The sequence below is a fragment of the Argentina anserina genome, chromosome 5, assembly GCF_933775445.1.
Source record: "Argentina anserina chromosome 5, drPotAnse1.1, whole genome shotgun sequence".
Lineage (NCBI taxonomy): Eukaryota > Viridiplantae > Streptophyta > Magnoliopsida > Rosales > Rosaceae > Argentina > Argentina anserina.
This window is the reverse complement of record NC_065876.1, coordinates 7,050,685-7,192,143: the sequence shown is the minus strand read 5'-3', so window position 1 is coordinate 7,192,143 and position 141,459 is coordinate 7,050,685. Positions and strand designations below refer to the sequence as shown.

At 37.9% G+C, this 141,459-nt stretch overlaps 21 protein-coding genes, 1 non-coding gene and 1 pseudogene across 22 annotated transcripts; 12 read left to right on the top strand and 11 right to left on the bottom strand.

Annotated features, from left to right (window-relative positions):
• Positions 1 to 939: 939 nt before the first annotated feature.
• LOC126795162 (uncharacterized) lies at positions 940 to 1,834 on the bottom strand. The gene has a single exon (XM_050521994.1). The coding sequence runs from the start codon at positions 1,747 to 1,749 to the stop codon at positions 1,117 to 1,119; it is 633 nt and encodes a 210-aa protein (XP_050377951.1). The 5' UTR covers positions 1,750 to 1,834; the 3' UTR covers positions 940 to 1,116.
• A 603-nt stretch (positions 1,835 to 2,437) lies between these two features.
• On the top strand, positions 2,438 to 3,174 carry LOC126796360 (uncharacterized; annotated as a pseudogene).
• A 6,725-nt stretch (positions 3,175 to 9,899) lies between these two features.
• LOC126796358 (late embryogenesis abundant protein At1g64065-like) lies at positions 9,900 to 10,786 on the top strand. Its single transcript, XM_050523169.1, has one exon. The coding sequence runs from the start codon at positions 10,024 to 10,026 to the stop codon at positions 10,654 to 10,656; it is 633 nt and encodes a 210-aa protein (XP_050379126.1). The 5' UTR covers positions 9,900 to 10,023; the 3' UTR covers positions 10,657 to 10,786.
• Positions 10,787 to 12,025: 1,239 nt separating this feature from the next.
• LOC126796355 (uncharacterized) lies at positions 12,026 to 12,878 on the bottom strand. The gene has a single exon (XM_050523166.1). The coding sequence runs from the start codon at positions 12,818 to 12,820 to the stop codon at positions 12,182 to 12,184; it is 639 nt and encodes a 212-aa protein (XP_050379123.1). The 5' UTR covers positions 12,821 to 12,878; the 3' UTR covers positions 12,026 to 12,181.
• Positions 12,879 to 21,525: 8,647 nt separating this feature from the next.
• On the top strand, positions 21,526 to 22,233 carry LOC126795408 (uncharacterized; the record flags this gene model as incomplete). Its single annotated transcript, XM_050522249.1, has 1 exon — positions 21,526 to 22,233. A coding segment is annotated over one exon (570 nt), but the record flags the coding sequence as incomplete, so codon positions are not given.
• Positions 22,234 to 24,411: 2,178 nt separating this feature from the next.
• Positions 24,412 to 25,047, top strand: LOC126796356 (uncharacterized). The gene has a single exon (XM_050523167.1). The coding sequence runs from the start codon at positions 24,412 to 24,414 to the stop codon at positions 25,045 to 25,047; it is 636 nt and encodes a 211-aa protein (XP_050379124.1).
• A 745-nt stretch (positions 25,048 to 25,792) lies between these two features.
• Positions 25,793 to 26,980, top strand: LOC126796354 (uncharacterized). The gene has a single exon (XM_050523165.1). The coding sequence runs from the start codon at positions 25,890 to 25,892 to the stop codon at positions 26,532 to 26,534; it is 645 nt and encodes a 214-aa protein (XP_050379122.1). The 5' UTR covers positions 25,793 to 25,889; the 3' UTR covers positions 26,535 to 26,980.
• A 5,025-nt stretch (positions 26,981 to 32,005) lies between these two features.
• Positions 32,006 to 32,913, bottom strand: LOC126796359 (uncharacterized). The gene has a single exon (XM_050523170.1). It carries the CDS (start codon positions 32,774 to 32,776, stop codon positions 32,144 to 32,146), a length of 633 nt encoding a protein of 210 aa, XP_050379127.1. The 5' UTR covers positions 32,777 to 32,913; the 3' UTR covers positions 32,006 to 32,143.
• Positions 32,914 to 39,482: 6,569 nt separating this feature from the next.
• LOC126796361 (uncharacterized) lies at positions 39,483 to 40,428 on the top strand. Its single transcript, XM_050523171.1, has one exon. The coding sequence runs from the start codon at positions 39,652 to 39,654 to the stop codon at positions 40,249 to 40,251; it is 600 nt and encodes a 199-aa protein (XP_050379128.1). The 5' UTR covers positions 39,483 to 39,651; the 3' UTR covers positions 40,252 to 40,428.
• Positions 40,429 to 43,660: 3,232 nt separating this feature from the next.
• On the top strand, positions 43,661 to 44,602 carry LOC126796357 (uncharacterized). The gene has a single exon (XM_050523168.1). The coding sequence runs from the start codon at positions 43,780 to 43,782 to the stop codon at positions 44,410 to 44,412; it is 633 nt and encodes a 210-aa protein (XP_050379125.1). The 5' UTR covers positions 43,661 to 43,779; the 3' UTR covers positions 44,413 to 44,602.
• An 8,688-nt stretch (positions 44,603 to 53,290) lies between these two features.
• On the top strand, positions 53,291 to 54,197 carry LOC126795276 (late embryogenesis abundant protein At1g64065-like). Its single transcript, XM_050522120.1, has one exon. It carries the CDS (start codon positions 53,354 to 53,356, stop codon positions 53,987 to 53,989), a length of 636 nt encoding a protein of 211 aa, XP_050378077.1. The 5' UTR covers positions 53,291 to 53,353; the 3' UTR covers positions 53,990 to 54,197.
• Positions 54,198 to 57,677: 3,480 nt separating this feature from the next.
• Positions 57,678 to 58,610, top strand: LOC126794928 (uncharacterized). Its single transcript, XM_050521726.1, has one exon. It carries the CDS (start codon positions 57,741 to 57,743, stop codon positions 58,410 to 58,412), a length of 672 nt encoding a protein of 223 aa, XP_050377683.1. The 5' UTR covers positions 57,678 to 57,740; the 3' UTR covers positions 58,413 to 58,610.
• Positions 58,611 to 64,702: 6,092 nt separating this feature from the next.
• On the bottom strand, positions 64,703 to 66,647 carry LOC126794843 (probable membrane-associated kinase regulator 2). Its single transcript, XM_050521628.1, has 2 exons — positions 65,382 to 66,647; positions 64,703 to 65,253 (listed from the first exon to the last, which is right to left on the bottom strand). The coding sequence occupies exons 1-2, from the start codon at positions 66,562 to 66,564 to the stop codon at positions 65,162 to 65,164; spliced, it is 1,275 nt and encodes a 424-aa protein (XP_050377585.1). The 5' UTR covers positions 66,565 to 66,647; the 3' UTR covers positions 64,703 to 65,161.
• Positions 66,648 to 78,878: 12,231 nt separating this feature from the next.
• Positions 78,879 to 80,892, top strand: LOC126793404 (reticulon-like protein B2). Its single transcript, XM_050519917.1, has 5 exons — positions 78,879 to 79,210; positions 79,728 to 79,908; positions 79,982 to 80,123; positions 80,279 to 80,348; positions 80,441 to 80,892. The coding sequence occupies exons 1-5, from the start codon at positions 78,988 to 78,990 to the stop codon at positions 80,608 to 80,610; spliced, it is 786 nt and encodes a 261-aa protein (XP_050375874.1). The 5' UTR covers positions 78,879 to 78,987; the 3' UTR covers positions 80,611 to 80,892.
• Positions 80,893 to 82,780: 1,888 nt separating this feature from the next.
• Positions 82,781 to 87,816, bottom strand: LOC126793855 (uncharacterized). The gene is made up of 16 exons (XM_050520484.1): positions 87,217 to 87,816; positions 87,006 to 87,127; positions 86,825 to 86,913; positions 86,683 to 86,718; positions 86,393 to 86,486; positions 86,251 to 86,293; positions 86,050 to 86,150; positions 85,696 to 85,760; positions 85,079 to 85,575; positions 84,914 to 85,001; positions 84,648 to 84,833; positions 83,950 to 84,515; positions 83,653 to 83,791; positions 83,489 to 83,557; positions 83,248 to 83,406; positions 82,781 to 83,071 (listed from the first exon to the last, which is right to left on the bottom strand). The coding sequence occupies exons 1-16, from the start codon at positions 87,432 to 87,434 to the stop codon at positions 82,958 to 82,960; spliced, it is 2,586 nt and encodes an 861-aa protein (XP_050376441.1). The 5' UTR covers positions 87,435 to 87,816; the 3' UTR covers positions 82,781 to 82,957.
• Positions 87,817 to 92,380: 4,564 nt separating this feature from the next.
• Positions 92,381 to 92,464, bottom strand: TRNAL-CAA (transfer RNA leucine (anticodon CAA)). The gene has a single exon. It is a non-coding gene; the product is annotated as a tRNA-Leu (tRNA).
• Positions 92,465 to 93,119: 655 nt separating this feature from the next.
• LOC126793900 (uncharacterized) lies at positions 93,120 to 95,766 on the bottom strand. Its single transcript, XM_050520531.1, has 4 exons — positions 95,332 to 95,766; positions 95,076 to 95,231; positions 94,161 to 94,232; positions 93,120 to 93,814 (listed from the first exon to the last, which is right to left on the bottom strand). Exons 1-4 carry the CDS (start codon positions 95,485 to 95,487, stop codon positions 93,146 to 93,148), a joined length of 1,053 nt encoding a protein of 350 aa, XP_050376488.1. The 5' UTR covers positions 95,488 to 95,766; the 3' UTR covers positions 93,120 to 93,145.
• An 888-nt stretch (positions 95,767 to 96,654) lies between these two features.
• On the bottom strand, positions 96,655 to 100,953 carry LOC126793810 (potassium transporter 3). Its single transcript, XM_050520441.1, has 9 exons — positions 100,810 to 100,953; positions 100,429 to 100,672; positions 100,080 to 100,328; positions 99,890 to 99,940; positions 99,320 to 99,580; positions 99,190 to 99,242; positions 98,743 to 98,857; positions 98,364 to 98,615; positions 96,655 to 98,258 (listed from the first exon to the last, which is right to left on the bottom strand). Exons 1-9 carry the CDS (start codon positions 100,810 to 100,812, stop codon positions 97,162 to 97,164), a joined length of 2,325 nt encoding a protein of 774 aa, XP_050376398.1. The 5' UTR covers positions 100,813 to 100,953; the 3' UTR covers positions 96,655 to 97,161.
• Positions 100,954 to 102,255: 1,302 nt separating this feature from the next.
• Positions 102,256 to 106,861, bottom strand: LOC126796389 (calcium-dependent protein kinase 1). The gene is made up of 8 exons (XM_050523215.1): positions 106,152 to 106,861; positions 105,628 to 105,771; positions 105,325 to 105,477; positions 104,587 to 104,702; positions 104,254 to 104,421; positions 103,701 to 103,828; positions 103,466 to 103,565; positions 102,256 to 103,023 (listed from the first exon to the last, which is right to left on the bottom strand). Exons 1-8 carry the CDS (start codon positions 106,795 to 106,797, stop codon positions 102,940 to 102,942), a joined length of 1,539 nt encoding a protein of 512 aa, XP_050379172.1. The 5' UTR covers positions 106,798 to 106,861; the 3' UTR covers positions 102,256 to 102,939.
• Positions 106,862 to 115,095: 8,234 nt separating this feature from the next.
• Positions 115,096 to 118,427, top strand: LOC126794949 (aluminum-activated malate transporter 9-like). Its single transcript, XM_050521747.1, has 6 exons — positions 115,096 to 115,617; positions 115,738 to 115,878; positions 116,097 to 116,372; positions 116,719 to 116,858; positions 116,977 to 117,123; positions 117,657 to 118,427. Exons 1-6 carry the CDS (start codon positions 115,293 to 115,295, stop codon positions 118,257 to 118,259), a joined length of 1,632 nt encoding a protein of 543 aa, XP_050377704.1. The 5' UTR covers positions 115,096 to 115,292; the 3' UTR covers positions 118,260 to 118,427.
• A 578-nt stretch (positions 118,428 to 119,005) lies between these two features.
• Positions 119,006 to 122,846, bottom strand: LOC126794515 (uncharacterized). Its single transcript, XM_050521259.1, has 2 exons — positions 122,708 to 122,846; positions 119,006 to 121,629 (listed from the first exon to the last, which is right to left on the bottom strand). Exon 2 carries the CDS (start codon positions 121,375 to 121,377, stop codon positions 119,386 to 119,388), a length of 1,992 nt encoding a protein of 663 aa, XP_050377216.1. The 5' UTR covers positions 121,378 to 121,629; positions 122,708 to 122,846; the 3' UTR covers positions 119,006 to 119,385.
• A 6,669-nt stretch (positions 122,847 to 129,515) lies between these two features.
• Positions 129,516 to 134,340, bottom strand: LOC126795000 (protein PAM71, chloroplastic). Its single transcript, XM_050521807.1, has 12 exons — positions 134,131 to 134,340; positions 133,790 to 133,865; positions 133,442 to 133,663; positions 133,170 to 133,223; positions 132,657 to 132,718; positions 132,253 to 132,321; positions 131,792 to 131,843; positions 131,596 to 131,670; positions 131,318 to 131,447; positions 130,566 to 130,636; positions 130,301 to 130,348; positions 129,516 to 129,719 (listed from the first exon to the last, which is right to left on the bottom strand). The coding sequence occupies exons 1-12, from the start codon at positions 134,292 to 134,294 to the stop codon at positions 129,648 to 129,650; spliced, it is 1,095 nt and encodes a 364-aa protein (XP_050377764.1). The 5' UTR covers positions 134,295 to 134,340; the 3' UTR covers positions 129,516 to 129,647.
• Positions 134,341 to 134,496: 156 nt separating this feature from the next.
• Positions 134,497 to 138,970, top strand: LOC126794415 (uncharacterized). The gene is made up of 10 exons (XM_050521128.1): positions 134,497 to 134,603; positions 134,820 to 134,934; positions 135,069 to 135,168; positions 135,548 to 135,691; positions 135,945 to 136,003; positions 136,681 to 136,748; positions 136,825 to 136,876; positions 137,198 to 137,362; positions 137,468 to 138,067; positions 138,581 to 138,970. The coding sequence occupies exons 1-10, from the start codon at positions 134,596 to 134,598 to the stop codon at positions 138,794 to 138,796; spliced, it is 1,527 nt and encodes a 508-aa protein (XP_050377085.1). The 5' UTR covers positions 134,497 to 134,595; the 3' UTR covers positions 138,797 to 138,970.
• The last annotated feature ends 2,489 nt before the right edge of the window (positions 138,971 to 141,459 follow it).

Here is a 141,459-nt window from a genome sequence, read left to right as displayed (position 1 = left end):
ATGCGATAGTTTTATTATAAACCTAATATAAAGGTTATGATACATTAGTGGACACTTAGGCGATCAACAACTCTAGTTCGAAATATGGTCGATCGACACCACCAGATGTGATCCGTATATATATTTAGAGACTCCGTAAAAATTTCATCTGTTTTAGACATGGTTTGACCGTCTGTAGCTACGGTCAACAAAAAAAAGAGGTATTTTGACATATTAAAACCCCCATTGATCGAGGTTTTGCCAAATGAGTTTTCTCAGTGCGACCGCACACGATAGGTAACAAAAATGAGGTGAATTAGATGAAGTTTTAACTGGGTCCCTAAATATTAGTATCGATAACATCAGCTGGTGTCGATTAATCCCGAAAAGTTTACTTCATATAGTTGTTTCATAATGCTACAATTTTATTTTATTGATATATGTATAATATATTATATACATGTATAATATTTTATTTATTGGCGGGCTTTTACGGGCCGGGACCACGGGTTCACACCTCTAAACTAAGCCCGGTCCTATACCCACGAAAGTGGGCTTTGGCGGGTTTTCTCGCGGGCCCGGCCGAGTAAAAGTCCATCGGACTTGCGGATCTCCGCGAGATTTTCGGATCCGCGGGCTAAATGATGAGTCCTTTATTAGGGCTTATAATTAGAGAAGAGGAGAATCATCAATAGGTATCACATCCAGCTTACAGTAAAATCGCAATGGCGAAGGGACTCGGACTTAAGGCATTTCTATGCTTGATCACTTATCAATATCAATCATTTAATTTCACTTGATTTCTTGTTCTGGATTAACTGTTAGACCTAGTTGTTATATGACGAGAAAGTAGCAAACTTCCGTAGTTTTGAGGTCAAAATTCTGTATCCAGATTCTAAAACTCTCAGACCAAGTCAGGGTCACGTTTCAATAGACATTGAAAAACTACCATTCTCCATAAAAAGTTAAAGCTTACATTTCTGGAACTACATGTAAAACAGTAAAAGCATATATTTTTTTCTATACAATATGTAAGTGAAACAAATTAAGCAACCTTATACAGAAAATATAAAGAATGAATAAAAGAATACAAATCAAGAACTAGTCTTGATCAATGCTGGAGATGCAGCCTTTAGCTCACTTGCATTGTAAAGCTTGGACTGTCTTGGAGGACAGATCAAACGCTATGGTACAGTCCATATTAGCTGATTTCTTTTTCTTCATGATGAACATGAGTTCAACCTTTCCTGTCAATTTAGCTTGGCTGCTGAGGGTCAAGATCCCAGCATTCAAATCACTTCCAAGATTTGAGCTTGGCAATCCATTGGAATTTAGACTCACTGTGACATCGATCGTTTTGGTGGAACGCATGCCAGCCTTGGTCTTAGGAATACTAACTTGTCCCACAGCCACGCCTTGATACATGAACGTTGCAGTGCTTGCATCGAACTTATATGGTCCCCAGTTTGTGTTCTTGACCCTGATTTCGGTAGTGAACGTTGTGTCAAATGAAGGTGTGGCGGAGACGGAGTTGAGGCTTTGGATGTCGATGGCGCCTAACCTGACCTTCGGGGTCTTAACTTTCATTACAGTGAGACCAAATACGGTCATCACTATGATCTGGAAGACAATGAAACCACCAATATACATAGCCAGTTTGATTCTCTTTTGGCGTTTGAGCTCATTTTCAGATTGCAAGGTGACTGATTCTTCATCCTTTCTGGAGTAGCCATTTGCTGATGCAAAGCTCTGCTGATTCTTCTCGGCCATATTTCTTTACTTCGAAAGTATTCAAACAAATTCTTGTGTTTATACTGTTTCAAAAGATAATTTAGATAGTATATAAGATGTATTTGTGAGGTTGTCTGTGACAATGTTGGTACTGCTATGTGGTATATATAGTGTTTCATAGATGACTTCAGAGAAGATGAAGGGGCTAGTTTAGCTTCCAGGAAACAGTAGTCAAACTTGCATAGTGTAGAAGTTTTGACTAGAGATAGTCTTCTAGACTTTTGGTCCTATTTTAGGTGCGTGATTGCTGCAAGACGAAGTCTTCAAGACTTAATGTGACTTGTTAAGCATCCTTTTGTTTCCAGACTAAGTCTTTATTTTATTCTAATTTTCTATTCAGGAATGAACCATGCCTCATCAGTACTTTAGAATCGTAAGAATGCAGATTCTGGTTTTGAGTAGTTTAGCAGTTTGTCTAATAGGTTTGCCTTTCCAAAAACTTTCTAAGCTAAATTAATATAGTAGTATGACATGATCACCTCATGTCAAATTAGAGATAATTAATTATCTCTAATTGGTTATATTAAATTCCTTGAGGAGCTTACTTATGCGACCAATATCTAGAAGACTAGAAGTCAAAAGTTGGAACGTATATCAGGTTCCATTTTAAAGAAGCTTAGACCAGCCATTTACTCAGAATCATTCATCAATTTTCCTAAGAAGCAATATATGAAGCAGTACTGATATCTTTTTTAACAACCAGTACATTGCTCAATTCATATTTAGAGAGCAAAACCGAAAAGAGATATTTTTCTATTGTTTCTTTCAAATCTTTCCACAAAACTAGAGAATGACGTCTGAGAAGACCAACCAGGCCTATCCTCTGGCCCCTGCAAATGGTTACGCAAGAAGTGAGCGAGAATCTTTGGTATCCGAAGATGATCTTAAACGCCAAAAGAGGATGAAGTTGTTTATGTACATTGGTATCTTCATTGTCTTTCAAATCATAGTGATGACTGTATTTGGTTTCACTGTGATGAAAGTGAAGACCCCTAAGGTCAGATTGGGGGAAATCAATGTCCAAAGCCTCAACTCTGTACCTGCAACACCTTCGTTTGACACAAGCTTACCACCCAGATTAGGGTGAAGAACACAAACTGGGGTCCTTATAAGTCTGATGCAAGCACTGCAACATTTATGTACCAAGGTGTGACAGTGGGGCAGGTATGCGTTCCACAAAGAAGATCAGTGTTTCAGTGAGCTTGAATACCAATGCACTGCCAAGTAGTTCTACTCTTGGCAGTGAAATGAACAGCGGGATCCTTACGCTGACTAGCCAAGCCAAATTGACCGGAAAAGGTTGAATTGATGCTCATAATGAAGAAGAACAAGTCAGCCAATATGGACTGCAGCATAGCATTCGATCTTTCCACAAAGACGGTTAAAAGCTTGCAATGCAAGTGATATATCAGTTCGTCATTGTCATTTGATTTGTTCTTTTTTCTCTTTATGTGTATGACCTCTTGGATTTATTCTGTATCCCATGTATATATATACTGGTTCTTTTATTTTTTAAGCACTGTATTTTTTAAGCAGCTTTTTTTTTTGTTATTCGTTTGTTTGATTGATATAGAAACAGATGCTTAATTTCTGTGACAGAAAGAATAGCTGCCTTGCATAAATTTAACTTAGAACTTGTGGAGAAATTAGGTATGTAGGAATAGCTAGTCATATAATTGACGATATCAACTCCTGTATAATGCCCTGTTGGAAAGCATCACATATAGCAATAAGAAATGGGCAAGACAAGGAACCACAACTTGGTCATCCAACTTACCATTAGTGAAGCTTATCTTTTGCGTGCACTTCTCTCTGAGCTGAATTAGAACTTTTTTTTATGAGCACATTACAGGGTCTCAATACAGTCATGATGATCATGCATGCTTATTGCTAGCTCTTGCTTTTTTCTTGCGATAGTGTAGAACTGAGGGCCTGTTATATAAGTTGCATTCTGTATCAAAATTTAACTGAGGGCCTGTTATATTGCTTGATAACTCTATATACAAAATTGTCCTATATATAATCAGGACAATATAATCTATCAAGAGTACAATTAACCACAAATCACTCATTGATTCCCTCCGTCATCACGCTAACACTCTTCCTCAAGTTGGCGCATACACATCAACCATGTCCGATTTGCTAAGTGAGTCATAAAAGGCCTTCATAGACACTCGTTTTATGAGCATATCGACAAATTGTTCTTCTGTAGGAACAAAAAGAAAACTAATGATCTTCGTGTTTAGCTTCTCCTTTATAAAGTGACGATCAACCTCCACATGTTTTGTACGATCATGTTGCACAAGATTATGTGAAATATCAATAGCTGTTTTGTTGTCACAGTACAGCTGCATAGCACACTTAGGCTTAATACCCAAATCTTGTAGCAAATTTCTAAGCCATAACAATTTGCACACTCCCTGAACCATACATATGTATTCTGCTTCAGCACTAGACCACTTTTTATTTCTTACTCTTACACGTAACAAGATTACCCCTAACAAAGGTAAAGTACCCTGATGTGGATCTCCGATCTGTAATATTTCCAACCCAGTCTGCATTTTTGAAACCACAAACCTCAAGGATATTATTGTGATTAGAGAACATTATTCCTCTCCCTGGAGCTGACTTCAAGTACCTCAAAATCCTTAACAGCATCCATGTGGTCCACATTGGGATTATGCATGAACTGACTCACTACACTTACTACATATGCAACATCTGATCTGGTATGTGATAAATAAATCAGGCGTTCAACTAGCCTATGATAACGAGGTTTTTAAGTAGGCACTTGACCTGGATACTCTGCTAACCGATGGTTCTGCTCAATAGGAGTATCAATGGGAGTGCAATCCAACATACATGTCTCTGTTAGTAGATCAAGGATGTGCTTCTTCTGACACAGATAGACACCGTCACTTCTCCGGGCTACCTCAATGCCCAAGAAGTACTTGAGTGTACTTAGGTCCTTCATCTCAAACTATGTGACTAGCTGTTTCTGTAATCTATCCACCTCAATAGTATCATTCCCAGTAACTACCATATCATCAACATATATAATTAGGGTTGTTACATTCCCTTGTTGATGTCTGAGAAATAATGTGTGGTATGAAGTACTTTTTCTGTAGCCAATATTCCTCATGAATTGTGAGAATCTTCCAAACCAAGCACGAGGTGACTGTTTAAGACCATACAAAGACTTTCTCAATCTGCATACAAAGTTACTTGGAGAAGCGGCCACATATCCAGGCGGAAGATTCATGTACACTTCCTCTGTAAGTTCTCCATGAAGGAATGCATTATTAACATCAAATTATCTAAGTGACCAGTTTAAGCTAGCAACAAAAGATAACAATACCCGAATAGTGTTTATCTTTGCAACAGATGCAAATGTCTTATCATAGTCTATACCATATGTTTGGGTGAACCCCTTTGCTATTAGGCGTGCTTTGTATCGGCTCACTGACCCATCTGGATTATGCTTCACTTAAACACCCAACGACATCCCACAGTCTTCTTGCCATGTGGTGGATATACAAGCTCCCAAGTATTGTTCTTTTGTAATGCTTCAATCTCTTCCTCCATTGCTTTCCTCCATTTTGGATCTCCCAATGCATCCTGCACTTTGTTAGGTACTGATACAGTAGATATTTGATTCACAAATGATTCATATGACTTAGACAATCTTTTGGTAGACATAACATTTGCCACAAGATACTTAGCTTTAGCCTGAAGGGTATGTTCATATTTTTTTATTGGCTGACCCCGAGTAGATCTATTTGGCAAGACATATGGTATACTATTAGCCTCACTAGTATTAGCCCCAGTAGAATGACTAACCTCAGATGAGTGATCTTCTGTACCAGGAGAGCATTGGTCAGGTGTATAAACACTAGTACGGGAGACATGAGGGGCAGTTGTGTTGTCATCTTCTGGTACATGAATCTCTGGAGTGACTACACCGAAATCATCCGGTGGTGCCTGTGTAGCTGACACATTGGTAATCTCCATTGAACTTGTCACCATATATATTGGCTTACTCGTCTCCCCCACTCCATGATACAACTCTTCAAAATATGAATTCTCCCCCTGAAGAGCAGTATCAAAAGAGGGAAAATAGCTTATGTCATCAAAGAAAGTAACATCCATAATGACATAGTACTTCATGGTAGGTGGATGATAGCACCGGTACCCTTTATGATGTCCTCCATACCCATCAAACACACATTTAACTGCCCGGACATCAAACTTAGACCTCTGATGTTTTGGAAGATAGACAAAAGCAACACAACCGAAAACACGGGCATAAAGATTATGAAAAGAGGGTAATGAGACATGAGATGCAAGCACCTCATATGAAACTTTTCCCTGAACGACACGAGAGGGAAGACGATTAATGAGGTGGGCCGAAGTTATGACAGCATCACCCCAAATGTACTTAGGCATATGGGCACTAAAAAGAATACACCAAGCCATATCAAGTAAATGACAATTTTTCCTTTCAGAAACTCCATTTTTCTCAGGTGTGTAAGGACACGTTGTTTGATGAATAATTCTGTGTGTGGTAAAGAACTCTTGAAAGGCACGATTAACATATTCCCCCCCCCATTATCAAAATGAAAAACTCTAATTGTGACATTATATTGTGTTTGGACAGTGGTATAGAAGGCTTGAAAAGTCGAAAAAAACCTCATATTTAGTTTTGAGGAGAAAAATTCAGGAAAGACGGGTACAATCATCAATAAATGACACATAATACCACATTCCTGACACAGTAGACTCTTTGGAGGGTTCCCAAACATCAGAATTAATTAATTCAAAAGGAAGAATACGTTTATTAAAAGTACTAGGGAATTAGTAGATCGATGACTCTTGCCCAAAACACATGTCTCATAACGTAAAATTGACTCATCCACACTAATAAACAAAGTAGGATTTTTTCATAACACTAAAAGATGGATGCCCTAAGCGACGATGCCATAACAAAACTTCACTTAGTTTGTCAGAAGTGGAGATTAAAGCGGTCCGAGACTGTGCCACTGGTTTCTCCCCCGCATATGTTTGATCCTGATGAAACAACCGGCCCCTCAGATACCCTCGACCAATTAACTCTCCCGTGAGAAGATCCTGAAATATCACATACATAGGAAAAAATATCATAGAACACTTAGCGTCAGTGTTCAATTGGGAAACATATATCAAATGATGAGATAAAGCATGGACATATAGCACATTATGAAACTCTATTGTGGGAGTAATACGAACTAGCCATTTCCCTAATATGGGAAAGACCTCACCATTAGTATTAGTAACAAAGTGTACTGGTGGAGGAGACAATACGGTAAAATAAGATTTGTCATAAGTCATATGATCAGACGAACCAGAATCAATAATCCATGTATCAATACCATCAAAGTTAGAAATATTTAAAGCCATACCAATTTTACCACGACCAACTATGGATGCGGTAGGTATTTCTCCTCCTACTATATGATGATCATGTCCAACCACACCATAGATATCTGGTTCTTGGACGAATTGAATAGCTGCTTTCGCCTTGGGACGATAATTAGGTCTCTTAGGCCTAAAGTGTGGATACAGCTTCCAACAGGTCGCACGAGCATGGTTAGTATCATGACAATAAGAGCAAGGAGGGCGGGGCTAATTCCCGAAGCCTGGTGGTGGTCCTAGCTGATGAAGTTGACCTGAAGTTGCCTGCTAAAGGAGTGGTGCTGGAGAGCTAGCACGAACAGTAAGGCTGGAAACTTCAACTTGTGTTTGATGAAGACTCTCATGTTGAGATTCATCCTTACAGATATATGTGAGAGCTATAATTAGGCTAGGGGGTTCGGTCTTTCTAAGCAATTCTATTTTTGCACTGTTATGCTTTGCATCAAGACCTTTCAGGAAATGGTGAACTCGCTCAAACTCCTTTTCTCTTGTTGGTACCAAATAATATCCTCCTGATTCTTGATCATATGAGGACGTTTCACATCAATCTCAGCCCAAATATTTTTTAGTTTGGTGAAATATTGCGCCACCGGTTGCCCATCCTGTTGCATCGTCAAAGCTGTGCACATTAACTCATAAACCTGTATGAAATCAGAGTCATTAGTATATAAGCCTTCAAGTGTCTTCCATATTGCCTGCGCAGTGTCACATGCCTCCACCAGATTAACTATCTTTTCATTCATAGCTTTCCACAAGACTGACATTACAGAACCATCATCGTTGTCCCACTTAGTGTAGGCAACAATATCATTTGCACTAGGAGCCTTAGTTACTCCGGTTACATGCCCTATTTTGTGCATTCTGCGAGATGAGCTACCATAATTCTCTTCCATTTACATAAATTGGTTCCATTGAGTTTGGTTCTCCAAAGGAATCACTGTCAGAATTCTTGACAGATACTTCAAATTTTGGAACATCATTGATCTGAGAACTCTCAGTGCCGTCTTCAGAACCCATTGAAAAAAATTAAAAATCAGAAATTATACAGCAAAATCACTAAAAAACGGATATGAACCTGTCTTAGGTGCACGTGCATTGTCGGTGAACCTGCATTGACAACCAAGACTATTAAATCTGGGCCGGGGTGGGTCAGGTTGAAGCTGGTCCGGGTTGGGTCGGGTCGAATTTAGTCCGGGCCGGGCGGGTCGAATCGGATCCGTGTCAAATTTGGGTCGGGCGGGTCGGGTCGGGAGAGTACCCGAAAGAACGGAAAAACGGATCGGGAGAGTACCAGAAGATCTCTCAGCGCCATTTCCAGTAGATGACGGCAACGTCGGATGAGGGATGGCGATGTCAGAGGAGCGACGACGTCGGAGGAAAGCAGTAACGCCTGAGCTTGAGCGAGATGACGACGACGTCGGAGGTGGGATGTCGACGCGCAGAGGGCCGCTGGACGGGAGAAGGCAGAGGGCCGTCGGTCAGGGTTCTCTTGCTTCTGGCCTTGGCTGGAACCGGTCACTTGAAACAGAGATTGAGGGCATTGCTGCTTGAGGGCCTCCGGTCTATGGTTCAGGTCTTTTTGGTGAAGCCCGCAAAGGAATCCTCCACGAAAAGCCCGTCAGACGATTTGGAAGACTGAGTTCACTGGTGGTCTCCGGGTCAAGTTCGTTCTTCTCGGATTTTCCTTCTCCTCTTCCACCATGGTTTCTTTCTTGACCAAAACAGAGCCTTTGTCCTCTTTGACTGTGGCTGTGAAGAAAAAATAGAAACCCAGAAAAAAAAACAGAGCAAGAAAAATCGGCTCTGATACCAAGTAGAAATGTATATTGCTTGATCACTCTATACACATAATTGTCCTATATATAATCTAACAAGAGTACAATTAACCACAAATCACTCCTTGATTCCCTCCTTGAATCATGCCCGTGATTCCCTCCGTCATTTACGCTAACCACAAATCACTCCTCTTCATCTTTCCTAGCAGACATTTTCTTAAGCGACTTGGAAAGCTTAAAATGTGCTCTTCTGATCGGTTTTCTTTTAGCAAGTTGCTTGTAGGAATATGGTGATTGTTTTCTGCCGTTGCGTTACATATATAGAGTAGGCCGCTTCCGAGTTCAAATACGCTTCCAGGAAATGCTGAAGTGTACGCGCATGATAGAGTCGACTACTCGTTTCCAACTCTTCTAGAACGACCTCCATGAGGACATTAATTAATGGTATATTTTTGCTGCAAGACAAAGTCTCTATTAGCTTACAAAAAAAAAATTTGACGAAATTTAAATATGTAGATATCAGACAGCTAGGAGATGATCCTTTGCAATTGGTACGCTCTGTTCTAGGCAAAGTGCTATAGATTTCTTTTATTCTTTTCTTTACTTGGTTTCTATATTATTTCTGGCATGAGTATAAAACGTGGGAATGGTTAATATCCAGATGAGCTGCGGCTTCTGCCATATATGTTCTCACTTGTTGTAGAAAAAGGCTAAAATGTCCTCATCAAAGTCATCGATCATCTAGAAGATAATTGATAATTAATCCCAAATTTGGACGCGTTTTGTGTCTAAAATAAAATGCACCTTCCAGGAAACTCATTCGCCCAATTAACTTATTGAAATTGTCCAAATTTCCAAACACTATATATACACACACAGACTTGCACTTTTCATCTCATCATCACCACTAACAAGTTCAATCATTATACAGTTTCATCATCAACAGCTAGTTCAACACAAAACAAAGCCACAACTACTTCTTAAGATCATTTCCTTTTAGTTTTTCCATCAGAAAAGAAAAACAAACATGGCTGAGAAGACACATCAGGCTTATCCTTTGGCTCCGGCAAATGGTTACACAAGAAGCGATGGAGAGTCTTTGTCAGAGGACGAGCTCAAGCGCAAGAAGAGAATCAAGTGCTTTGCTTATATTGGTATTTTTATTGTGTTCCAGATCGCAGTCATGACTGTGTTTGGTCTCACCGTGATGAAAGTTAAGACCCCCAAGGTTAGACTCGGCACAAGCACCCTCACGGGATTCACCTCATCCAGTGCAACACCTTCGTTCAGCACAACCTTCAACACCCAAATTAGGGTCAAGAACACCAACTGGGGTCCCTACAAGTTCGACGAAGGCGTCGTGACATTCATGTACCAAGGTACATCTGTCGGGACATTCACTGTACCCAAGGGCAAGGCCGGGATGAGAGGAACAAAGAAGGTGAACGCCGTTGTGAGCTTGAACACCGATGCATTGACGACTAGCTCCACCCTCGGCAATGAATTGAGCGGTGGGGTGTTGACACTGACCAGCCAGGCCAAATTGACCGGAAAGGTTGAGTTGATGCTGATCATGAAAAAGAAGAAGTCTGCGAGTATGAGCTGCACCATACAAATTAATGTGTCAGAACAGACGATTAAAAACTTAGAATGCAAGTGATCGATAAACTACAATCAGTTGAGAGTTGAGACTAGCTCTTCAGTTTGCTTTGATTTTTTCATTCTTTTTTTATGTATGACGCCTTTGCTTTGTTGTAGAGCATATGAATAGTATTTATATATTTTCAGTATTTAGCCAGTTGTTTTTTCTTTCTTTCTTGATTTGACTTGATCTCTGCTTTTTTTTTATACAAAAATAAATTACATTAGCTTAAATGGAAACCTCTCGGTCATCCGGCATTGACAACTTTGCCGATTGACATGATCATTTCATAGCAACCTATCTCCGCTAGTTGCATTATAGTTAGAAACTGAAAGTGTCTGTTGACATATATCTTAAGTTGAACAAGATCCAACAATTGGTAAAACAACCAAAATAAGAGCACTATATCTTCTAATTGTAACCAAAAAGAAGAAGAAGCACTATACCAATTAGGCAATCAACAATTGCTAACATGGCCGTGTATGTATAGCTGTGCACGACGATGATTTGAAAGTAGCGAAAGAGAAAACACGCAGGGGTAAAATTGTCATTTCCTAAACCTCTTCAATCTTCTCCGGCGATTTTCCGGGCATATCCGGCACTTATCCGACGTGTCTTCAACCGTGTAAAATGGCTGTGCGAGTAGAAATGTAGGATTCGAGTTAAAAATTACTGACTTCGTGTTAAGTACGTTCGAATTCGTTCGGTGTCGTTGCTCAAAAGACAGTTATAGCCCCAGTGAAGAACAAAAAATTATACATTGAAAGTTGAAACTGTAGTGCGCCAAAATGGGCCGAAGCCAAATTGACCCGTCTATATGGGTAATACATTGTTGCTAAATGGACAAACCAAAACGGAGCCTCCGACTTCTCCTCCTAGTGAAAAATCTGAAACTAACAGTTGAGTGCTCTAGGTGAGGAGGTGATTAGGGCTTTGCCTAAGAGTTTAGGCGTGGTTCCTCATACCAAATTAGATTCTTAAGCTATTGAATCCCAATTTATCTTTGATGGCCAGGGAGGAAGCGTTCTGTCATTATTAACCGACGCGGATTAGTCTCCGCGCCTAGGAAGTATTAGAGAGAACACTGTGATCTCGATAGGGACTCCCAGAACTTCCGGTTTCCTCCAATGTCGTTTTCTCTAGCCTGAACAGAGTCCTCTAGGTACCCTCACTCTCTGTCTGCGCTCTCAGCTGTTTCTTATTTCATACACATGTTTTGCTTCCCTAATTTTCCTTTTTAAGTATAAACCTTTACTCAACGTTATATTCAGTTCGTGTCGAGCAAAATTTTATAATGCTCCATAGGAGCTAGTTATAAAGTTAATAGAAAGCAAGGTTCTGTAAAAAATTGTATATTCAATAATGCTAACAGCAGGTAACTAAGAAAACCAGTGGCCTCTGGGAAAAAAAAATCAATGAATAAATGAAATCATATAACAAAGCCAAGCATCAAAGAAACAAATAGAATGAAATAAATCAACATATCAAGAACTAGTCTTGATCAATTTCAATCCAGTAGCTGGAAGTAGTAGTAGCTCATCTCTCATTTGCACTGTAAACTTTTGACAGTCTTTGTGGACAAATCAAAAGCTATGGTGCAGTCCATACTGGCAGACTTCTTCTTCTTCATTATGAGCATCAATTCAACCTTTCCGGTCAATTTGGCTTGGCTGGTCAGCGTCAACACCCCGCTGTTCAATTCATTGCTGAGAGTTGAACTGCTTGGTAATCCATCGGTACTCAAACTCATGGTGACATCAATCTTCTTGGTAGAACGCATCCCAACCTTGCTCTTTGGAATAGTAACTTGCCCCACAGACACCCCTTGGTACATGAATGTTGCAGTGCCTGCATCAAATTTATAGGGACCCCAATTTTTGTTCTTGACCCTGATTTGGGTTGTGAATCTTGTATTGAAGGAAGGTGTTGCAGGGGCGGAGGTAAGCTCTTGGACATTAATGGCTCCAAATCTTACCTTAGGTGTCTTCACTTTCATCACGGTGAGACCAAATACGGTCATAACTATGATTTGAAACACAATGAAAATACCAATGTATGTAAACAACTTGATCCTCTTCTGGCGCTTGAGCTCTTCCTCGGATCGGAAGGTAGGCAGTTGCTCATCTTTTCTTGTAGTGTAACCTTTGACTGATACCAAAGCCTGTTTGATCTTCTCAGCCATTTTTCTCAATTACCTGGAAAGTTTTTGATTAGGATAGAGGATGTGTAAGCTTTTTTTGTGTGGCTTTCTGAACTTTGAAGGATTTGAGCAAGTTTACTGAATTGTTGATATTTACTGGTTTGTGGAAATATTGGTTTCAGCTTCTGGTATATATAGTGTTCGTGTTCTGGACAATTCGATCTAGATAATGCGTACATGTAAGCTTCCAGGAAATGCTTATATGTAGCCTACGCGCACAATTAGAGTTTTTGAGTTGATACTTGATGACCTTAAGTTTAGACTCTTTTGCTGTAAGATCAAGTCTTAATTTATGCCCCCAGACTTTAGAAAATGAAAAGGAAAAAATGACAATTTGCACCATAAATTTGGTCATAATTGTCATTTTATATCTCAAACTTCCATTTTGAGTTAATTTACCTCTTAAATTTTGTAAAAGTTGACAATTTGCATCACATCCATTCAATTTAATGTTTTATATCTAATTTTAAGTCATATGTCATGCATTTGAAAGACATTATTGTCATTATATATTTTTTCATATTTAATAATAAAATTACTTAAAAGGAACACTTGCTACTGTATTTTTTTATTTTTTTCGAAACATGTTATTGATTTATATATTTATTATTTTACATGATATAGTATGTTAAAAGATATTATAAAAATATAAATAAATACATAGAAAATTTAAAAATAAATGTGTACATATAAAAAATATATGTACACAAATGGATGGGTATGTTGAATATATTATTCGAAGGGTTAAGTATGTAGAAAAAAAATGTAAATAAATAATTTGATTAAAAAAAATAATCCTCATTTTAAAGAATATTTTTATTTATTTTTAAGAAAAATAAATAAAAAATGACAATATTGTCCCTCATGTGCATGACATGTAACGCAAAATTAAATAGAAACAGTTCAATTTAACGGATGAGGTGCAATTCAACAATTTTTACCAAATTTAGGAGGTAACTTGACTCAAATGCAAGTTTGAGGTATAAATTGACAATTTCAGCCAAATTTGGAGTGTATTTTGACAATTTTGCCAAATGAAAACGGATAAGGGTAGGACTTTCCAAAACTTACATGTATCTATTGCTTTTGTTCTAAGGCAAAATGTGTTAATAGTAGGGTTGTAAACGGTTCCAAAACAGCTAAAAATAGGTGGAACCGTAAACCGAACCGTATTATTTAAATGGTTCGGTTCTTGTATTTTTCAGAATAGGAACCGTTTGGTTCGGTTCCTAACGGTTCCATGACGGTTCCGGTTCCAAAACGGTTCCAAACGGTTCCAAAAAAAATTGTCTTAAATTCAAGACTGATGTTAATTTGACATATCATACTTATATCTGGTGATAAAAAATGAGGGAATATTGATAATTCGAGACAAGATAATTCCAAACCAGGGCATAGTCTCTGTCCTCCACCAAATGGAGTATAACTAGTACTTTAGTTTAAAGAAATTTCTCCCGTTTGCAAACGGTTCCGATCCCAAAACGGTTCCAAACGGTTCCTATACATTTTAGATTTTAGAACCGAACCGAATCGAACTGTTTTAAAAACGGTTCGGTTCTACTGTATCACTTCATTTTTTTTCTAGGAACCGAACTAAACTAATGTTAAACGGTTCCTTCATGAACCGGAACCGATTAACAGTTAATAGTGGTATAAACTTTCTACTAATTATATACAATGTTGTTTTCTCACCCGGGTTTAGTATCTGGGAATGGTCAATGCATGTTTGATCATCTAATAGAATATAAGCAATGTTGTATACTTTCATATTGCGATGAGCACAAGATATGTTTCTGTTATTCTATACTTCTTATTGGCATCATGCCAATATATTCAAGGATCAGTAGACTCCATTATTATAATTCCCCCACCACTCCATTTCTCATTTAGAAGTCATCTTTCATCTAGAAGTTGATGTTTCCCACATCTGGACGCGTTTGGTGTCTGTAATAAAATAAATTAGCCCCAGAACATCCCATTTTCCAGGAAGTTCATTGCCCCTAGTATTGAACTTGTCCATACCCCCAAACACTATATATACTCAAACTAGTGCCCTTTCATATCATCATCACCATAAACAACTTCCTTCCTTCCTAGTTTTGTATTTTCCAACATCCTAGAAAAACAAATCCACAAAAGCAGAGAAAGGCAGAGATTTTTCCTTACAATTACATTAAGAGATGGCTGAAAAGACCAACCAGGCTTATCCTTTGGCACCAGCAAATGGTTACACAAGAAGTGATGGAGAATCTTGTTGTAAAAAACAGTGATATATTGCATATATAATTTAATAAGCTGAATTATCAATAATTATAAATCAGAAATGAAGAACACGAAAAGAAATTCAACCAAAATACCGAACGATTTGTGATGGAAGAACTAGTCGAGACGTGTGTGATACCACACTGTCCTTAAGACGTTTACGCCTCCTCTACCGGTGCAAGGATGCTTGGCGCTTGTCTCCCAGGATATAACGACTAAACAATTCTAGAAAGTTGCACTACTAACTAGAACCCTCAACGAACTCGAAAGGTACCTCTATCTATCACCAGAGAAGAACTAAGAACTTTGAGAGTGGGAGAGAAATGTGTTTCGAATGGGATGATTTTACAATGAAAGGATGGTGGTTATTTATACTGTGAGGATTTGCAATCAGCAATAAATAAGATGGCGGTTATAGAAATCAAAAGATCATAACATATATGAGTTACATATGTTACAAACATTGATTTCAATTCTGTTATAATTCTCCATAACACACAATAACTCAGTTGTTACAAAAGAAGAATTTGAACAGTCAAGAGAATTTGAAAAGTCAAAACCGAATTTTTGGAAATGCAAAAAGAATCTGCGTTCCGACCCTCAATTCGGTGTTGCATTCGTGTCCGCAGGTCGCACGGGCATACACGAGTTTCCCTTGCGACCTAGGATTTGCACCCCCCCCCCTTGCGCGTGCGCGATAGGGTATAAGGGGGCTTACACACTTTACAATCCATACACAATGGATTCTATATAAAGGCTTTTCAACACTTCTCTTTTCCAATGTGGGACAATTACATTTCCCTCATTCTAAGTAGCCATCTTTGAGTGACAATTTCTTATTCACCCACAAACCAAATTACACAAACAAACATATGATCTTGTAGCCCTCATTATGGAGAACTCAAATCTATGTTCATCTTTGATTAATTATAAGTTTAACTTAATTTAATTAATCAATTAAAATTTGGTTTTAAATGGTTTTTCCAACCATTTTCCAACAATTCCCCACATGAATGAAATTGGCCACCAAAGACTCGATAGAATTTGATGATAGATTTCTACGGTTGAAACCTGCATAGGATAGGTAGGTTTGACCATTTGAACCTTCCCTTATAAAAGTATGCTTACTTTACTAACTAAATAGTAGACGCGATGTCTTTGAACTATTCGTCATTTGTGTAAATGATAACATACTTTACACAGGAGTCTCCCTGGTACACTTCGGTTCTCATTTTTGTGCCCATTTTGGCCATGGAACACACGCCTGGTTCTGCAAGTAGTTTGATAAGAGTTATGCCCTCATTAACTCCCCTAGAAGCGGCCCCCACTTCTCTCTTGCATAGGTGATCTCTTAATTAAGAGTAACACACATTACTCTGCTCGATTTCTCGACGCATAAGAATCATTAAAAGTTTTAACTTAACCTCATCCTTTACGGATATCACTGGTTTTTATCATAAGAATGGACTTGGGGAACTCCCCACAGTGATCTGAACTAATCTCTATAGTTTGGTTTTCCCTTTTGAACCTAGATCTTGGGATCTCCAGTCAACTAGGTTGGGTATCCACTGTAGTGATTTTTAATTTCCAATGGGCTTTAGTCCCATTCCCTTCGATGATTTTTCAACTAACTCTCTGTTTAACCCTTTAGTTAAAGGATCAGCAATATTATCCTTAGGCTTTACATAGTCTATAGAGATAACTCCAGTTGAGAGTAGTTGTCTAATGGTATTATGTCTTCGACGAATGTGTCTAGACTTATCATTATACATCTTACTCTGTGCCCTGCTAATTGCAGATTGACTATCACAATGTATACCAATCGCAGGCACAAGTTTTGTCCATCTAGGAATGTCCTCTATGAACTAGCGTAGCCATTCTGCTTCCTCCCCACATTTGTCTAGTGCTACAAACTCAGACTCCATTGTGGATCTAGTTATAACTGTTTGTTTTGAGGACTTCCAGGACACGGCTGCACCCCCTAGCGTAAATACATATCCGCTAGTAGACTTTGAGTCTTTCATGTCAGATATCCAGTTCGCATCAGTGAACCCTTCTATAACAGCTGGGTACGATGTGTAGTGCAACCCGTAGGTACGAGTATACCTTAGGTATTTGAGTACTCTTCCAATCGCTTGCCAATGCATAGCTCCAGGATTACTCGTGTACCTACTTAGCTTATGAACCGCATAAGCTAGATCTGGTCTTGTACAACTTGTTAAGTACATTAGACTCCCAATTATTCTTGAATACTCTAATTGCGAAACACTTTCACCTTTATTCTTGGACAAATGTAGATTCAAATCTACAGGAGTTCTGACAATTCCAGAACCTTCCTTGTCAAATTTCCCAAGAATATTGTCCACATAGTGTGTTTGACTCAACACTAGCCCTTCTGATGTTCTCGTAATTTTAATTCCTAAAACGACATCAGCAAGTCCCAAGTCTTTCATGTCAAACTTAGAATTCAATATGTCTTTAGTAGACTTGATCATCTTATCGTTGCTCCCAACGATAAGCATATCATCCACATACAGACATAAAATGATATATCCATTTTCAGTGTCTTTGATATATACACACTTATCACCTTCATTTATTCTAAATCCACTGGTGATCATGGCATTATCAAATTTCTCATGCCATTGTTTTGGTGCTTGTTTTAAGCCATATAATGACTTAACCAATCTGCACACCTTCTTACTCTGAGAAGGAGTAGAAAAACCTTATGGCTGTTCCATGTAGATTTCTTCTTCTACATCTCCATTTAGGAAAGCAGTCTTTACATCCATTTGGTGTACTTCAAGTTTGTGCAACGCTACACTTGCAAGTACCATCCGTATGGATGTTATTCTCGTCACAGGAGAATAAGTGTCAAAATAAACCAAACCCTCATTTTGCCTATAGCCTTTAATAACAAGTCTAGCATTGTACTTGTCTATTGACCCATCAACTTTTAATTTCGTTTTGAAAATCCATTTGGAAGTCAAAGGCTTACATCCAGGTGGCAAATCCACTAATTCCCAAGTGTGATTTTGCATGATGGAGTCAACCTCACTTTTGATTGCTTCTTTCCATAGAGGACCATCAATAAAGCTAACTGTCTCTTTGAAGGTACGGGGATCACCTTCAACCATATATGGCAAGAAGTCAGGTCCATAGGACTTTGCGGTCCTTGCCCTTTTACTTCGTCTAGGTTCAACCTCAGACTCAGATTCGGACTTCGACTCAGATTCTTGATCCTAAGCATCATCAGTTTCGGCTCGGTTGTCTTCACGTGCCCGTTTAGAAGAATTAAATTCCTCTCTAGACTTCCGTGGAAATAAACTTTCAAAGAAAGATGCATTTCTCGATTCCATTCGAATCGTGGGCTAGGAATCGATAAGCCGAACTGTTATGTGCATATCCAATAAAGATGCAATCACTGTTTTAGGCAAAATCTTCACCTTTTTAGGTTTAGGAATTTTCACTTTTGCCAAACATCCCCATACTTTTAAGTATTTGTAGGATGGTTTTCTCCATTTCCATAACTCATATGGAGTTTTCTCTTCTTTCCTTTTGGGCACCTTATTTAAAAGGTAATTTGCCGTGAGAATCGCGTCTCCCCACATGTTGGGTGGCATCCCAAAACTGAGTAGCATAACATTCATCATATCCTTTAGAGTATGATTTTTGTGTTTTGCTACACCATTTGATTGTGGTGAGTATGGAGCAGTCCTTTGATGTATAATCTCATTCTGAGCACAAGTCTCAGCAAATGGCGATTTATACTCACCCCCTCGGTCACTTCTTAGTGCCTTAATTTTCTTGTTGAGTTGGTTCTTAACCTTATTTTTATAGAGAATGAACTTCTCTATGGCCTCACTTTTGCATTTTAGCAAATACACATAGCAATATTTCGTGCTATTATCTATGAAGGTAATAAAGTATTTATTATTCCCTCTAGATACCGTTGATTTTAAATCACACACATCTGTATGAATCAGATCAAGGGGTTCATTGTTTCTTTCAACACTTTGGAAAATGATCTAATCAGTTTTGTCTCTACACAAGTTCACACTTGTGCATGTTAATTGACATATATTATATTCTTCACTACCATAAATTAGGAAGACTCATATAGATGTAATAACTAGTTTTTGACAATAAACAATCCACCACCTATGGCTCTATGTCAATTTCAGACAAAACACATTTGTCAACACGGAGTTTTATACTCATAAAACCCTTAAGAACATACATCAATTTATTCGATAATTTCAGTTATGTTCTACAGATCAATCCAAAAACTTGGCTTGCTCATACCATAGCTCTAAGTCATTTAGTCCCCAGTCATAATCACTGACTTTTTCCATGCTATCATCTGATATCATACAACAGAGGTTCATGTCTGCAATCTCCTGAGTGACGGCTTCAATCAGGTTTGCCTCTCTCTTTTTGTTCCTCTTTGGTTTGTTGCAGTCCACAGACTTGTGACCAGTCTTGTCACAGTTGTAGCACTTGCCTTCAAACCTTGGCTTCTTGGAGATGCCTCCTTTTGGCCCCAGTTTAGACCCATGATACTTGCCTTTCTTGTTTTTGGAACCTTGACCATGTTCCATCATGTTTGCCTTGGCAGAGACATCATTGATCCATGCTTTCTTTTCGGATCCTCGGTTGTCTTCCTCAATGCGAAGTCTAACCTCTAGATCCTCCATGGTCATTTCCTTTCGCTTGTGCTTCAAATAATTCTTGAAGTCCTTCCAAGCAGGTGGTAACTTTTCAATAGCACATGCCACTTGAAAACTTTCACCTAGTTGCATTCCTTCAGCGTGAATCTCATGCAGGATTAGCTGAATCTCAGAGAATTGACTCATCACAGTTTTGGAATCCACCATTTTATAATCAAGGAAACGGCCCACGATAAACTTCTTGGCGCCGACATCCTCGGTTTTTTTTTTTTCTCCAAGGATTCTCATAGCTCCTTTGCCGTTCCCATGCTAATGTACACATTGTACAATGAGTCGGCTAGACCATTCATGATATAATTCCTACATAAGTAGTCATAATTATTCCATGCATTCACAACAGCAATCTTTGCTTGATCGCCATGGTCATCTTCCTTTAACTCAGGAGCATTCTCCGTCAAAAATCTTGCAAGATTCAGAGTGGTCAGATAAAACATCATCTTTTGTTGCCACCTCTTGAAATGCAAACCGTTGAACTTCTCAGGTTTTTCCCCATGGGATACTGAGATAAGTACAACGGGAGCAGTAGGCACAGTTGGCACCAAAGGTCCCTTGCCATTTCCAGAATTTTCTCCGTTAGTCATTTTTAGAAATGAAACACACACACAAGGTGTAAGTTTACTTGAAAAAATTCAGATAAATATCGAATACAAATTATATAAGCAATATCAAACTAAACGTCTTAAGACTGTTGTAAAAAACAGTGATATATTGCATATATAATTTAATAAGCTGAATTATCAATAATTATAAATCAGAAATGAAGAACACGAAAAGAAATTCAACCAAAATACCGAACGATTTGTGATGGAAGAACTAGTCGAGACGTGTGTGATACCACACTGTCCTTAAGACGTTTACGCCTCCTCTACCGGTGCAAGGATGCTTGGCGCTTGTCTCCCAGGATATAACGACTAAACAATTCTAGAAAGTTGCACTACTAACAAGAACCCTCAACGAACTCGAAAGGTACCTCTATCTATCATCAGAGAAGAACTAAGAACTTTGAGAGTGGGAGAGAAATGTGTTTCGAATGGGATGATTTTACAATGAAAGGATGGTGGCTATTTATACTGTGAGGATTTGCAATCAGCAATAAATAAGATGGCGGTTATAGAAATCAAAAGATCATAACATATATGAGTTACATATGTTACAAACATTGATTTCAATTCTGTTATAATTCTCCATAACACACAATAACTCAGTTGTTACAAAAGAAGAATTTGAACAGTCAAGAAAATTTGAAAAGTCAAAACCGAATTTTTGGAAATGCAAAAAGAATCTGCGTTCCGACCCTCAATTCGGTGTTGCATTCGTGTCCGCAGGTCGCACGGGCATACACGAGTTTCCCTTGCGACCTAGGATTTGCACCCCCCCCCCCTTGCGCGTGCGCGATAGGGTATAAAGGGGCTTACACACTTTACAATCCGTACACAATGGATTCTATATAAAGGTTTTTCAACACTTCTCTTTTCAATGTGGGACAATTACATTTCCCTCATTCTAAGTAGCCATCTTTGAGTGACAATTTCTTATTCACCCACAAACCAAATTACACAAACAAACATATGATCTTGTAGCCCTCATTATGGAGAACTCAAATCTATGTTCATCTTTGATTAATTATAAGTTTAACTTAATTTAATTAATCAATTAAAATTTGGTTTTAAATGGTTTTTCCAACCATTTTCCAACAAATCTTTGGTCTCTGATGATGAACTCAAACGCCAGAAGAGAATCAAGTTGTTTACCTATATTGGTATCTTCATTGTTTTCCAAATCATAGTGATGACTGTGTTTGGTCTCACTGTGATGAAAGTCAAGACACCGAAGGTGAGATTGGGCGATATCAGCATCACAAACTTTTATTCAGTAGCTGCAACTCCTTCATTTGACACAGCCTTCAACACCCAAATTAGGGTCAAGAACACCAACTGGGGTCCTTACAAATTCGATGCAGGCATGGTGACATTCATGTACCAAGGCGCAGCTGTGGGGACCGTAGCAGTACCTAAGAGCAAAGCTGGAATGCGTTCCACCAAGAAGATCAATGTTGTGGTGAGTTTGAACAGCAATGCGTTACCAAGCAGTTCAACTCTTAGCAGTGAATTGAACAGTGGGGTATTGACGCTGACTAGCCAAGCCAAATTGACCGGAAAGCTGGAGTTGATGCTCATAATGAAAAAGAAGAAGTCTGCCGATATGGATTGCACCATAACTATTGATCTGTCCACAAAGACTGTCAAAAGTTTACGGTGCAAGTGACCGGACTTGTTCTTGACACTGTAAATTACTAAATTCTCATTCTTTATACTTTCTTTCCCTCTCTTGGATTTGTTGTACAAATATGAATTGATCCTTTTTATATATATAATATACGCACATTTGATTATAGAAACAAAACTTTAGTCATAAGCTACTAACATGTCAGATACTGAGTAGCTCGAATGCAAAAGGAGAATGAACAAATTAAAACAAAAGAAAGAACTAAACGAAAACATATATAGCTCTGAAATAAGGAGTCTGTGTTTGCATCAGACTCCTGACTTGCATCAGATGCTAAGTTTCTGTAGTTATACATTACCTTATGGGGTACCTGTGCAACAAAGTAGTGATGCATCTATTAAAACAATATATACTGCAATACGGCCATTCTGTAGCCACCAGGAATGAGAATTCTCTTATTTTAATATAACTTTAGTATGTCACAATTTTCTTTTTTTGATGTCATCTACCAAATTAGAGCTATTATATAATGGTTAATGTGTCTTGGATAAACAGAACTCATTTGAGTATCAATGATCTAGTTGTTAAATTATAAAATCTGACTATAAATTAACTGCCCTACTGCTTAAAGTATGCTGATTTATATTCCAAAGCAAATCAGTGATCTAGATTTTCAGCTACAAAATACTATTCTAGGTGGTGATGCTCATGTCCCTTCGTATGGTTAATAATACGGCAGCTGATACTGATAGTTCAATGCATAAGTAGTTAAGTGTGCTGTGTGCTGTGTGCTGTGTGCTGTGTGCATATGCAAGTAGGTCAATGCATGAGTCTGCATTTGCAGCTTCCTCATGTCATTCAATTATGTGGTGCAACCTCAACTGCAGTTTCTTAGCTTCCGCTTGATTTATGTTCAGGTACTATAATTATTATAAATTCCATCAATCTTTGTCCTTTCATCTCAAGTTCTTTTGGCCAATCAAAACTTAATTCATCAATCTTTGTCCTTCCATCTCAGTTTTTTTTTCAGTGACTTTTTTTCTTTTCTGGAACTCCCTGTCTCTATTTTCTAAGTTCATTATCTACTGACAAATTAGTCTCTCCCTTAGAACCTCCCACGAAGCTAGAGAATCAAAGTAGCAAAAAAGATATGTAGCCTGAAATAAGTACAAGTTTCTCATAAAAGAAGAATGAATAAAACAGATTAACAAATGAAGAACTAGTTTGGATCACCGCTAATCTCCATCCTTTAATTGGATCTCCAAATTAAGGCTTCACATAGGGTACCAATCGAATTCCACCCTCAAGCATGCACTGAGTAAGGTTGTCTGATCTATTGCTTGCACTGCAAAGTTTGGCTGTCTTTTTGGACAGATCAAATGTTATTGTGTGCGCAGTCTATTGTGGATGACATTATCATTGTTAGTTTAGGCATCAATTCCACTTTTCGATCAATTTACCTTGGCTACTTGCCTCAAAATTGATCTTCTTAGTGGATCGCAATCCACCCTTGTTCTTTAGAATAATAACTTGCCCCAAGGTCATGCCTTGGTACATAAAGTCGCGGTGCTTGCATCAAACCCCAATCTGTGTTCTGCTTGACCCTGATTTGGCTTTTGGAGATGGTGTAACATTACAAGATTGGAAGAATAGAATTGATGCTTTGGACATTGAATCGCCCAACCAGACCTTGAGTTTCAGTTTCATCAAGGTGGGATCAGAACAGTCATGTTAATGACTTGAAACACAATGAAATTACCAGAATACATTGCCTACTTGATTATCTTCTGGCGTTTGAGCTCATTATTCGTTTGCAACATGGCTTACAGTGCAATAAAAGATATTGGACATTTAGCTCGGACCACTTGTGAATATGTCCCTTTTCGTGAGATTGTGTCAAATCCAAAGTATTCCCTTGTAGGTTACTGCCACGCTATATAATGTTGAGGCAGGCCAGAATCAAAGTACAGATAGCATCAAGGTGTAAGCAAACAGTTGTGGTATAATACCATTCTATTAGCTTAGTTGTGGTGTGAGCCTAACCAAACTCACATAATTCCCAACTGTGGATGCGTTTGGTGTCTGCAATAAACTATTTCACCCAAACTCACATGTTCTAGTTTCTATCAAAAAAAAAAAAACTCACATGTTCTAGGAAGCTCATTCCCTCAGGTGACTTATTGAAGCTGTCCAAGCTTGAAACACTATATATCCATAAACTACATGCATTCTTCCATCATCATCACCACAACAACTTCCTTCACTTCCTAGCTTCATGCTATCATACATCTTATAGAAGTAGCTTAAAAAGCAGAGGAAAAGCGCAGATAGATTTTCTTGTAATTATATCAAGAGATGTCTAAGAATATCCTCCAGGATTATCCTTTGGCACCGGAAAATAGTTACATTAGGAGTGAAGCAGAATCTTTGATTTCCGAAGATGAGCTCAAACGCAGGAAGAGAATCAGATTGTTCACATACATTTGTATTTTCATTGTCTTTCAGATCATAGTCATGACTGCTTTTGGTCTTACTGTGATGAAAGTCAAGACCCCTAGCATCAGATTGGGCGAAACCAATGTCCAAAGCTTCAACTCCGTAGCTGCAACACCTTCATTTATCACAAGCTTCACCACGCAGATTTGGGTGAAGAACACAAATTGGGGTCCTTATATGTTTGATGGAAGCATTGCAACATTTTTGTACCAAGGTGTAGCAGTGGGGCAGGTTTTAATTCCCAAAAGCAAGGCTGCCTTGCATTCCACAAAGAAGATCAGTGTTTCAGTGAGCTTGAATACCGATGAACTGCCAAGCAATTCGACTCTTTGCAGTGAATTAAACAGCGGGATCATGACGCTGAGCAGCCAAGCCAAGCTGACTGGAAAGGTTGAATTGATGCTCATAATGAAGATGAAGAAGTCTGCCACAATGGACTGTATAACAGCTTTCGATTTGTCCACAAAGACTGTCAAAAGTACACAATGCAACTGATCAGAGTCATCATACAAGTTCTTCATTAATTCTCCATCTGTGTATCGCGCGTTGATTTGTTATCTAGCTGTAAATGAAATTTATTTTAATTTTTTCACTGATGAGTCTATATCAATGATATAAAACCGTCGAATGAGTAACAAATGTTTAACTGCTACCCTGAATGCTTGATGCTTGATTTGATGCAGACTGAATGCTAGATTTCTTAAAAGAAAATGCTACTCTTTAGCTCAATCTCTGATCTCTTCAGATTCAAGAAGTGGCAGGTGATATAGAGTATGGCTTCTCTAGAGTCTAGGGGACCTGAATAGATCCTTTTGTATGTGTTTAGGAAAAGTCCCATGCTGTAGACATTTATTATTCTAGGATTTCGTCAATGCATGGTTGAATAGAATATCCAATACTCGAGTATTTTGACTTTGTCAGTAAATATTGATCATATAGTACTCCTCAGCCTCCAATATGTCTATAGAGTAAACTGCGTATACATCATCATATATCCCCACACGTTCTCACAACTCATTATATAATTTTGGTCTAGAGGTCCATCTGATAGCAACAGCCTAACCAAAGTCATTGATCATCTAGAGGTCCATATTTCCCAGCTTTGGACGCGTTTGTTGTCTGCAATAAAATACTTTAGCCAAACCCACATGTTCTAGGAAGCTCATTCCAAAAAAAACTTGGTGAAAGTTATCCAAACTCCAAACACCTATATATACACATCCTTCTACTCTTCCACAAACACAGCTCTACTCAAGTTCTTTGTTTCATAGTTCATACTTCCTAGCAAAACAAATCCACAAAAGCTGAGATATTTTTCTATCTGATTGTGTTAAGAGATGGCTGAGAAGACCAACCAGGCTTATCCTTTGGCCCCTGCAAATGGTTACACAAGAAGTGATGGCGAATCATTGATATCCGAAGACGAGCTTAAACGCCAAAAGAGGATGAAATTGTTTATGTACATAGGTATCTTCATTGTTTTACAAATCATAGTGATGGCAGTATTTGGTCTCACTGTGATGAAAGTGAAGACCCCTAAGGTCAGATTGGGTGGAATCAATGTCCAGAGCCTCAACTCTGTCCCTGCCACACCTTCATTTGACACAAACTTTACCACCCAGATTAGGGTGAAGAACACAAACTGGGGTCCTTATAAGTTTGATGCAAGCAGTGCAACATTTCTGTACCAAGGTGTGGCAGTGGGGCAGGTATCAATTCCTAAGAGCAAGGCTGGAATGCGTTCCACAAAGAAGATCAGTGTTTCAGTGAGCTTGAATACCGATGGACTTCCAAGCAGTTCTACTCTTGTCAGTGAATTAAACACCGGGATCTTGACGCTCACCAGCCAAGCCAAACTGACTGGAAAGGTTGAATTGATGCTTATAAGGAAGAAGAAGAAGTCTGCCACAATATGTGTACTCATGAGACATTTGGCAACCCATATGTTTACTCAATATCGTATGAAAACACGGTACTCATGAGACCCAGGTACTCATCTGTTACCCCTCATGCAGTACGCCGACAGACACTAGGCAACCCATATGTTACCCAATGTCGCTAAAAACATGGGTACTTATGAGACCCATGCAACCCATCTGTTACCCCTCATGCAGTACACCGGCAGACATACTAGAACTCTAACTGATCGTAATTGACACCGAGCCAAGGCTTGGTTTCAATTACTGCCAACAACATCCGAATACCAGAAAACGTTTTAATAAGACTCAGTGTTAAAACCATGTACAATATAATAATCAACACATGTTTATTGTACTACAACCAAACAACTCTTGCACAACAATATAATATAGTTACCACAATATAATCTCATTTTGAAATAAAAACCGTAGCATTATATAATATAACAACTCATATATATGTATTGTATTTACTATTTTTGTACACATACACAACTCACTATATTATATACATGTCATAGTTCAATCTATTTAAGATCTCGTAAATATGAGTCACTGCCAAGGATAGACTCGTCATAATGAGATTTGCTCACTTTATTTCCTATGTGCAATTTTCACAACACCGAGAGCGATTCCCTCACTCGTTTCGTCAGTCACCTAATAACATGATAAAGTGCTAGAAAACGATACGTAAAATCTAAGTTGATGATTCTATACAACTGATCATTATTCATGATTTACTGTTCAGTAAATTACTGTTCACGAACTTAATGTTCACGCGCCGCCATAGATGGCAGCGCGTGAGCCTCACGTGCCACCCTCCGGCAACCAGGCATGGCGCTCACGCACCCCCACAATAACCGCACATGGGGCTCACGCGCCGCCTAAACAGGCGCACATGACCTCTCACGCAGCCCCCAAAACTCCACCATTTCTCTTCCTACGCCGTCCTAGATCGATAACCTAGCTCCTACCGCCCTCACCTCCTCCCATGCGCCGCCACAGATTGCGGCACGCGCATCACCACCACCTCCGCCCAAAATTCACCAAAACAACAAACATCCAACATCAAAGATGAATAGCATGAGGAAGAGATTACAACCGTACATGTGTTGCAACCCAGATCGCTAGAAAATTGCCGAAAAGCTTCGGCAACTCCAAGCTTGTCTCCGTCGTTAAAACCTTCTATTTTGAGCTCCAAATTCGTGCTAAACCCAGCTAAGAGATCGAAATCAAGAACCTATGGCTCGAAACTCACTGGCGACGAAGCTTGAATCGGCGATGGAATTTGTTGAAATTGTCAATCGTCGGCGTGATTTCACGGCGGCGATGGAGGGTGCGTCTTGTCCAAGGGTTGGAGCAGTCGAACGTGCGGTTGTCTTGGGACCGGCGGTGAAGGCCACAGTGACCGGAGATGAGAGATCGGCGGAGGTGAATTTATGAGGGAGGGTCGGGGTCAAGCGAAGGGAGAGAGAGCTGCGGGGGGGGTCCATTTTTGGGAAATTAGATTTTCCCCAAAATTTCCTTTTATAGCCTTCTAAAATCGGAAATCAACTTCTGTCGATAATAACTTTCACATACAACATTTGATTAAGGTGTGCCGTGTGTCCACAAATTCGTATTGACGAGCTCTACAATTTCTATGAAGAAAGTTTTCAGAGTCGAGCGACGGAATAAAAATCGACTCTCAAGCCACTGAAAACGTAACGTTTTCCATCTTAAATTTCCGAAGTCAGTGTCGTTTCGACGAGAAAACGAAAAATGCGATTTTTATTCAAATTCTAAATTTAATTATTTACAAGAATTATACGAATTTAAACTCGAAAATTCGGGGTATTACAATGCAAGTGATCAGACTACTTGTCACTTTTTGTATTCCTTGTTCATTGTCACATTCCATTTTGTTTGTTTGATGCCTTGGATTTGTTGTATGGCTAGCTGCAAATGATATATGCTTCAATTTTTTTACACCACATAATCCATTATTGAATTCTTTAATTTCTTGATTTTCGATGATTGAATATTTGAACAGATGCTTAGTTTTTAACTTTTTATAAGAAACCATTTCAAGAATTTCAGGATACAGTTAGCAGAGTATCAGTGACTGTTGATCTAACTGAATCGTAAACGACAGCCGGTCAAGGCTCGGTTCCGGTTACTGCCAACACGTCTGAAGACAGAAAAACACGTCCGAAGACAAAAAAAAACACGTCTGAAGACAGAAAACGTTTTAACAAGATTCAATGTTAAAACCACGTACAATAACAGTCCACCCATGTTATCGTACTACAACAAAGCGACTCTTGCTCAAATAAAATAAATATAATTGTCACAGTATAATTCATTTGGAAATAAGAACGTAACAGTATATAATATCGCAACGCATATATATGTATCGTATTTACCATTTTATACACATACATAACCCACTATATTATATACATGTCATAGTTCGATCTTTTTAAGAAAACGTAAATATGAGTCACCGCCAATGGTAGACTCGTCATAGTGAGATTTACTCACATTCACCATAGTGAGATTTACTCACATTCACATTCATTTGGAAATCATTTATTCAAATAGTGTTTCACTTACCCATGAACCGTAGACGATCAAGTTCACGTAATTTAAACCAAAATATATTTTTTTAATAATTTTTATAAACTAGTGATGCAACGACTATGGTGACAACTCAAACTAAATTCAATAATTATAATACTACTTCGATCATGAAGATCATTGTGAGGTTTACTCACCTTATTTCCTGAGTGCAAGTTCCACGACACTGAAAGCGATTTTCTCACTCATTTCGTCGGTCACCTAATAGTATGCTAAAATGCTTAGAAAACGATACGTAAAATATCAGGTGACGATTTCAGTACAACTAAATGTTGTTCATAAAACATTGTTCACATAACATTGTTCATGTTTACTGTTTACTAAAAACTGTTCGAATTTACAATTTTACTGGCAATGTTCACAATTAATGTTCATGAACCATGTTCATGCGGCGCTACTGTTTCCCGATCACCACCACAATCTAAATGACATTCCTAACAACTTGCTAGTTCACAACAAAGTTTAATTCTGAGCCTAAACACTTTAATTTAACAAAAACTGAAAAGCTCCAATATAAAACCTAGAATTTCTTTTCTTCGATTCTCCTAGCACACAACGATTTGGGTTAAATATTTTGGAGGGTTTGTAGTATGGAATGAGACCTTCAAAATGGGAAAAGAATCTCACCGATTGGTTGCCGGAGGAGGGAGATTTGACAAGTTAAAGTTTCGCGAAATATGCATTTTCGGAGAAACTTCTGGGCTTCACTGCTCTCAAACGGAGGCGAGATGGCGGGTGGCGCTGCCACCAATCGACAGGGGACGCAACAACCTTTCAAACATGACCGGTGCACCGCTCTATGGTCGCCGGACGGTGGAGATCCAGCGGCTCAAAGTCAGCCGCTCGGGGAGAGAAAATCTGGGATTTCATGTGTGAACAGTACCCATAAACAGTGACCAACTTTCGAACACTTTCGTTTTCATCCTCGTGAAAAAAATTTGGACAATGACTAACTTAATAATATCCGAAAACTCATTAGAAATTAGATATGAATTTTTTAGGTATTACACCAGTCTCCGTCTTCTTTCATTAGCCAACAAAAGGGGGAAAATATTCTTGGAGGGTTCCCCTTAAAACTTTTGTAATTAGTTATGATCGATGAATTTTTTAATAGATTTGTAGTAATTGACTGCGTCCTTTAATCATGGCAATGAGCTTGGTTTGAGACTCTACAGCTAGAAATCGAGTGGATAAACGTAACTATGCTGTTAAGTTAACGCTGGTTGAGTGATTCTCGATCAATATACTCTACTTGTCAATTTGTTCCCCAACCGCTTTTTCAAAATTATCCAATGATCGACCAGGATGATCAGAAGATCAAAAAGAATATCACAGGAATTGACTTTGAGCAAGGTGATGAGTAGTGATATTTGATTTCGCACCGTTGTAGTTAACTTTACTCTCAAGTTGTCGAGGTAGCTATGAGCTGTACGTTAGTCTCCAGTGTCGTTTTGACACGTGCCTCACATGTTGACGACCAAGCTATATCGAGCTGCTTCTCTCGTGAAGCTTCAATTGCGATACAAAAATGCATTAGGGTTAGAAGTTAGAACCATTCTCCAATCTTGTGATTTCTACGCGATTAGGGTTAGGACCCTCTCAACCCGCATATGAACCAAAATGCATTGAAACATATATGTACGCACTTTTTAATCTGCTCACAATTTTTTGCCACCCTTTCATATTACCCGAATAATTAGATCCTCGCTACATAAAGTTATAATTAGGTTCCCTTCTCATCTTCCAAATTTCCCATAGTTCATCAATCAGTGCGTCTAATCTTCATATGTTTTCTGATAATACATGGCTGAGAAGAATTGACTAGCAAACCTCCGCATCAGCGAATGGCCACATGCAATCCTCTTGTGTCGATCGTTTTCCAATCCCAGGAGCAAATGGGAGTCGCAATCGTATCCGTATATCAGGTCTCACAATCATGAAAGTACTGAACCTTAAGCTCGGATAGGGGCCATCGATGAAGAAACACCTCTCAATCATCACCGTCTTTCAACATGAGCCTTACAGTATTTAGTAGTCAGTAGCGAAGTCTCGTTTTTGTAACATTAGCTTCAACAAGGTTGCCATTTTAGGGTCTTTAACCAATAAAATTATAAACGCAATCTTTTTTTTCCTTGTAGATCTTTTATAGAAAGAATCGAGCAAATGTACATACAGGTTTTCAAAACACTAATAGGGAAGTTTCCGTTATTGGTGTTTTCATTTGGAGCCATTGGGTTCCATCCATTGGCGGATTTAGGCTAGTCTTGCAAGGGCTTAAGCCCTGGTGGGATATTTGTAAAACATAATTAACCTACCATACCTACTTGCATTCATTAGTTAGACTTGATTATGTTAATTCAGGAGTGCTAGATTCAACTCTCCCTAAAAGTATTTTATTTTGTTCTTGTTCAGTCCCTCTTAGTCTTACCGATTAGAACTTGGGCATGTAATGAAGTTTATCTTGTTTGTTGTTTTGCATCTGGTTTTGGTTTTTAGTTTTAGATTACATTATTGTTCTTGTGGTGTTGCAGTACTTTGATAACAAAATGAAGTTTCGCTTGACTAAAAAACATTGTCACCTGCTAATAAGATTTGAATGTCGGTCACTTTTCCATTGTTTATTGGCTAAATGAAAATTTCATCAACTCAAAAAATCATACCGTAAGGCCATATAGACTCAAAAATACACTATATTCTTTTTTATCTAATAGACTTTTTTTGAAGCCCGGATAGCCATTGGTTCCATCGTCCTCATGATCGAACACATATTTAGGTAGATATAGGTATGTCAACAACGACACTTTCAGTGTTTAACTTTAATGCAGCTAGCGGAGATAGGTTGCTATGAAATGATCATGTCGATCAACTAGCAGAGATCAAGACAAATCAAGACAGAAAAATAACAACTGGCCAAATACTGAAAATATATAAATACCATCCATATATAGCTCTACAACAATGCAAAGGCGTCATACAAAAAAAAGAATGAAAAAATCAAAGCAAACTGAAGAGCTACTCTCAAATCTCAACTGATCTCAACTAGTTGTAGTTTATCACTTGCATTCTAAGCTTTTGACCGTTTGTTCTGACACATTAATTTGTATGGTGCAGCTCATACTCGCTGACTTCTTCTTCTTCATGATCAGCATCAACTCAACCTTTCCGGTCAATTTGGCCTGGCTGGTCAGTGTCAACACCCCACCGCTCAATTCACTGCCGAGGGTGGAGCTGGTCGTCAATGCATCGGTGTTCAAGATCACAGCGGCGTTCACCTTCTTTGTTCCTCTCATCCCGGCCTTGCCCTTGGGTACAGTGAATGTCCCGACAGATGTACCTTGGTACATGAATGTCACGACGCCTTCGTCGAACTTGTAGGGACCCCAGTTGGTGTTCTTGACCCTAATTTGGGTGTTGAAGGTTGTGCTGAACGAAGGTGCTGCACTGGATGAGGTGAAGCCCGTGAGGGTGCTTGTGCCGAGTCTAACCTTGGGGGTCTTAACTTTCATCACGGTGAGACCAAACACAGTCATGACTGCGATCTGGAACACAATGAAAATACCAATATAAGCAAAGCACTTGATTCTCTTCTTGCGCTTGAGCTCGTCCTCGGACAAAGACTCTCCATCGCTTCTTGCGTAACCATTTGCCGGAGCCAAAGGATAAGCCTGGTGTGTCTTCTCAGCCATGTTTGTTTTTCTTTTCTGAAGGAAAAACTAAAAGGAAATGATCTTAAGAAGTAGTTGTGGCTTTGTTTTGTGTTGAATTAGCTGTTGATGATGAAACTGTAGGAAATTATTGAACTTGTTTGTGGTGATGATGAGATGAAAAGTGCAAGTCTGTGTGTATATTTATAGTGTTTGGAAATTTGGACAATTTCAATAAGTTAATTGGGCGAATGAGTTTCCTGGAAGGTGTATTTCATTTTAGACACAAAACGCGTCCAAATCTGGGATTGATAAACTATTATCTTCTAGATGATCGATGACTCTTTTTTTTTGGGTCAAAATAGATGATCGATGACTTTGATGAGGACATTTTAGCCTTTTTCTACAACAAGTGAGAACATATATAGCAGCACAGTTAAGGGTGGGTATGAGACTGGGATGTGACGGTATAGTACTACGAAATCGGGACGGGCTTTTCGTTTTTAGATTTCATCCCACCGGGATTAATTCCGGTCGTGATCGTGAGGGGATCGGCTTGTAAATTATCAAAGTGCATAGATTATCAAGTGGATTTTATTTTCTGGGTGGATTATGATTCACCAAACGTACGTTATTAGGCTTTAGAATTAAATCGATATTGACTTGTAATTTTCCCGTATGTTTTAGGGGAAGACTTTCAATTAGGAGTTCTCCTGTTTAAGACTTTTCATGTATTTATGATCATTATGATTTTTGAAATTATTTAAACAAGATCAATCTTGTTTCATCACTGCAGCTACCCCATGTATAATGATAATTGTCTAACTGATCCTCTCAAACCTGTCATAACCAAGAATGTTCATGCATTCCACCTATATATGGCACTATGTATCCAAACGCACTATAAATATGAAGATGAACATCCCCCCGGCCACCAAAACTCAAAAAGCCGTGTACAAACAAGTGAGCCATTTCCATTTCCATCTTCAATATTCAGATAGAAGAAATGGCGGATCAGAAGGTAGAAATGGGTTATCAAACAAACTATCAACAACCCAAACGTCACTTTCGGTCCGAACGCGAGGTCAGACTGTTGGAGATGAGATATTATACATCTAAGAAGTGACAAATAAAATAAAAATTATAAGTGGGTGCATAATAACCAATTGTACCGGGGCTTTTTGTGATTAAAACCCAACACTTGTGAGGTAGCTAAGTTGAGAAAATATCGGTACAGTTGGTCCATGGGCCACGCTTGTCGTTGTTTAACATGATATCAGAGCGGGTCCCTCTCCAGTCGCACCTCCAATCTGTCGTGGACTCGAGTTGGGTGACACTTTGTCATGGGCTCATGATGGGTGTCATTATCATGTCATCGGAGGGTTTTCCGATTAGATGGTCACCAAGTGTCGTTGGTTACTGGACCTTGGTTTATTTCATCCCAATGTGTGGGATGTTAATTTGTCACGTGGATCTAAAAATTAAGTTGCACGTGAGGAGACGTGTTGGAGATGAGAGATCTTACATCTAAGAAGTGACAAATAAAATAGAGATTATAAGTGGGTAGATAATACACAATTGTACCGAGGTCTTTTGTGATTAAAACTCAACACATGTGAGGTGGCTAAGTCGAGACAATATCGGTACAGTTGGTCCATGGGACATGCTTGTCGCTGTTTAACACAGACACCAGAAGAGAATCAAGACGTTCATATACATCGGCTTCGTTGGGCGGAGCACCGACGACTCAACATCGGATCGGGTTAGCTGGACTCGAATAATTCTCTCATATGCTCAATTCTCTTTACAATCACCAACTTCTCATCTGCGCCTCTCAACGCCGTCTATTCTCCGAACCACCACATGCTTTGTACTTGCAGCCAAATCCGACCCGACCGTAGTCTTCATCACCTCGGGTCACCGATGACGACAGAGGTGAGGACAACGTTAGAACAAAGTGAAATACATTGCGACTAATAACTACATTAGCTTGATCGCATTATCTCATAAATCCATTGATCGGTTTTCGATTTTTCTAACCTGTAATTAATTGAAGAATGACCGGGTTAATTTATTAAGTTAAAATTATCTTGATGTGTTTTTTTTTACAGAGCTTGACCGTATCCTTTTTGTTTCTTATATTAACGACGTTAAAATTGGTGTTAGTGCCATTAAAAATATTATATTACATAGTCGGCTCAGATTGCACAATATTTGTTTGTTCACTTGGATATCTTGAATAGTTTCGAACAATGATGATGGTGATTAATTTGTGAAAAGTTGTTAATCTCCCGTGAGGTGATGCGATTTAAATCAATAAACTGATGATTCCTAGATCGAGTTGGATGCTCCTCCTCATGAGTATATAACATTAAAAATCAATTAAGTTCTTAAGTTCTTGTATCATTAAGGGTAAGCAAAGTCATGAGTTTCAAAAATGATCTGACTTAGAGCATCTCCAACAGTTATATAATTTGGAAAAAAAAAGGAAATTTGCAGATTTTTGGCTTTTTTCCACTGTAACAGTTCCTCCATCACATTCTCTAAAATAGATAAATGGATGAGAGATAATGTGAAATCCTTCAAATTTGTAGCAACATGCAAAATTTTAGAGAAACAAGTATTTAATGCTCTACATTTTATTCAATAACTCTTGAGTTATAACAACCAATCAAAACAATAAAAATTTAAAATCATTAATCTCAAACTAGCATATTAAATATATAAAATAATTAATGTTTATAAAAATAGGATTATATAATATATTTTTCACTTGTAATAAATACAAAAATATGCAAAATGCATAAACTGTTGAAGTTTGAATATAATATTTTTGGAGATTTTGGCATTTGTTTTTCCATTTTAGAGAAATTTTGCCAAAATTCTTGGAGATGCTCTTATATATTATTTCTGAAATTCTAAAGTGACTAATTGACAGAGTATGACAATAATTCAACTACAGTCACAAGTGCTCGGAAAAGCGGGTAGTGTTTTCGGGAGCAGATGGCCTTCTTGTATTAACTATTCAACATTTGAAGTATTAATCATTTTGAAAATACAAGATAAAACAATAACGAGTAATAGTAACGGAAATATAAAAGAATTTTACTTTTTTATTGAACAATTCATATTACAAATATTACACCTTAATCTATAATAATATAGTTCTCAAAAATAAAAAATACTTCTCACTTGATAGTCACAATCAAGTTGTGGTACAACCTCACTCAGATCGTTGTAATCACTTCTACGTTCGACTTCACTCAGATTGTCGATGCCACAAAGATTTTCAGTGGAGTCACTCAGATCTCATGTGCCACTAAGGTCTTCAGTGGAGTTACTCAGATCTCCTAGCACTAAGCTTTTCTTTCTTGTGTTTTTTCTTTTCTCCGTGTACGCTCCCTTCCGTGTGTTGTTCACTTGAATATATATGACGTGATCTCTTCAGCAACTCCTTGATACGGATATAAATACCTCTTAACAACCTCTCTAATATATCTCTCTCTATGGTAAGTAGATCATGCTGTAAAGAATTCCTAGTACAACTAGGAAACTCCATCTTAGGATATTTGATTTTTCCTTTTATTTCAACAACTTGTCATCCACTCCATTTGGTTCTTCATCAACTTTATAAAAGCCAATATATATACATTCACCTTCTCAAGCTGGACATCTAATGATGTAAACAATTTCGAGTATTAGTTCTATGATGTGAAAGCTGAGCTATTGATGTAGAAGGAGACAAAGAGATAGAAAGAAAAACGTAGAAAGCAATGGGATGTGATTTTTACTGACTTGAAAATTCATCTTACATTGTGGAATGTTTTTATACCAACTACAACAACCTACTCTACCTATTATACCCTTAATATGATGCTCATGTCAATATTATGAGAGCTTATTCCAGGCACCAAGGTACTAGTGCACTAGTCATGTGCACGGCACGTGTTCTAATGGTTGCAGTCAAACGTTAGTTAGTCTGTGATTAGTTCATACTCAAAAGTCAGAAGAGCAATGAAATTCAATCTTATCAGGGGTATGACAAATGAATGTATGATACCTGTATCCATTCTAATCGAATCACCCGATCTTAAAATCTGTGATATGTGATTATACATGAATCAATCTCATCCATTCAGACCTAATAACCCATAAGTCATCACCATGACCACCACCATCGGCCTAATTGTACCCCCAAAAATTACATTTTTGCCCTTATATCAGTTTTACATTGATTAAGAGTTGGTGGTGATAGACATGCGGCTGAATTCTCCACTACTTCGCTCCCCATCCCAAAATTTCGACACAAATATGGGTTCTTCACCCGCTAACTTTCGATCTTTTGCGCGACTCTTTCCTCGGTGTGTTTTCCTTTGCACTGATGTTTGTTCCTCCGAAATTGTCGCTGTAACCGCCAAACTCTCTGTCTCCAATTCTCATCCGGCTTTTATTATCACATGTCACCTTCTTCTTTGAATCTTTGTCATCTTTAAGTATATTTGAATGGTTTTTCGTGAGTTGTCATAGCCATGAATTGATGGAGGCCTCTACATCTTCTGCTATGGTTGTATTAGCTTTTGCGTAGTTTGGGATTTCATTTTTGTTGATGAAATTTGACCTCAATTCTTCATCTACTTCAAATTAGGAATTGTATAGGTTAATAGATAACAAAGCGATTAGATTTTGATTGAGTGTAAGTGTTTCAATTTGAGTAGCTTTGGGTGTGTTGCTTGATGAATTTGATGCCTTTTTATTGTTATTTTAGTATTAAAACGGAGATGAGTAAATCAATTTAGTTTCTATAGAATAAGATTGGTCATATGAATCTCCCAAATTGGGTTTTTTGACATTTCTTTGATTGAAACCAAGCAGTTGGTGAAACTTATTCTACATTGGGGTAGAGCTGTGTTATTATAAAGTTTCTGCTAAACATGGTTGAGTGAAGGACAAAGATTGATCAATTTTATGTTGATGGATCTAATGTGAAATGCCGTCTGTTTGATTGGAAGTTTTATTGGGTTTGGGAATTCACAGTATCTATATATTTGCATGTAGTATACACATGCCTGCTACATTCTCAAGTTTTGTAACTTACAAGCAATATCATACTCACTCGGAGCTCAGAATTAGCAAGGTCGTTACTACCATCGCCATTCTTGAATTCGATCTTTCGCAATTTGGATGGTTCCTGTGATTAACCTTTTTGTTTATAAAGATATATGAAAGGATCATAATCATGTGCATCTATTATATGGCCATCTTTTGGGTTTGTTTTTTGTTTTTACAATTGATCTTAAGTTATGATACGTGTAGGTGTAGTTTAGTTATTTGATGTGGCTTTTGAAACTAACTTATTCACTATTAAGATTTGTGTATGGAAATAAGTTTTCAAAAAGTCATCAGCTATGAAGTTCCTCATGACGTCTATGAAAGATGTTTTTGTGTGTTGAAAGAATTTTGGTTATGCTCTGCGTTTTTGTAGGTATTTCTTATTAATATATACAACATCATAAGTGTTTTGGTATTTAGACTAAGACATTGAAGCATAAGTGTTTTTGAGTAAAAAGTACTGATATTTGTAACTTTTATATTTTTGTTTCAAACATTATAGCATTTTATTATTATTGAAATTTTTATTGTTATGTTTTGTTGTTTCAAAAGAATTATTGTTTCAATTTTTTTTTAACAAGGGGCCCCAATTTTTCTCGTCGCTTCGAGCCCGGAAAACTCAGGACCGGCCTTGGTTATGACTCACTTATGAGGGCGGCGGTGGAGAGCGGTTGTTTGGTTAGAATCTGTGTTTTTTTTTATATATATAAGGGAACTGGAATCATGGACTTCTACAAGGCGATTAGCTATATCAATGGCAATCTGCACGCAACATGCCAATTACCCAGTTCGTTAAAGGAAGAAAACCGGTCCGAGACTCCAACCTTCGTTTTGGCTGGCTTCCAAGTTATTTGAAAAAAAGGAAAACCCTGATCGACGTCGATCTACTAGAAAACTCAGGTCGATTTGCTGCCTCTTCTCCATCACTCACCACTCACCAGTCTTGCTCCATCAAGTCGGGTCTTGCTTGGCCTCTTTTCCTTTTTTTATTAGTTTAATTTTGTTGTAACAGAGTTAGCTTCGGTGATAGGGCCATTTGACTGCTCAATTAAACGAATAAGTCTGATTGGTCAGTAATACCGGCTCACTTCCACTTGGTGCCCTGTATAAGTTCCTCAATATTATGCTCATGTAAATGATAATTTGTATCATTAATGAAGTACCTAAACTAACTTGCCACTAAAAAAAAATATTCTTATACCTCTTATCCAGAAAACAAAATACACTTCTTCTAGTAACATGCGTCACGTTAAGTATCCTAATAACGAAGAGGAAACGAGAAAGGATGCTTATTATTAGGACCAATTGCCACTTGCTGGGTAAGCATCTTCTGCATGAAGCCAACTAAAGGCATCACATATTGGACTCTACTCGTTTTTCACATTCAACCCATGGTTCTTCCGTAACTAAACTCTAAGCCGCCCTCGAACAGAGTCTTCCTTTCTCTATATCTTCTGACGTCAAGTCGTAAACCACTCATACTAGTTAACAATTATACAACACAAAGCTAATAGAGTGCCACCATCTAGAAGTCAAGAAATTTAGGCCATACCATGTACCAAGTACCAACTACATCAATCGCGTTTAACAGAAGCTCTATCATTTCTTTCCGGGAAGCAAGTTAGTGACCCATGTAGACGAACTGTACGGTCTTCCGAAACCCACTATATATAAAGATACATACACTCCCACTACCATCACCACCAAAACAAACACAGCTTTCTTCATCCAAAAGAGAGAGATTTTCAGGTCTAAAGTTTTCATTTTCTGAGAAAAGAAAGAGGGTTTCAGTTTCATTCTTCACCAAAATGTCTGAGAAAGCACACGATGTAGGGACACACCCCTTCCACGCCGATGAGGAGCGCAAGCGCCAGAAGAGGATCAAGATGTACAAATACATCGGAATCTTCATAGTGTTTCAGATCGTAGTGATGACTGTTTTCGCACTCACCGTCATGAAAGTCAAGACCCCCAAAATCCGACTAGGTAACATCTACGTCCAGTCCCTCACCGCCAATGCCGCAGCCCCCTCATTCGACGTGAGCTTCACAACCCAAGTCCGGGTCAGGAACACCAACTGGGGGCCGTACAAGTTCGAGGCCGGCGTAATCACGTTCATGTACGCAGGTCTTCCCGTTGGAACAGCTTACATCTCTGAAGGCAAAGCAAGGATCAGGTCGACCAAGAAAATGGATGTGATGGTGAGAGTGAACTCGGCATCGTTGCCGCCGAACACAATGCTCGGAACTGAGCTGGGAAGTGGGGTGTTGATGCTGTCCAGCACGGCCAGGGTGAACGGAAAAGTGGAGTTGATGGGTATCATGAAGAAGAGGAAGGCGGCGGACATGGAGTGTTCTATGGTGTTTAGTGTGGCCACAAACACACTCCTGAATTTGGAGTGCGAGTGAAAAACAGAGCACGGCTCTGTTCTGCCTCCAATTTTTAGTTACTCTTTTACGATGGCAAATTTATTTTTATTTTTCTAAATCTTTTTGTAGCCTTGTAATTCTTATTTACCAATTCTGTCGGCTGATATATATATTTTATACATATTATAGTTTGAACTTCGAAACTCCAATTTTTGCCTTCTTTCGCTCTCTTTCCAGTTGAATGTTGATATTCAAACATGGCTACTGAAATGTCAGCTTGAACTGGGTAAATTTTGGGGTAAGAACTCTTCTTACTGATAGCTAGATGATAATTTGGTATTGGCTTTAAAGACAATAATAATTATAATCATATGACTGGTCTATATTGACTCTTATACGATGAGGACCTCATGATTTGATTTAAGAGTCGAATTAAAACCTTGTAGTTTTGTTTAATAGAAGAGATGGTATCTTTAATGAAATAATGTTGAAGATAGGGCAGACTATATGAACGGCTATAGAAACTGATGAGGACGCTTCAACAACCACCCAGTAACAGTCTCACTTAGGACAGAGAGGGCATATTGTGAAGACTCATAAGCTTCGTCTGCCAAGCCAAGTCTCCAACACTGAAATTGGTTCATTGGCAAAGTTAATTATGTAAACTTTATTAACTAACTAAGCTAATCACTGTTATATAGAACAAGCTAAATGAAGAATTCCCCTGACGCTAAGAGTGGAACAGTAAGGTGTATTTGACTTACAAGTTACAACTTAACCAAAAAAAAAACCAATGGAATTCTGATTGCGCAGTTTTGGATGATCAAACCTTTCTTCTCTAGAAGCATGCACATCATCTGGTGATTACAATCATTACATTAGAATAATGGCAGATCCAATATTTATAATTCGGGGACTTGAATTTTTTTCCCGTAACGACTGAAGTGGTTAAAATTTGTAGCACATGAAATATTTAACTACAATATATTAGAGGTAAACTTTACTGATGTGAAAATTGCAATCAATTCAAAATTATCACAAATCTAATCGATTGTCGAAAAGATTTTAGAATTTATCAAAGTGTTTAATTAAAATTAATGTCTAATGAAAGTAAAATAGATTACATGTTGAAAAAAAAATCAAGAAAGATGCAAGTAAATGGGAAAATAGACTCAAAGATTTGCATTTGTTAGGAAAATCAAGCTTGATAATATAAAAACTCAAAAACCAACCTTCAAAACTACAACATATGTACACATATACTTGTTTACTTATTTCCCAAATTCTTGGGTGGACTTGAGCCCCCACCAACATACCTGGATTCTTGCCTGCATTGGATTATGGACAAACAAAGCAGGAAATGAAAAATATCTAGGAGTCGATTAATTTGATTTTTCTCTTATTTTCGTTGGAAAAAAAGACGTCAATATTGTATTTCAAACCAAAACACTTCCCATCAGATGCTGATTGATTTGTATAGGGGTATCATTAAGATATTTCCAATGAGGATCATCTTGTTAAGGAGTAAGGACTAGTTGAGGACCACTTTGATTCATTAAATTTTTGATCTTATATTTAGATGTCTACCATTTAGTTAGATATATATATGAGTAAATCATCCTTGCAAAATTTTATTAAAATTGACAATCGTTAAGACATTCATAAATGTGATTTACTCATTATGAACTTGAATTATTTATATTTGACAGTTTTAGTTCGTTCATTAATTTAACATACTTTGATAACTTAATGATCACTAAATTAGCTGAAAATTAGTACATCTAATCTACTCATATGTACCTAATATCTGAACGGTTGAGATGAAAAAATGTGATCGTATAAAAAAATCTAATTAATAATTAATTAAAAAGTCTTCAACTAATCTTTAACAAGAGAGTCTTTATTAGAAAATCCCTCAGGGTACCATTAGACATTAGTCGGTACTCATTAGAAGAAGTAAAAAAAAAAGTTCAAAGAGTAAAAGGATATGTGTAATTAACTTTTGAGAAGTTTTAAATACACTCTCATAAAACACTTAATACACACCCATATTATTCAATCATTCAAATTAGATTTTACATGTATGTTAAATGACCAAAATAAGTTAGTGTAATAATTAAGAAAATAAAAAAAAACAAATTAAATTATCAAAAACATATCATTTTATTTTTGAAAATAATTAAAATAAGAAAATTTACAGAGAATTTAATTAGCATATATTTTGTTGAAAAATTTAGCAGGAAATTCAAGCAATAAATTCATTCCTTAATTTTCACCGAAAAAATAATTCATTTCTATTTTTAGAATCTCAAACAAGGTAATCAATGAAAGAAATTATGATTTTCATTTTATTAAATTTCATCTTCTTACATTCTTAAAAAATAAATGTTCATATTTTTCAGTTTTCTTATATGTATATATATATCACTTTTTATTATTATTTTCATGTTTAAAGAATTTAAAAAGAACAATTGTGATTTATAATGATTTGTAAGAATAAACAAGAAACAACATGAATATTTATAAGATATCAATATATATATATATATATATTAATATACTAATCATACTAAAAGTAGCCTTTGTAGCGAAATTATGAGGTTTTTTTTTTATTTTTTTATTTAAAAGTATTTTAGGTACTTTATGTGGTATATTTAGTAAAAATAATATAATGAGAATTTAAATATGTGATATATTGAGTATAGATGTATATTTAAAATTTCTCTTAACTTTTAAATGGCCGTGGTCATGAATCCATTAAAAAAAGATTTTAAGTGGTCGTGGAATTTTGATCTTCTTCGGATTGCCAATAGATCCCCAAATTTACACAGTTTCAGGGATTATTTCTCTTTGAGCTAGCACATCAAAATTGCGCCAAACTCACTTATCTTCAGTTTGAGCACATAACACTGAGCAAAGCATTGGCTTCTCTTTTTTCTTGTCTCTCATTTCCTTTTTATCCTCGATAGTTAAACTAATTAAGCTCAGATGTTATACATGTTGTTGGATTGATGAAGTCCTAAGCAAACCTTCAAGTTTGCTCATGTAACATTTTATTGCTTCTAATCAGGGACAACAGAACTAAACTAACGAAGAATTTTGCCATATTCGCACAGCTCATACTTTATAATGTGGAAGGGATTCAACACCACGTTCTAACATTTGGTTGGGAGATTTGGTCTATACAAACGGATAGAACCGAACCTTCTGATATTTTAATATCTTCAAATAAATCAACACATTTGTGGACAAACGAGTAGTCCTCAAACAAAGTCCTCGATCATCTAGAAGTCAACAATTCTCACCTTCGGACGCGATTGGCGTCTGAATTAAAATAGCTTCCCACCACCATGTCAATGCCACATTTTCCAGGAACTTCATTCGCCCACATAACTTATTCATACTCTCCAACCCCAAATACACTATATATACCACACTAGAGTACCCATCCATTCCATCATTACCATAAGCCACTTCCTCTACACTTCAAGGAGAACCAAATTAATCCAGAAAAGCAGAGCCATACAGAGTATATTTCATTTCATATCAGAAAAAAAAGAGAGAGAGATGGCTGACAAGAACCAACAAGTTTATCCTTTGGCTCCGGCAAATGGTTACAGAAGAAGCGATGGAGAGTCTTTGTCCGAAGACGAGCTCAAGCGCAAGAAGAGAATCAAGTGCTTTGCTTATATTGGTATTTTCATTGTGTTCCAGATCGCAGTCATGACTGTGTTTGGTCTCACCGTGATGAAAGTTAAGACCCCCAAGGTTAGACTCGGCACAAGCACCCTCACGGGCTTCACCTCATCCAGTGCAGCACCTTCGTTCAGCACAACCTTCAACACCCAAATTAGGGTCAAGAACACCAACTGGGGTCCCTACAAGTTCGACGAAGGCGTCGTGACATTCATGTACCAAGGTACATCTGTCGGGACATTCACTGTACCCAAGGGCAAGGCCGGGATGAGAGGAACAAAGAAGGTGAACGCCGTTGTGAGCTTGAACACCGATGCATTGACGACCAGCTCCACCCTCGGCACTGAATTGAACGGTGGGGTGTTGACACTGACCAGCCAGGCCAAATTGACCGGAAAGGTTGAGTTGATGCTGATCATGAAGAAGAAGAAGTCTGCGAGTATGAGCTGCACCATACAAATTAATGTGTCAGAACAGACAGTCAGGAGTTTACAATGCAAGTGAAACAGTCTTAGATTGATATCACTGCCCTAGCTTGTTTTATACTTATACGATTTTTTTTTCTTTTGCTGTTCTTTGTTTATGTAATCGACCTGCGTGAGACGTGAGTATATATACTTACCAAAGCACAATTTTTTGCAATTGTGTTCTTTTGTAATATACTGATTGATAGTGATATTGTTTCAAATATGAACCTACTCTTGCTCTTCAGAATTTTTTGTTCCTGTTCTTTTCGAATGTGAAGTCTGCCTTAATGATAATGATAACCTCTATATACATGGGAAATATCTGTTGCCAAAGCCCAAATATCTCTAATAATGCAAATTGTTCAACTCGTAAGCTTGCAATAGTGGAAAACTAACAGAAAAGTTAATGAAGCTTTTAAAAGTTTTCTATTCGATCGAGATAGTTGGCCGGTTGGCCCTCTGAAAGCAATAGGTCCAATTCAAATATGCAACGCTAAAAAATTTAGTCGACTTGGTTTAGGTCAGTACCTAATACTGTACTAGGAACTTGTGGTACATCTGTCTTAAATAAGACCGATACAAGTTGTTCTAAGTTATTGTCCATTTAAATTTAGGAGCATATTTTGCGAATTAGTGATTTATAAAATATTTTTTACTGTTATAAAGCAAACACCAAAAAAAAATCACTAAAATGTGAATTGTTAAATTTGTCTATGTGTTGGTTAATATTGATAGGTAAACAAAAGGGATGTTATAATAAATATAAATGAAATAAATAAATAATGATAATAAATTGAGACGTGAGATTATATAAATAAGAGAATAAAGAGAACATAACAGTTAGTATATATAACTTTCTGGCTCTTAAATAAGTTAATATTGCCGTCAATCATTTATTTGAAAACCTTGTCTTCAGTGGCCGGACTAATAATATCTTATTCGTTGTACAAGATTTTATGAAAGGCATGGGCTGCTGGACATTTTTTGGGTATATGTTGGCTTTGTAGAGTAGAAAAGCCGAAGAATCTGTATTGTCTTAGAAAAATATATAAATATATTGCAATTTAGATATCTTCTTCATGAGTCATGACGTAAAGTTTAAGCTTGGCTGGTAGCACGATAGCAAGGTTTATAACTTTATACATAAAGCCTCATGTTAATAAATTAGTGGAGCTGTGGAGGTTTATGTAAATTAACCACGAGGGTTGGCCGGAGAAGAAGACAAGCACGGCATTGGTCGTCTTTGTTTATTGCATAAGCAAGAAACAGACCATTAGCATTCCAAATGTGCAGAGAATCTTGATGAACATAACACTTTACAGTAATTCTTAAGTGCGTCAAGGACAACACGTGGATGGTACTCCACCAATCAAAGTAGGCCACGTAGCAACCTTTCATGTCGATCATCGGTGAGAAAATGAAGTCAGAATCCGTAAGAGCTTCCTCTTCCGTCGCCGTCGAGCTGAAGCGCACTCTTCACCATCACTTCTGTTGTCAGGATCATCTTCTTCCTAATTCAATCTAGATTCGCTGCCGCCCGTCGATTTTTGTAGGACTGTAGAAAGATTCTATGAGTTGGAGATGTTGAAGATAAGGGATATTGCATATATCATTTAATATAAAATGAATTATAAATAATTATCAAACCGAAAATAAATCTGAAATTATAATAATGAAGAACATGATTACTATGGAGTGTGGTGTAATGATTTCTGACCGCGGCAATTCTTTAACTAGGGCTTAAACGTGACATTGGTTAGAGGTTCGATCGTTGAATGCATTACACACCTCTTTGTTTCTAACTGGGCCACAATGTGGGTCTGAGTTGGGGCATTGAGAACATTACTGTGGCCATAACACCCGGTGAAATTCCGGGTTGGAACCATTTCACATGAGCCCCGTTATGGATTAGTCTCACGCCGGAGGTATTACCTTCGGCCGTTGGGATACCCTGATGCCCGGTTTCGAGACTGACTTTTCCGCTTGGGTATGCAACGGTGTACCACCGTGAAGCATTGGGGGTTGTCTTCTACTATGTTTGTCTTCAGGCCCCACATAGGAAAAATGTCTTAAAACTGGAAATAAAAAAAATGAAGAACATGATAGAAAATCAATAATAAACTCAACCAAATACCAAACGAGTACAGATTGAATGAAGTAATCGAGACGTCTGTATCACACACTGTCCTAGAGACGTTTACACCTCATTTACCGATGCAAAGATGCTTCACACTTGTCCCCTAAGATAAAACGACTAAACAATTTTAGAAGCTACACTGCTGGTTAGAACTCTCAACGAACCACAAAATACCTCTTTCTATCACAAAAAAAAAAAGCTAAGAGCTTTTAAAAAGAGAAGAGCTTATTGTGTTTAAATAATTTTCAGACTTATAGAATGAATAAGACGGTTTTTATTGGAAATCAAAAGGCAATGTAACATACATAGGTTACATATGTTACAAAGCAATGAATCCAATCTGTTAGAATCTTCTTCATAACACACAATAACATTACTGTAGAATTTGAACAGTTTCCAAATAAGGTGAAACGTCAAAAAAAAAAAAAGAGTTTTTCAGAAGTGTAAAAGAAATTTACATTCCAACCCCCAAATTGGTGTTGCATTTGTGTCTGCAAGTCGCACTGGCATATACGAGTTTTCCTTGTGAAACGAGATTTGCACCTCCTTTGCGCGTGAGCGAGATGGTATAAGGGGGCTTACATATTTTACAATCTATAACCAATGGATTCTATATAAAAGCTTTCAACCACTTCTCTTTTCTAATGTGAGACAAACAAACTTTCCCCATTCCAAGTAGTCATTTTGGATGACAATTTCTCATTCACCCACTAACTAAATTATACAAATAAATATATGATCTTGTATCCCTTATTATGGAGAACTCATATCTATTTTCATATTTGACTAATTATAAGTTTAACTTATTTTAATTAATCAATTAAAATTTGGTTTTAAAATGGTTATCTAAAACAATTTTCCAACATGAGCTCCACCAAACCCAAATGGTTCAACTTCCCGTACGTTTGTACTTCTCCGGCTTCTCAATTCTCAATTGAAAAGATTGCATCCCAATTCTGGATTTTCTATGTTATGTTTGAGGACATTTACATCCTTTTATTGGTTCAATTTGTTGGTCTGGTGTGTACTTCTCAACTCTAAGTTCTGAAAAATAAGTAAAATTCAAATTAATTGTATTCTTGTTATGGATTAAATTTTTTTAACACCATACGTTTTGGGTTCTTGAAATTTAGCAATGCTAAAAGAGAGAAATCTATACTCAGAGAGAGAATTAAGAGGTTAGAGATCTTTGAAACGAGGTGAAGAAGGAAGAGATGAGCTTTCTAATTTTTTGTTTTGGGTTTCAGCAATATTGAGGTAGAAAAAAAGTGCTATGTGATGCAAATATGTCGGAGATTTTGGTATGCGATGTTACTGGAGCGGTTTTCTTCTTGAGATTAGCAGCGAGTAGGTTATTGACTATTTCTAGAATCAGTTTTGATTGATTCTGGATTGGACATTCTTGTCTCATGTCTATTACATTTTACGATAGCCATGTGACTAGCTGTGTTAGTCGAATGGAGTGTGAAATTTTATTCCACCACCGAGTGTTCATTTGTTTTAATTTTATTTTAATGAAATAAATTTTTTCTTTTCTAAAAAAGAAAAAAAAGTGATACGTGGCATAATTTAATTAGTGGGGTACCATCCACGTGGTGCGTTTGACACATAAAATTTTCTCAACGCTTGAATAAGAAAGTGCGACGGCAGAAGGGCTTAAGGGGTTGTTTGTTAATGTTTTATTATTATTATTCTTTGAAAACAACAACTTTCCAGTGCGCACCGTCACGAACAATTTGGTTCTTAAATTGAACACAGTTCTATGTAACGTCCAGTATTTTTATTTCAGCTACTGCGCCTCACATGCATCAAGGACTAAACAGGTTTAAACTTTAAACTTCACAGAAAAATAAAAATAAAACAATAAACAATTCAAACAGTCAAACTTTGGGCTTGTAGTTGGCCCAGACTACAAGTACCCAAGAATTTAGTTGGCCCAAGGCCTCAAACTAAGTGTGCGTAAGCACTTTAATTTGCCAACTAATATTCGGGTTTGCATACTTACGTTTCATTAATTATTAGTAACTCAACTATTTACTACATAGGAAATACCGAAAGAATTGTTTCATATAAAATGTTACGCTTAAGGTTTAAAATATCGGTATCGACATATATATCAGACTTAAAAAAAAAGTTTATTAGATATATTGAGGATATTAAAGAAAAAAAAATTCAACTTAAAAAAAAATATTTGTTGAATTTACAAATAAACTCATAACAATGTTAATTTCATATGTTATGTCACCCTACACACCATCACGGATGAATATTAATCTTCACATATGAGTATTAAAGTCTGGACTCTAAAGAAAGTTCACATCGAACTTTCTTCAAGTATTGTTTTCTGAAAAAAAGTTCACATCGTACATTCCTCAAAAAATATTTTCTGAAGAAAGTTCGCCATGAACTTTATTCACAAATGGTTTTCTAAATAAAGTTCGTTGTGCCTCACAAAATAATTTCCGAAGAACTTTCTTCATAAAATGATTTATTTATTTTTCAAATAAACTGATAAATAGATGTCAACTCCATCTCATATGCTATGTAACCTCACACACGATCAGGGATGAGTATTGATCTTCACATATGAGTATTAAACAACAATGTATGTTCTTAATAGTTTAAAAGAAGTTTTAACTTTTGTTATAAATTTTTTTAATAGCTCCATTGGGGCAACTATAATATATGGTATGTACTTCATAATAAAAAAATTATTTTAATTCTTAAAAAATAAAAGATATATCGCCGAAAGATATATCAGTAATTTAAAGAAAAAAAATGAGATTTCAAAAGAGATATCAAAAATATCGGAAATATTTTAAACCATAGTTACGCCAGTGTAAATATCAACAATTACTTGATGGAGAAGTTTGCAATAGTCATTATAGGGTTTCCATAATCCTCCAAGGCTTTAAATAATAAAAAAAATACCATTAGAATACATTTTCCACCACTCTCTCTCATATAAAGACACTCTGATTTATTTACTCAAATAAGACCCATATTTCATCAGAATAATTATCTAGTGTGCCCATATTACCCTTGGCAACAAAGAAATAAACTTACTCCTTCTCTTCTCTATCTCCTACACCATTGATATCAAATCATTTTCTCTAAATCTCAAGACCTTGTCTCCGCCGCGCCTCACCAAATCTCCTCCGCTTCAATGTCGTCGATTCCTTCCTCTTGACCAAGCCTTTGCATGCAACGCCGTCGGGCTTCTGCTTAAAATTTTGTTGAGACTCGCCTCCGCCACGCCTCAACATATCTCCTTCGCCGTGTTGGAGTGCTAGTCGTGTTGAACGAAGGATGGATCGGAGGGGAACAGTCTCACCATAACGACGCCACCGCCATCGGTAGTTTCTACAAGAGGATGGCAACCTTGTTCAGGCTAGAGACTACGATAACTGCACTCCTCTCCACGTTGGCACCCTCCAAGGCTGGATCAAAGTTGCGAAGTCGCCTAGTATGGTGTCGATGTCAAAGCCCAGGATCGCCGATGCCTCACTCTTTTCTTTTTTCTTTTTCAAGCACGAAGCTGCTCTACTACCTCTGGTTTTTAATCTAGAGGCATGTGATACAATGATAGTATTTATTTTTATGTAGGTTAGTAGATTTTTTTTGACACACGGATAATATTTTTCCATGGTTATGTTAGTATGTTTTTCAAACTGGGATATCTATTTAGTCTCTAGTAGTATCTTTCTAATTCATTGACAGATTTTTTTTTAACATTGAGATAGTACAATTTCAACCTATCCTTGAGAATGTCACTTAAGTATCTTTTTTTGCTTGTGACAAATCTTTTGTTGTTGTTGGTAGTACATTTTTTTTGTGATTGGTAGTAACTTTGTTTGACAACAATAGTGATGATGGTGATAGTAGCTATAACTTTGTATGCTAGTAGTTTTAGATGGCAATGGTAGTATCTTTTCCTTTGCACGGTTGTAGCTTTGTTTCTCATTGATAGTAGTTTTTCTCATTAATAGTAGCTTTGGTAGATGTTCATAGTAGTTTTTGTTTGGCTCGGTAATAGCTTATATGCGGCTCAGTAGTAGCTTTCGAGACCTCGTCGGAGGTTGCCGAAAATCTCATCGTATTAGTTTTTAATGTTGAATGTAGTACTTTTTTGTGCTTGTGACAATATCTTTTCTGACATCACCAAAAAGTTTACCGAAGTCACCAAATGCCTCGTCGGAGCCGGTAGGAAGTTGCTGGTACCTCGTCAGAGTCTGCCAGAACCACATCGGAGCCGGCAGAAATTGTTGGAGACCTTACCAGAGACCTAAATAGGGAGGAGATAATATTTGGGTGTTTTTAGAACTTTAGTATTAGTATGTAATTTCATTCAACTTTAATGTTGAAGATGAAAACATTTTTATTAGAAAATGACCTTATGTGGGAAAGAATGTTTGGATGTTCTTATTTAAAAATATGAGTCATGAAATTAAAGATTTTTATTTTTTATTTTTAAGAGTCCGAGGGTGTTTTAAATAATTATTATTGATGGGGAGATATCGAATATGACAATCAAATTCATAAATTTAGTACCATTTTTGTACGTTGCTACTACGTACCGACCAATTGGTAACAACTCGGTAGTTAATTTGTCTTCGGCTAGTATAAATAAAAGACCCCAATGAGTAAGGAAATTAGTAAAAAATATTCCTCGTCAAAGATTTCAACTCATATACCACACTCTTACTTGTTCCTAAATTTGCTCCCCACCTTTAATTTCCCACTTTTATCCACATATATCTAATTATCTTGACACATGTCTTTTTTCTTTAATCACTCTAACCATGATTAAGAATTAAATCAAAAAATTAGAACATAAATCTATCATAATTAATTGATTACACATTAACCACTCTAACCATGATCCCCAGTACTCTAACCATATTCTGATCCGTGTATATATATTTGATTGTTGGGTGTGTGTGAATATATGATACTAATGGTTTCTCGTTTTATAGGTAAATAATAAGCACTTTGACCTCAAATAAGAGTGAAGGTTCGATCCAAAAAAAAAAAACATCAGGAGGCCATGAAATCAAGTCTTAGAACTATCACCTGAAAAAAAAAATTGAAGGTTTGATCCCATCAAAGTTGTTACTTGTTAGTGTTAATATTTTATTTATAAAAAAAGGAAAATATTGATTCAAGCTTATAACTAGAAATTAAGATAATCAATTATAATGGATTTATATTTTAACCATGATTAGAATGTTAAGTAGAATGACATATTTCCAAATCCACAAACACATGAATGATATGGTTCATAGGAAGCATCAGTTGGAGCCCCATGTGCTCGTTCAACACTGTATTGATTGGCATGAAGAGTTGTATCGGGTCTAAACTCATATTCAACCCTCCATCATGACTGCAACTTTTGATGGAAGGCATGATGTTTTACTACGGGTTAGTAATGTTTCAAGTCCCCTTTTGTTCTTTAATGGGGTTGTCGATAAACAAAATGGTAGAGTGAGAGTTAAAACTATAGTTTTAAGCTCATAATTTAATTTGTTGGGTGTTTTTTAAATTTTCAATTCCTCTTCCATATCTCCTTCTCCTAAAAGCTTATGAGGCTTTGGCTTTATGGCATGGTGTGGAGTTTTGTAAACCTTGGGATTGAGGAGAATTGCTATTAGGAGTGATGCTTTATATGTTTTGGATGAGTTGAATTGTAATGATTGAGACTTCAACGACATTGGTGGTGTTCTGAATGCATTTCATGAGACTTTGTTAATTTTTGAGCTTATTTCTTAGAAGCATGTTAAAAACACTATAATGTCATTACTTATCAATTAGCTCGAAATGCGTTGCCTCTAGAGGAAAGCCGGTACTACAATGATCAATTGTCTAGTTAACCTTTTGATTTAGTTACTAGTAATAAATTATTGTATTGGGGTTCTCTGTTGAAAATATTACCCGACTGTTTTTTTATCAAAAAAAGAGTACTTAAATAGACATGCCCCGAGGGCATCCAATGGTTACAACATCAAATACAACGGCACTGACCGCAGCATTCGGAACTCCATCATTCCATTGAGTATTTCCTACTCTATGCCCTAAGTTAGCTAAAGCGTCCGCAACATTTAGCTTCCCTAGATACATGTTTGAAACTGATATAAGAAAAGTGGGTAGCAATCTCCTTAATGTCTATTATGATCTTTTCTAGCCTCCATGGAGGTTTGATTCTACCACTCACAGCCTCAATGATAGTCTAGAATCACCCTCCACCTCCACATTTTCAAATCCTTTCTCCTTTGCGCATAACAAGCTGTCCCTCAACGCCATTGCTTCTGCAATTGGAACAGTTGTGTTTCCAGAAGATTTTTTGATCTAGCTGCAAGGGGTCTTCCAAGGTAGTCTCGAATAATGAAGCCACCTGCAGCAAGTCCATTTTTGACAGAACCATCGAAGTTTACTAGAGTTAGGTGATTTCCACCTGATGAGGGCCTCTCTCAAGGAGGGCTGAGAATTTTGCCTACGGTTGTTGCTTATAGGGACCTGTGGCGCCCCACTTTTTCTACAGAATGTTTGACCATTATTGACCAGCTCAATATAAACCTGCGCGTTTAAAACCTAAAAGTTACAGTTGCCAACGGCCATCCATGGTGTACGTCTGTTTAGTATTTAATCCCCAGTAAAGAGCCGACAGGGACGTTGCCCGCAACTGACCCATACTTATCGCCAAAGCTTTCAAAAATCTGACCCGGCCACTAATCCCTACACTCAATATATTTAAACCCCTTTCACTCCCAACTTCCCTCAAACATCTTTTAACCAAAGCAAATTCTATTTTCAAGTTTTCTAGCGCAGCAATATCTCTCCAACAATGGCAGATCAAGAGAGCCAGGTCTGGCCCATAGCGCCCGGGAAGCTACACCGCAGAAGCGACGACGATCCCACCTTCAAAGCCATACGCCGAGAGAGAACCAATAAGTGCTTTGTCTATGTATTCACCGGGATCGTCCTCTTCAGCATCGCCATCTTGGTTTTCGCGCTGCTCGTTCTCCGAGTCAAGTCGCCGGAGATCAGGTTGAGATCCGTCGTCGTGAAGAGTCTCAAGTACACGTCTTCGCCGCCTACGTTTAACACATCTTTGTCTGCGCATATGTCTGTGAAGAACCCGAACTTCGGCGACTATGAGTTTGTGCCGACCACGGTGAGTTTCTTGTACGGAGGAAGCAAAGTTGGGAGCACGAAAGTAGCGAAGGGGCAAGCCAAACTGAAGAAGACGGAGAGCCTGAGTTTTGGGCCGGTTGATTTAAGGTCCAACAGGCTGCCGGAGGGGGCTAATACTTTGGCTGGTGATATAAATTCCGGGATGTTGAAGCTGGCCGTCGCCGGCAAAGTGAGTGGTAAAGTGACTTTGTGGAAAATTATAAACAGGAGGAAGACGGGCAAGATGGATTGCACCATGACGCTTGTTTTGAAGAGTAAGACGATCAAGGATTTGAGGTGCAGATAATAGCTGGCTAGAGTGTTTTTATTTGATTATTGTGTAACATGATGCTGGATATTTGGTTCTGTATAATGTGAGATCTAGTTTCTAGCTATTCTTTCAATCATTGATTTGTTTGTAAAATCTTAGTAGTACCTAGCTAGCTAGAAAACTTTGGTTATAGTTATGTTTTACACTTTCACTTAAATTGTTTCAGTTTTTGAATATACGAATATGCATGTACGTACGAGGTCTCAATTACACAAAATGAGACTTGATATAGTCTGAAGTTAGTTCATATTTCCCTCCATAAAATTGGACAAAATAAAATAGTTTCATCTCTATCCTTGCCACCTCTAACCTCTTCCACCGCTGAGCGCAAAGAAATCATCTCTATCTTTACTACCTCTTTGGCTCTTTTAACTGTCTCTACAATTCTATCCTAAATTATATCTCTTCCACCGTTTCCCTCAGTTCTATCTCACATCGATCTAAACCATAACCTGAACTCCTGAAGCTGATATCTCACGTTAGACAAGAAGAAGAGGCCGGCCAATCAAAGGAACAAATTCGATGCAGAAACAATTAATAGTGTCGAGGCGGAGATGATTGCACAAATATGTTGCCATTCGCAAGCTTTCCGTTTGCAAGCTTTTCGCTCCACTATAATGCGCTACCGATAAACAATTAAGTGCCAAAATTTCGGTGACCATTTGCCAAAGTTCCAAACAAATAAAACTGAAACGAACTATATTGTCCCTTTCATCTGTCCAGATTAAAATGTATGTCTTTTTGCTTAAGAAAGGTGCCATTCCTCACACCAATGAGCTGGTTCTACGTATGTAATCTGTGTTCATATAGTTTGTCTATTGCTTCGGAATGAGACCAGTGGCATCACCGAATTGAAAAAAAAAAAAAACAATTCAATCTAGGATACCCAAAAGTCCACAACCCCATGTCACAATTTAATAGAAGGGTTACCTATCGAATCAACAAGAATATTAACATTTATGCCTGGACATTGATGAATGATAATCATAGGTTTCTTTGACAGTTAAAAATTTGTAATGTGAGGTGATATAATGATTCATGAACTGTGTTGCTGGCTGTACGTTGCTTATTTCTATATTTGCTTTCTCCCTAATTTAACGTTGTTGCTACATGATTGGTTTCCAGGTCGGGAGGATATCGCTTTTCTTGGTCGGTTTTGGGTTGTCAAAATGTACTAGTGTCCACGTGCTGATCCAGCCTGTGATTATTAATCATTTTAGGAAAGAAAGCCTTACTAACTGGGCCAAATCTGTTTGGGCCTCCTAATGTCTCGTGCCTAATTTTGTTCTTCGTTCGATTTGGAATCAAATCAGACCGGTTTTGATAAAATTCAGTTCACATTTCAAGATCTGGCACGAAAAAAAATTATCTAAAAATCCTTGATATAGGCATTGGGAAAAACTTACTGCATGAATAACATTGGCATCAGAAACTTAGAAAGTATGTTTGCGCAAATGGTAGTTGGATCAATCATGTGTAGGAAAGAGTAGGAATGATAAGAAATCATATGATCGGTTTCAATGGGACAAAGATGTCTTTCACTCTCTCATCTCCACCTAAAATTTATAACTACATGTAATCATCGCTTATATATTCAATTGGGTTTAATCAAAGCAATTTGACACAAACTGTGTCAATCTTCATCCGCGTATCAAAACTTATTTGTGTAAATTTTGAGTAACTTTATTGTTTCTCCATGCATCGATCACTATTTCTTTCAATTATGTGAAACAAAGATAGCTAGGAAGTATTATCCAGCTGAAATCTAAATGATAAAATTAAGGTCCAATTGGATGAGTGGGGGACCAATTTTGTTTTCCTCCCAACAATGATAGATAAAAAGAACTCATGTTAGAGGTAGTACACATGAGATAGTAAACCCTAATGAGATACGAGATGCTGTTACATCACTCTCTTCAATAGTTCAATATCATTAGCATCACAAGCTATGCTGCATGGAATCGGGTGCGAGTACGTGGAAGCGAAGCGTTTTTTTTTTTAAATTAAGAAAGCGGATGGGTTTTGGAAGCGTCGGAATAATATATATATTATACTATTTTTATATTTAATTTTTTAATTATTTAAAATAACTGGATAACTATTAATATTTTTTTTCTAAACCATGATTATCTTTGATTATAGCAATATTAAAGCTTCATTTTAAAATTCAAACAAAATAATGTTCAGCATAGTGTGAAGGTGTTGGGCACGTGCAAGTCAAAGAGACATCACTAGTTGAAATTGATAAAAAAAGGGTTCGTCTTCTCTCTGTCTCTCTCTCTCATCTGGATTTTTCTTCATATCTCTCCCTAACTCTCCCTCTTCTCTCTAAGTCTCTCTCATCTAGATTTTCTTGATATCTCTCCCCCTTCTTTCTGACACATATTAGATCGATTGATGTTATTCATCTTTAACCGCTTAACGAAACTGAAAGAAGATGAGACGATAAGAAGATACTCAAAACATTGATTGATGAAATAGAAGTAGGGTAGGAATCGCGCTTCCAATTTGTAAGTCAACGCTTCCATCGCGCTTCCAATTCGGAAGTCAACGCTTCCGCCGCGCTTCCATTTTGGAAGCCAACGCTTCCTCTGCGCTCCCAAACCCACATTTTCCGGAATCGCGCTTCCGCTCCCGCTCCCGCTCTCGCTTCCGCTTCCGAAGCGGGAATCGGTCGTCCAACCAAATTTCCGTGCTATGTAGATCACAAGTACGTTCGAATAAAGCACGCGTAACCATTTCACTTTTGGCTCACTTTTTTTTTAAGGGTTTAGAACCCAGCCTAATTGGGAGGTGGGAGGTTTAACCTCAGGTTCTAAATATTATTAAAAAATAAACAAAACAAAGTCTTACAAGAAAAGACAAAAAAAAAATAAATAAAAAGAGAATAAGAACCGATAAATGAATGTACAAAACCAAAAGCAAAAGGAAAAAAGAAGAAGCAAACTCTACTGTTGAGAGTAGAGATCCAAGCCATAGGTAGCCCAAGTGTGACTTCAAACATGTGCAAAACACGATTAAGGAACCCTGTGATACGAGAAACCCGTGGCATCCTTTGTTGTTTCATTGCATTATATAAGGGTTCTTCGCCATATAATTAGTTTGTGAGCGTAATTCTCTTAATCTCGATGTAATCGTTGGTTTATGTAAAATCTCTATATATGTAATTTTTAGAATCCTTATTCTTGCTCTTGCATCTCTTTCTAAACTTCACTGTCGGCTATGCTTATTTTTAGAGACGATCTTGTTCTTGTATTTTTATATTGAGTACAAATGTATTTTGATCATCATCATCATTCTTCTGCCTATTAGGTTTAAAAATGCATGCCGCCCCATTCATACAATTTTCTATTTTTGCTCTAGGTCCATCATTCTTTCAGCTTGGCAGTTTCCCTTGATACCCTCTAATAGAATTCAACAATGCATAACGTATTCCACAAACTCATAATCAGAAGCTTCTGATACAATATATTAAACTATCTTACAATGAGTTTGTATCATTTTCCAGACTTAGGGGTATGATCACTTCATATAAAAACGAACAGAAAAGTCAAAAGTCAAGCCGTGCAACTAATGCCAACGCGTTCGAGAAGAAACTTAGACACACCAATCTGACTCCAAAATTTCTTCATCATTTCACTTTCAACGACCAGAAAAAAACACTTTGAAGGATTTGGGATCCAATTATATATCTCAAACGGCAACTCAGAGCTCCCATTACTGTACCATGGCTAGTCCCTTCAGCCCGTCGGAGCAAGTAAAGCCCTTAGCCCCAACATCGAGATATAACGTTCGCAGCCATGATTTGGAAGACGACGTCAGTTCCCTCCACATAAAGGTCAGCCAAAGAAAATATGTCCAGTGCTGCGGCCTCGCCGCCGCCATGTTCTTGATTCTCGCCGTAATCGCCATCGTCCTCGGCTTCACTGTCTTCCACGTGAGAGGCCCTAAGATCACGATGAACGGCGTTAAGATCGGACAGCTGACGAATGCTAACGGAAGTTTACAGACAGGTAACATCACTCTTATGGCGGATGTCTCGATCAAGAACCCTAACGTGGCATCGTTCAAGTATGAAAACACGACCACTTTGGTTTACTTCCACGGGACTGAGGTCGGCGAGGGGAGGAGCCCGGCGGGGGTGGCCAAGGCAAGGAGGACGATGAGTATGAACGTGACGGTGGATATTTTCCCGGCGAAGATCCTGGCCCAGCCGGAGTTTGCCAAAGAGTCTGCGGCGGGGGCGTTGACTATGACTAGCTTCACGAGGGTTCACGGCAAGGTGAAAGTTGTTATGGTGAAGAGGAATATTGTGGTTGAGCTGAATTGTACCATGACATACAATATTACAAGCGGAGATACTCAGGGAGATAAATGCAAACGGCGAGTTATACTATAGGAACTGTTAATTGTTGAGTTTGAGTTTGATTTTTCTTTTTTCTTTTTTTTGTGGGTTGAAAAATATCTGGCGATTGATAATTCAGGTTGCACAGAACAGTGTATATATTTCTCTATTGTGCTTCATAGCAATATAAAACTAGAGACATGCAAGTTTATAACAGCAGTCGTTGTATGCAAACGCTTTAATTAGCTAATATTATTATAAGTTGCTGCATTGTTTTATAAGGGCATGAGTTCAAATATATATTTTGTATCTTAAAGAAGAAGATGCCTGATACAAACTAACTTTGGCACAAGAATTTTTTCGAATAAAAGAATGCTATCTTTTGGGAGCCAAGGGATTCTAAAATAATGTCATGGTACATCTATGTTTATGCTGAACTCATTTTTCAAATGCAGAGCAGCAGAGATGCTCTGGTTTTGATAATAGCAATTCTCTGTTTCTTTGTTTCTCAGTATGTACATGGTTTACATATGAGCTAAAGATAACTAGAAACATAGAATTGTAGAAATTCGCTTCACATGTGTGAGATCCTTTCACGTGCTACGTTTAAAAAATTGTATAAATTTCTGTGTGTGTATGGAATTATATATGGATTACAGAGCTATATTTCTCATGTAATCAAATACTTTGTAGTATATTTGTGATCATTTAATTAACAACTTACCAATCCACAATGCTTTTTTTCTTCTTTACAAGACCTAATCCATAAAGCTGATCCAAGTAATTGTTGCACTTGAGGGCTATTGTCAATCTGAGGGTTCCAAAATCTACCAAATTAAAGGTGACTATCGAGTGTCTAGCTATTTAATATTTGTGTGTGTAACTGTGTATACGAAAATGATGAATACACGATGGTTTTTCCAACAAAGAATCACCGTACCTAGCTAAAATTTTAGCCAGACTTCATGGATCCAAGTAAACCGCTTATATTTCAGAAGGCGTCTTTGTGACGATTTTGTTCGGACAGAAATCTTTTCTCAAATGTAACAGTAGCAGCGCTCTAAATTATCTCATGGATCATCGTACTAGATATTCTATGTGTTATCATCAATTCCCGATTAGTTTCACAATATCCTTGGAACCTGTGCTATCTATTATTATAAGCTGGCTGGCTCTCTACATGTCATCTTAATACCAGCAATTGATCGGGTAGCTAAGTTTGTTGGGTACGTAAAGAGTTTATGGGCCTAGGTTGTACGTAGTTACTGTCTATACAAGGTACATGAGTCATCACTCATGAGTGATGAAGTCTAGCTTACGCGCTCGCTGAACAAGAAAAAGAACAAAATCGAAGAGGGAACGCACCTATTACCCAAATAAATCTCTATTAGTTACGGTTGAGGATGAGATACATTGGCTAATCACTAGGTTTATTGATATGCCTTGCTCATAATTGTAATACTTCTCCGCACATCACCTTAATATATTCAATACATCACACATCAGCAAAACTTTAAGCAATTCCAAGGGCTGAACAAGAATTAGTGATTGCAAGTTTCCTACAAATAAATCGTGGAGAATATTGGTGGCTACAAACCGTGGAGTAATATGAACCTGGAAATCGAACTGGAGTCGGTGCATAAGGCCCATATGGGGGTATGTAACAAAAATCTTATCCAGTTGACGCAACTGATCACACTTTGACGTTATAGTTTTCTCACTTTCTGTAACCATTTCCGGGAACATTCTGTTATGCACCCAATCTCTTAGAGCCAAACCAAACTTTTGCAAACGGCGTCTGATTTGTTTTTAGCAAAATGCATTGATTGTTTTACTGTTGGTCACGTGGGTTTTTTTTTTGGTCAAACATTCAAACCAATCAAACGTATTTTATACTTCGTATTCAAATCACAAAAGCCATAGCCCAAAGAAACTATCGATTTTAAGGAAGTTGCCTGTGATCGACGAGGTAGAGTGGATGAGAAAGAGACCCTTCCGTTGAGGTCGGGTGGCCGGATGTCGAGACTCGAGAAGCCAAAGACAGATGATCTCCGTCCTGGGCTCGGCTAGTCCAAATCTAATAAATCAGGAAGCACAACCAAACAACAGTCTGGATTATTCAAGTTTAATACCCCCAGTAGAAGTTTACTATCTCTAGTAAATTTTAGTAAATTTTTACTACCTCTAGTAAATTTTATTTTTTTGCATCTAAGTTGATTTTTCTCCGTTTTAAGGTGTGTTATGGCATTTAGAAATACTGTTTTTCAAGTTTAATACCCCTAGTAGAAGTTTACTACCTCTAGTAAACTTTAGTAAATTGTTACTACCCCCAGTAAACTTTATTTTTTTTGCATCTAAGTTGATTTTTCTCCGTTTTAAGGTGTGTTATGGCCTTTAGAAATACTGTTTTTCAAGTTTAATACCCCAGTAGAAGTTTACTACCTCTAGCACACTTTAGTAAATTTTTACTACCCCCAGTAAACTTTATTTTTTTTGCATCTAAGTTGATTTTCTCCGTTTTAAGGTGTGTTATGGCCTTTAGAAATACTGTTTCTCAAAACCAATGCAGAACTCACGTTTCTTCCTAATCATTGCTTCTTGATCCAACAAGAGGAGCTATGTATTATGTTAACCCAGAGAGCAAAATCGCAAAAATATTATCATTCACTCAATGAAAATCAAATATATGGCCTCAGTTTTTGTAAAACGTACCCAATCTAACAACATAAATAATATGGGTGTTCTCTTTTCACATCAACATTCTATTGAGAGCAAAATCGCAAAAAAGAAAAAGAAAAGAAACAATTACTGACTTGTCTCATCCTACAGGCCTCATATTTGAATTTGGGGAAATTTACAGATCTCTTCCGCAGTTGGATGAATCCTCACGTGTGGGTGGTCAACGAGAAAGTCAGACCGAGAATTACCGAAAACCATTTTTTCACCCCTAACGTCGAAGCAGTATCTCCGTCTCCATCCTTTTCAAAATCAACCAATCATTTAACGACACGTAATCAATTTTAGTTTGGGCCCTCGGAGAGTAAGCCTTTAGCAGAACTTACCCCATTTCCGATTTGGTGCCACAAGTTAAGTTAGCACGTGTCCATTATTTTGGTACATGAATGCCGAAACTTATGCATGCTAGAGCCAATCTACATATCCTAAGGCATGAAATGAGTGCTATCTGTCTGTAATCATTCAAGCACAGTTGTCGCAGTTCATTATAGCGGGAAATATGGATCCAATCTAAAGCTAGAGTTCTCATACCTTCAAAAGGTGAACGGCAACTAGTTTTTTTTTTTCGTGAATTTTGGTTAGTTGTATGACTAAAAAGGCATCGATCTGGCATGGAAAACTTCAGCAACTCAGACCTTGTATCAGTTGAATGATTGTTTCACATCAGTTTCGTCGAATCAGGTAGATAATAAAAATTGTTACAACAAGTTTATCTTGAGTCAAACACATAAACTCATAGTTAACAATGTAAGACTATATCGATCATTAAAACAAATAGTGCCGGGCAATCAAGGACGGACCAAGTGCATTGGTGAGTGGACTCAAGTCCACCGAGTTCTTACGGCCAAATTTTATTTCCTAATACTATATGTATATATATGTACACATAAAAAATACTATAAACTATTAAACTTAGCCTAATAAAAGTTTTAGAAGCCCAATTGGCCAATCATAAAGACCTCAATCTTAAGCACTCTTTCTTCTCTAGCATTAACTTCAGTCAGCCGCTTAGTCACACATGACCTTCAAAAACAACACAACAAGGAAGTCACAGACATGAAGAGGTTTCATGACGTCATTTCCTTTGGCGCCTCTGCGGTGCTCTTTGGTTGAAATGACATTCTCAGCTATAAATATTGTTAAGAATAGACTTAAAATCAAGATTGAAGACGAGTATCTTGATGACATATTGTTTGTTACTTCACATTGAGAAAGCTGTATCTATTGACAATGAGGAGGTTATACATAAGTTTAATGTTTATCGAACTGTAGAGTTAAATTTCGCTAATTTATTATATTTCATTGCATTTGAGGGGTAAAGCTCTATATCTTCTTTTCCCGTTAATGAATTTTCTTCCCAAGTTTTTTTGCCTATTGGCAAACTCAAGTCCATCTTAAGTTCCAATCTTAGGTCTGTCACTATGGGCAATCATACAATTTGTCTTTTGCTTTATATTTTCATTGACTCAATTAAAGGAAAAATTATTTCTTCAAACTATAATCCACCTGCCAAAAGATAAGAGTTTCTTTACTTTGTCCGGATGATTACAGATTAGCTATATTACTCATTTTCTACTGTATATGAACCGTTTTTACGTTTTATAGACTATTGAAACTCCATTTGTGTTGGTTTATCATGTATGATATGATACATCCTGATTACTAACTTTGGTCATTATTACATGGAGTAAATTACTTGTCAAATAGTCGTGACAAAGTGACAAGCAGTGACTTCACATGTGCAAACTCAGAGAATACAATAATGGGATGAGACCAAAACCAGATGTACGAAATTTGTACACTGATTCACATGCTCACAACAGAAATGGAAAAAGAACAAAACGCTTCAGAGACACCAGGCTAGTCACACATGAACCTCGGTGGCTTCCATCAGTTACAAACAATCTTCCTCAAAACATGGTGTAAATAATTATGGAAATTACTCCATCGGTAAAGAAACTTTGGTAGCGGCATAAGAGCCAAGGCACTGCTATGATAAATGAGTTGAAGTGTGTTGAATCATAGGTCAGTCAACAAAACCATAATCTTTGAGTCAAAGACTCGATTTACGGTTTCATCTAATTAGAAAAGTATTAGGAAACGAACTTAAGTTAGATCGGGGCCAAGTATAAATTACCCTCATTAATTAGATTCAGAGTGTCAATGTGTACTTTCATTAACATCAAACCGTACATTTTATGAGGGTCATCATTCGGCCCGTGGGTAGCCCGGCCCGGTCCGGTCAATGCCCAGTCAAAGTCCTACCTTATGGGTATAAGGCTAGATAGAGGCTGAGAGTTTAAAGCCTCGACCCGGCCCGTTGGACTCCGTAAGGCTAAAGCTCTGTCCGACATAAAAAGCTCGATCAAAAGTTCGCCCAAATTTCATTCATTTTAAAAATTAATAATTGTATATTTATTTATTTGTGTATATGTTAATTAGTTAAATTATTTTGTTATATTTATTATTTTTTGTACTATATTTAATTAAATAATTATCATATCATATTATTTCTTTAATTTTATTTATAAAAATATATATTACATATAAATATAATATGCCCGGTATGTTCAAAAATCCGGCCCGAGCCGGCCTAAGCCGGTGGTAGTGTGCCAGGCTCGGCCTATTGCCGACCCTTACATTTATCACATCAAAGAGTCCACGGCTCCATGTTTTGTCCACGGCTCTATGTAACCTTGGGCTGGGCTGGGTAAAAATACTCAGATCTGGTCTTGGAAGCAAAATTCAATTCTCAGAGGCTGCTAGTCGAAGCAACCCACATTCATTTGTGATCTTGAAACTAGTTACGGAGATGCTCTTTAGGTTTTTACAGAAGAAGACATTGTTTAGTCTATTCATTAAGAAACATTATCCTCTGAAATTCAGAAAGACGATGATAATGCTTTGCCCCAAGTCATTAGGCAGAAGCAGATTAAACAATGACAGCAGCTCTTTCTTAGGCCAAGCACTGCCCAAAGGAGACAGTTGATTCTCTTAAGCCATTTTCAAAACCCGGATTAACTGGGCAAACAATCAACATCACTAACACTAACCCGAATTCCCATACGCCCTTTAGACCAAAAAGCAAACCCAAAATCCATGAAAGCTAAAGTGCGATTAGACTTTGATTAAGTCCTTAATTAGAGAGAGAAAGTGCTTAATCAAGTTTCATGGCGAGTCCGAATAGAGTTAACTAATGCACTCTAGGCATGTTTAATTCACATGAATGGAATTGTATTCCCCGTAATCGATTATATTCCAGTGTTTACTTGGGTAAGAGAATAATTTTATGGTGGGGCCACCTTCTAAACTTGGAATAAAATCCCGGATAAACCTAGATTTGTATTCCAGTCGAAATGGAGGGGAAATGAATTTGTGTAGGGGGCAATCTTTTAAACCCAAAAAAATCCTCATATTTTTAATAAATTACAAACATACCCAATTCTAAATTACTAATTTTAAAAATAATTTATTTAACAAGTTAAATTTAATTTCAACTCCTTATTGTAAATAAACAACAACTTGTTTCATTCTCATTTCTTACGTGTTATTGAAAATGCCCTAGAAAGAGCCCGACCTCTCTTTACTCCCTTTTCTGCTCTCTCCCTTTAATAAAAATCACTTTTCTACTGTTTAGTTCCCAACGTTCCCAGCATCTCTAAAATACAAACCCAGAACCAATCATAATTGGTCAAGATTTTCACAGAATGACTAGGGCTTTGTGACTTGTGAGTAGCGCAAACCCAGTAGAAGCTACATATATAACAACCACAGCAAGTCACTGGCTACATAAGACATTACAAATAATATAAACCCTAGTGCAGTCACTAAGTTCCGCTACTACTACTAACTAGGACTGATTCATCCTACTCCTAATTTTTTTCCTGGGGTTTCTTAAAACATTTACAACCCACAAGAAAACGGACCCTCTTTTTGCTACCTCTCATTTCAGCATGATTACAATGCAATCGAGAACAATGTTGACTTGGACTGTTGACCGGTGATTCTTTTTTCCCTCTTTCTGAGCCAATCTTCCCGCCTTTATGCCAGCTATGACTGCCGCTCGATCAAACCTCTCGGTTTTGATCCGACGGTTGTCCTGAGGCCTTCTCCTTGCAGGAATCGCTTACTGACCGGGGCAGCGGAGTGCAATCGGAATCTGTAAATTCCACCAACCATTAATTTTAGCCACACATTTGTGAGTGGAACGCAAGACCTCTAATTTCCACAAAAAATTGGTTCGAAATTTGAATAAAAGTTTTAGAGTATGGGAAATGATAATGTCACCTCTGGAAGCATTGAATGAGCGCTTGCAATGCAGAATGGCGCTCTGGATCCCATCCTGCTGCTGCAGCAGCGAATCATCTCTCCTTTGCGACGGCACAGTTCCCGGAGGAGCCGCTGCTACAGCCGAAGAAGCCGAGCGGCTTTTCCCCAAGTGCTTGCACACCACTCTAAGGCCCGCCGGAATATTCCCCTGCTTCAAACTCCTCACATTGCTCGCCGCCGCCGCAGCTTCCGAAACCTCCGCCTCCGCCCCACTCTTCTCCTCCGGCGTCGCGCTAGTGAGCTGGCCGGAGAACCTGGTCTTCTCGCCGTAGCGTTTCGAAACGCGGACCACGAGAGGCTTCACCATTTTCAAGTACTTCTGCACTACCTCCTTGGAAAAGCGCTTCTCCTCAGAAGCAGCTTCTTCGGAAATCTGAGCTTTCTGGCTCTGGGTCTTGGTGGAGATTCTGGAGCTGTTGTCTCTTGTGAACAAGGACACAATGGGAACTTCCTCCACCTTCAACTTCACCGTGAAAAGCTTCCCCTGCTTCTGTTGCTTATTGTCCTCTAGTACTTTGTCATTCTGTTCTTGTTGAGATCCGTTTGTCGGCTCCGTTTTGCTTTCCGGGTTGCTGAGGTTGGACTTGGACTTCTTGAGACCCGACATGAAGACACGGAGCTTGGTGGCGGACTTGAGCAGCGACCCGGGGAACTGAGCCTTGGAGTTGGGCTCGGCCGAGTTGAACACGAAGGAAGAAGGCTCAATCGGCACCAGCTTGCCTTTGAAGAACAAGTCATCAGATGGAGACATGGAGAGATTCGGATCGGTGCGGTCATTGCTCGACCCGGAAGACACGGTGAAGTTAAACTCCCCTTCCTCCTCGCCGTCCACGTCATCATCATCATCAGACTCGTCGTCTTCCCCGTGTTGCTGCACTTCCACGTCATCACTGTCGTCGTCGCCGCTGGTGGTGCTGTCGGAGGCTTCGTGGGCGGCTTCATCTTCCTCATCAGGGACGGAGAATTCCAAGTCGAAGAAGGGTCCGTCGTCGTCCGTATCGTGGCTGTCGTCGCAGTTCTCGGCCACGGCGGTCAGGATGGTGGCCGCGGCGGAGGTGACATTGGGGGCGTTAAGAGGAGTAGTAGAAGAAGCAACCAGGCCGCCACCTCGCCAGTACTTGAGAAGGCTGAAAGCTTCCATGGTTGGGAGAGCCAGTATACAGAGGCGAAGTGGGTAAAGAGAGAAAGTGGGTGGTGGCTAAAAAAGAGAGAGAAAGAGGTGTGGGTTTGAGTGAGGGAGTGGGTTTGCAGAGGGTGGTTCAGTACTGAAAATGGAGGTGACAGGGGTAAGTAGAAGGGGGGGGGGGGGTAAGAAATGGTAAAAGAAAAGTGAGAGTGGGTTTAGGGTAAAAAAGCGTGGAGCTTTTAAATTGTCTGTAGCGAATGCGTGGGGGTTGCTGGGAAGACATGTGAGGGAGAGCAGACACGTCTCTGAAGTCTGAACAGAGACAACAGATGGAGACGGATTAATGGCGAGTGGACAAAACATTGTGGATGTATACGACTACATGTACGATCTGTACGTGTATGTTTCTACGGTACATGTAATTTATGAGATAAATTCATAAATTGTAGATGAGATTTTATTTAGTTTTCCATTATCGTTTCTTGAATATTTGCTTTATTTTAAATAGTTGTACTGTTGTAGTTGCTAGATATGAAGGTGAATTTCATGTCTTTGATGAGTTGATCCCATAGATCAGTTGGATAGAAATTAAACCAATTGATTGAATGAAGGATTTTACCTGGATCTTCTTCAAATCTGAGTGTTAGTTCTGAGCCATAATGTCTGATGTTACAACTTACATCTATCAAACTCAACTTTCATGAATTCATTGTTTCATTGTTTCTTCTATTTACAGATGGATCACATTAAAACATCTTAATTTTAATGTGTACGTATGAAACATCCTATTTAGGAAGAACAAGAATGTGTGATGGTGATGTTTCTAAACTTCATATTAGCTTTACACATTAGAGTATAAACGTTTTTTAATCAGAAAAATAACTTCACTAATAATAATAATGAAACTGTTACAACGGTTTTTGGAGACATGGAGTTGCTCACTGAACTTCAAATTCAAGTCTATTTTGACACTATTACTATTAGGGTCGCAAAAAACCCCAACTAACACATGTTGATAGTACATTAGATTAAAACTTGTTTGCGCTATCGGTCATAAACTGATTTACCGAGTGTTTAACGCAGTGATTATCGAACTTATAACACCAGGACATTATAGAACACTCAAGCAAACCAGAGTCGAGGCAGTTGGTCAATGAAAACAGTTGGTCAATGAAAACAAAGAATGGCCTTGGCTAGGAGCAGGGCCGGCCTGAGAGATTCAAGGCCCAGTGCGAAAAAAAAAAGGACATGCAAGTTGTCCAAATTCTGAAAAAAATAGGTCATTTTACACTATATTCTTATAAAAAATGGGTCTTTTTACACAAAATATTTTAATTAATTTTCATGGGCCCAATGCATGTGCACAGTCTGTCCTCCGGCCGGCCCTGGCTAGGAGGGCAGGAGAGGGTTTGAAACTTTGGATAATATTAAAGCAAAGACTTTTAGCTGGAGCTTGGGGGGTTTACCTAACCGTTACTAAATAATTATTGAGAGGGGTTAAGGGTAAAAAGAGGGACAGGGTGGCAGTATTCAGCCGGCTAAATTTAAAGTCACGTGGCAGACATGCATGCAAACAGTGCGGGGACCTGGAAATGGGAATGGGAATGGGAATTGAACGAGATCATTGGAAAGCTTTGAGCCAATTTGACCTCTATTTTCCAATTCTCCGGCCTTCACCAAACCCATTCCGTTAGTTGGGATAAGTTCCTACGCGGATGCATCATGCATCATTCACAACTGAAGATACTATAAGAGAATAAAACTTTGGTAGCATAACTGTTAAGTTGATTTTTTTCAGTTGATGACACACTTTCATATTATTCGAACATAATGTAAAAATGCGTAATTTTTCATGAAGTTTACATTATGAATCCTTTTGTTGTGAAAAAAAAACTTATACAGTCGATACATGCGCAACTTAACAAGAGAGACAATACATTTAAAAAAAAAACTCTTGTAAAAAGATGAAGATGTTCGTAGTTTCCCCACTTGTGGGTAAAGGCTTTGGTTTTGGCCTTGACAAATGGTAAGGTGGGGTGGCAAAGAGGATTGCAATCTTGCTCTCCCGGATCATTTGGTTCGTAGAAAGTAACATCACGTAATTAAAAATTTTTGAACCTACTCAAACAATCGAGGATGAAAACTCTAAAACTTATATGATATTTTTTGGAATATTGAAATTCTGAAATTAAAAAACCAGAATATTTACCCTAACCAACTTAATCACACGACTTTGAATTCCAAAATTAGGACATTACAATGCTCCATAAAACACTAAAATTTCGCTACAACATTGAATATAACACTTCAGAAAGTAGAAATCCCACACACCCAAAGTTACAATGTAATTATGAAGAAGTAAAACGACGAGACAAATGATGCCAAAAGATAATTTCCTTTCTCATAAAATGATTCGATAGCAAGAACTTGAATCACGAAGTAAGAAAAATTAACTAGTTAAGGGGAACACACTCTACGCGCTCGGTTTTGGAGAAAAGTTCCTCCCAGTCGTTGTCTCTCGTTCGGCCGTGCGGCGGCGTCGACGCCGGCCTCTAGCGTGCGCTCTGTGCGATCGGATGGAATGTGGGTTTTGTCCTCCGACCTGGTGATCAGATATCTGGGTGGAGTGGGTTTGAGGATCGACCAAACGTTGCAGCGGTGATTGCACAGATTGCGGGAGTGTGGTGACAAAGGTGTTTCGATCTTGCGATGACGACAACGAAGGCATGTCTTGTCCCTATAGTAGCGGCAAAGGAGATTGGCGATGGATTTGGGGGACGGGACTGTGTGTGTATGCTCGATGGAGGATCTGTTTCTCTAGGGCCTACGCACGGTTTCTCAGGGCTCAGTAGTAGAGGATGCTCGCTGCCAATTCTTCGTTGGCGACCTTTTTCTGATGGCAAGCAGGGACCAAGTGCGGTGGCGGCGTAAGGGCCATGGTGATAGAGTGGTGGTGGCTTATGTGCAACGACGGTGCAACAATAGGGCCAGTCTTTGGGCCTTCTCTGCTCCCTTTTGGTTGTGGGCCTAGAGACTGTTGTTGGGCCTTGATTGGCTTGAAAAAAAGGTTGGGCTCCCGTTATGAGTCCTAACCAGTTTGTTGGTTTAGTTAGTGTTTTTAATTATTTATTTTGTTTAATAATTCCCTACATTAGTTTTATAGGGAGAGTTGGGCTTCGTGTCCGTGTGTGCCTTGTCTGCTCTAGGTAGGCAGCGAGTTCCTTGCTTCGTCAAAGGGTTGTTACCGTCTAGTGGCAGGGTGAGACTAAGTGTCGTTGGATTGATCGTCTGGCGGCAACATAGTTGGAGAGCTGCTATATTGGAAAGTAGGATATGTAACTGCTACTTCATTGTTGTTAGGACCTTATATCTATTGTTCTCTCCTTCTGTATGTCACCCCTGTTTAAAAGCCTTGAGTGTAGTACTCTTTGCTAGTTTGTGCTTTGTTGAGTATTTATTTGTTTGGATCTTTGATATTATGTCAGGTTTTTGTAATCATGGGTTTAGGCTTCACGTCCACCTTTATATTCAACAATTTCATTAATGAAAGCTTGAGGGTAGCAACACCAACCCTCCTTTAAAAAAAAAAATTATTCGATAGCTACAAGGTGGTATATGTAAACCATCTGATTCTGATATCAATTTTTTTTTTCCAACCATTAACGATCCGTCTATTAATCAAACTGGTACATGGTCCCAGAAAGTGACCAAACAACCCCCAGATCTTAAATGGGCCTAGCTACCCGGTGGACCTTCTCCAAGTACCCGTTTTGAAGTCAATGTTTCATCACACTCGCACACAAATCATAATGCAGGAGATAAATGAAGCACAGCACTGTTCTAGCTTTAAAACTATCTACGTGCATAATTGACGGGGCACATTACTTAATTTGTAGATAGGCACGTTACTCTTATATCTATGGAGTTTACTCCATGAAAGATTTTTAGGTTAAAAGTGTTTCTACGGTAGGAATATTGTAACTAAGTAGTTATTGATAAGTGATTGACGAGCAGAGTCGCTCAAAGTGTGTCCATGGAAAATAAATGTTCGAGTAAAATCTAAAATCGAGCAATTTCGGACTTGAATGTAGGATTTGAACAAGTCTATAAATCCATGTTATGTGGTCTTCCACGGTTCAAATCAAAGGACCCCAACATGCATTTTTCAAATGGATGAGCATTGATTAAACTTCATTGTCTATTCGAATTGCCAAAAATAAATTTGAAAATTCAAATATCAGGTTTCAATAACCTTATAGATTGATTTGTGCCTACATGAAAGTATAACTAAATCAGGGTCCCAAATTAGTCGTAAGATGATAGCTGGGGTCTACCTGATTAATAGAGATGATTATAGTTAAGCCAATGGATAACCTTAATCCATATCTTTCATTGCATTTCCCTTTGAGAGAATGGTGTGTTAAATGTACCCAATAAATATATATCTAAGTGTATCAATTACATTAAAAATTATCATATACTTAGGTATATCCAACTATGCCCCTTTTATACCCAGCACCAAATCCTACAATGATGAATGATCTTGCTTCGACTCACAATTTTTCCGCAATAACAGTACTTAATCAATTCACATCCCTTTGCTGATCATTAGCCTAATATACATATAGATTAATAATTGATCAGTGTGTGAATGTGTGATAATGTGATATGCCCATTTGGTTATTCATAAAATTTTCTTCTTTCCATTGCATCAGGATCTTTCTTTTTGGATTCCTTCTTTAATAACTTCAATCACCTTGCTACTGGGCTCTTACTTTATATCAATTAACATGACATGACATGACATGGGTGTTTTTAAACGGAAGGCAAAGAAAACCGCAACTGAGGATTACGTCAAACAGAGTTTGGCGGACTACTGATAATGCATAGGTTTGATGTAGTGTTGAAAACGGGAGAATTGGAGATGAGGTAGGTATTAGGAGTTTGGCAGCTTTTCACTATAAAAAATGTGGACAAATGACACAAAATAAATATGGCATAAATATGTCATTTATGATGTAACCATTCAAAAAACACTCACATTTTGTTTTGTGCCATTTATCCACATTTTTTTGTAGTGTTTGGATAATAGAAATAGGGGTAAAACAAGAAATTATGGGTACAAAAATTTATGCCGGGTATACTTATAAATTTGCTAGGGGTACATTTAACAACATCATTGAGACAATTACAGAGTCCGGAGGTCTCCATCAACTTTTGTAGAAGGATACAACTTCATTAGTTAGTGAAATATTAACACTCAAATTTTGGCTTTGAAGTTTTAACCAACAAAGCAATCAACTTCGCATGGTTTTAAATAGTTCATATATCCCTTTCGATTAACCATTCCTTCATATATTTTTTGTTCCTACTTAAAGGTGTTCTTGTTTGTGTTTCAGGCTGCTAGGCCTTTTAATTCTCTTTTGATTTTGTTTCTGTCTATGCCTGCGTATGTGTATGTGTGCATCCTTTGTCTATTCTCATGTGAAAGGAAGAAAGGGACATTAGCACAGCAACAAAGGATAAAGAGAAAAGAAATTAACCTGCAAATTAGAGCAAAGCCAATTAATAATTCTATGCCCTAATTCGTTAATCAAGCATTACGTCCAATTCCACTTGGGATTTCGGAGTACATTATATTGATTATAAAAGATACTGGAGTACTCGATCATCATCTAGCATCTAATAACTGTTGATTTAATGTATATAACGTATTCTCGATCATCAGTTCTCATTTCTCGATCATCTTCTCCTTCTTCATTTACTTCTTTGGTCGGTGAATACATTTTTCTCGTGTATCCGCAACCAAGGCCATGCTAGGGCTCTCCATGTTGTAACATATATACGTTACCCTAATCTTTAGAGCCATACTACCGTGAAATCTTATTCGAGACCAAGTTATCGAACATAAAACCGTTCTTAGAGATCCACAAAACAAACAATTAAAGAGTATGCTGTATGTTGAGTACCTTTCTTTTGTCTGAAATCTGGTATGTTGATGACAGAATATGCGTCCATTTCAACCTAATTGATCGATTTGAAAATCTTGTGATTTAGTAAAGATTTTTGTCTTGTTTCAGAGCCTAGCGTGCATACTTGCGACATTATTAGCTTGTGTTTTGGTTGATACAATCACAATTCCTACATAAAGTGTTGCCGCAACAATTCATGGATTTGATTTATGTGGAACTACCAAGAAAATCATGATGGTAATCACAACTTTGGCATTCTTTTGCGCCCCTTTCTTTGAAGATGAAAAGAGTCCCACCACCATTCATTCTTTTCCTTTGTCGATCTCTCCCATCTGCTTTTATGTTTGTTGAGAAAATGACACTCCATATATGATTCAAGTTAGGGAATTGAATTTGTGCTATGTTAGAATTCTACATGATGAATTATCAGTCGTAGAAACAATCATCGAGTCTTGTACTGATGCATATGAATTACAACTCTACAAGTTTGTGACGATCCTCGCTCTTCAGATTGATGAAGATTTGTCTCGGCCATTTTGGTTGCTTGAAACTCTATCAGGTGCCTGAACACAAATGAAGTGAAAGTTGCGGAGGACCTACCATTTCAATCTAAATGGATCACTGAATTATGTTGAAGCTTTTTGCAACTTCCCACGTCTGATTTCGACTGATCGATTGCCACAAACTGGTGCCATAAATTGGGTGATAAAAATATATGTATAGCTGTGTCAGATTGTTGTAGTGAATACCATCTCATGGGGTCTCGTGAAGCCCCTTGTACTAAATCGTCTTATATACGTACGTACAAAGCTACCAATTGGTTTATTGGCCCTATTGGGGCAAAAACACCCGAGGCCTATGGAGTCCCAACCCAAATCGAATATTGCAGAGGAACGATGGTTTTGGTTGTTCATTATCACATGTAAGTATGCAACAATGGGGGGTGGGGGGAATACGGGGAGTATATATCAGCTGCAAGGCCTTGCAAACGATCTGTTCTAGAGTCATAAGACTTCTGATTGTTGTGTTTGCAACAGATCGATGATACGTGAGGATCTGCTTTTGTATCGAAACTTTGATGTTTGTGTCTTGGTACAATGTTGTTCATTAACTTTGCTTTCAATTTGCATGTTCAAGGGGATCGTCAAGCATGATGTAATCAAGAGTCTTTGTTGCATAAGATTTGGTTTCTTATGCCTCTGTGTCATTCCGCTGGCTTGCTTATGACCTCTATGAATGCATGTTTAATTTCTCTGAACTCTGTCATGAACTCGTGATATATTGATAGTAAAATTAAGTTTCAGATAATTCTTTCAGCTATTCGATGAGCAGGAATCTACATACTGCACAATTGTTCCCCTTGTTTTTGGAAATAATATAATGCTATATGAAGTGATCATGTGGAATTTGAGGGTGTTGCTGTGAGCCAATTAAGAAGACTGTTTTTTGAACGCAAGGGGCTTTTACACCATTTGTATATTAGTCATTCTAGAACAAGAATCACTGAAGTTTTGCTTCTCTTAAACTTCAATTTCAAGCAACCATGCATGGGCATGATCATGACTTCCCTTATGTCTAAGCTAGCTAGCACATTCATTTGGCTTAAGACTTTAAGTTGAAGGTTCCAACTTGATCGATGATCGAGTTCTTATTCGATAAAACTCTTTGATCTAAATCGTCCCCATATAACTCCAAATGAAGTTGAAGTCCAACTCATTAATTAGTTTCCATTTAGCCTCAACCCTCGCTCAATCATTCTCCAGCTCCAACTCGATCCATACTCCCCATGTATATGCTAATGGAATGAAGCAGACTAATACCACTGCTGAAGGTTCATGATCATAGTCTTCATAGAAGAATATAAATGAATTAGGGACCTGGCCTCATGCCGTGTTTAAGTTGAGAACATTCATGGTTTATTGTAGCTAAATAAAGAAAGTGAAGAAAACGTTGAAAAGCTGAATGACTATATTGTGAATTCTTGGTTAATCGTTACAGTACATAACAATGATATCAATAGGAGTGAATCCGTAGAGCAAGATAACATAAATATGTTGGTTGTGGGACTTGTGGCAAAGCAGCAGAACGCACAACAGAGATGAGAGAATCCATGGCATAAGAGCAGCATAGAAATCAACTAAAATACTGGGAATTCAGATAATCTCTGTGTATATTTGCTAGAAACTGATATTTCTCAATTTGACTGCACACTGCTGAAGCCAACTGCATACGTATTGCTGCAACCATATCGTTTTACCCCAAATTTCAAGCACTAATTCTTCAGGCAAGAATGAAAATTAACTGATAACACACAACAACAACACCATCGCTTTATTGAGAATACTTGGATAAGAAATCAGTCTGCAACTTGCCAAATCCTTCATTGCTCGACCAACAGAAAAACTAAATTTGATACCATCTCCCAAACAGCAAGAACTAGCACATACCCATGAATCCTAACCCAGCTGCACAACATTGAGAAATACGCCATATATATTGTTTCCAATAAGCACCGGACTACCAATCTTTCATTCAATCCCTCATTCACCATGCGTACCAACACAACCAATTAAGAAAGCATTATTCCATAACCCAGATTACCAACAACTAGTATTCAACCCTTGTATATCACCACATTACATAAACAACATAGCTGCTGCAGTTAATGTCTCTATCTACATCTCATTTTGATTTTGACTTGCTGTGATTTTTTTTATAAAGAGGTTACTACCTCTATCCACATCTACACAGAGGCAATACTCCCTCAATCCACATATATTTTTGCCATACAGAAGCCAGTAAACAACAATGTAGCAGTAGGAATACACTAATCAACAACAAACAACCTTATGCCATCACCCAAAAATTCGTCACTTAACAAGTAATGTGGCGAGAATATAGAGAGATGAGATTGGAAATATCTCCCAAATATGGATACGCAACTAGCAAAGGAAATCACAGGAGAAGAGAATACCAAATTAGAGAAGAAGCACACCACTCCATCCCCCCATGACATCACGCACCTAGCACGCTGGTGGAAACAATGAAGCCATGTGAGTCCGATCAGAGAATCTGAGCTGAGCGGCGTCGAACAGAGCTATCACAAGGTTGTTGCAGGAATCTAGATCGGAGAATGAAAACAGGAGTCAGGCGATGACAACACACTCTCGTGCGCCCATGTGACGGCAACATAATCAACAATAACGGCAAAGCGACTCGAGCTAAACCAAACAAGACCACCGCTATTGATAACTCAAAGAGGTTGCGCATGGACATACAAATAGAACGAAACCACATACGATGAATCAAAGAACAATGGGTCAAACCGGCCGAGCGATTGAGCACGGAAGCCATGGCAGAGGCTTAAGGATCCATATGATACTGAATTTGGGGGTTAGGGTTTGAAATTGGGGAAAATGAAATCAATGGCTATCGAATAACAGCGGAAGCTAGAAAACAAACAAAACATCTACAACATGAAGAGGTCCACAGGACCAAGAGCCGAAGCTCTGATACCATGATAACATTGATGGTTTATTGTAGGTAAATGCGGAAAGTGAAGAAAGCAGTAAAGAAAACGTTGAAATGCTGAATGACTACATTGTGAATTCTTGGTTAATCGTTACAGTACATAGCAATGTTATTTAAAGGGTAGAGATTTAATAAGAAAGGACCTAAACACCCTTATATGGTTGTTAAGTTTTGGTCTAATCGATCATTTGCTTATTCCTCGATTGATCTCATGTTGTGTTTTTGCTTTTACAGAACTCTATGTGCTTTTCTCTGATATCAACATATGACCTCCTTCACAACCACACATGCGTTGTTGAAAAGGCCACCCTTTTGGTTCAAACAGCAAAGACTGTGGGGGGGGAGGATCCTACTGCTTGATATATAGTTTGCTTTCTCTTTTCTCTTCTTTACAGTTCAGTGTCTTCCTGTTAATTGTTCTTTACTTGTTGCTCTTAGCTTCTGCTTTATTCAGGTCCTTGCTGAGCAACTCGAGCTATTGGACCCAAGGCATATGTGCAACTCGAGCTATTGGACCCATCTGATGGAATAACCCATTTTCGGATCAGGTTCTTTTTGTGATTCACATTTCTAAGCATATATGACGATACTTAGTTGCTAACTACTCTGCATGATATGAGAAGTAAATATGATAGAATCAAGTGTTCTACATTGCTCCGAAATTTAATACTTATAAAATATAATAAAAAATTTAATATTTACGAAAGTATGCTTGAAATATATATGCGTGTGTGTAAAAACATATTTTCAACATTAAATTCATCTGATTAAAATATAGATGTGTGTATCCTAAATCATTTGACACGCGAGACTTAAAAAGAAGAATCATATTTAAGCTATTTTATCAAAGACTATTTCGAGTTTCTTTCTAAATTCCTACACCTTACCATCTAATACCCTAAACCATAAACTCTAAATCTGAAATCTTAATTCAAAATCATCAATACCCATAATGGTCATTTCACAAATAATAAAATATGTAAAATTATAATTTTGGTGTAATAAATTCAAGTGTCAAATTGTAGTTAGAATTGAGGACCACTAGACATTGCCACGTGGAACGCCACGTGGTTCCACGTGACAATGTCCAATGGTCCTCCTCACTTGTTATATTTTGACACATGAGTTTATTTCACTAAAATTATAATTTTATATATTTTTATTATTTGTGAAATGACCTTTATGGATATTGATAATTTTGAACTAGAATTTTGGGTTTATAGTTTAGAGTTTAGGGTATATGGTTTTAGAATTTAGGTATTAGAGTGTAGGGTGTTTAGGGTTTTAGAAAGTTATCCAAAATAGTCTTTGATAAAATAATTTAAATATAATTTCTTTAATTAAATCATAAGTGTTAAATTGTGATTCAAATTAAATATCACCGGACATTATCATGTAATTCTCTTAAATGATTGAAAAATTTCTTCCAAATTTAATTGTGGCGTTAAAATATTTTCTTTTACAATAATACTTCACTGCTCACCCCTAACATATCCCCGGCCCCTAGCTACAATATTTATCGATAAGTTTCTTTTGTGCCCTTGCTCACTCACAAAAGAACAATTATCTATCTACTGTTCTAATTGAGCAGCAATTTGTTTTATTATCAATGCTAGTGGAATTATCGATGCTAATCTTTTATTGGTAACCGGTTTGTCATGGACGCCGACAACTTGACAAGCAGTCAACCTCGTGACCATTCGGGAGCACAACATGCAAAAACCTAATGTCACAATTCACAAAGGCACATACAATTGATAAAACTATACATGGAGATTTATGGAAGTACCCGACCACATCGACTTTTTTTCGAAACTAAATACTTACATTCCGCACATGAGGTAATAAAAACACTTTTTATACTCGAAAAATTACATAATTTATAATACAAGCTAAATTGTCCGGGCTACAATTGAGCTCAACATTCAAGTCCTTAAAATTGAAGGGATCCGCCTTTATCATCAATTGTTCTTGTGGTGATACCTCTCCTCCTTGGTTGATCAAGTCAAGCATTAGAAATACTAAAACTCTCATTGGAAGCATCATGGAAATCAAGATCTCTCATATTCACAGAGAAGCAAACTTCTTTGTAGATGCAATTGTAAATTTAGTGCTCTTTTTGTCGTTTTTTATTAGATGAAATGATATTCTCTTCCAGGCTAATTTAGCTATTTTCCTTAATTCTTCTATTGTTCCTTGTATTTTTATTTTTTGTTTTTAAAAAAGGTCGAACTGCGTTACATAAGATTTGCTCGGAAAATCTAGACTCATAAAATTTTAGTTCCGCTACTGCGTGCTGGCTTCTTTCGTCTCCTCAAACAAAAATGCTTTGGTGGTCCGCTAATGAATGGTCTAGATTCCACCAGCTCGGACCATGAATATTCAATAAGATTCAGCCATACGTTGCAAATCCTATAAATTCATTCACCCAATATATTTCCAATTTAATATCCCCTCTATATTAAAAACACTGAAAACGACACGTGTCATTACCTGCACGTCACTTCGGGTTAATTATCAACTAATTAACTTAGCAGCTAAGCCATTTTCAAAGTCCAAATTAGGTCTCCACCCTTACATGTCGGCACACTATTGGCCTACTGTACGTCAGCCCACAGACCCGGTACAACACACTGTGCTACACCCCGCCACGTGCTAAGATCAAACGAGTCAATCCCAATGCGTAGCTCAATCCGACGGCGACGCCTTGCATAGTTTTTAATTATTTTAATAATTCAAGAAACAAAGGCTGTGGCTTAGTGTGTGGGGTTTTAATCTACTATTTAAGCGCCACGGGTTCAGGAAGAAGAGAGAAAACGAAAGAGTGCGACTGAGAGAGAGAGAGAGAGAGAGAGAGAGAGCGCTTTGGTTTCATAAAAGAAACGAAAAAAGAGGGAGGCGGAGGATTTAGGGGTTTGATTTCATCAGTGAGTGAATGGTTGGATTTAGCGAAGCGATGGCGGAGGAAGTGAAGGCGGAGTCCTTTATGGATAAGATCGAGGAGAAGATCCACGGCCAACACGACTCGCCGCCGGCGCCGGAAGCCGTGCACCACGAGAAGAGCGGCGGCGGCGGTTCTCCGAGGTCGTTGAAGGACAAGGTCTTCAGGCTCTTCGGCAGGGAGAGGTCCGTGCATCATGTCTTTGGTGGCGGAAAGTGTAAGCTTCGTGATTCCTTTGTACTTCTCTTAAGCTTTACTGTGTAGTGTGTACTGTATTTTCCGATTTCCGATTTCCGATTTGTTTGGAGTAGTTAGGGCTTGTTTGGCTGTAGCGTGACTGTTTTAGATGGTTAGGATTTGCTGAAGGTCTTATATGTGGAGTGTGGATCGTAGTTTGGAGTTTAGTAGCTGAAATGGTTTCGGTTTAGATTAGCTTAATTTTCCAGTGGATCTAGATCTGGTTAATGAAGCTCAGTAGCTTTGATTGGTAATCGTTTATAATTTCTTCAGCTAAAACTTGATTTGGTACTGGAAAAAGCTTCGCTCGTTTAGCTTTTCCAGTTCTGTAGCTAATATTTGTGAACAGTTTTGAGCATGATATGGATTTGATTCTTCTCTGATTATTTGAAGTTGATGAGCATATTTGATTACTTTGGTTAATTTTCATCAAGTGTTGTGTGGTGTTGCGAAGCATTTGATTTATGCTGTCTAATGATATGAATCGAATGGCGCAGTGGCTGATATTTTCTTGTGGAGGGATAAGAAGCTGTCGGGAGGTATTCTCGGTGGAGCGACGGTGATGTGGTTTCTGTTTGAGCTGCTCGAGTACCACCTGCTCACTTTGGTCGCCCACGTCCTGATTGTTGCGATAGCAGCATTCTTCTTGTGGTCCAATGCTTTAACCATCATTAAAAAGTACGTGTCGTTGGTTATTTTTGAGTTGTATCTGTTAGAAATGATTTACTTAGTACCATTTGACTACTTGCAGGTCTCCCCCCAAGATTCCTGAGATTCAAATTCCTGAGAAGCCGTTTCTTCAGATTGTATCGGCACTTACATTTGAGGTCAACCGGGGTCTTGTTGTCATCAGGGATATAGCTTCAGGGAAGGATTTGAAGCAGTTCCTATCTGTATGTTTTGCTACTCTCTTGTGCTTTTGCTTTTCATTTTCAATTGATGGTGTCGGTTAGATAAATTATGTTATTGTTTATATTATATTCAGAAGCACTACATAATTGGACGCTGACTTGAGTGTTTTTCTTTTGGTACACTTGTGGTCATTTAGGTGATTGCTGGTCTATGGGTTGTGTCTATTTTGGGAAAATCTTTTAACTTCTTGACCCTGGCTTACATAGGTAAGGATGTTACAAATTTGTGTAGTAATTATGGCCAATACTCAGTCTCATGTTCTGACTTACCTTATTGTTGAACCATCTTTTACCTGCAGCAATCGTATTGCTGTTCTCAGTGCCCGTGTTCTATGAGAAATATGATCACAAGATTGACCCACTGGCGGAGAAGGCCATGTTTGAAATCAAGAAGCAGTACGCTGTATTTGATGCAAAGGTGTTAAGTAAGATTCCAAGAGGGGCATTGAAGGGCAAGAAGATGATTTAGGCTGGTTCGGTGCAGCTGGTTCTACTTGCTGATATATATTTGGACTTTGGTAGATGTGTTTTGCTGGGGTTTGTGAAAGTTCATCCATGATCGGCTAGGATCTTTGCTCCTTATATCCTCCTTCAGTCGTGTTAGAATTTGTCGATTTTTCCCTACTTGTTTTATACACGATATTTGGGTACCATGTTCATGGATGTTCTTCTATTAGAGACCCGGTAATCGTATTTGTGGTATTCATGTTAGTACATTTCCTATTAATGAGTATCCTGTATATTGGGTTAAGCTTCTCAAATGTATGGTGATGTTGTGTCCAGTACAAGTCTTTTGCTCTTAGTGTGTTCATGCATCGATCCCTAAATGGGTAGTACCAAGTAAAAGAATTCTTTGGATGCCGGAGGCTTTTCACAATTCAATATTTCAATTGCTCATCGCTGCCTTCCCTTGTATATTCATCTCGTCTCCTCCCTCATCAAAGCCGACTGCTTTTGATGCTACGGCGTCTCCTCTCCATTATATTCTTCACACGTCTGTGAAGAGAATCATCCCACTGAATTAGTTTGTACATTTCATCGTACTTTTTGCCGAAGTGATTCCGTGCATGAAGCTTGGACATGTTGCGGAAGAGTTCTATGCCCTCTAGCATTTTTCATTCTAGCAATTTTCAACTTCTCCAGCTCACATTCCTGCTCCAATGTGTATCCCCTCAGCTCTCGAAGATGGATCATCTTTCCTGGTTCACACAGGTCCTGGAATATTGGCTTCAGATTAGGCTGCTCAAGATGATTCCCTGCTCCACAATATAAGTTATATTCAGATCTGTTAAGCAAAAAGATTACTGCTTAGTAAATAATAGAGGCCTCAAACAGTAATCAAGCAGGTCCTAAAAAACTCAGTTACCTTGTGTGATGGGGTATCATGCAAAAATAGAATTCTCTTCAACAAGAGTTGGATAAGCCTTGAAATATACAGAAATATTGTATTTTGTTCACTTTAGTCTTAAGTACAGCTCTAGAACACGTATACAGTATAGAGCTCAATGAGGAAGTTATATAGAGACAATATAGTCTCAAGTACCTTTGCATTGCGGATAATTAACGGCTGAAATGAAACGAGATAATTGTGTTGTTAGAGGTTAAACTGTTTTGAGGCGAGATAATTAACGTGGAACATGTTCTAGCTACTCTTGTTATATACTTTCTATTATTTTCTATGTAAAACACAATAACTAGTTAGTGTATATGTTAATTATTAGTATGAGCTTTTATCTGATCAGAGGGTTCCTTAATCTGTTGAGAAACTAGCTAGAGTAATAGTAGGCTATCAGAGATCATTATAAGTAATGTACGTTGGTTGTATAAGAATAAGATTTCACCTTCTGCAGATGCTATTGCATTATTAGTAACATCCCTTGCCTCTTGCTGCTTCATCATTTCTTCTATTACTTCTTGCAATTCAGCAAGCTTCGTCCCGTTGTTTTCCAGTGCCAGTAGGAACTTGTCATGTGATTCCCTCGGGTCTTCTTTTAGTAGAGTCCGTTCTCTTAACAGCCTTTCATTAAGCTCTTGAATTTCGACAAGTCGTTTGGCGGTCTGTTTCGCCACAAGCAAGTTCTCCTCAATAGCCCTTGCTTGCTGCATAAGTACTTGTTTTGTATCGGAAAAAAAATAAATAATAAAATTGTTGAAGTCTTCTGCACAAGTCTTCCTGGGCTGAGAATGTCGTTGGAAAGTGCGTGGAATTTATCAAAACGTACCCTACATGGTTCGTATCAGAGTTTTGGTAAATCATAGTCCATAGGACCATATCAGAGTTTTGTAATGCGTTTCTCGTGTGCCCCTAATGGTTTGAATTTGCTTCAGATGAATCTGATGTAATAAGAGAGCAGAAATAATGAAATATAATGGTGAAAGACACTAAGAAATGCATGTATATCATATGCTTCTCAATTTAGCTATGGAAAGACTGATGAAGGAGTTCCAGAATAAAAATGTTCAACATTTTTTATGAAGCATTTTGTGTCATAGTTTGTACCCACACAGAAGGCTTCAATCAGATAACGAAATGTATAACATCAACTCCGAACAATTTCTTTCTATACATAACACTAATAACAGAAAAAAAAAATGTCACACAGTTATCTCAGAATACAGCAAGCAAGTTGATACAGAATTGTTACATTCTACTTAATAATACAAGTTTCATGCCTCAAATTCAATCTCGTTTATCCATATCTTCCAGGATGGGAACTGTTGTATCTACCAAATTTACCCAAAAGGAAGTAATACATACAAGAGGGAGAGAGATTTGGCATATTCCAAAGAGGAAATGTATAGGTTCTACCTTCAGCTCATAGGAAATAAGATAACTGCTCCTTCTTCCTTGACCCCCCTTCCCCGTATAGGTCATTCCACTGCTTCAATTCATTCATCATCGCTCCCTCGGCTGCAAAGCTGGCTGCAACCTGCGTTACAAATTATAACAGGAATTAGAGATGATACAGTTTACCAAACAAAAGGAATACAAGAATCCCAAGAGAGCAAGAAAGAGTAGTAGAACACATGAACTTTGGCAGGGAGGGAGACAATGAAGAGAAAACTCCAAGATACTTGCCCATAAGAAGTAAGAGAGTAAACGTACTTGACTCTTTGCTTGCCGGAAGTCTTCCATATTTAGGGGCCTGAGGATGATCACCCTTCCCTCTCTGTGTTCTTCCTTGGTGTCTGAGATGGCTTCTGCCTTTTGATCTTCAGGAGCATCTAGTCGATTTTGTTTTTCTGCAGCTCTCTTCTTTTTCTCCTACAATCAATAATATGCATCGATTATTGAATCAAAGTTGCTATTGCTGATCCAAAGTCTCTTAGAAAAAAGATCATCTTACCAAATCCTTTTGTCTCTCTGCCTGTATCAACTCCCTCACAGGCCGATAGGCTGCTGTTGTGCACAAGTTCTGTACATAATAAATATATGTCAGTCATTTCTAATTCAGACCAATGTATGCAATGGACAGCCAGATAGCCAAATACGTATCTAACATGCTCTGACCTTGAGATCACTTCCACTATATCCTTCAGTCATAGTTGCAAGCTCCTTGAAATCTAGCCGGTCATCCACCTTCTCTTTTGACAATAGAGTCCTCATGATCATTTCTCTATTCTCTGCAGTTGGTAGCCCAACCAAAATTCTATTTTACACAGATTTTTTTGTCAGCGAAAGTTTTCAGAACTTATTACATGACTATCAGCATGCAGAACTAACAAAAGTATCACCGATATTCACCACCGAATTGCTACTATACTGATATTATCAATTAAAAAATAACAATTGTGATTGGTATGTTACCTCCTTTCAAAACGCCTGATAATTGCTTCATCAAGGTCAAATGGCCTGTTGGTTGCAGCAAGGACAAGGATCCGCTCCCCTTGTTTAGTCATGAGACCATCCCAATGAGTCATAAATTCATTCTTGATCTTTCGCATGGCTTCATGCTCTCCAACTCGTGTTCTCTGCCCAAGCATGCTGTCAACTTCATCCACAAATATGATAGTTGGAGAGACTTTGGATGCTAGTGTGAACAAAGCCCGGACGTTTTTCTCATCTTCACCAAACCATTTGGAAGTAATAGTAGACATGGATACATTGATAAAGCTAGCTCCAGCCTCCCTAGCAATGGCCTTTGCCAGCATAGTCTTCCCGCTACCAGGTGGACCAAATAGCAATATACCTCTACAAGGTTTTAAAAGGCCTCCATTGAAAAGATCTGGTCTCCGCAGTGGGAGCATGACTAATTCTTGAAGGGATTCTTTGATCTCCTCCATGGCACCAATATCAGAAAATGTTACACCAATCTCATTGGCTGGTATGACCTCTGGTCTTATTCGCTTCTCAAATTCGTTATCGGGAACTTCCTGTGAACAATGGTCAGGATTCGTTATCATATAAACCTTCACAGTATGCTGAGTCAGAAAGCAGGGATATGTTTATCAAAAAGCTTTCAGGCACATCAATATAAATCTCATAAGGAAAAAATGGTTTCTTACAGGAGCTTTAAAAGCTGGGACTGGATTGTCAGCATCTGTTTTTAGTGGAGAAGGTTCTGATTTTGTTGTTATAGGTTCTGGTTTAACCACTGAAGCTAATGTCTCTGCTCCAGTTTTGTTCTCAGGTGCAGTGCTTGCAGCTTTTGTTTCATTAATCACACCAGTTGCACCTTCCCTTCCTGCTTCCTATGATTAACGGAAAAAAAATAAAGAGTCATTATACCAGTACTGTTTCCTCAAGTATACAAACAAAAGTACAAATGTACCTTAGAAAATTCGGCCTGTGCTTCAAGCTTAATTGTATCTTTGCCACCAAACTTTCCCTCTTGGAATATACTTAATCCATGAGACAAACTGTTTTACAGAAAAATTAGTAAGAACACACAACACAAATATATTGAGATACTGTTACTGGAAAGAAATAATCTCACCTTTTGGAAGAGATCACTAGCTTTCCATTCCTATATTCAGGATCTCTGTTATTCATTAAATGATACGAAACGGCTGATACCACAATCTCTTCTATGTAGTGACTGAGATCCATTGTGTCAGCAAGGCAAATTGAACCTAGATCATCACAATCGAGATCATTCGCTGAAAGGACTTCCATAATGTGGTTTTTGTTATCCTGAATCAGAATCATTTTCATATCTTCCTCTAGTTGAGTCTTCCAGCTAACAAGATGCGACTCATTTTCAGGAGGCCTGATCTCAATGTTGTAAGGAAAAAGTGCAGTAAGCCTCTCGTCAACGTCTCTGTAGTCATTATCCAAATCGACAATTCGGGAACCAAGGATCAGCACAGCCCCGGATAACTTATCCAACATTTTCTGGAACAAGTTATATATCCTTTGAGATCTAGATAAGAGGTGATCAATATCCCTCAGATACAGCACAATGGGTGTGGTTTTTGAAACATAGACCAAGACCTGAAAGTACAACATTTAGCATACAATTTCGTGATGAAGAAAATCTGCAGAGAACATGTATATGGCACGTTGTTGACTGCTAAACATCACTATATGGGACCAAAAACCACAATCAGTTACCTTGTACAGGGACTGTATCAAAAGTCTTTCGTCAAAAGACCAGCTGCTTGTTCGCTTCAGAGGAGCTAAAAATGCGAAAGGATTAATGAGAAATTCAGAATCACACGGAAGAACAGCTGAATCTTCTAAATGCATATGCTTTCATCATGAAAAATGGCATCATATAGCATGATTTTTGTTGATGCAATACAATGAATCCAAATTCAGATTTGTAAATCTGAAAATGCAACATTTCTTACAATGTATGAAGTATATTTTAGATCAAAATAATTAACTTCCTGTTCTGTCCCTCAACATTTCAACTCACAACTTACTCCAATTGATTATTTATAAATACATGTCGGAGAAAATAACCTGGATTTGAAGGAGATCCCTGAGAAGCAAGGTTACTGATATTTGCTGCAGCAGAAGCATTTCTACGAAGCTTTGGAGCATTTTTAGAACCTTCTAGTTCCCTGCAGATACAAAGTTAAGTATGGTAAAAAGCCTTATCTACGCTAAATTTGAAACCACCATATTTCCCTGTAACTCCATCAAGAATTCCCCTCCATATACCTTGATCCTAAATCCACACCGCTGCTTTGCCTTCTTAATGTGCCTGCAAGCAGATTTCATGGTGAATGGTATACCCGGGTAAAGAATCATACAACAGTATGTACAGAGAGAATTGTGTAAACATCATATCATAATATAACACCTTTGTGTTCTTCCTTTGGAGGGAAAATTGAAAATGATCCAAATAGACCAGAGAGCCGATCTAGTGTAATCTCCGAAGTAGACCTTTTAAAAGCCTACAAGACATGGTCCAATTTGAAAGCCGGTAAACTTCAGCACGTTAAACATCTCACCCACTTCATATTTGGAAACACAAGTAAAACTTCACAAAGCCACAGGAGGCAATTGTTACTGAAACACCATTATTCAATTCTAACGCATTTGACAAGTTTTACACGAGAAAAAACTTCAAATGATCTAAGAGGCACTTACAGATGCTTTACTGCCAGTACCATATTTGCTCTGAATCTGTACATTATCAACATTATAAACATTAGTTAAGGCAGGAAACAGAACACGTACACATTTACAAATCTGAATATACTATATAGTATAAAAGATTTCTTACACTCACCTTTAAAGAAAAATCTGTTACATCTAAGAGCAGCAACTTGGCCTGGAAGTAATGTGTTAAAGCCTTGGCAAGCAGTTGCTGATAGAGTTCTTCAAGATTTACCCACAAAACAAGAAAAGGTGATAAGAATTTGACACACCATGAAAATGGTATAGGGTTTATAATGACATGGGTTACAAACCAGCAGGCCCCGAGAGCAAAATAGCCCGACTCGCCGGAGAAAGATTCCGGGTGTACTTAGAAACCTCTGCCCTCTTCAGATGGACATAGGCCGCACTCGTTAACCGGACCCGAGTCTGTTCACTGAAATTTCAATATAACAAAAATATTTACAACAAAATTAACAAGGTGGTGGTAGATTTAATCAGACCAAGTAGGAGAACGAAACTTACTTGAGGTAATAAGGGAATTGGTCGAAGGTGACCTTGCTGTCTCTGCCATCAACGATCTGCCGTAACATCTCCTGCTCCACCCTATCCGGAGTTACGCTGTTCGCCACGCTCTCATTTCCAGCCCATTTGCTCATAGTCTGACCGGAAGCCAGCCCGAGTCCGACTCCGACTCCCATCCCCACACCCAACGCCGACAGCAGAATGCCTTTCTGCTCCATCTTTCCTCTGTTTTGCTCACCGCTCTGTTTTTCTTTTCAAAACAAGCCTAAACAAACTGATCCATATAGCAAGCTTTTCGTTGGCCACAAGAACCAAAAATTTTACAGCAAAACTTAACCCGGGATCGGTTTGAGTACTAAGATAATGTATCGGAGACAATTAAAGGTTTGACGGTGATGTGTTCAGTGGTACACAAGAAGGTGGAAGAAGGGTTGAAATTTAGTTTGTGTTGTCTGGTTTCAGACAGAGAATGAAAACAAGCCGGAGATATGTTACGCGAAAATTTCTCAACCTCAGATGTTATTGGGGGGTGGTGAAGTGAGAAGCGAAAGAAATGGATCGCCGGGAGAAAGGTGGTGAGTGGCGGCGGAGAGAGAGTGGTGGTGAGAAAGTTGGTTCCCGCTTTTGGAGGGGGCAGAGAAACTGTTGATGTGTGTGAGAAGAGAGGTGGATGTGTCACTGCTTTACGTGTCGAGTTTTGGAGGGATTGGCAGTTCATTATTGCTCAAGGTCCTTGGGATTTGAAATCTTTTTTTACATGCTATGAAGCACGGACATGGCAGGCAAACATTTGGTTTAATAAGAGAGAAAAGAGTAGATTATAAATTATATACGGATACGTACGATATTTTTAAATATATTATACATATTTACATAAATTTGGGCTACACTATTTTTATATTTTTTTTGAATAAAATCACATATGTATTATTGAATTTGTCAAAGAACCATTAATCAATAAATAAAATTTAGGGTTATAAATTTAGTAAGAGTAATCAAAGCACGTGGGTGATTGGTATAGACTGTATAGTCACTAGTCTCAACACCATAACCAGTTAACCACCCGTCGCCACTAAATTTTTATCTACATATATCCAGTTACATAGAATTAAATAGAAGAAGAGATCTACACTCACTCACCCATTTCTCTTGAATCTATCCTTCTCAATTGCAAACCCCCGCACCCAGTAACCTAGGCGCTTAGGATGATCAAACCCTGATGGATTTCAAAACCAGATGTTTTGTTGTCTTTTAATTCCTACTTCGATCATGAGTATTCTTATAAACATTTAGGACTTCAGAGGAAGATAATCGATTGATGCAAGCTTGGGAGTTTCACTTACCGTGTCTATCTGCATGTCCGATAATGATACGAACGTGTCCATTCTGTGTCTAAATAGGATATGCGTGTCCATTCGTATTTTGGCATGTTTAGACGTGTCCGTGTCCGTGTCCGACACACGATACGCTACTCCATTGCCGTGTTCATGCTTCTTAGGTAACAGGGGATTTGAAATCTCTTTGACAACATCGGAATTTTAATTTTATGTATTTAGGAGCATAAATAGATTCAATTATCAAATGTACATTTTTAAAAAGAGATTTTTTTAGAAAGTATAAGTTTTTTTTAGAGCTTCTATTTATACCTCTCAAAATGATATTCCCAGCTTCTCTCAAACTTTGTCCTTAAATTTCCAAATTTACCCTCATCTTTCTTCTCTTTTCATGGTTTTCCTTACATTTCCGTATTTATCTTTATCTTTCTTCTTCTTCTTTTTCATGGTTTTTACCTTAATTATTGTTCATTGTGAAGTGTTTCGGATTCAAAAGAATTATATTGACTTAATTTGAAGCAATGACCATGATTTTTGTTGAAACTTGAATCTCTGAGAAGAAAATACATTTGATTCTTGGGTATTAGCTCATGTAGGTATCGTTCCCTATATGTACCTCTTTCTTAATTGCATCTCATGTAGGTATGAAATACAAAGAGATGACTGTGTTAAATTTATATTAGAATATGAATTTATCTAGAGATTTCCTCTTAATAGAGTCAAATTAAACGTACTTATTCCATTAATGTTGTCAAGAAAGAAGCAAAGATCTAGGTTGGTAATTAAACTTTAAAGATAGGGTTTGCATATATGCAATTTTCTAGTAGGGCCAAAAAATGATTTTAAAATTCCAAAAATGTTAGGAGATCAAAATACTATTTTATGAGGTATGAATATAAGCTCTCATTCATTTTTAATTGAAAAAATGTTTTTATTGTTTTATCTAAAATATTGACCGAAAGGCGATATTTTTAGAGGTATTGAGCTGGCAATATTGAGCTAAATAAAACTATACCAATACCTACCAACCAAACCAAATATAGTTAGTTATATTAATAAGGGTAACAATTTTCTCTTTACCTATTAGAACTAGTTGATAAATGGTATAAACAAAAATAAGTTAGGTATCGTACCGACCCCACCTCTAGATAATCAAGCTTATATCGACTCAAAAACTTAAGGGTGACACTCGATATGTGATTGAAATTTCAGTCTAATGGTTGGTGTGTTCGTTATTTTAGAAAAATTTAGTTTAATTATATGAAGAATAGAATCAATTAAAATTACTTTACATAATTTATGAGATTGAATAGAATGTCTCAATAGGTAACATTTTTGTATACTAGTCATGTTATCAGCAAACCGATAATATTATAAACAACTTTAAATTTAAAATTTGGACGCATATTAAGACTGAATTTAGCGTAGCAATTGAATAATTATACCTTAATCTAAGTAAACTGTGTTACTCTTCAAAAAATAACTACTATGTGACTTTTGTATTCTTACTATTTATGATAGACTTCTTTTTGATTGAAAATAATTCTGGTTATTGGTAGGTTTTCACTTATTGGTTTTTTTTTCTTTTTCACTTCCCTTTGTTAAGTGTTTCATTCTGACTAACTGTCTAGGTCATCAAGGAAATCCATTTTAGTGGAGCCGCTGGAGCGTGCAGTCTCTACATGTTGCTAGCTGGGTGGGTGCAACTAGTTTACGAACATCGAAAACTGAATAGTGTGGGTGTTGGTTGCAGCCTGACGTGCCCAAAATGGGAAGACGTCAGAGGATAAGCTTCAATATCACCAAGCTCTGAGTCGCTGAGTGTATCTTTGAATCCATCTCCGGTAACTGCACCTGCACCTCTTTTCATTTGGACACCTATCTCGATCCACTGTCCGACGACAGGACCCGCCTCAGTATACCTTCGAATACTCCCTTACGTTAGACGGTTCCGGTGAATTGATTTGTTCGGGCACATGCTGAATGTATGGGTTGAAGCAGGGAATGTACAAAACAACATTCGTGTTCGTCTGCAGCTAGCTAGCTAGCTATGGACATGCGACTTCTACGATGTCAACGGATATATCGATAATTTTATCTGAATTTTATAAATTTACTTCGGGTATACCTTTTACACTTGGTTAAATACATACATGATGCATGCAGATCAGCTCTGGCTTGATTGAGTTGGAACCCAGGTGAAAAAAAAACTCAGATTAAAAAACTCAATCCTTTATTAAAAAAAATTAAACATCAGCACGGGTCTCTCTCTGTCTTTTACACTTTTGCGTCTTCTTCTTTCAATCTCTGAAGATTTTCTCGTCTGTTTCTGCTGATCTGCTCTTCAGCCTCTTCTTCTAATCATCTTCTCGAGTTCTCGTTCAAGTCTACATGTCACCACTCGCCACTCGCCATTGCCCGTCGCCGTTTTCCACTTCCCCGTTAAAGCTCTGGACTAGTCACAGGTTTAGCTCTTTTCCTCTAATCTATTTCAAAATTGAATCAAAATTTAGCTTATGAAATGATTGATTTGATTTGGAATGATTTGGAATTTTGGGTATATGGGTTTGTTGGTTAAAGTATTGATATAGAATAATTAGAAATTTGGAATTGAAATTAGGTGTTAGTATGTACTTTCTGTTACAGAATGGTTGGTGACTATGATCAAAGATTGAGTATTTTATTTGCTTATTTGGAAATTAGAATCAAAGTAGTGAAGTTTATTAATTAACATCAGACGAGATAGATACATAATGAAAGATAAAACAGAGGTGTATATAGATTAATTTGAAACAGTTTCATTCTGATGACAAATATCGACATACCTAATATAAGGTGAAATTTTTTTTGCGCTTCGCATAAAGTTAGCTCTAGTGCCATTTCAATCTTAAATCAGTCACTGTGCATGCATTACATCAAATCAAACCAACGGTGATCGACAGCTTAATTATGAAATTACATGGAGAGAGAGAGAGAGAGAGAGAGAGAGAGAGGGGTTACATAGTTCATTATGCTGCGGCCTTAGAGTATAGGCTAACAAATATACTGGCAAACAAATATAGCAAAAATTAGGCCTCCTTGCAAATCGGCCAGACAGAAGACATGCAATGCATGATAACCTAAGCTTGTGATGGCGAACGTACGATCATAATCTTGATGGGATTTGCAACTGTGTTCGCCACTGGTACGCCCACAAGTCACAACTACAAGTAGGCTTAGCTGATCTTGTTTGGCGAGGATAGAAAGGCCTCTTTATAACTTAGTTTTACCATATATATATATAACTGACCTTCTCCCGAATTAGATAGAGATCGATATTGAAAGCAAGCAGATTCTATATAATCTGGGAATCAGTACCAGCAGCATAATCAAGCTGCAAGCATGAGGTCAAGTTCTGTAGGCAGAATATAAGAAAACGCCGGCTGCTGTATTGCACGTGATATATAACAGATGGATCATGTTGCAACTTTGCAAGTAGCTGCAGCTTGACGCCTAGGTAGATATATATATATATAGCTTGAGCTAGATTCGTGGTGTCGATCTGCATGGTGCAACTGCAACTCTATATGTGGTGACTTCATGTCGTCTTTCTGTAATCGAAAAAAAGAAGTATGAACCACTTCTACGTCGTTCTCAAATCACGTAGATCCTCCTAGCTCGCTTATTTATACTTTTTGAGTTTTGAACCTTCAATGAGCTCTCTGTCCCTCCCTCATTTGATTCTTGATTCACACTTCACAGTATTGAAATTTAGAGCATGTGTAGAAGTGGATAGGAAGATAAGGACTGAAAAATATTTGTATATATAAAAATTGCAAAGAAAAAGAAAATGTCAGAAGTGGGATTTGAACCCACGCCCTCGTTAGAGGACCAGAACTTGAGTCTGGCGCGTTAGACCACTCCGCCATCCTGACTTGTTGTTAGAATCCCTCTCAACAAAGTATTTATATAACAATGGAGACGCCACTGGGGCAATAACCCTACGCTAGCATGAGAGATGCGATTGACAATCATTTTGTATACTGTGTATTATAGATTCTCAATACGCGTTTGGATACAGTAACCAAGTTCTCGACCAAAGAAGCATTACAATTGGGGTTGTGCATTATGATTGCTACTAAGCAACTAGAAAAAACTAATGTCAATTCCAATTCCAATTTCCAGTTAGTAACTACTCGTTGTATAACTGTATTTGGCAAGTACATTACAACAATTTTCATCACAATGGGCAGCGCTACCTACTTATTAATTTTTATACTCGGGCAGCCAGCCATGCCTCTATAAATTAATGTCTGTAGATAACTAATTGTAAACACAGTCGCACCAAAGAATCGTTCTTCAACTCCCTTATCCATTATACATATGAACAAAGAATCGTGCTGATCCTCTTGATAAAGGATTTGAATTTCAAAGAATCCCTGTGACTTCACATTAAGTTAGTGGGCTTCAACTGGCTCCAGATCGACAGTAATGGCACAGAACTGGGTGGTCGGCACAAGGCCTCCAATCCTTGAGATGAATTTGAACCACTTGGGAGGCTTTTTTCTGGATGGTTCGTCCGATGAATGATGAATCACAAGTGCAGGTCTTGGGTTTTATTTCATTAAGTCTAAAAATACAAAGCCATTCCAAAGGCTGTGCAACAGCATCGATGGTAATAGGTTTCTTGACCGTGCAAATATAGCACCCATCACCACCCCAAGGAACACAAGCGGTAGCATCCTCTGTACATTGAAGTGCGCTAAAGCAAAGACAACTGCACTCACCAATATTGCACACCACACAGGCATGTACTTGGTCAACGAAGGGAGTAGAAACCCTCTAAAGACAATCTCCTCCCACACGGGCGCACACACTGAAACTACTATTGCATAGAGTACCATTGCCACTGGATCACGCGCCAAAATTGATTGCTCCACACTTGATATCGTGACAGGCGTGGACGGCAAGAGTGGTGATAGGTTGAGGTTGAATTGCGATAGCCGATTGACAAGGGGAAACATAAGGCATCCCAACACAACATCTATCTGCCATGTTCCTTTCAAGCTAAATTTAAACCAATCTGGAGGAAGTGGACGGAAATGAGATAAGCAGCGGTGAAGGATCATAATACCAGCAAGCCCTTCAGTTACATCAGTCACTAGGCTGAATAAGGCTTGACCTCTAAATGTCAATGATTCCCTGTTGAAACCAGCCAGGTGAGCTGCAAATGGTACCATCCAAGAACCTATGAACCAGAAAGCAAAAACCCAGAGTAGCATAACCTGCATAACATGTATCACATTAACCAGTGTAATTCATAAGTTTGGCTTCTCCAGTTTCCATCGCTATTAGCTCCAGCGCATATTACATTACATTCCACAACAAGTCACTTTTCATAAGAAGAAATGAAAGAGTCATTCTCTGGTACTAGATGCAAACTATCACAGTTCATGATGCTTTTTTTATCCTTTTTTTTTTTAATTTTCCTTCATTAACAACTCACCCTACAAGAAAATGATAAATATAGGCAGCTTTTTTTTTCCTTCTTTTTTATCACTGATCATCTTCTAATCCTATACAACTGTAAGTTTCAACACAATATGTGTAACTAAAGTGAAGAGTACTTACCTGCAATATGGTTTCTGCTGTCCATGGTACACTCCACCGACTGTTTATTGCCCTAAACACTGCATCTGCAGCCTGAAATTAATACCTTTAACAATTAAAACCTTGATGCGACTGTGTTTACAATTAGTTATCTACAGGGATTCTCCGGTCAGAATGATAACAACTTTCCATCCTCACATAAACAACTAAGTTGATAGACCAGTTAATTTCACTTCATAGGGTGGCCTAATGACAAAGAAATTGAACTTAGATCCTGGCTAGTAAAAATGAGATCACCTTTCAATATCTACATTAATGTCTTAATAACCATATTAATCATAAATCTAAAACGATGATAAGTTTTTATATCCAAAATATAGACCCGTCTAGTTTGCTGGATACATAAGCCCCACCATTCAGCCAATCTACTCTACATGTTTACTATTCAATGAGGTAAGCAGCAAGAATACTAATCATAGTTTCAGTAAAAACAGTGCAAAATTTTCATTCGCACATTAAGAGTCTGAAGTTCATCACTCAAATAAGGTGCAAATAAACTGTAACTTGGAAAGGCAGAGAGCTCTAAGCCAATAAATGGTACAGCTCCTGAACATGCCAAATCAGCCTAACCCTTGCCTCTCAGATATCAAGTCAAATCATTACCTCAAACTATAATCCTATCACATATATAACTACTAACTTTACCTACCACACATATTATGCAGATGGATCAATCAGTCAGTTCCAAAACCCAACCTTCAACCCAAATCCATCACACCTAATAATCTCAATCAAGTGTTGTCTCCACCTAAACAAGCTAGCTTAATACCCAGAACCTTCACTCAACAGCACCCACCAGACATTCAACCATTACTAAACATCCCCAAACACAACACATTCATCAAGTTGAAGTATTAAAACACGAAAAAAAATCACCTCTTTCAGAGCCAATCCCCAGTCCCTCTTGACCTCCTTGGCACCATCAAACTCCGGCTTGACTACTTCCTCCGGCACCAAGTGTCCTATATACTCAGCTTTCGGGCTCTCCGACGAGGACTCCTCTTGCCTAAAGCAAGAAATCCTCGTCCACCTCTGCACAAAAAAAAACCCCCCGAAAACATGCATAAAGTTAAGAGTTTATCAGACATCATAAGTATGAAAACAAAAACTGAATTTGGGCCGAGTTTGTTACAGTGTTGGAAGGCCGGGAATGAGATTCGGAGATCCTGAAACTCCGGGAAATTGGATACGGGCCACCACCGGGGCGGGTCGGGACCCGGGCTCTGGGGATAGAGGAGGGGAGGAAAGGGCGGCGGAGAAGGGAGTGAGAGCAAGTGGAGCTCAACATGGTGGTAATCTCCAAATTAAGCCCCCCAAACAGTTTTCACATCAGAAACTTAACATAGATGTGACTTTGGTTGGAGTTGTTTCTTGTCTGTGGGTTGAGTTGTGTTTGGTTTTTTTTTTTCTGAAGGCTGAGGTGGAGTAGAGGAGCTTATCCAATTCTCAGATATGAGAAAAGGAACTACTGGGAAATTCTTGGGGAGTGTAACAGGGATTTTTGGGGAAGAGAAAGAAAGTTTGGGATTTGGTGCTAGTCTTGGTCTTATAGGGGCTTCATGGGTAATTCCTTGGGATTTCTGGGGGTGTTTTCACACTCTTTTCAACTAGAGATGCTGGGAAATTTGTAGTTGGTGGATAATTGCATTTGGCCTAATAGGGTGTCCATGAAATAAACGATAAACATGATTTCAATATGCATTTTGGTTTTCTTTTCTCCAGGAAGCTATTTTTCTTCTACTTTGACCAGGATTAATTTGGCTGGACTTGAGGGAGAATAGACTAATAAGGAAATATGGTAGAGGCTTTAGGGTTGTAGTAATCACAACCCAACTTCTCCTTCTCAAGTTGAGCACATGATTTTGTGGTTGCTCTTGCTTACCCTATAACAAGGGGACTTGTGATATGGCTTGTCTTTCAAGAGATTGGCAATATTTATTTGTGCAATCCACAAATTTATGATGATAGAAATATCATGGGAGGTTCGACTTAATACGTATCATAAACTCACGATCACTCTTGTTATACTTCATATATTTAAGATTTTACTCCAAAGATGTTAGTTTTCATAAAAAAAGTTTCCACATTTTTTTCTTTTTAAAAGCACTTGAGAGGTTCGACTTAATACGTATCTTTATACTCATAATCACTTTTTTTGTACATTATATATTTAAGATTTTACTCCAAAGATGCTAATCTTCATAAAAACTTTCCACATTTTCCTCTTTTAAGAAGCACTTGGGCAGTTCTCAAAATGCACAACTCCCTATATAAATCAGTGAAGGTCAGTGAAGTCGGATGGAACTTGATCAAAAAATCTCAACATCAAGAATGTCAGAGCAAACAAATAGCATTTCAACATCCACATCAAATTGAACTGTAAAGGAGAAGGTGATACCAATGAACATCCATGAATTTCTTTTGCAATGAATGTTGAATTACACAGACCCCAATTGTCTGTAATGTTGACAAGCCTACTCTGCATCTCATTTCATAGGAAATAGAAAAGAAAGAAAGAAGCAGCGATAAGAATCCAATGCTATGTCTAACAAGTAAACCAACCTGAATTTTGGTTTACAAAAAACAATTTACCACTTCTAGGGCAACAAAAAAATTATAGTGGTAAAGAAAATTACCACTTTCAGGGAAACTATTATTAAGTGACTTGAATTTCGACCGTACCAATAATAATCCTGCTCCAAAAGGACAGACTGCACATCTCTGGCAAGCACTCAATTATTCAGAATCTCTTAATAAGCAATAGGAACACCAACTTGTGACTGATATACTTTGCCCCTGTATGCTTATGCCAACTGAGCATCATTATCTTCCAACACCAAGAATCTGAAACTATTCACACACAACAAGTGGTTGAGGCTAAGGATAGAGCAGCCACTAGTGCAATATTTGCAGCCAAACTATTCATATCCATTCTCAGAAGATGCACCACCAGAGGCTTGCTTCACACAATATAGTTGGAACCCACCTTAATCAAACAAATATGAGGGATGTTCAAGGCGACAGCAGGCGACCGGCAATTTTTACGCAGGAAAGAGAACGCAATGTTGATAGCACACTTCTTTAAAAACGATGAACTATACTTTGCCTTTAGATAAGAGTGACCAATTACATATGTTGCCCCAGCATGCTTTGCATTCACAAGTTCCAACAGCTGTTCCCGCACACGCGGATCCTTGTACTTGGTATCCAGCAACCCAAACCGAGCCCGCCGCCAGTAGTTGAGCTTTGGTGCTTCTTTCTCATATGTGGCTTGTAAATCTTGCAGAACCTGTGACTTGCAGCTGCCCACAAGGGCTGAAGGACTTGAACTGCTGCTTTCTCCGGGGTCAGATGATTGTGACATCACCAATCTTGTGCCAAACTTCCCAGATGTTCTCACAACTGCCATACGCTTATCCACAGACCCTTCTGATGTTTCAGAACCTTCTGCTTCCATCTGGATGAACTCTGCTGTGCTCATCACAAGGTCAATTTCAAAGTCGTCTCCACTCTTAAATACGTCTTTGTACCCATTCCGAATCATACAGCGGTACATTCCATAAGACTTGGGACCAATTCTACCGATTAGAAACCTTTCTTTTTGGGGCACATAAGGAACAGGAACAGTTTTGATGCAAACGAAGACAATCACTTGGTAAAATGCTGGTAAGTTGGTTAAGAAATGAGTAAATGTTGATGGGACTCCAGTAGCCAACTCAGTGTAGATGAGGCCAATCCCAGGGACCCTTACAATCCCTAGACTAGGACCCAGAGTGAGTATCCACTTCATTGAAACCTTATTATGCAGGTCGTATGAATACTTTTTCCTCATACCATACTGCCAGACATACATAACCACCAAGAAGATTGCAGAGAAAACAGGGGGAAACCATCCACCTTTGAATATTTTCATAAGCGAAGATGAAAGGTAAATGATTTCCATTGAACCAAAAAGTAAACTAAATAAAAGAGAAAGGATGAAACTCTGGTTCCAAACAAGGTTGATGACTAGTGATGTCAACCACGTAGTTATGATTGTCACAGCCAAAAATGCAATCCCTGCCATTAAGAAAGCAAGACAAGACTTTCATAACATAATAAAGAATAAAACTGATCGGCAAACCAAGAATAACAATTGAAAGCACTTGTTTGAAGATGACATACCATAAGCATGCCCTATGTAATTTATGTCTCGGAAACCAATTGTGATGACCAGGCTAAGAATCATAAGACTCCAATTTATCTCAGGGATGTATAACTGACCAAGGATCCGTCTGTTTGTAACAACCTTGACACGTGGGAAACATCGGATTGCATGACATTGCTTTACAACTGAGAATGTGGAAGAGATAACAGGTTGACTGGCAACAATGGCGGCAAGAGGTGCAACCACAAGCACAGGCCAAATTAGTGGAGCTACAAACAAGAAATGAGAATTCTTAAAGCCTACTAATAATGATTCCTAGAAGAGTAAATGCGTAGAAGAAGTACACGACAGTGATTAATCCTTTGAAACATCCTTTTACAATTGATAGAAGCTTACCTGGCACAGAAGCATAAAAGCTCATAGACACCACAGATAGATTTCTTGAAAGAAATGCAGCTTGTCCCATATATTGAAGTACGAGACATGGATATATGACGCAAGAAAATGCAACCTGCACATAGCAACAGTTAGCGGTTCCCTTGACCTTAAAACCTTAAACCAATACTGATACAGATTAAAAGCATATTTAGAAACTTCTAAGCTAGAGTAAAGTTGTAGAGTAACATCAATAGAAAATAAGTTAGCAGAGTAAAAACTGAATGGACTTATTGGTCAGCACATAACAGCAGAACGAGAACCAATTTATGAAGTGTAGAGTGCTAGATAATCCAAGTAGTCAATTGTATAAAATAATTAAATATTATAATCTGTTCACGACTTCAAAAAACAAATTCCAAGGTTAATATGAACAGCTGACCTAATTTAGAATTAGTGGTTGCATACCCGCATTGGTCTTGTTTTAAAGTTGCCAAGATCAGCAAACATATATTCAGTTCCTGCAATTGACAAAAACAATTAGGCAATTATGAGAAGCAAAAGTTATAGAACAAACAAGTTTAATTGGTATGCTTACCAGTAATACATAAAATTATTCCTCCAAGAGAAATCCAGCCATCTCTCCCTGTTCTCTTGAAAAATATGTAAATATAAAATGGAGAAAGAGCCTGATATATGCTTGGATTCCACTTGATTATATTGTAGATTCCCACACCAGCAATCAGCAGTATCCAGAGGATCATAATGGGAGAAAATATGAAACCCAGCTTGTGGAAACCACGGTGTTGCAAAATAAAAATGCCAACTAATAAAATACACGCAATGAGCACCACCACACCTGCAATTGTGTAGAAGTGTTAGAAACTGGAAAAGCATATTGTGTGTTTCCAGTATACAGCAAAGCAGCATAGGCGGCAATAGGTGTTTATGGTTTTACTAAAGGTTACTCTCTATCTAATAGCTTCATGATAGTGCTCATGCAACCTTACTTATAAAACATGAGATGCTACAATTGTATAATAATAGAACTTTGAAACTTGGAGCAGGAGCGAAAAAATTCCGCAACTGAGCAAAATACTTGTAAATAAGAATACCCTTTGTATGATTTATGTATGGATACATTCTATTGTTGCCAAGAAACACTAACCATTATGGATATTCTTTGCTTGAAATTTTATGCCTTCAACAGATGAAAGAACTGCAAGAAATCTTACATTTATCAGCACACGATACTGAAGATATCGCAAACATCACAACAAACCACTCACTCATGTCTAAAAATCAATCAAGTACAAGCCACACTAGTAATAAAACAGCTCAAACCAAAGAGCACTCACCCGAAATGGCAGGGGAGAGGATACCAACACATATCACCATACAGGCTCCAAACAAAACCAGCACAAGCAAACAGGTTCTCGCACTTTTATGCCTCTCAATAAACCTCTTCAACGGCGAATTGGGAGTGTGACAACTGGAATGACCGGGGTAACGATAAGTAGTGATCTCCTCATCAGCCACTTGATGATTAGGTATCAAACACAACTTTGCATTTCTACACAGCAAAGCATACAACGCAATAACCCCTCCTGCAAAAATGTACAACCCAAACATCACACCCCAACAAAAAAAAAAACCACAAACCAACTTCAAACACAACGACATCATTACAAAAAAGCTCTCTCCCACCTTCACCATTATCATTGGCGCTCAACACGAAACCGGCGTACTTAATAAACGATGTCAGGGTCATAGTCCAGAAAATAACGGAGAACACGCCAAAGACAACATCCTCGGATTGGTGATTGACCAATCCTGCGGAGAAGGCACATTGGTAAACATATAACGGTGGAATGCATAATGCACCAAACACCAGACCGAAACTCCGATAAGCCGAACGGAGAATTCGCCTGGTTTGGCCTCTACTGTCAACCTGTTATAACACACACAACAACACAGTGCCAATGAATTTCAAACCTCTGACCGTGGTGGACATGCCCATAATTGATATATAAATTTGTATTTTTGATCAGTTAAGTAAGAAAATTAGGAATGGAATCGAGAACTCACCATGGCCAGGCGGGGATGGAGGTTCCGGGATCGGCTCAGTGAACCAGGGACTTTGGAGCTGAAGCAAATAAATTAGGGATTAAAAGAAAAGAAGAAGAAAATGGGAAGTGAAATTGGGATTGGGATGGGTCGGAGTGGAGAGCTGGAAACCAAATCTGGCGGGTCATTGCCGCCGGGATTTTCGCTGGGTCCCGCTTGTAATTTCCTTATTTTCGTTATCTTTCTTGTTGAATGCCCCTTCCTTTTTTTTTTTTGGTTCGTTACCAAACTTTCAATCCTCATTTTTTGTTTTTCCTAAAGCCCCCTTACCTGGGAGGCTAGAAGACTAGTTGGTAAGATTCTTGAAAAAAAGAAACGAAAATTCTCTTAATTACTTGACTATCTGTGGCGATTACTGTCTTGATTTGTTTCGCCGTACTTGAATTCTTTTTTATCTTTATTTGAGTTGAATGGTGCTTTTCTGGGTTTGTGATATTTGGGTGACAATATCACTGTATCAGTAACGCAGACGACAGATGGTCCGAGCATCTTCCTCAAGAATTAGCTTTTGGTGCTGTTTGTTCATGTTGGAGAAGTGTAACCACTCGATGGTTGGCAACCCAATTTCCACGCATCATGCAATCTCTTCCCTATTCAGCAGGCATTCCGGACAGGGCTCCATATTGTTCCTGCTCTTTCGGCCTTGGTTGATAATTGCAGAACATAGCCGGCGCCCAAAGACAGTGGCTATGGCTTCACTGACCTTCACTTCCATGAGGGAGGGTTATATGTGACGGTGGGAAGGAGGATCGACGCTGTACATGTGTTTGATCCGGCCATAGAGGTTCTTTCTCAATCTCACTGTGGAAGTGACAAGGCTAATGCTTTCAAGGGCGAGTTGTTAATTGTTGGACCTCTTGAAGACCACACGAGGTCCATGCACAATCCATCCTTTTCTTTGACCACTTCCTTCAGTGGTGAGTTGATGATAGAAATTGGAACGGAGAGGTTTCATTTTCGGTGTTGAAGTGTAAGGTAGATAAAAGTATTCGTATACTGGATTATTCCGGTTACTTTGATCATGAAGATGACCTCGGAGAGCAAGCAATCTTTATAGGCGACATAGGAGCGAAAACCCTAATTGGAAGTGGGAACTGCATCTATTTCACTAATGAAGAGGATGATAGGATTGGTGTTTATAACTTGGCTGACAGGACACTCTACCAGCTCACTCAAGGTCTTCAACAAAAACATAGTAAGGTCTGGTTCGCACCAAAGCTGTAACGAAAGCTTAAGATGAATTGTTTAGTTACGAGGATCAATATTGTAATCTTTCGTATCCAAATACATTGCTTATTTCCATACCAGCTTGTTTCTGATTCAATTTCGGAGGCTCAACTTCACGCCACCTCCCATGTACTGAGAATTATTGAGATAAATATAAAATGGAAGGAAGAAAATTTTATTTCTATTGCATTGTTACTGCCGTATTGGCATTGTTGTAAAAAGAGAAGGCCACAAATCTCCTTCTGTAATGAAACAGCCAATAAAGGGGCAAGCCGTACTACAGTACTTGCATTCATGGAGCCGTGTTAGAGAACTCATATTGCAAGGCATAATTACTGAAGAAATCTGCTTTATACAGGCGTCGTTTGGTTCACGGAAGCTCGAGGAAAGAAAAGTTGGGTTCTTACTTTCTTTCCTACGTTTGGAAATACCAATGGAAACGAAACAGTTTTGGAAAATACTGGGGGGGGGGGGGGGGAGTTTTTCCTTCCACAATGTGATTTTCCATTCTTTCCCTACATCTATCACAGCATAATATTTTATTAATTTAGTTGATAAACTTCTAACTTTCTCATGGTTTTCCTTGTGATACCAAACATTGGAACGGAAGCTCTTGGGAAATTCATTCCCCGCTCTTTCCCTTCCCATGGGAACCACAAAGGAACCACTTTCCTTTCCGTGTACCAAACAAGGCCGAATAGATGAATCATCCTCCAAATAACTGAAAGTGAGCACATCTTCCGACAGACGGCACGTGTACGACTTTTAGCAATCCCAAGCAATTAAACTAGTATAGAGCATAACATCTCTGAGGTGTCACCTCAAAATTTCCGCTTCAGCTAGCAAAACAGTTCTCTGTTTAGTTTACTTTCTCCTTCTGTTTGTGACCAACTCAGGATTTCCTTTCCTCATCATGGCAACAAACTCATCATAGTTGATCCTTCCATCCTGCAAATAGAAATTTTTTTTTTAACATTAATCATGACAGAAGCATTTAACATGAAACATGTAGATTTTTAAAAACCAGATAGAAATAAGAACAAGTGCAGTACCCTGCTAGGTTATTTTTTTAACATTAAGTTTTGATGATAACTGTCAGCTGATACGATTTCTGACCTAAGAATAAGAGGTGGAGTGGCCAGCTTTCATAAACGTCTTTACCTCCATGCAAAATAAATTATTTCTAGTAATAGATTCATCGTTTGAAACTTTGCTGGTTTGTTTGATTAAAACATGTAACTTTTTCATGCCCCTTACCCAGTACTTATCCACAATAGTCTTTATGTCTAAACAACACCACAAGCAGAAATACAAAGCCTTTTCCTCCATATGATGTTGAAAATCATATTGGAGAAGAGTGCAGACCCAAAGATAGAGAGAATAAACATACAAGGTCAGTGTCGACTTCTGCAATGATTTCCTTAATCGTTTGTTCATCGCCCATATTATACTTCTTAAGTGCTTGCTCCAATTCTTCCATTGTGATGTACCTAAAACCAGAGGTTAAAAAAAAAAAAAGACAACGCTCAGTAGTGGTGGCTGGAATAGACTTACAGCAATATTCATATGAATAACAGGAAGAAAAAAAATGATTGCTATAACTAGTGTTTGAAATGAATTATCACCCGCTCTTGTCCTTGTCGAAATACTCAAAGGCTGTGTATAAATGGTCCTCTCTATCCATTCTGTTCATGTGCATAGTTGCGGTTATAAACTCAATGTAGTCAATCGTTCCATTTCCATCCACATCAGCCTGAAACAATCAAAGAATGTGAAATTTGTCGAATAAAAATCGATCATTCAAATTATGTGTGCACATGGACATAATATGTCATGTTTGAAGCAGCCACAAAGCGGATGGTTTTAATTAATTAAACTTTACAATGAGTGATGCAATAAGAAGATGATGCTACTATTTTTCCGAAATATTCCCAGTACACATTCATAAGAAAATCACAGGTACTATTATATTCTCAGTACATATTCATAAGAACATCATAGATATTAGGAAGAAAAAAAAGTAAGCAAGAGGACAGGTGTTGTGTTCTCTCTAAACTTTTTTCTTTCTTTTATCTTTGTATCATCATGTTTCTTCAGACTAAAATTACCAAAGACGCTGCGATCATGAAGCTCAAGGTACATTGACTAATTAAGAGTGAGAGGAAGAGAAATATTTACCGCTTCCATCAATTGTCTCACTTCAGACTCAGAAAGCTTGGTACCCAGCTTCGGAAGGCCTGCTTTTAACTCTTCATATGTAATGGTTCCACTGTTATCTGTGTCCATTGATTTAAACATTTCCTTCAAGCCTATAATTTCATCTTCAGAAAGATTTTCTGCAATTACCTGAAACATTGATAGGAAGCATAATTTAACTGCACACTTAGTTGCCAAAAGAAGACCAATGATGTTGTATTTCTAATCTAATGACTTCGGCTACACAGCAGCATGCACAAATCACGGTCCATGAATGAGGACAATGTCATTGATACTAAACAAAGATGTTCTCACCTTCAATGCAACTTTCTTGAGTTTGTTCATTGCCCTGAACTGTTTCATTCTAGATAAAACAGCAATATCAAGAGGTTTATCAGATGCGTCACCATCTTCTCGCATCCATGGATGATCTGCATTATATAAGGAGCAGTAAGCTTCATTGATATTATAAACCAAATACTAACTCTAATGCATAGATGGGGTAACAGATGAAATGTTTCTTTCGTTTACGGCAGGGCCAAACCTCTTTCCATAACAGTACCGATTCCAAATGACTCGAAAATATATTCAAACCATTCAAACTGAGCTCTTCAATTGGTTTTTTAATTCATCCACAGCTTTTACACATCTATGTATCCACTGTCTTGTTTTTTTTTTAAATCAAGTTGGGCGAAAGGAGATGCTGTCAGCCAGTGATTCCCCTCCTAATTTATATATAGGGTAGAAAACTTGGGCAAGACTGTCATCACTAGCATCATCTCTCACACTAAAATGATGCCATGAAGATGATCATATAACTCATCAATCCTAGAACCTGATACCACCTATAAACTCTGCAACACAGTGCCTACTTTTACATAAATTAAAATTCACACGACCTGGTGAAATTTCTTTCATCTAATTGTGTTTCTGGTATTGGGGAAAAGAAAGATGGAGGATATAGAAGGAAAGACACCAGGGGACTGATGAAAATGTAGCGTAATTGCAAACCTAAGGAAACAGAAACAAGTAATACTTTTATAACTAACTTACTTAAAACATCCACTGCTGCTAGTCGTTCCTTTGGATCAGCTCGAAGCATTTTCTTCACAAGATCTTTAGCACTGCTAGATATAGAAGGCCAAGGATCAGATGAGAAGTCAATGTGACCCCGAAGAATAGCATCAAAAATACCCTGTTCATTCTCTGCATAAGAAAGAAAGTGAAACTGAAGAGTGCCTCTAAATTACCACGAAGCAACTTTGAGAACTTAAAATTAAAAAGAACTACAACTTTAAGGAACGTATCAACAAGAACCGAACCAAATTCTACATTTTCTGGCAATAGAAGTCATACCTCCCCAGAATGGTGGAACCCCACTAAGTAGAATGTATAGTATCACCCCTGCACTCCAAATATCAGCCTCAGCTCCATATCTCCTGCGCAGCACTTCAGGAGCAACATAATATGCACTTCCCACGAGATCCTTGAATACATCTCCTGCACTCAAAGAAGACTATAAAGTTTACTCCTTGGAAACAAAGGGGATTAAAAGTTCTCAACTTTCCACGTCACATACAATAAAATTAAAAGTTGAAGCCACAAGACTAATTATTGACAAATGACTAGTAACATTGTGATCCATGATCTAGAGAATGATATGCATTGTAGGATTTCTCCAAAGAGTAATACAAGTCATGAACAATACGCAATTACGGGCATAAATTTCTCCGTTTGAGTACTCAACTTCAGCTGATTAACCTAGAAACTAAAACAAACACAAGCAATGGCGAAATCGCAACCAGCATTGATCAATGATTAATGAACTAAAGCTATAACATTTATTTCCATGATAATAACTGAATTGTCAAAGTCCTCACCGGGCTTGAAGAAGACGGAGAGTCCGAAATCGGTGGCCTTGAGCGGCGAGTCCTCATCCTTACTCAACAGCAAGAAATTCTCAGGCTTTAAGTCCCTGTGGAACACCCCCATGGAGTGGCAGTAATGAACCACCGTCACCATCTGCCGGCAAAGATTCGCCGCCGCGCGCTCCGAGTAGTGTCCCTTGGCGATGATCCTATCGAAGAGCTCGCCGCCGGCGCAGATCTCCATGACGAGGTTGATCGAGTGGCGGTCCTCGTAGGCGCCTTTGAGCTCGACGATGTTGCGGTGGCCGGTGAGGTGGTGCATGATCTGGACCTCACGGCGGACGTCCTCCACGTCGCCGTGGTTGACCAGCTTTCGTGTGGCGATGGATTTGCAGGCGAACTGTTGCTTGGACTCTTTGTGAGTCACGAGGTAGGTGACGCCGAATTGGCCGCGGCCGAGCTCCCGGCCGAAGGTGTAGGTGGACCGGACGTCCTCCATGGGCTTGCCGAGGACGCGGCCGATGGGAGCGGCGGCGGTGGAGGGAGGAGAGGGTTTGGGAGGGGCGGCATTTGGGGGGAGGACTTGGACGTGGCCGTTGGAGGGGCGGGGATCGGAGGAGTCGCCGGCGGCGGCGGAGGAGCTGCAGTTGCCGCCCATTTTGAGAGGGTCAACGATTGGTCAAGGGAGGGATGTTGGAGACAACAGAGAGAGAGAGAGAGAGAGAGAGAGAGAGAGTCTTTTGTTTGAAAGTGATTAGAACTAGTTGGAAGAGAATCGAGTGGACTGCATGGCCGGTTGACTACGATCGAGCTCCAAAAAGTGAGTGTGTGATAAACGTTTTGGGGGTAAATATCCAAAGTGTAAACAGTCAATAACTAATTTACCTCACTAACATTATCAATTTATCACCCACACAAAATGTTATCTTAGCTCTTAACAAAATGATATTTAAGCCCTTAGACATTCTCACTTAATGCCCTTTAATTCTTAATTTATGGGGGTTGGAGATAAAAAGTATTAAATGAGAGTCTTTTTAGTCCTTAATTTAGGTGGGTTAGAGATGAGCTTAACAATCACATTTCAAATTTATTATTTGGGGTTAAAAAAATTATCATGGGGTTAAAAAAATTATCATTACTTGTAGTTTGTAGGGTTATGGAAAGTGAGGTGTGCTTCTCATGGATTGATTTGATCTCATGCCATGCAATTCCAATCTATATCAATTAGGGGTGGACTACCAGAGCTGAGAACTGAAAAAAAAAAACCATATCTGAAACCAAATTAAATTCGAAAAGGCCGAAAATTGAAAAAAAAAACAAAAAAAAAGAACTGAACCGATTTTGTTTTGGTTGGGTTTTGGGTTTTGGGTTTAGTCCCTCATAAATCGAACAAAACCGAACTGACCCGAATAACTTGAAGTCAACGGTCAACGTCATCGTTTGGTATATTTTTACTTTTATTATTTAAAAAAAAATAAAACTAAAAGCAGCATAAACCTAATTGATCTAATCAATCTTGCGGTCTCTCTCATCTCAAACAAAAAAAACTTATGACTCTCTCTCTTTCTAAATCCTCACTCATTAATTTAGCACTATATTAAAAGTTCACTTCATTATGCAAAACCAGTACATATAACTCCTCCCTCCTCTTTCGATTTTCATTTCCCGTCACCTCTTTTTGTACCGTGACTCTAAAAATTGAATTCTCTAATCAATGATTTTATTAATATTTCATATCTTCAGCGAATAAGTATCAATAACGGCTCACATGAGACGTGAAAGAAGACTTGGACTGACCAGATGACCTACATGACGGACTTAGCGAGGTTCAATTACCTAAACTCATTGGGAGTGCAAACATTTTTGCTCCTCTCTAATTTTAATGTAGTAGAGTTTTTTGTACTTGAGCTAAATATGCACTGTGGAGATAGGTGTGGAATAATCATTAGACCATTTGTTTTTCATCTTTATGTTAAATTTTATACTTTAAAATTAATATATAATATTACGTATTTTACATATGGATAAAACTGAAAGAAAAAAACGAACCGAACCGTGCGGGTTGGGTTGAGTTGGGTTGGGGATCACAGTCTCTAAAATAGAAAAACTGAACCGACCCGAACCGAATTTAAAATTTGAGTTTGGTTATGGGTTTTGTCTAAAACCGAACCGTATTGACCTGTGTCCACCCCTAATATCAATAACCCTAAGCATTTGAAAATTGCAGCTAGCTTTGACATCAAGTTTTAATTATCCATGTTGGCACCCCTACTAGCATAGAGCTAGTATGACATGCCACCGAGCATAAGCATCACTCTGTAGGCGGATCTACAAGTCACTATGTTGCTCAACCATGATATCCATAGCGTACATTGTCATACAAGTTTTCCAATGATAGTCGGAACTCACCAAGACACCATCGGGAAGTCACCTTTTTGGCCTCATCAAGATGACTCTATAGTAAGCCTAGAGGGGCACTTGTCCCACATTAAAGAATATGTAAATGATAGAGGTTCCATCACCTATAAAATGGACCACTCATCCCACTTAGAAGGGGTCAACCACTACTTGTATAACTTAAGGCTATTTGCTTATACTAGTGGATTCAAGTGGACGTAGCATATCCTAAAAGAGAGAGGTGAACCATTATACTTCTTGTGTCAAGCTAACCCTCGTTAATAAACTAATTAAATGTATTAGGCTATTAGCCTCTATGGTAATCCTACGTTAACATTGGCGCCGTCTATGGGAAGCTAACAAATAGCTTCGTCACTCACCACGAGGTCTAGCGGAATCCTTCCTTTCCCAAGTGGGCGTAAAACAGAGTCTGAGTCCGAGCGTCGAGCGTTCTCCGCAATACAAGATAAGCTCCTGAAACTTCAATTTAAAGTTCAAACTTCTTACCTGCGGCGGAATAAGGACAGAGCATGAATGCATGATTAAAAAAAAAGATATTGATTGGTCTATCGTAACTTTTATATTCTTTCATGCATGGAGGCCATTAGGCTAAGGCAACGCGCAACGACAGGAAATTTAAAAGTCCAAGCACGGCCATGCAAAAACAGAAGTTCAAAGCTAATCAATTGCTCAAAGAAGTTCAAACTTCAATTGCTCATATGCGACACCAACCCGGCGCTATCAACTATCATTTATCCTCACTGCGGGGACTGCCACAACCAGGTGCTAGATGAGCATAAAACCAATGCGCGAACGAGCTAAAGCACAGCGCAGCGCAATGGTAGCACCGCGCAACATCATGTCTACTTGCCTACTTGCCTCCCATCACCGTAGTAGAGCACACCGTCGCAACGACACCATGAACTCTCTCCCACTTCGCAGCTCGCGCCACCTCCACAACACAGCACAGTTCCTAGCGCGATAGCAAAGCCCCCAATGTGCGCAACCATCTCCAAGCACTGTCGGAAAAAAAAAATCCACACGACACAGCGCAGTGAATCTTTTCCAGCGCAAAATCAATTGCGGGGACTGCTTTATAACACCCACACGCGCAGTATCCACGCACAAGGCCCCCCTTAATAAGCACATAGCACTTGCACCATTGCAAAGACAAGTAAACTCCGCAACATAATCGCAAAACGTAAGGCACATCAAGATAAATTTCCTTTCAGCTTCGCAAAGTCAGAACATCTACGTATGTGCTTGTTGTTGCTATCTCACAAAGATGATTACAATTAACATGCATGCAAGATGACTACAAATTACCATGTTTAAACAGTTGCATGAACTACTATACTGCCACGCATCAAATACATGCACACAGTAACCGCATGCACTAACTTATATATATTTGCTTGTGGTGCATGCGCGTGGCATTGGTCAATAATCATTGGTACATGAGCATGTATGAGAAATTCATGCTTCAATTCAAAATGCATATGAAATGCGCACTCATGGTATCCACTTATACACTAGACCGCCGCAGTACTTTGCTAAAAGCATGGTGTATCTTGGTTATCAAACTAATCAACACAATACATATATGCATGCTACTCATGACTTTGTATTGAACGCATCAATGCTACTATTATGTCATCTCCTAAAAACAGGCTGATGCATACATGATTATCCCATTATTAAGGCTATTACACTTAATTTCGTAGGCACTAACATCTATGCAGGCATGACAACAAATAATCACAAGCGGACAATGCATATTCGTCCACTAAATCAAATATAATTAAGCTGCTAACAACTAATTTGTTTTACTTGGAGGAATTGAAACGAGAATCACTCTAAACTAGGCATCCTCCACGGCAAAGCCAAAAGGCCACTTGCAATCCTTCTCGAGTAATGGAGCGTCATGCTTGGACAACTCCAACATGATTTTGATACTTGTATATGGAGCGCAACTCCACTCCAAATCGGCATAAGATAAGTAAAATGTTATATCTCCTTATATTCTTACGTACAACAAAGAGTCATTACCATGTCTTAGCATGATTTTATTACGCTACGAAGCATGCTTACAATATATCGCACTTGATATGCATGCTTGTATGACATCTAAGCATTTCCTACAACACTATGTGGAGAAGCGGCCCAACAATCTTGTCTTAGGGAGAACATATGATCACCATATATACGATCTTATAGAGGTTGGAGTTGAAAACTATAAACGCATGGATGCATTCTCATATGATAAGAAACTATCTCCCTGTGTGGGGTTAAAACCTTTCTTTTGTTTCATTGGAGAAGGATTTGAGAATGTACAAGAGTTGAAACATTTGAAGGAGGTTTTGCTTGTTCTGTTCCGAGGAGAGGTAAAACTCTAATGCAGTTTGTCTCTTTTAATTGAAAAGTGTATAGATTTGTACTTTGGCATGAAGAGAAATATAATCACATCCTTGGAGATGATATATATAGGTTGTAGAGAAACTAAATATGTACGTGATCACAACTTTAATACGGTTCTTGCATTGTTTGTTTTGTATATAATGTCATTGGAAGTCTCTACTTGGTAATGTTACCACTAGTTTCCGACTTTTTGAATTTAGAATGCTTTTCTTAGTCTTGATAATGTAATTTTCCAATTGTCTTGGATTTGAAGTTTCACTGATAGTAATATAATACTATGTAGGAGCTCTATATCTTATTGGAAGATTACTAGGAGTGCATGAATTTAAAGGTTCATATTTACTTCTCAGCAGGTTTGCAATTTTTTCTCCTTGTACATTTTATTCTCTCCATCAGGAAAATTTATGCTTATATCAATTTATCATGAGTACTTGGTTTAAGCAGTAGTAATGTTGGATTTGTGTGCAACAAGACCTGCTTCTTTGTTGCTTGGAAATCTATTATTGCTTCGTTCATCCTTGGATTTTGGTTCTATACGATTGTTTTACAGTTGAGACTTTTAATTGTGCTTAAAATTGAAACATTGGATTTTAACAATCATTTGGGAGAGTGAGATCTACATCATGGACTCCGTGGTAAGACCATCCTCTTACAAAGATTGGGAAAAGGCATTGAAGTCATAACTCATAAGCGCTTCTTTTATGATTTTTATATGTTTGAGCAAATTCACTCTTTGATACACTAATAATAATGACATATTTTGATGATATATATGCAGTTCCCTTAAACAATTTAATGATGAAACGGATAGGGGTAACGGAAAAATGCCGAAGGTGACACGTCTCGATGTAAGTACTTTAAGTTTGATCGTTGATCTCAATATGAGTAGTCTAACTAGGGTACAATATTGTGAGGCATCTGATTCTTGTTAATTAAAATAAAGCAATGTGTTTGTCTATGATTGACTATTCTACAATGTGGGATTAAGCATGCTAATGCCTTTTGTTTCAATTTGTGAATTTATAGGGTGCACCTATGCATCCTAGTGGACATGAGCGTGGGTCCTATGTGATGCGATTTATGAAAGAGATTATATATGATGACACTTTTTCTTTCTCTACTAAGGTATATATATTGGTTTAGTGTAAGAAACGTTGTATGTGTGTTCAATAGTAATTATAATACTGCGTTCTTTATTTTTTCAGTGGGTTGTAGCAAGGAATCACAAATCATATATCCAAGAGGAGCTTGATGAGGTTTGGATTGAAGTTGTTGACTATATTCAGACTTTGCTATATACATATATATCTTGTGCAGCTTCTATTTTGAAAGGCTAGCTAGCTTGTTATTGAACCATATTTTGTAGATGTAGTACTGATTAGAACACCCAAAAGTATGTGTTGTGGTGTCTTGCAACTGACTAGCTAGTTGGAATTTGAATATTGTTGTGGTATACATCTTGCAGTTGACTCACTTGTGGTTGTTTGATACACTATAATTATGTTTCTATCCAGGTATCTTGCATTTGCATTTTGAAATGGACAAATAAGGATGTAGTGAAGAACAAATGTCTATAAGCAGAAAAAACATTAGATATGAGGACACAAAATGATGTCTTCCTAAGTAGAGACATCAGCCAATTTCCCAAAATCGATGTCCAAAAACACATTATTGACATCAGAACTGACATATAATCTATTGTGTATTGGGAAAACTTACATTATTAAAGATAAAAAAACGATGTTTTAAAAGACCAAGATATCGTTTTTTTTCAAAGAAAACTTATTTCAAGATATATAACAACACCGTCTTTAGAAATTTTTAATAATGTAGATTATTTTATAAACAAAAGAACATGACAAAGTACAAACAGAAAATTGATATACAAGAAATGAATCATAAATAATTGATCTCTATTTCATGTTTAGAACATCGTTTCTGGAAAAAATATCGATGTTAATGTGAACAATTGTGGTGCTAGATGTATCTTCATAAACCTAGAAATGGAAAAATATGATGGTTATACAATATGTGAAAACATAAAAAAGTTAATAGAGTAATGAATTTAAATCAATACTAGAAACTGATGTCTTAAAATAACCTAGACATCTGTCATAAAGTGGTGATCATAGACAACACTCACTATGACATCAATTTTTTTTTTTGCTTAACATCGGTCTATACATGATGTCTAGAGCATAATCCTAGTAGTGTACGCACATTATGGTGGTGCTGGGAATGCTGTGGTCCATTTGCATCTCTCCACACCACCCACAACGCCACAAGCCAGCTGGCTCGATCATCGATCTGAAAATCTGAAATCATGGGAGTATAGAATAGAACTTGGTATCCTCCTGGGAATCCAATTCCACCACATGTCATAATGTAATTTGCTTACGTTCTAAACTGATGTTATATGCACAGATAAATTGATCGATACTTCATCCCCCATCTACATGTAATGTTACTAGACTATCCACTTTGATTTATTATACACCACGTAGGAGTAGTTCTTAATTGCTTAGACTTGTATACTTGCCCAAACTTACCAACAGAGTGAAAAAAAAATGATCACTAATTAAGTTGATGATGAAGAGTACATATTGTCGCGAGGGTCAATACACTAAATTTGAGACCAGACAACAGAATTCAGTGCGTTCACTGCGCACGATTGATTAAGTTATCATTATTTAACCATAACGTACGTGAATACGTGATCGATGACTGTATAAAACTAAACCTAACCCTCAACATCCAAGCAATCACGCTGCTGCATGCAAATTAGTGGTGTTGCATTTTAATGGAGGCCAGCTTCATAGAACTCTAGACAATTACTCTTCAACATATATCTGCGTGATGGATTTAATGCGTTTATATTGAGCATATGAAGTTTTGTATATATGCATCGATCATTGAATTATCAACAAGTTATAAAGGTCATATTTTAATCCCTAAATCACGTACAACATAAGATCTCTCTTAAACTCATTATGCTATCTGCAGTTCGGCACCACGTACCAATATATATGGTCATCAACAGATGATTTAGTCACCTATCCTCCCTCTGCAAAATTCCTTAATCATGCAAATGGTTATATCTCGCACGTCATTTTGTTCCTGGAATATGTTCCTCATAATAATTTAACGAAAAATTGAAATGAGAAGAAGGAAATTTTTTAAAAATCTTTCTGTATTCTCACAAATATTTGGATATATACATGTATCATATGTGTGAGCACGCAAATGAATTTATAAAGAATCATGCATGGCATCAACTTCCATCAGTCCCATGTCAATGCTAGCTAGTGATCAAGGCAACAAAGAACACATATGGACATTCAACTTGGAGAAAAGAAATGTCGAACTTGAAATTTAGAGGAAAAAATGAACATGTTATATATGCTTAAATCAGTGAGGTGAAATATAGAGAAGGAGCTTGCTAGCTAGCTAGCTAGCACCAGATTGAGGACGAACGATTGATATTGATAGATCGATCAAGATCGAATTCTGTGATGAATTTTCACAAGTTAGGCCTGCATATCCCAGAACATGTAATAATAACGGTATGCTCTGATCAGGTATATAGCTAGCTAGCTCGATTTCTTAATTAGTCATAGGAGATATTCCTACACGAAGAATGATGAGCAAAGAAACTTCGCTGTGAAAGAAGTAGACAAGAAGTAGTGTAATCCAGAACCATTCCTCTTGTTTCACTCTCGCATTTTTATCTCTATCAGCTGCTGTAAGGAACCCTAGCATATAACTTAATTAACCTTAAATTGTTCAATACCAAAAAGATGTCTTTTACCATGCATGCACTTAATCTCAGTTCAATCGAACTCATTTCCTGTAGCTGGAAGATAAATTAGCATGTAGAAGTGAAGATAAATTTTTATTAGCTGGATAAAACGTGCGTGGCGATTGAAAAGTGCATTTTAGATTCTAATTCTCAATGCATTATTGAGATTAAGCATCTTTTTATCTCCTGAGCTACTGTTTTTGGCCACATATCTCCTGAAGTGTTTAGCTTCAGTACTATCTCTCATTCTCCATAATTGTCGTATTGTATTCTTTCCATATCTATATATGAAATCCTGACTAGACCTACTTTTTTCTCACTACTTGCAAAGCAACCATAAGCTACAGTACCATACACCCTCCTCTTTATAACTTACTGTTTTCCTTCTCTGAATATATCACTCACGTACTGTTCTCACTGAAGTTTGAGATTAGAGTACTTCATCTAATTCATCCTATAGGCTACAACGTAATCCTTTCTATATTAGCAATACGGAGGTCTTGACGCACTTCGAAGAGACTATATTGCTGCATTGGAGAATGAACGGCAAGAAGGGCAGCATGGAGATTAACATTCCTTGTGCTACCACGAAGGTCATGAAACAGCATGATATCGAAGCGAATGGTAACCAGAAATCAGGGAAGAAGGGAGAAGGAGGAGAAAACTTCTCCTTTAGAGCTTGGATGTGGAGAGTCTGGGAATTTACCAAAGAAGATAGCAACCGAGTCAAGTTTGCATTCAAAGTTGGCCTGGCCGTGCTTCTTGTTTCTCTGCTTATACTATTTCGAGCACCTTATGAGGTTTTCGGCACCAGTATCATTTGGTCTATCCTCACTGTTGCCATCATGTTCGAGTACACAGTTGGTATGTTACACCTGCTATGGCACCAATTATGTATCGATTAGTTTTGAGATTACTTGTTAGCACATAATACTAAAGGAGTACGTACTCTTATGTAATATTTGTGATGTTGGGAAACTGTAGGTGCAACATTTAACAGAGGATTCAACAGAGCTCTTGGGAGTTTGCTTGCAGGAGTCCTGGCCATATGTGTTGCTCAAGTAGCACTGAGATCTGGCCGCGTTGCTGAACCTATCATCATTGGGATAAGCATATTCATCGTCGGTACGTAATGCAAACTTAAATTTTCTAAATGGAAGTTTTCACTTGTATGAAAATGTAACTTCAGACTGTAACGATCTCAAAACACCATACAAATAAAATGATTACATATTGGTTAGATTAATATAACATGGTCTTTAAGAGTGTTGCCAAACTGAAGTTTCGCATACAGTAGGTGAAAACATGAGTACTTTCTTCTCTAACTCAAAGGCTTCATGCAGGAGCCCTAACATCGTTCATGAAACTGTGGCCATCACTTGTGCCTTATGAGTATGGATTCCGAGTCATACTTTTCACGTATTGTTTGATAGTAGTATCTGGGTATCGGATGTCAATGGGAAATCCGATGAGGACGGCCATGGATCGACTCTACTCCATAGCCATCGGAGGGTTTGTAGCAGTCTTCGTGAACGTACTTGTCTGTCCTATATGGGCTGGTGAGCAGTTACATAAGGAGCTGGTGAACAACTTCAACTCAGTGGCTGACTCACTTGAAGGTAACCTAATCAAATTTCACATATATTGTCACTTGTAAACCATGAACAAAATAATATGGTAATCCCATCCCATGCAAATATAGTCTGCAAGTTACTCCGAAATACTTGCTCTTGGGAAATACATGTAAGAGATCATATCTGGATCAATCCTATATCATGATCAGCTAACGTAGTCAGAAAATGTGATCTCTCTACCATTATTGCTTAAATATACACATGTTGATGTCATTTGGTGCACGATGATGAAATACGTTGTTAAGTAGTACCTATATGTTAATTACTTGTGTCACTACTCACATGAACCAATATTACTAATTATACTTCTTAATCATCTTGTAACTTTCAGAATGTGTTAGAAAGTATCTAGAAGATGATGGGACAGAGCACCCTGAATTTTCTAAAACTGTCATGGATGAGTTTCCAGACGAACCGGCTTATAGGAAATGCCGAAGCACATTGAACTCATCTGCAAAGCTCGAGTCACTGGTAATTATCTCTGATTTCTTCCAGACTTTGAAATATGATTAAAACCTAAGAAGGTTAAATAGTCCTAAAAAGATCGATAGTCCTGCTGAACGATTTGCTGCATATCTAAAAATTTAAGGCTGTCTCTGCAAAATGGGAGCCACCGCATGGAAGGTTCAGACAATTCTTCTATCCTTGGTCAGAATATGTTAAAGTTGCAGCAGTTCTAAGATATTGTGCTTATGAGGTTATGGCCCTCCATGGAGTTTTGCACTCTGAAATTCAGGTATATATTCTCGTTCCATGTGTGTTCATATGCAATGCAAATTTTCATTATCAAGCTTCTATCATGTACTTTTTGAAGCCTTTGTTTCAGATTTAAGAGGAATCAGAACCTTAAAAAGCAAAAATGTTTCAGGTATCCAGAAACAAAGTCTCAAACAAGAAGAAAAACATAAATTTATTTCCGTCGGTAAAAGAGGAATTATTAGAAAGAATTAACTGGTTTTCGAATCGAATGAATGCATATTATACGATGCTTTTGTTCTCTGTAGCTAGTTGGAGTCCAACAAGTGCTAAAAGACATTCATGATCGTATTCTTTTGTTCATTAGTGTATGTGAAGTTACGAACTAGTTCAAACTATTTCCGATCTATGACATAAATTTATCGTCCGATGACATAGTGCTCAGCCGAATATTCAAACCAAAACGGAACTATATTTCTTCTTAATTAGAGTTATTTCATGTTCGTCCACTATTAGCATATCTTCCTACATAATGATTATATGAAATCTTATGCTAATTGCGCTTTTTTTTAGGCACCTTACAATCTTCGGATCACATTCCAGTCGGAGATCAAAGAAGCTTCAAGCCAAGCAGCACAACTGGTAAGGAGTCTCGGCCAAGACATAAGCAACATGAAGAAAAGCACAGTGACATCTCTGCTCAAAAAAGTTCACAGCTCCACCGAGAAACTCCAGCGCGCCATTGACATACACTCTTATCTCTTGACCTCAAGTTTTGACCCCCCGGACAGCAACAGCTCCAAGCCACTTCCCAAGCTCACTCAGACCTTGTCAAGCACTTTCTCGGACCTCACAAACCAATTACAGGCAGTTCAGCTTAGTAGCAGTACTAGTCTGGAAAAGAACGAAAGCACACAGCAGCAGACCGCAGAGCCGTATCATGAGTTGATGAGGAAGCAGTCGAGAAGGCTTCACTATTCATGGCCACCGGGTCAGGTTGATGCTTTTGAGGATGATGGTTCTGCGGGTTCGGACTTTATGCCTAGGATGAAGGCATTGGAGAGCACTGCAGCATTGTCACTGGCTACCTTCACTTCCTTGCTTATTGAGTTCGTTGCGAGGCTTGATCACTTGGTTGAAGCAGTGGATGAGCTTTCTAAATTGGCCAAGTTCTAATACAAGAGGGAATATGTACTGTAAAAGTTGTCCGCTACCTATACAAATGGGGAGGATATCTGGGAATAAATTGTGAAGGAAATAGGGATGAAATACGTGGAAGGGAAAATTTCAGACAAAAGTACTGTTAAAATTGTATATCATGTTGCAACAGATGTTTCAGTTTGAATCCTTTATGGGGTGAAGGTCGTTCAATACTCATAAACTGGAAATTACTCGGGGGATAACTAATTCCCTGTTGTCTAACTTATTTATTTTACTTCGAGAGAAATCATAAACTGGAAATGACTAGGTTTGTCAATCCTTCAAAACTATTTTGAAGAAAGAATTCGGAAATTTCCTAGTTATTTGGTAAAGATGTTAACACTAAACTGGAGAGTGGAGAGTTTAATTGTTTACAATAGGCAAACAAGAAACAAACAATTAGTGAACAACCATTGACATATCCATCTGTGAGATGGTTGGGTTCCCATCCTTTGCTAGAGAAACAATTGAAGTATGCCAGACTGATCTGAAAATATTTGCTATGATACAAAGTATTTGACTCATTAAATATCTTGTAACATTGATAAAGGTTCTAATTTAGAGATCAGCATCCCAAAAGAAACAATACACCAGGACCCATGATCTCACTGAAAGATCAACTCTAATGAATACTAATCATATTTGGGGTAACAAATTCATAAGATTAAGTAAAATAAAAATCCAAGTCGAAGAATATATTAAACAGAGATGATGAAAATATATGATCTCAACAAAGGCTTTATTTATTGCACCAAGATGTCCGACAAACTGACCGACCTTACAGGTGGTAAAGACCTGTATACACAACATGACTGCCGGACATTTTATAAATATTTACATGAAAGAACACCAAAGACCAGACTCTAAATGCTAACTATGCCCCTAACCTTGATATACCACCAATCAGTTACGCTAAGGTCTTTTAGGCACTTAGAGGGTTCCCTCCATTAGAACCAATGAATGAGAACTTCTATTGCTATATATCAAACCCAGTAATTGACTAAACATATGCTAAGAAGCAAAGGACACAAGACAGATTGACCTGAGAGAAACTCTGCCAATTACTGAGACCAAACCAAATAACACAGTTGAGAAATAGGCCTTACATCCAGTTCTTGGGGATATAAGATTTCATTGACAGTGATGGATCACTTCCCTTGATGTTCGTATTGGTGCTATCTGGGCCACCTGCAAGCAGTGCCATCAGACTTCCCCCATGGACACGGCCTTCTGGAACAATGACAGGTTGCCCATCGGAGTTACCACTGTGCTTCAGGTCAGAGCAGCTTCTGCTTACTGTAGTAGCTACACTCCCAACGGTCATGGCATCATCAACATTCATATCATCAACTTCGTTCACATGCCCAAGTTTAGGTTCCTGAACTATAGGCCCCAGGGTAACACCTCCATGGACCCTCTTGTCCTGAACCAGACCACTATGGAGTGCACAAAGACCTGTCTTCCCCCTTGCAAATGAGTTGCAAGGACCAGCAGCTTGGCGACCATAAACAGATCCAGGATGGCCCCAAGAACATCTTTTTCCTCCACCATGGGCCTTGCAGAAGTCAGTGCTGCCTTGTGCACTTTTGCCACACCCTTCAAACTTGCACCTTTTTCCTCCACCATGTCGGACACAGTAATCAGTCCGTCCCCTAGCACTCTTTGTACACTCAGACATAGCACATCGCTTTCCACCCCCATGTGCCACACAGAAGTTGGTACCGCCATGAACACTCTTTGTACAATGCCCACCACCTTGGAATGCACACCTCTTCCCTCCACCATGGCCCTTGCAAAAGGGTGTGCTCCCTTCAGCTCCCTTGGTGCAACCTGGAGCAGTGCATCGCTTGCCTCCGCCATGTGCCTTGCAGAACATGGTGCTCCCTTGTGCCCCTTTTGTGCACCCTATAGCTTGGCATCTGCGACCGCCTCCATGTGAGATGCAAAGGCCTGAGAGTCCCTCGGCACTTTTTGTGCAGTTTTCTCTTTGACATCTCTTGCCACCACCATGACGGATGCACAAACCTGATTTGCCTCTGGCAGCTCTGGTGCAACCATCATGACTACACCTCCGACCACCACCATGGGCAATACAAAAATCTGTGCGCCCTTCAGCACTCTTGGTGCACCCCAGGAATTCACATCGCCGGCCACCTCCATGGGCTTTACAGTACACTGTGCGGCCTTCAGCACCCTTGTGGCAGCCAGCTCTCTGACATCTCCTGCCACCACCATGAGATATGCAACGGCCAGAGGCACCTCTGGCACCCTTTCCACATCCCTCAACCTGGCAAGTCTTTGAATTGGAGCTGCGATGCTGCGGCTGCAGTCTGTGAGTGATCCCAGAAGTACATGCTGAGCTAGTTGGTGTGGTCAATATGCTAGAGGAGATGTCCGGAACGGTAGGGATGGAATCAAGCTTCTTTGGAACTGGTTTGAAAAGGAAGTGAACCGCCGGATTTAGGGAAGTCTGGAATGGCTTCACGGCGATCCTTGGCTTCCAGAGGCATGAAGTTGATACTTCATCTGCATTTTGGGCCCCACCGCAAACCACTTGTGGAATCTCCATGCCTGAATGAACAGAAGTAGAACTTCGATTCACAGAAGTGATTCCAGATTCACAGAGGACTGTGGAGAGACTTAACTCTAAGTCCACCTTAGGCTGGAGGTCTAGTGCAGTCAGGTTAGAATGAGCAGGTTTCTTCAGGCTAACCTTCTCATTTCCCAAATGTAGCGAAAAGTCCAGTTCAAGATCCATTGAGGACTCCTCATCTGTTTCTTTGGCTGATGACATTGTAGTGCAAACAGTTGCTGAACTCCCCTTGCTGTCTGAAGAACTAGGTGAACGGCGAAGACCTAGAGAAAGTGAAGAGCCGGCATGTTGGTTCAAGGTTCCATCAATCACACTCCACTTCCGTTTGGTTCCTTTTGGGCCTGGCATGTAACTTGAAGAACCAGGGGAATTGAGACGCAAGGTGGTATCTGTGCAAAAGTCACCTCCAGCTCCGTGAATTGGCATCGCATTGCCCAATATCTTGAAAACATCTGAGGAGTAATTAGCAGCAAAACCCAGGTTCTGCGGCCTATTGTCCATTAAGTAACACAGCTACTGGAATACTATTATACACAAGCTAATCAAATTGCAAAAACTTCTGAGCTAAACAAATTAATCTACAAGTTAGGGTTAGATGTCTCTGAAAAAGTACATCCCACCCCCACTAACAAATCCTGATGTGTCGCGCCTATCCATTTTAAAGGAGCTTTAAACCAGCTGTTCAGTAATCAGCTGCGCATGTATCCCAGAAAACGAGGTTCCCTTGCAAAATCCTTATGGAAATCAAGCATCCTGCTTCAGAAAATTGAAATGTTAGACAAAAAGAATTATCATATAACAACAGCTATAATACTGCCAACAAAGAAAATACATTTATTGCTAGGAAATATCATAATTATTTCTCAAATGACAATTCAGTAGTCGAAAAGATCATATAGGGTTTAAAAAGAAATGCCAAAGAACAATTTCTAGCAAACAGCAGGAAAAAAAAAAAGATTCCCCAGCGTATGAAGTTCCAGGGATTTGAACTTTAAAACACTCCCTTTTGCAAATACAAAAGCAAACAATTCACTTCAGAAAACAACTTGAAAAAAACAGTGTGAACCGAGTAAATTGTGGTATGGACATAAACGTGATTTAGAGATCCAAAAGAAATCATGAAAGTTCAAACACATGATATCAGTAACCGAACAACCTGACCAAAATCAAAAGAAAAAAATAGCAGATATGGTCAAATGAAAAACAGAAACACAATCTCATATTCAACTCAATTATTACACAAATCTAATAACAACCCCAAATACAAAACAGTAGTTCACCACAATAAATCAAAAGAAAGAAAACTAGCAGATATAGTCGAACAGAAACAGCACACAATCTCAAAACACAACTCAATTATCAGACAAATCTAACCACAACAGAACACTTGAAAAGTTGAACATATAGAAACACTTAAAAACAAATCCCAACACAAAACATTATGCAATACTCACAAACAAATTTAGACCAAGGAAACTCAAAACCACTCAGATGCGAAAAAACAACCTTAAAAAGCAAAAACAAACCCATAAAAACAACACAACATAAGCTAAGCTGGTGCTCTGTTTCAGCTTCGAAACAAACTCATAGTTCACAACGCTCTTTCAAATCTGCGAAATTTCCAGCTCACTCTAAGCCAAACAAAAAAACAGCTGCTCAATCCCAATCCCGAAAAAGACTCAACTCTTTCGATAAAACAATCAATCCCAAACAAAAAAGCAGACCTCTTTCCGAACAAACCGAGCTAAACTAAGCGTCAACGACAACAACAGAGACAAAGCCAAACCAACAGAACTCGGCAATTGACACCAGGAAAGGGCTCCGAAATTACCTCCGGATTTCGATTGGGTTTCGGCGGTGAGAGCTAGGGTTTTGGGAGGCGCCGGCTAGAGAGAGAGAGAGAGAGAGAGGATGAGAAAAGAGAAGAAGAGGAGAGAGCGATGCGGAAATGACGAAGCAAAGAAGAGGGGGGTGCGCGTGTTAATAAGAACTGAAACCCTTTGGGGGAGCGCACGTGGAATAACAGAGGGGTTTGGGTGGGTTGGAGCTTTAACCAGGGTTAAGTCTCTGACACACTCACACACACAAATCAATGGTTCCCATTCTTTCCCACGTTAATTTCCCATTTATTTTTCTTCCTTTTTGCACCAAATTTTTCTATTTACGTCGTCAGAATTGATGATTATTTTCCATTTATGTCGTAACCAGCAATATATTCTCCCATTTATGTTCATCCAACAAATTTCACGACCTTCCATTCGTTGGTTTCATCTCTTTTATTTTTGAGATATTATAATACCACTTTTAAAGTACAATGTGAATGAAATTAAAGAGTAAGATTACTTTTCGTACGAGAAAGTTGAGAGCGCTTAAATTCGGCCGAAAATACAATATATGCAATAAATTCATTATGTGTGATATTTGTGTGTTTTGGCTTTATTAATATTTTAATTCACTAAGGATAACGTCTATCATGCAAACAAACTACACATGAAGGAGGTATCTAAGAGAGAATGACAAGGTTAGAGGTGTTGAGTAATGCCCCCGTTTACGGGACAAGTTTGTTACGTGCAATTTCAGCATTCTTTGGGATTATTAGTTACTCATGCGTTGATCATTATAAGTATCATGCAAAAGAGATGCATGTGAAGTGAAAATTGAAAGAAGAACAATGAGGTCACTGATTATGAGTAATGTTTCCCTGTCCAAGACAAGCTTGTCACATACAATGTTGGCATTGACTTTATAAGTTATTGGAGGCATTAATAATAACGTGTCGTACAAATTAGTTGTATGTAAATAAAAGATCGGGGAGAGAATAGTAAGGTATTCAAATTAAACATTAGGAGTTATGGTGCTTGTCCACAAATAGATGATAAGGTTGTTATGTAATGTCGGTTTTCTTTGACTTTATTAACCACTTAGAACATTGATCATAACGCATATAATGCAAATAAATCGCATGTAAACTAATGATTCAAGACAAAATGAGAAAATCAATTCTCTACACATCTCAAAAAATGCTCCCATGTCCACACCAAATCCATTACATACAATGTCGACATTGCTTGTTGTTATGCAAGTAACTCGTATTTGAAGTGAAAATTCGGGAAATTACGACAAAAGCTCAAACTCAATCCTAAAAGTCCGAACAAGTCCATTATGTCATTTACGTGCAATATCGTTATTTTTATATAGCTGTATTAGTCTCTCAAACAACTAATGAAGTACACGTTTTGTGTAGTTTATTGATTTGTAAAGTGAAAATCAGAAAAAAAAAAATGACGAAAGTCCAATCTCTAGAGACTAAAAATACTGATGCAGTCTCAAAATATGAGATGATATATTCAAAACACATAAACTGAAAAAATAATAATAACAGTAAGTACTACCACCACCAGATTAGAGATGATTACTATTTAGTATTTACAAGAATTAATCCACTCCCAAGGAAATTAACCATGGTTAGGTTTGAATCCTAAAGATAACCCGGAGGGGTTGGTCAGATGTGGTTTATATAAGCCGCCGCACGAAGCCAAAAGGACCTTCGCGACCTCCAATGCACCCCCTCCCTCCTCGCGTGGCGGTACGACATCGAACCCCCGGTTCTGCTTCCCGCCACGTCAGCCCCGTCCCATGACGTCATTATTATTATTGTTATTTCTTTTCTGCGGCAGCGGCTCGTAACCGCTCTTTGGGCTACCTCTAAATCCGGGGTGGGCCCCACGCGCTTGATGATAAGACTTGGTTGAGGAAAACCGTGGACGGGATTCGAGGTTTTCTGCACAGTAGTACAGTTTCAGATGGTCGCGGCGGTTACTTCGGGGAGAGGAACTCTTTCTTTCGGCTTACGCGCCTTGGAGCGCGTGCGTGGCGACGTCGTTTTCGGGGCAAAAGTGGGGAAACTCCCCACGTAACGGAAATTCCAAAAGGGGGTTGATATTTTACCCGAAAACGGGGAGGGCCTGGGAAAAAGAGTGGCTGAGGTGGCTGCCGGTGGAAAAAGAGCATCGCCCCACTTCTTACCTTTTTTTTATTTGAGTGTAGTCTTAGTCAGATTTTTAACCGTGTTCTAAAGAGGGTAAGAATTGATTCCGTAACGCTATTTTCCCATGGACTTGTTGTAAGAATCACAAGTTGAGCTTTGTACCCCCCGTCTGAGAGGATAGGTGGTCCGGGAAAGTGCTGCAAGATCGAAGCACCGCATCAACCAACCTTTTATGTCTTTTATAATTAGTATCGAGAGGTGGCCGATTGATTGGCAGGTCGAGCTCACCATCTTCTTAGTTTTCTGGAGAATTTTCTATGAAAACCAAGGACCAGAGTTTTAAATAAATGGTTGGCTGAATGGTTTACGGTTCAATTGCTAAGTTTCACAGTGTCTATGTCATCAAACCATTCATTCAAAACAATCTTTATTATAAGGTTCTCATTAGAAACCTTTTAATAAAAAAAAACTAATGGAAATGTCTTTAACTTTAGCTAAAACCTATATGTGCCGAGTTAGTATATACCAATGTTACCGAATAAACTACAAGAGGAAATTTTTTGGACATATACGAGTCACATGCTCTCTCAATATATGACACGATCTAGAAACAAATAAAATAACATCAGGGTCATTGTACATGGACTACTTAAAATAACATCAGATGAACTAAGAAGAGAAATAACACGTCGTCCAAGGTTAGCATTAGTGCTTAAAATCAGAGTGTTACGTCGTCATTGGTATTCGATCCTACAGCTTCAAAATGCATATTTTTTAGGTGCATCAATTAGTGGACGGGTCTAGGTGCTTTGTGGCAACGAAGAATATGCTTTACTCGGATTCGGACCTCAACTAACTATGTAAACTCATAAATTTTAACTGCGTGCATAAATGGTCCCACGAGATCTTCTTAGCTTCAACACTGGCTCTCATGATTCGTTATTGCTATATACAGCGAAGGTTAAAGGACACAAATCATTTTGATTAATCTATATGCTGTTCAAAGCTTTTAGTATGCATAAATATTTTGGAACATCTTCGTGATATTAATTTCACTACATGTTCGGTTCACATCTACTGTAGTGTGTATTCTAACGTATTTTAGTTCGATACGTTACGTATATTGTGGTAATGAATACTGATCGATGTGTATTGTACCGAATCAATCCTAACTTTTCAATCAATTCACATAACAACTTCATTTCAGTTTGTGCACGATTGTTACTTGTTAGATAATTGAATTACTGCACATGGACTTGATTTCTTTTCTTTTGGATTGTGAGTAGTCGCTTGATCTCTCCAAATTGGCCGTATAAAAAGAGTTTCTATTGAATTGAATCGTATAAAAAGGCTGAACTATTTAGGAACGAAGAAATTAGAGACCCCAACCTGAAAATTGGAGTGTGATTCAAGCAAAGCGTTTCAAACACAAAATCAAAGAAGAGTTACAAAGTTAGAATTATATATAAACATACATAACCAGAAGAAAGTTCGACTTCGACCATAGAAATGAAAAAGAAACGAACTAAAAGAAGGTGGGACTGTGGGAGCATTTGACAGACAGAAGAGCACAAGAAAGAGAGCCCAGGAGCGTACGGAGTGAAGTGGGAAAGAAATGCTGTGATGAAAAAAGCAGGGTGGGAGAGGCATGCAAGAGATCAGTGGGGCTTGTCTGCCTCCACAATCATCCCTTTTGTGACTTTTGATTCTCCGTGAAAGGTTCTAACTATTAAGCTGCACTGATGGGCTAGGGTTTGCCACGTCCTTTTGTTTTCTGCAACTCTGAGCTCTTAGCTAGACGTGTACTCATTGTCCATCTTTACTTAAAATTCGACGTTCCATCGCAATTTAAATCTCTAATATGTTGTTTAACCTCGATGTTAAGTGCAACGTAGATCTCTAATATGTTGGTTAACCTCTATGTTGAATGCATTGAGAGTCGTTAGTAGCCAACCGAAATGACATATCGAAAGCTAAACAAACTGACTTACAATAATAGAACAACTAAACATACATATAATTCAAACAGCGATCTTAAAACTATGCAAATATACCATAGATTACAAACAACAAAAGAATCGGTTACTATATCAATCCACCACAGAGGTCCTAGGCAACAGCTTGCACAAGGAAATATGTCGAAAACGACTGGGAATAAAAGTATTTATAGCCTCTGGGTGCAAGTTAGTGCTAATTAGAGCAATGGCAAAAGTGATGTTAGCATTAGGGTTTGATCAGGTGGCAACTAGTTAAGATCAGAAAATTCCTTTGCTACTAGTTCAACCTGGGAAAGTATCACAAGCAATGGTCTAAATATCGGTTATCAACATCGTATCGATTTTGTAAAATAAGGATATAACATGGATATATCGAGATATATCGAATTATATCAGATTTATCGTTTTTGCTAATTTTTAATTAAATTTAATATATTTATAAACATATACATCAAAATATACCAAGTAAACTCGAGAAATTAAAACTTATAGAAATAAATGTACTAAATAAACTTCATAAAAAATATTTGATTGTTTTGACAATTAAAATATATAAATAGTATTAATTAATAAAAATAGAAGTGATAATTCATCATAAATTATATCGTCATCGAATGCTATTGACGAAACTTTCATTTTCTTTAAATTATTTTTTCAAAACGACGTGGTTTTAATTTTTTTTTTAAAAAATGAACTGATATATCGGGTCAAACTCGGTTTGATCCGATATATCATCATTTGACTTGATTTTTCGGGTTGACCGATATAATCGACCGATAAGCAACTTATCATATCGTTTTCTTAATATCGGAGATATATTAGAGATATATCGAGGATATAACGGGATATTTAGAACATTGATCACATACATAAAACTTGATAATCTACGGTTAGATGAACGTGCTCGCCAGTCCAACTGAGAGCAAGCTTTTCCCAAAAGCATGTCGACCAGGATGACAGCTTTAAATTTGACCCATCTATGGTTGCTCTATAATTTTGATACTCATATTCCAAATGATTCAAAACCAATCCTTCATTGTATTATTATAGTAGAGAATACTACAAGTCAAAAGATGAAAAGAAGTAATATGCATAGAACATGCATTGTGATTAGATATCTCGATTGAGGGAATTTCAGTCCCAATTCAAGACATCTTCAATCCTATTTCCTACTTTAGTGCAAGCAAACAAGTATATGTTCTAGTTCTTGTGCCAAAACAATTGATAAGTACGTCGTCAAATCTAAAATAAACTGTCTCCCAACAAGAAAGTTGAATGTTTTATTTTTTCTCTACATACGTTTTATATGTCTATATCTTCGCACAATATTAAAATTGTGAATAAAAAACTGAGAGAAGTAAATTAGATTGATAAATCAACTGAGTTTATGTTAATTTTGCCTTGTGTTGCATCTTCATGTGTCGCGATGGAACCAAACAAATTCCAAAATCACACTTATTCCAAAAACCCTAAGATTAGACATGACTAACTCTTAATTAACAAGGGATGACAACGGAGGACACAGGCACCAAAATGAAAGGAGGATCCCAAGCATAAGAGACTGATACTGTAGCAAAGCCGGGCAAGGGATCTCCCCTGTTGATAATGCACTTGTCACCATGCTTCAACAGTTTCTTCGCATCAACCGGATGCGACGACTGAAACCCTTGGCAGCTAACAGCTATCAGTGACTGATCGGGTGCACTGGCAGTTGTTTTTCACAACCACGTTCCATTCTGGCTTGCCGGCAACCTCCTTTCCACTCCGGGTGGTGCCGATCTCAATGTTCCCCAATTCACATTTATCACAAAACCCTAAACCAAAATGAATCATTCTGTCAAAATCATATAGTAGTTCAAAATATACGTAAACATATGCTCTTTTCAATGACATTTTATTCATGTACGTACGTTGATTACATGATCAGCTTATTGTGAAAGTTATGCTGCACCGTTCGCTATGTATACAATAATTACGTAATTTTGAATACAATTATGTTGCTCGGGCAAAATATGAACATGAACAAATGCACAGTCGAATGTTTACCTTTGGTCCTTTGCTAATGAGACTGAAGAGGATAATCAAAGTAAGCGACTTAGCAATGGTGGCCATTCTTTAACCTAGTTGAATCGTTGGCGGAACTGGTAGTTGAATCGTTAACGTAATTATGGGGTATTAATTTACCTGAAACATGCACAATGTAAATATGTTTAATGGATTCTAACCAGAAACTATCCTATTAAGTCGATAATTAAGATAATCAGGTCATTAAGATAATTAATCGCTTTGAAGATCCCTTCATTAAGAAATGGATTCTACGAACTTTATATGGCTACTTACAAGAAAAGGACTTATATGGCAACGATTTAATGTTGAAACTTAAGTATATAGATCCGACTATACAAAATAAAGAGGAAATTTAAAAGATTGGCTTTGATGAGTCGATCATATCAATCACATGCCATGACAATCTCAAATATTACGGTAAATTCCGTTTTATCACTGTAAATTTGTTAAATATTTGAATTTTGACAATGAAATGAAGCATTATATGTTTATGTTGCTGATTTACAAATCACAAATCATGAAGAAACCAAAAAACAATCAAACGCTAAGCATCATCTCATCAAGTAGGGCAAGTATGAGGACCATTACATGCAAATTTGCAATCAACAGCCTACGAGTTCGATCATAGCAGTTTTGGTCAAATTTACAAATTCACAGAAATGCACTACTCGTTTCCGATGGATTAGAGAGAATGTGGGAACCTTCTTCCTGGTAATAACTCAACTTACTATTTCTATTACTGTCACAGCAGCAAAGACGAGGAAAAGAACACCTCCGACGTAGGCAATAGTCTGCAAAAGAGATATAAAACAGAGTTCCTTAGAGTCCAAGTTCGTTATTCCAAAGGAATAAGCAGTTTTGGCTCAAAATCAATATTCAATGGTAACACGAGAAAATTCCATTTAACCCATTGGAACTAAAGGTGAACGCACAGTTCGTTCTTTCATCTAAAAAACTATCTACAGTAAATGCATTTATGTTGATCCATTCTTGCTAGTCGACACATACCACATGGTTGAAATTAATCCTTAACTGTACTATGTTTTCTACCAAAAATAGAATAGACAGAAGTCGATAAAAAACGGACAAGTTGGTTCCAACGAACTTTGTAGCCAAGTAGAATGAGAAGAATTCTGAGTTTAGGACATCTGTTTATCACACTCTCCACTTTAGGGTAAGCAATATGGAGTTCTATTGTATTACGCTTGTTCCAAACCAATTCAGAACTTGTCAAAGAAGACAATAATGGTATCATCATTGAACAAAGTGGGTTCTAAGCTTTAAAAAATATAACAAATTGTTTAAATTTGTGTGCCTGCTTTTTAAGAAAATTTACTCATAAGACTGTTGATGAGTGAAATTCAATTGTTACCTTCTCTGATAAAAATGTTCCCAGTATAGAACCTCCCAGCACAGCAAGCTGCACATCAAACATTTTGGGGAAACAGAAAACATTTTAAAATATATTCCAGAGTCCAGAAAATAATAGGAAAATCTTCCAAGTTGATTAGATACAAGTTGAAAACCATGACGATTTTTTTATTTGAATCAAGACTTTTCAGTTTGAACGCAATTTTTTTAGTCATTGTAGTACAGCTTTTTAGATCATATGCATGAAAACAATGAAAGAAACTTGCCAAAGTTGCAGCACCGTGACCAGCTAGTGCTCCTGCAATGACTCCAAGGGGTGAAGACGCAGCAGCAAGTGCTGCATATGTAGCAAAACGCTTGTCTTATTAACTTAAACATAAAGAGTAAGGTATGCATTAAAAGCTGGACTCTATGAATTTGGCTATATATAATCTCAAAGAGGTAAATTAATTAAAATAATCCTGCTCGCGTATCAAAAGAGTGTGATAAACTGTTAAATAGATCAGAAGAAACAAGTAAGAGAATCAACAACACCTCAACCTATTTCAGATAAACTGACTTATGATTTCCTCCTAAAAACAATCTACTCAATTGGGTTTTCAACAACCATTTTAGGATGCAAAATTCTACACTTCCATTGTTCTAAATTCACTCAAGAACATCAGTTTACCATATTGAAAAACAGAAAAGGAAAATACAGGCATCCTCTCTTGAATGATACAGTTGTAAAAAAGAAAAATAATTGAATGAGACTGTCATTCTAAATCCACTACATGTCATTTAAGGCAGAAAACTCAATATGCCAAGTTGCCTACTCAGTTTCTGCTATCAACATTTTATTAGTTTCTATAGCCTAACTGTAAGCAAAATAAATCTAAGTGTGACAAATCCATTACGGGAAGAACCGTCTCCAGCCTTTCAAAATACAGCATGAAGATGATTTCTTAAACTTTAGAGTTGCTTCAAATCCAAGTAGAATCAAGTCTGATAGTATATAATCTTGACCGTTGCTACTCACCTATTGTAGAAAAAAATGATTTGTCTCCCCATTCAGCAACAAAAACTAAAGCGAAAGTGCTAATGACTGTGCTAGCAGCAGCTAGTATTCCAGCACCATTTCCTGTAAATTCTGAAACAGCTATCTCTGCCTGATTCAGAATGCGTGTGATATTTAGAACAACTCTTTCAAGTAAAAAAAAGGAGAAGAAGATAGATTTTATTTTATTCATTTTTTTCAAACAAATCAGTATTGACATATGCATGGCAGGCTGTGTCTCAAAAAAGTATGCAGCGTACCTCCCTCTGTTCATCTTCTGCTTTCAAACCATCACTTGAGGCGGCATCTCGCAAGGTTGAAATCCCAAAATAAACCTGAATATAACCAAGATATGTGGTTATTCCCTTAGAATTCTACTGTTGATAGTTTTTCCACTGCACAAGGAAAAGCAAGCAACGGATTCTCACAACATAAATTAATGATAATTATAATTACCAAGAGTAGAACTGCAGCAATATCATCAATGGGTAAATCAGTCTCGCCAAACCTGTGACAAAGGACCATATACATAAGAAAATGTAAGTATAATGTAGAAATGGATAGATAGGTTCAACTGGTGCTGACAGAGCCTCGGAGACCCAAAATTTTATGATCAATGAGAGTATAAAATGAAAAAAAAAACATAAGCATAAACTTATGTGTATCATTGGATGCCAGAATATATTAACCAAGCATATATATCCCATCTGTTCAACTTGTTTAGGTTATCAGAAAAAGTAATTGCTGCTATGTAGCTGTGGTACAATGTAAAGAAAATTGAACAATATCGGTACATAAATACAAAGTAGAATGTTCAGAAAAAAGTCGTTCAGATAACCAGATGACTCAATTTTAAAAAACTTAATAAAGACAGTAGGTGTCCCTAAGATCCTTAGAGACACGCAAATCTTAAGTACCTGAATGGTAGGATTTCATCAACGTAGTGAAAAGTTCTCCCAAGACCAACAGATATGACTGTCATTGCCCTGTAAGGAAATAATTCTGCTATTTAAATATAAGGTGCAACTGAGAAATGAATAGTATTGGTCTTTCAGGATATGTATATCACTTCTGTAAGTATGTCTAGTTTGTGTGGGTTATAATGGCCTTACGGCCATACAAACTTCATAACCAGAATATATGTTCCCAAAACATGATTGCTACATCGACGAGTATGAGTTATCTTAGTTTTATTGACTTGACAAAACATATGCAGATACTGTTTAGTTATGGGGAGAAAAAGAAATAGAGCATAATACAAGTGATCATGTTCAAGCCTAAAAACATTAGTTTCCTCATGCACAACAAACAGATAACTTACGCAAGTGCACTGAAGGTCCCAGCAAAAACAACAGCAGCAGAATTCCTAGCTGCTAAAAGAGCCTGCCAAGAAAAGAGAAGTCAAGATTACGAGTGGTTATCTATGATGTAATGCTAAAAACCTGATCATATACATGTCAACAAAGAAAATATAAGACACGAGATAATCGTATCATAGATGAGGATTATGTGGAACTAGCTAGCTCACAAGTCAATCATTTTTTATACCAATTTTTCTAGACTGGGAAAAAGAACTTTCATATCAATTGACAAAAAAATAGAGACATAAAGGAGGATGAAACTTCTGATGCGTACATATTTAGTTGGGTTAGGTAGATAAGTGATATTGCAGACAAAGAGTTTCCATTGATAAACAGTTGCCAGTAGTCACAGTAAACAGACTTTGTACTTAGATGAACATAGATAGAGCACATATGCATAATCCACCTGTTCTCTTATTAGTGTAAACTATCTATACAAAATACTATTGGGGTATAAACAGATTCGGACTTACTGCAATAAAGAAGGTCTTGTCCCCTAGTTCTGAGAAAAAAATCAGCAAGAAGGCCTGAAACAGGAAGAAGCAAAATCATATAAATATTTGTCCGAGGAGCATGTTGTTTAATTGTTAGACAGTGCTTATAATTATGTTTATCTTAGAAATTATCATTAACTTAAGGGTTAATGCCCCCAATGACGAGTGATCATACTAATTCCATACTTATTTGTTAACAAGATTTCAACAAAAATGTCAGGTTACAGAAGTGAGAGGGAGATTTTCCTAACTGAAGCAAAACCTGTGCTAATATCGCCAAGGTCCCCCAGAACCGGAACTGACTGCAACACACTAGCAAGATCAGGAAGAGCAAGTGCTGGCTCAGAGCCTTGGAGCGTAAGCAACCCAGACAGCAGTATAGCTTTCCACAAATGAATGGAAACAGGTGCTTTATCTAACGCAACAGAATCATCAATGGCATCAATTGGTTCTCTGATCACCCTGCGGAGCTCCTGTGTTGAAATTAACAATTTTAATTAGTGAATGCAGCATACATTCTGTAATCTCCACTAAAGTATAAGAAACACCAAAAGTTGTCATTTTGTTTATAAATTCCTAAATAAGATTAAGATCATTACAATGCCCTCTAAATTATCAGTAGTTAGGCGACGGAGCCATTCGTCATATTTGTTTGCAAGCCACATACTTGAATACCTGAAACACAAGGAACCCTTCTTTAAGTCTCCATATGATATCCTTATTTCTAACCCCACACTTCAAACTTATCTTCACGATAACAACATACAACTCATGTAACATTCAATCCTTGTCTGCATACATTAGTCAGAACAAAAACTCAGAACTCGAGTATTTTCCAAATCACAAACATATGCAAAGTGACAGTAGTTACTTGACTAACACATCACCCATTTCCTAAAAACTCAACAAAAATGAAATGGGACCTCATCAAAAGTCTCACCTGGGTGAAACAACACTTGGGTTTTGAATCTTTTGATGACAGGACTTCTTAGACCGAAATTTGAAGGACTGCAAATAGCAAGAAGAACACAATGGCTTGCTGGGTGGCTTAGGAAATGGTGAATGTACACCCAACACGCTCTCAGAGAGCGTTAGGCTTCTCATTTTGTCACCCTATCACTCAAAGCTTTGGCCTTTTTGGGTTTGCAGCTCTAAAGCCTGAAACTTTAGCACACCCAGATGGTCAGATAAGCAATAAGAGGAGGGAAGTCCCCATACCTTTTTACCATTTTATCTACTTACTAAAAATTACATCTTTTCCTCTCTACTTTCCCCATATTCAAAACTCACCCCAACACGACTAGTCGTTTTCCTCTTGATCAATATACTTTGCCCTCTTCTTCTCTCTACCGACTCCATTCTGAAGCTTCAAACTCTGAACCCAGTGAGCTCCAGCGATTAGAATATGAACAGGTAAAACGCTGCGTTTCGATTTTGTGCTTTAGCCTCTGTTTTGTTCCTAAAGTTCACACCTTTTCTGATTTTTTGTTGCTTTTATGATGTTGGGCTATGCAAATTGAGGTTCAGAAACTCTAGCTGTAATCTCTTTTTTTCGGTGATTGAATTGAAAATTGAAGTTTGCATTCATACATTGAGATTTAGTCTGATGTGAATATTTGCTTGTAACAGCTTGATTAGAAGAAAGCTAGTCGAAAATGGATACAGATTGAAACTTTCACACAAGGGTTTCTGTACTGGTGCAGCTGCTAAAGTTTCCAGCTTTAATGGTGCCCCACCAAGCAATGTAAACCCTTGTTAATTTTGCCTGATAAATTTTGTACCTCGTTTTTTTAGCTGTCGATTTTCGTTTCATCAGTAACTTGCAGGAACTGTGATATTGTTGCATGGTTGGGGATTTGATGATTTATCAATATGCAGGATCATGTGGGGCAGCAGAAATCTTCAGATAAAGGCGAGCCATATGATGTTGCTATTGTTGGAGGAGGCATGGTTGGGATGGCCCTGGCCTGTTCTTTGGGTAGGTGTTTTTTTGTTGTATGTTAGTAATCTTTGAGTGTTGTATAACTTACTGTGATATATAGGGTGTAAAAGCTGTTCTACTAATGTAGTGTTATATGATGGATATCATCTCACAACTTTGTGAATATGAAGGCCTCTGCGTGATTCTAACTTAAACTAAAAACTTTGAAAATTTTGAAGGCTAGAATTGTGCTTATATTTGAGATTCTAAAGTGCTAATATTTGAGATTTTTAATGTGTAGTTTAACATATAGAGTTTATAGCCTGATGAACTTGTGATTATTTATTTTTGTTGCACAGTTTGGTTGTCGCAAATTTCTGTCCTGACATAGCAATTAATATTATCTGTTTATGGTTTTATTCTTGTGTCCTTTTAGCAAGAATGCCGATGACAAAGCACTTGAAAGTTGCCATCATTGATAGCAATCCTGCATTATCTAGTGGACTCTCAATCAAGAAAGAAGACCCCCCTGATGCAAGGGTCAGTACAGTAACACCTGCAACTATATCCCTCTTCAAAGGTATTTAAATTTCAGTCTGGGTTTTCACTTTTTTTCTGCAAACATCAGTTCTTCATGTTCACCCCCTGGACATCATGTTAATGTCTCAAATTATGTACTATGCAAATCGAGTTAGCTCGTATTCCCCATTTTCCAGGATATTAGCTTCTTGTCTATTTTGATTTAACAATGCCAGATGTTACTTATATCTTAGGTTGAGAGTAAGAAATGGTGCACTAGTTTCAAACTTGCAATAACAACTGGTGTATTACAGATATTGGCGCGTGGAAATATGTGGAGCAGCATCGACATGCATATTTTGATCAAATGCAGGTGATATACTCTCCAGGCTGCAAATTTTTTAGTGTGCTATAGTAATTAAAATATGCTCATTTTGTGCATCGACTGGCTTTATATGCTGAAATCTGATTCAAATGGTCCAATCTTTGTTTACTGAAGGCTTATGATCTCAATCAGTTGTCTGCCAAGTGATTTATGTTTTTCCTGTTCGTTCGCATATATTAGTTATGAAGAATGAAGTATCTATAGACTATAGTTGTACCTACATGATCTTGAACATGCTTGTTACAGTCACAGTGCAAATGCTCAATATGTTATAACAAATTACTAATAGTGATAGAATGATTGATCGAACTAGTACGGAAAAAGTTGATTATTATTGTCAGTACCTCTGTCAGTAACTATTATCGATGTGATAAACTGATAACGGGGAATCGATTGTCGAATAATTTGCACTAGAGCCATTAAAATACTCACACTTTCTGACAAGTAAAATAGTACTACCTTATCCAAATGAATTACCCTAGAGAAAGGAAAATAAAAAAGTACAGTTCTTAATTCTTATTACACAGACCTGTTATTTCTTCGGAAAAATGAAAACTAGTTCTGATAACATATTTAACTCCCATTGGCATGGTAGTTTCAGTTTAATTGATGATGCTTGAAGTTAACTTTACTGAACGTACTTGTTCCTTCATGATTTATTATAGGTTTGGGACTATACTGGCTTAGGATATACAAGATACGATGCAAGAGATGTTCACAAAGAATATCTGGGGTAAGAAGTAGAGAGATTTTAAATTTTTTATTTATCTATACTAGGAGGATACGTGCTGATATTTACTTCGGATCAGGTGTGTAGTGGAAAATAAAGTGCTGCAGAGTTCTCTTTTGTCATGCATGCAGGTATATAACATAATTATATGTTTGAACTTTGAATACATTACTTTATTTTAAGTAAAACACGTAATCATTAGTGTAGTGTCTTGTTCTAATGGTCTTATTGTTTGCCCCCTATTTTTGGTCCTAAGTTCTTTGATTCGGTTATTTTTTTATGACGAAATTAGTTTCCATTATTTTTCTGTATGAAATTTTTTTCATGCAAAACCATCTTCTATTATTGTTCTAAAAGGCTTTGGTGCATTTATTAGTTCTTATATATATTTATTTCCATTTATTGCATTCAAGTATTATTTTTTCCTACAGCTAAGAAGGTTAAAATAACAGGATACAGATTTCCAGAAGACTATCTACCCTTCCAGATTGTCCTCAATGGCTTTAAATCCAAGCATTCTTTCTATGGGGGTGAACAGTTCATCTGGGTTGAATGAGCCAGGAAACTTAGCGAAACTGGATTTAACTGATGGCAATAGTCTATATGCAAAGTTGGTGGTAAGTTAAGTATTTGAAATCTTCCCCATTAACAGTAATCTCTGTTAAGAGAATTTGCATATATCATCCTTATGCTATAGGTTGATATCAAATTGCATATTGCAGGTTGGAGCTGATGGGTCCAAGTCATGTGTTAGGGAGTTAGCAGGATTTAAGACGACTGGATGGAAATACTCACAGAATGCTATCATTTGCACTGTACAGCATAGTGCAGAGAATCATTGTGCATGGCAAAGATTTCTACCTAATGGACCAATTGCACTATTGCCGATTGGTGATAATTTCAGTAACATAGTTTGGACTATGACCCCGCAAGAAGCAGCTGACCGTAAATTAATGGTCGGAGATGATTTTGTGAATGCTGTAAATTATGCTCTTGATTATGGATATGGCCCTCATCCAAAGTTGAGCAACTTCGGAAGTGGAGGCATATTTTCTTGGTTTAAGACAGACACAACTATTTCTGCTAATGAGTGCTTCAAAGTTCCACCAAAAGTGGTGAAGTTGGCATCTGAAAGAATGGTGTTTCCATTGTCTTTGATGCATGCCAATGACTATGCGTCAAAGCATGTGGCTCTAATTGGTGATGCCGCACACACTGTTCATCCTTTGGCTGGGCAAGGCGTTAATCTGGGTTTTGGAGATGCATTTGCTCTTTCGAGAATCATTTCTGAGGGCATTGCTGTTGGAACAAATATCGCTGAGGTGGGTGTTTTTCTGCTTTTTCTTGTGTTGAGATAATAAATCTGCTTTTGGTCGTAGAAAAGTTCATAATAATTGAGGCCACATGCACTTGTATATCTTCCCACATTGTGGATTTCATCTGAACTGGTGAATCGTAGCTGGTTTACCAAGGACACCTGGGCATCTATTCCAGAGTACAACTATTAGATGTGTGAAACAATACTGCAGTATGAAGCCATATATTAAAGGAATCACAAGTTGGGCTGTTAAGTATAACGGTTTATAATTATTAGAACTATGGTGAAGTAGTGCTTTACCATAGCTGCATTTTGTGTTAGTGGTACCTTTATCTGTTTTTTCTCTTATTGATATGCCGCAGGAAATGTCATATTAGTTATAAGTGGATTCCATTTTTTCAACTTGTTTTTCTTTAGTCTGTGTTGTTGGTTGTTTTTGCATACAGAAAAACAGGTTTACATTCATCATCATTATTTCATCAGATTAATTTGATTGAGTGGTTCTAATCTTAAGCAGGTTAATTTGTTGAAGAAATATGAAGCAGAGAGAAAAACGGCTAATGTTACAATGATGGCAATCCTAGATGGTTTCCAAAGGGCTTACTCAGTTGATTTTGGACCTCTAAATGTTTTACGCGCTGCAGCATTCCATGGAGCACAGTACATTCCACCCCTTAAAAGGAGTATAATCTCATATGCATCAGGGGATCAAAGATTGCCAATTTTCTCTTAAGACGGGTGTAAATATTGCGAGGTAAATTTTTTCCTTTAAAATATCCAGCAAAAGAGACAACATACTTGTAGCTAGGATGAAAATAAAGCAAGAGTTCCCATGACATATGTTAATCTAACTTGTGCATGTGTTGTTGCTATTGGGGCATTCTGAATTTTAGAAACTTATGTAAGATAGGCTTGTTTTGATACTAACCTAACTGAACTACTGAAGTAACTCGGTTGTTGACATTCATTCACTTGAGGTGGGATTTTAGGAACTCGAAATCAAGGCTGTTGGGTTCTTTTTAAAGTAAAACAACTTGAAACAAGAACCACAAACAAATTGGTTACCACTCACCAGCATACCAACTCTTTACAGTAACAAGTATAAGCCTTGACAAGTTTGGAGTACAAATGTTCTAAATAAATCCAAACTGTAGAAAGGTTTCTTAGGCAATTTGCATGCTTCGACTAAAAAACATTAGGAGTAATTAGCTTGACTTGCACAGTACTCTTTTTATGGATTGAACCAAATGCGAATGGAATTGAATTGTTTCTTCTTGTTCTTGAACGTGGCCACTGGCTGCTCACTTCGACCTCACGACTAACATGTACTCATTGGGGTCACCCAGCAAAATATTTAGGAATTTTTTTCTTGCTGTTAATCATGACAGTCCAACGTAGAGGACAGAAAGAAAGTGAAGTTCGTTTCACTGAATCGAAGGACATATACCTTCTTTTTGCTGAACTTCATTCGTGGGCTTCATAAATTCAACTATTCAAGGTTACATTTATACGTAGCAGAGACTAGAAACGCATTTTGATTATGTTACAATCCAAACATGAAGTTACTAACAGAAGCACACATCATATAGCGAATGAACCACAGTGATGCGTATAGGACATCGTTGTGTTCGTACTTCTGTTCCTAACTTGATGTGAACTCTATTCGAACGTTTGCGCGAATGGTATCCAGATTGTTTGGGTAGTTATCAACTTATCAATTCTGATGGAGTAGTTTGATGCCCTTCTTAAGTTCTAGTACTAATATCCACAGAAATTTTTGAGCATTCTAAATTGTTTGGTGCCTGCCTAACGATAATGTTTCCAACAAATCTTTTAAGAATAATCTACAGATGCGACGTTCATGACTTAATTCATATCTTAGCCATTGGTTTGGCTCTTCATATCAGCACAATAATGTGATACAACTACTGAAGTAAATTTACCAATACTTTTTTGCAAGACCGCAAGACGCACTTTACCCCGTAGTTTCAAGAGGAAAGGGAAGTTGGAATTCATTGGAAAATGATCATAATCAAATGGGGGAATTAATCGTTCGATTTTAGGAAGCAGCTGAATGAACTCTAATTATATGCACTCATGACATAATTACGGATTTGCCTATAGTTTAGGTAACTATTGTCTTTGTGCAGTTGATGACCTACCCAAAAATGGAGCTACTGTAGCACTACGTGACAATGTTTAGTGGTTTACCATTCCAATCACAATTTGACATGCAAGATTTATTTAGAAAATTTATATTATTTTATCAAAGACTATTTTGAGTTTCTTTCTAAAATCCTACACTCTACACTTTAAACCCTAAACTCTAAATTGTAAACCCGAAATCTTAGTTCAAAATCATCAATACCAATGAATGTCATTTCACATATAATAAAAATATGTTAAATTATTATTTTAGTGTAATAAATTTACGTGTCAAAATATATATGTAAAGAGGATCACTATGCATTGTCACGTGATACTACGGTAGCATATAAAAATTTCTCTTAAAAATGAGACATGATTAGGCTATCACGGACTAATTAGGAGTCACCTCCTAATCAAACCAAAAAGTACAGCATCCGGCGCAATATTTGCAATCTAAAGATAATTGATTTGTAATAATTTTTTCTCTATGTTCAGTATGATCAACAATACTATTTTGCAATTTTGAAGAGTAGAACGCAGGAAATGTACAGAATGAGAGTAAAAATTCAAACTAAAGCAAAACCTACTCATTAAATTGTTGCCTAAAATTAACAAAGAAGAAAAATAAGCATCACAAACGAAGCGACACATTATAACAAACGAAACTTGCATGCGGTATTTATATATTTTTTGTCTCTGAGAAAGACATGTTGCCTAATGACCCAGGAAAATTGACCCATGCATGCACTCGATCTACTCCCACAACAGGAAGAAGAAAGTAGGGCATTATAACCACACCCATTACAATCCCACAACAAACACATACCAACAGACATTATGGACTCATTAGTTAGTAGTTACTCACCAATTCACCTTTCACTCAGACATCGACATTCAAACCACTTTGACCAATTAAACTTATAATTGAACTCCACACCCAACAGAATCTCACGGAGGAGCCCTGTGTGACTTCTGTCATCATTAATCTCTTGATGTCAAATCAAATGTGTAAATGTGTAATGTTTGTTAACTATTAAGATTAAACCAAACAGTTTCACTTGTTCAACAACATCTAAATACATTTCCTCAAACTTTTATTAGTCGTTCCAACCAGTGGCGAATCAAGGATTGGATCATTGAGGGTGCTTGAACTTAACTATAAAAAGATAATGAAGATTCTCGACGGTGCAAAATAATTTTACTAATTGAAATCAAAATCGATATAACTAGTCGGTAAAAATAATGAGG

Coding starts and splice junctions, on each gene's coding strand:
- LOC126796361 (XM_050523171.1), top strand. CDS start 39,652: ATGTCTGAGAAAGCACACGATGTAGGGACACACCCCTTCCACGCCGAT.
- LOC126796355 (XM_050523166.1), bottom strand. CDS start 12,820: ATGGCTGAGAAGATCAAACAGGCTTTGGTATCAGTCAAAGGTTACACT.
- LOC126795000 (XM_050521807.1), bottom strand. CDS start 134,294: ATGAGAAGCCTAACGCTCTCTGAGAGCGTGTTGGGTGTACATTCACCA. Junction 132,719..133,169: donor ACAAGACCTTCTTTATTGCA/GTAAGTCCGAAT, acceptor TTTTCTTGGCAG/GCTCTTTTAGCAGCTAGGAA. Junction 131,671..131,791: donor TTGCTGCAGTTCTACTCTTG/GTAATTATAATT, acceptor GGTTATATTCAG/GTTTATTTTGGGATTTCAAC.
- LOC126795162 (XM_050521994.1), bottom strand. CDS start 1,749: ATGGCCGAGAAGAATCAGCAGAGCTTTGCATCAGCAAATGGCTACTCC.
- LOC126793810 (XM_050520441.1), bottom strand. Junction 99,941..100,079: donor CCTCTCCCCTGCCATTTCGG/GTGAGTGCTCTT, acceptor GATTTCTTGCAG/TTCTTTCATCTGTTGAAGGC. Junction 99,581..99,889: donor AGCAAAGAATATCCATAATG/GTTAGTGTTTCT, acceptor ACACAATTGCAG/GTGTGGTGGTGCTCATTGCG.
- LOC126794415 (XM_050521128.1), top strand. Junction 136,749..136,824: donor GTTCACAAAGAATATCTGGG/GTAAGAAGTAGA, acceptor ACTTCGGATCAG/GTGTGTAGTGGAAAATAAAG. Junction 137,363..137,467: donor GTCTATATGCAAAGTTGGTG/GTAAGTTAAGTA, acceptor TGCATATTGCAG/GTTGGAGCTGATGGGTCCAA.
- LOC126794949 (XM_050521747.1), top strand. CDS start 115,293: ATGAACGGCAAGAAGGGCAGCATGGAGATTAACATTCCTTGTGCTACC. Junction 115,618..115,737: donor CATGTTCGAGTACACAGTTG/GTATGTTACACC, acceptor GGGAAACTGTAG/GTGCAACATTTAACAGAGGA. Junction 116,859..116,976: donor CTGCAAAGCTCGAGTCACTG/GTAATTATCTCT, acceptor TAAAAATTTAAG/GCTGTCTCTGCAAAATGGGA.
- LOC126793404 (XM_050519917.1), top strand. CDS start 78,988: ATGGTTGGATTTAGCGAAGCGATGGCGGAGGAAGTGAAGGCGGAGTCC. Junction 79,211..79,727: donor TGTCTTTGGTGGCGGAAAGT/GTAAGCTTCGTG, acceptor CGAATGGCGCAG/TGGCTGATATTTTCTTGTGG. Junction 80,349..80,440: donor CTTGACCCTGGCTTACATAG/GTAAGGATGTTA, acceptor TTTTACCTGCAG/CAATCGTATTGCTGTTCTCA.
- LOC126796357 (XM_050523168.1), top strand. CDS start 43,780: ATGGCTGACAAGAACCAACAAGTTTATCCTTTGGCTCCGGCAAATGGT.
- LOC126796358 (XM_050523169.1), top strand. CDS start 10,024: ATGGCTGAGAAGACACATCAGGCTTATCCTTTGGCTCCGGCAAATGGT.
- LOC126793900 (XM_050520531.1), bottom strand. CDS start 95,487: ATGTTGAGCTCCACTTGCTCTCACTCCCTTCTCCGCCGCCCTTTCCTC. Junction 94,233..95,075: donor GGGGATTGGCTCTGAAAGAG/GTGATTTTTTTT, acceptor TATTAATTTCAG/GCTGCAGATGCAGTGTTTAG. Junction 93,815..94,160: donor CAGCAGAAACCATATTGCAG/GTAAGTACTCTT, acceptor CATGTTATGCAG/GTTATGCTACTCTGGGTTTT.
- LOC126794843 (XM_050521628.1), bottom strand. CDS start 66,564: ATGGAAGCTTTCAGCCTTCTCAAGTACTGGCGAGGTGGCGGCCTGGTT. Junction 65,254..65,381: donor CTCATTCAATGCTTCCAGAG/GTGACATTATCA, acceptor TGGAATTTACAG/ATTCCGATTGCACTCCGCTG.
- LOC126794515 (XM_050521259.1), bottom strand. CDS start 121,377: ATGGACAATAGGCCGCAGAACCTGGGTTTTGCTGCTAATTACTCCTCA.
- LOC126793855 (XM_050520484.1), bottom strand. CDS start 87,434: ATGGAGCAGAAAGGCATTCTGCTGTCGGCGTTGGGTGTGGGGATGGGA. Junction 85,576..85,695: donor TGATACAGTCCCTGTACAAG/GTAACTGATTGT, acceptor TTGTACTTTCAG/GTCTTGGTCTATGTTTCAAA. Junction 83,407..83,488: donor CAGAGAGACAAAAGGATTTG/GTAAGATGATCT, acceptor TATTGATTGTAG/GAGAAAAAGAAGAGAGCTGC.
- LOC126796356 (XM_050523167.1), top strand. CDS start 24,412: ATGTCTAAGAATATCCTCCAGGATTATCCTTTGGCACCGGAAAATAGT.
- LOC126795276 (XM_050522120.1), top strand. CDS start 53,354: ATGGCAGATCAAGAGAGCCAGGTCTGGCCCATAGCGCCCGGGAAGCTA.
- LOC126794928 (XM_050521726.1), top strand. CDS start 57,741: ATGGCTAGTCCCTTCAGCCCGTCGGAGCAAGTAAAGCCCTTAGCCCCA.
- LOC126796389 (XM_050523215.1), bottom strand. CDS start 106,797: ATGGGCGGCAACTGCAGCTCCTCCGCCGCCGCCGGCGACTCCTCCGAT. Junction 105,478..105,627: donor GGTTCCACCATTCTGGGGAG/GTATGACTTCTA, acceptor TTTCTTATGCAG/AGAATGAACAGGGTATTTTT. Junction 103,024..103,465: donor CAGAAGTCGACACTGACCTT/GTATGTTTATTC, acceptor TTCTATTTGCAG/GATGGAAGGATCAACTATGA.
- LOC126796359 (XM_050523170.1), bottom strand. CDS start 32,776: ATGGCTGAGAAGACACACCAGGCTTATCCTTTGGCTCCGGCAAATGGT.
- LOC126796354 (XM_050523165.1), top strand. CDS start 25,890: ATGGCTGAGAAGACCAACCAGGCTTATCCTTTGGCCCCTGCAAATGGT.